The sequence below is a fragment of the Dromiciops gliroides genome, chromosome 4 (genome assembly GCF_019393635.1).
Source record: "Dromiciops gliroides isolate mDroGli1 chromosome 4, mDroGli1.pri, whole genome shotgun sequence".
Lineage (NCBI taxonomy): Eukaryota > Metazoa > Chordata > Mammalia > Microbiotheria > Microbiotheriidae > Dromiciops > Dromiciops gliroides.
Genome location: NC_057864.1, coordinates 215,331,045 through 215,433,112, shown reverse-complemented (window position 1 = coordinate 215,433,112; position 102,068 = coordinate 215,331,045). Strand labels below are relative to the sequence as shown.

At 40.0% G+C, this 102,068-nt stretch overlaps 1 protein-coding gene across 3 annotated transcripts; it reads right to left on the bottom strand.

The window, feature by feature from the left end:
• Positions 1 to 9,570: 9,570 nt before the first annotated feature.
• Positions 9,571 to 87,396, bottom strand: SLC38A10 (solute carrier family 38 member 10). Of its 3 annotated transcripts, XM_044001921.1 has the most exons (17): positions 86,729 to 87,396; positions 79,341 to 79,458; positions 72,700 to 72,745; positions 71,744 to 71,837; positions 69,130 to 69,273; positions 66,743 to 66,867; positions 55,632 to 55,734; positions 51,979 to 52,161; positions 48,577 to 48,688; positions 46,924 to 47,030; positions 35,367 to 35,523; positions 22,828 to 22,995; positions 21,990 to 22,460; positions 21,269 to 21,388; positions 17,455 to 17,478; positions 15,155 to 15,334; positions 9,571 to 14,832 (listed from the first exon to the last, which is right to left on the bottom strand). In XM_044001921.1, exons 1-17 carry the CDS (start codon positions 86,816 to 86,818, stop codon positions 13,802 to 13,804), a joined length of 3,273 nt encoding a protein of 1,090 aa, XP_043857856.1. In that variant the 5' UTR covers positions 86,819 to 87,396; the 3' UTR covers positions 9,571 to 13,801. The 3 variants fall into 3 exon arrangements, with proteins under 3 accessions (XP_043857856.1, XP_043857858.1, XP_043857859.1); XM_044001923.1 differs by lacking the exon at positions 17,455 to 17,478; XM_044001924.1 differs by lacking the exon at positions 79,341 to 79,458 and having other exon boundaries at positions 86,729 to 86,815.
• Positions 87,397 to 102,068: the final 14,672 nt, after the last annotated feature.

Here is a 102,068-nt window from a genome sequence, read left to right as displayed (position 1 = left end):
GTTTTTTAAAGCAGATTTAGCTTAACACAGTAAGAGATGAGCAGGGCAGTTTTCATCAACTCTTCCCTCTCCCAGCCCACAACAGAAGCTCTTGTAACAAACGAATATGGTCAAGGAATACACTAGCCACGCTGAAAATGTATATCTCATTCTATATATCGAGTCCATCATCTATTATCTGCCACATGGTAGGAAACGTGATTCATCATCAGTCTGCTGAAGTCATGATTGCTCATTGCATTAATCAGCTTTATAGTCTCTCGGAGCTGTTTTCCTTTACTTTCCTTTATGATCATTGTATAAATTGCTCCAGTTCTGCATACTTCCATCTGCATCAGTTCATTCAAGTGTTATCAGATGTCTGACATTTCTTCTAATACAGGACTATCTCTTTATACTTACGCATATTTTGTGTAGCCATTTACCATTGTACTTTTTTGCAGCTATCCAATTGACTTTAATAAGTCAACCCTAGGGAAAAAATTTTCCCCCTATAAATCATCCCCACTCCCACTTTTGCCTACTAAAGAAGTTTCATTTCTTTGCTTATCTCCGATCTAATGGATAGTTATCTGATTTTTACCTCCATTAAGCTTTGTATTTCCTTTTTTTTTTTTACAATGTACATAGTAAGCTTTGTATTTCTGTGGAACCCTGGCCTACCTCTCAGCCAGGTTACTGTGATTCAGTCAGGAAGGGCTAACAACTGGTAGATGTCTCAGAAAGTAGGAAAGACATGGAAGGATGAAGGACTTGACATCTTTATGTGGATGCCTGGGGAAGAAGAGATAGGCCTTTTATACTTCCAACTGTATTCTCCTAAAGAATACTTTCTTTTTTTTAAATCCTATTTTTCTTGCTGAGGTGGTTTCCCTTTAAGGTGGGAAGGAGGTAGCTAGGTGGTCCAGTGGCTAGAGTGGTGAACCTGGTGTCACAGAGAGGATACAGATCCTCTGACCCTGGGCTAGTCACTTCTTTTTTTTTTTAATAATTTTATTTTTTTTCCATTACATGTAAAGATAGTTCTCAACCTTTGTTTATACAAGCTTTACAATTTCAGATTTTTCTCCCTCCCTCCCCCGTCCCCTAAACAGCAGGTAATCTGATATAGGTTTTATATATATATATATACACACATAATAACATTAATTATATTTCTGCATTAGTCATGTATAAGAGAAAAAAAAATCAGCAATGATGGAAAACCTCAAAATAGAAAAAAAAACAAAAGAAATAGTATGGTTCATTTAGCATCTATACTCCGCAGTTCTTTTTTTTTTTTTCCTGGATTTGAAGATCCTCTTCCATCACGAGTTCCCTGGAACTCTTCTGTGCCATTGCATTGGTGAGAAGAATATAGTCCATCACAGTAGGTCAACACTCAGTGTTGATGTTACTGTGTACAATGTTCTGGTTCTGCTCATCTCACTCATCATCAGCTCATGTAAGACCCTCCAGGTTTCTCTGAACTCCTCCTGCTCATCGTTTCTTATAGCACAATAGTATTCCATTGTATTCATATACCACAACTTGTCCAGCCATTCCCCAATTGATGGGCACCCCCTCAACTTCCAATTCTTTGCCACCACGAAAAGAGCAGCTATAAATATTTTTGTACATGTGGGTCCCTTTCCCCCTTCCATGATTTCTTTGGGAAAAAGACCCAAAAGTGGTATCGCTGGGTCAAAGGGTATGCACAGCTTTCTCGCCCTTTGGTCATAATTCCAAATTGCTCTCCAGAATGGTTGGATCAGTTCACAGCTCCACCAACAATGGATTAGTGTTCCGATTTTTCCACAGCTTCTCCAACATTTATTATTTTCCTTTTTTGTCATTTTAGCCAATCTGATAGGTGTCAGGTGGTACCTCAGTTGTTTTAATTTGCATCTCTCTAATCATTAGAGATTTAGAGCATTTTTTCATATGGGAATAGATAGCTTTGGTTTCTTCATCAGAAAACTGCCTGTTCATATCCTTTGACCATTTCTCAATTGGGGAATGACTTGGGTTCTTACAAATTTGATTTAGTTCCCTATATATTTTAGAGATGAGGCCTTTATCAGAAGTACTGGCCTCAAAAATTGTTTCCCAGCTTTCTGCCTCCCTTCTAATTTTGGATGCATTGCTTCTGTTTGTACAAAAATTTTTTAATTTAATGTAATCAAAATCATCCACTTTGCATTTTATAATATAATCTATCTCGTTTGGTCAAAAACTGTTTTCCTTCCCAAAGATCTGATAGGTAGACTATTCCTTTCTCTCCTAATTTACCTATGGTATCACCTCTTATGTCTAAATCGTGTATCCATTTTGACCTTATTTTAGTATAAAGTGTAAGATGTTGGTCTATGCCTAATTTCTGCCATACTATCTTCCAGTTTTCCCAGCAGTTTTTGTCAAATACTGAGTTCCTATCCCAGAAGCTGGAGTCTTTGGGTTTATCAAACACTACATTACTAGTGTCATTTACTACTGCATTTCCTGAGCCTAGCCTATTCCATTGATCTACCACTCTATTTTTTAGCCAGTACTAGATAGTTTTGATGACTGCCGCTTTATAGTAGAGCTCCAGGTTTGGTACCGCTAACCCACCTTCCTGTGAATTTTTTTTCATTATTTCCCTGGATATTCTTGATTTTTTGTTTTTCCAGATGAATTTTGTTGTTATTCTTTCTAGCTCTATAAAATAATTTTTAGGTAGTCTGATTGGTATGGCACTGAATAAGTAAATTAAATTAGGCAGTATTGTCATTTTTACTATATTAGCTCTGCCTATCCATGAGCAATTGATATCTTTCCAATTATTTAGATCTGATTTGATTTGTGTGAAGAGTGTTTGGTAGTTGTGTTCATAGAGTTCCTGGGTTTGTCTTGGCAAGTAGACTCCCAAGTATTTTATATTATCTACTGTTACTTTAAATGGAATTTCTCTTTCTATCTCTTGCTGCTGGACTTTGGCTAGTCACTTCTTTCTGCCTTAGTTTCCTCAACTGTAAAATGGAGATAATAGTATCTACCTCCCAGGATTGTCAGGATCGAATGGGATCATATTGGTAAAGAACTTAACACATAGTAGGTACTTAATAAATGTGTGTTCCCTTCTCCTTTCTTTCCTTGCAAATGGTTAGTCTGAACGACTAGGGGTGTAAAAAGCCCAGCCTGTGTGGCATCTGCACTGAAGAGGTTTAATTGAATTCCCTGTTAGTATTCCTTTCTGGCTATTGCCATGTTAAATGCAGAAGGAGGATTAAGTAGATTTGAATGGGGAAAGGCATCTTTTTTTATGATCCACGAGTGTTGTATTGTGCTAATAGTAATAGCTAGCATTTATGTGGACCTTTACAAATACCACAGTTGATCCTCACTACAACTTAAGAAGTAGATACTGTTGTTATCCCCAGAATCACACAGCTGATGTGTCTGAAGCCAGATGTTCCCGACTCCAGGTCCAGTACTTTAAACACTGTGCCTACTAGCTGCTTCTAATCCCTGACCTGAATCATTGGACTGGCCCAAATTAGGCCTGGCCTAGACTAGTTGGCATTTGTCGGCAGGTTTAGATTGAAATTCATGGTACACATAGGGGGTGGACAGTGTGGGAAAAGGTATCTTGGCAACTGCATGGCCAAGTATGGGAACTGGGTACCCTATGGCTGCAGCTGTTTTAGGCATAGTTGGGGAAGGAACTGACCTTGTAGGGTTAGCCCAATGGATGTTTAGGGGCCTTGGGAGGAAGAATAAAAACAGGGAGGATCACTATGTCCTGCCTTTTGCTAAGGGATATAGAAAAGTTGGATTACCAACATAAGTAAAACAAAACTCATTGCATGGTCATCAAGATATTTAAGAAAGAAGGATCCTGCCTTAAAGGAGGGGATGGTGTGCATGTAGCTAATAAATTTAGTAATTTCTCAGGTTAAAAAAGGTGATGCTGGGCAGCTAGGTGGCACAGTGGATAAAGCACTGGCCCTGGATTCAGGAGGATCTCAGTTCAAATCCAGGCCCAGACACTTGACACTTACTAGCTGTGTGACCTTGGGCAAGTCACTTAACCCTCATTGCCCCGCTTAAAAAAAAAAAAAAGGCGATGCTGATGAGGGTGAAGAGGGAAAACAGGTGGGAAACACAAATGAGATTAAAGCTGAGGAGGGGGGTGCAGGAGCTAGGTGGCACAGTGAATAAAGCACTGGCCCTAGATTCAGGAGGACCTGAGTTCAAATCCAGCCTCAGACACTTGACACTTACTAGCTGTGTGACCCTGGGCAAGTCACTTAACCCTCCTTGCCCTGCAAAAAACTAAGAGGGAAGACAATAGGAGCTCTAAGGATGAGAACCCCACCCCATCCTCTAGTAAGAAAGCCTCATTACTAACTCCCAAGATGTTAATCTCCTATTTCCTCCTCTGGAGAATTGAAGGTGGCTTTTAGCACCGAGGAAATTGATTGAGAGGTTGCAAGAGAAGTAGAAACTGCAAGCCAATGGATCATTAGAGAAACGGTTAATGAACATGTGGTCTAATAACACTAATGTGGAATTTCAACTCCAGTTCCTTTAGTTTAGGGAGCCTACAGAGGATTTGTTGGTATCAAGTCAGCTAAATCGGAAACCTTGCCCTTTGCCTCCTTTTTAGATAAAAAGGAATTAGCTAAAAAGGAGAGTACTGCATACTTGGACCCACAAATATGAATCCCGTCTGCAGCCAGTTCCCCAGTAGGGAAAAGAGGGAGGGAAGGGCACTGGTAAAAGTCCTAAAATGAATGGGTTTAGTAGCTACTGCTTGAGGAGCAGCTGTTCATCTGAGTGGCAGACTTCAGCTATAAGTATACCCTGCTCTTCCTGCCCCCATAGCAGTTATGTGGCAAATAGGACTGTCCATAGAAATGGACACTGGGGATGATGGAAACACTGCATCCACTTTTCAGGTGGAGGGTGATAGTACTCTCCCATAAAGAACTTAGGGTGTGGTTCTCAAAATGAAATTTACAAGTTGATTCCTTTAGTCTATAGGAATGTTAGTAAAATTTTATCAAGACATCTAGGATCATGACAGAAAGATCCTTTTGTCCCATTCAAACTAGGAAAATCTCTGAAACCCTTGGCCCACTTGCTCAGAGCCATCCATGACATTGTACCTTATAAGGACAGTTGGGATGCCAGCCTTTTTTTCCAAGTTCTTAAACTGGGGTCCATGAACTTTTTTTATTTTTTATTATTTATTTATTTTCTTTTTTTAATGAACTTAATTTTTAAAATATATAACTATTAAAGTATAATTGGTTTCCTTTATATCTCATGTAATTTACACATTTGAAAACTTTATTCAGGTTTCACCAGGTTGCCAAAGGGGTCCATGACACAAAAAAAAGCTGTTTCCCTTGAGGCTGTGCTATTGTAGGCTCAGGAAGGGCCTAAAGGTCATATCACTGTCATTTGGAAAGATGGGAAGAAGAGAGTGTGGTCAAATCTACAAAGGGCTGTTAGATACTGGCAGTCAGGTACTATTATACCAAAGGACTCTCAAAGGATCTATAGGGATACCCTAACTACTACTGAGGAGAAGACCACAGGAAAGAGGTGGGTGAAAAACAAAAAACATCTGGATCTCAGTTGGGGAAGTATCATGGAGACGGATATTGGGAGGGGGGAGATGTAAAATACTTCATTCCTTGTAATGGAAATGGAGGCTAAAGTTATTCCAACTCCCCTTATATAGCCTGTGTGGCTGCTAAAGAAAGTGGATGTCACTTGGGGGTTATAACAGATTATCAGGAACTGAGTAAAACTACTGCACTGATTTGCTGTGGCTATATCTGACTGAACCAATGTGATGATTCAGATAGTCCAGGCCCCTGGTGAGTGATATGGGTTTATTGATCTTCCTGTGACAATTAAAAATAGGAGAAATAGTTTCTGAATAATGTAAATATTTTATTAATAAGCCAGCAAGTTACCTTAAGGCCTTTTTTAGCCATGAAATAGGAATCTGCACCATTTTTGTAATGTCCAGCAAGATATGAATCGTTTTTACATTTTATGTTTGTTTTTGTCTTTGGGATTTTTTTTTGCAGGGCAATGAGGGTTAAGCGACTTGCCCAGGGTCACACAGCTAGTAAGTGTCAAATGTCTGAGGCCAAATTTGAAGTCAGGTCCTCCTGAATCTAGGGCTGGTGCTTTATCCACTGCGCCACCTAGATGCCCCCAATTTTTACATTTTAAAATGAAGTTTTATCATATGACCCATGGCCCCAAGTTTGTGGACCTCTGTCCTGGAGAAACTTGTCAGTAGGGGATGAGTTGTGGTAGGAAGTTTTTATTTTACATAGTTTGAGGTAGCTTTTCCTTAAAGAGGCCACTCCTGGGACTTGGTTGGTATGGAATACTTGGGACATTAAGAAAAAGTCCAGCCTTGGGAGTCATAACTCAAGGGATTTATCAGAATTCCCACTTCTCTGTGGGGATATCTTTCTGACCCTGTGTTGTTACTGCTGTGATTGAATGCAGAAGCTGAGGGGAATAAAATTTTATTTGAATTAGCTATTAGGCAGAGTCTTACCATAAGTAAAGTTTTGATTGAATATTGTGGTCCAAGAGTATTTCATTGCATTGCAATTCTGAACCTGTCATGGCTTGAGTTAGGTCTGACCCAGACTATTGTCCCTCTTTTCCTCTGTACAACCCTACCCTCAAGACTACATTAGAAAAGTAACAATAAAAATACAACTCATGGGTAAATATCTACTTTCAATGCTTGGTTCAATAAAATCACAGAGTAGCAACAAAACACCTTACATAGTTCCTTACTAGAGCATTGTTTAGTTCTTTCAGTCATGTCCAACTCTTTGTAACACCATTTGGGGCTTTCCTGATAAAGATACTGGAGTAGCTTGTCATTTTCTTCTCCAGCTCATTTTAGAGATAAGGAACTGAGGCAAATAGGGTTAAGTAAGTTGCCAAGGGTCACAAAGATAGTAAGTGTCTGAGGCCGGATTTGAACTCAGGAAGATGAGTCATCTTCCTGACATCACAGCTGCTCTTACATGAAGTAGGAGCTGCTTATTTGCTAAAAAAGAAAAGAAAAGAAAAGAAAAGAAAAAAAGAGGAAAGAATGATATAATGGGAAAAGCACACCACACCAGAATTCCAATTCCACCTTCGACATTATTTGTGTCACCTTGTGCAATTCACTTAACAACCATGGGCCTCACTTTCTTCATCTCGAAAATGAAAGGATTGGACAAATGGCTTCTGAGGTCCCTTCTTTTTTGTGGGGTGATGAGGGTTAAGTGACTTGCCCAAGGTCACACAGGTAGTAAGCGTCAGACTCTTGGACCATTAACCTGCCATGGTTAGTCCTACTTCCCTGTGTGCATTGAGGCTCTTGCCCCTCCCTTTTCTCATCAGCCATAAGTGTCTGAGGCTGGATTTGAACTCAGGTCCTCCTGAATCCAGAGCTGGTGCTTTATTCACTGCACCAACTAGTTGCCCCCTGAGGTCCCTTCTCATTCTAGACCTATCAACTGAACACTGCAAAATAGTCTAAATAAGTCTAACTGATGAACATAAGGTCATAATACTAAATTAAGCACAGAGAAATTCAATTACTTACCTAGTGAATTTAAGGCATTTTTATGGAAGCTGGACACCTGTTTTAAGACAAAAGGGTGTGGGTGGGGTCAATGGCCTTCCATCTAAAGTGTTACTAGAGACCCAGCATTTGTACTGAAAGGGAGCTTTTAATCCTGGAGTTCTGCTCCCTTGCCCACTGTCCTCTTTTGACTTAGGAATTCTACTTCAGGAACAAAAGAAGTGTTGAAATACCCAAATTTATGATCCTGGTGACGGGAAACAGCTAAGAGAAGGGCCATTGCTCCAGTCTATTTCCGAGTAGGAGCCTATCACTTTTCAAAGGCTACTGTAACAGATTTCTATCGCGTTACCTAGTGTCCCATTTCACAGTAACCACCGAAATTCAGAGCTAAAAGATCCCCAAATGCATTTCTGGGATTGGGTACTTGGCAGCAGCCCATCCTTCTTACTACTGATGAGGGAGTGATGTTAGAGCAGTTTCTGTGTACTGCGCAATGACCATAAATATGGATTTTGGCTTGGGAAGGGAAAGGTAGAGGCACAGTGAAGCTACTAAGTTTAGCATCTTCCAGATCCTTATAATAGGCACTTTCTCTTCCACAAGCACTGTGATGTTGGCAATCCCCAGAGTTTTTTCCTGTTTTGGCTTTGGATTTTAACAGGACTAAACTGCAATTTTGTAAAAGGTCTTTTTTTTTTTTCTCCCTGCCCCCTTAACTGGATCTCAGTCACCTGCTGGTAGACCTGAAGCCAGGAAGACCTCAGTTTCTTTATCTGCAAAACAGGGATGATAACAACACCTACTTTCCAGGTTGCTGTGAGGAAAAATACCCGGGCTATTTGTAAAGCATCTTGTAAATTATATAGTGCTAGATAAATTCTAGCTGCTACTTTTCTACACTTATTGCCTGGAAAAATTCACCTGCAAGATACAACTGTCACCCCAATATCTCCCAATTCCTCAAACCAATCGTCTTAACATTAAATTCCTAGTTGTCTGGATCTTAATTCCAAAATTGAATTTCTCTCCTCCAGTGCTCCCAAACTGATCCTCCTGACCAACCTCTCATTTCCACCATTCTCATTCTTCCTGGTCAAGGAGGTTCAACATTCTGGAGCCAGCTGAGTTCTCAGACTCCTCCATCCCCACTGTCCACTGGGTTACTGTGCCTTATTATTCCTCTGAAACATCACCTATGTTCTCTCCCCTCCATCAATCAAGTATTTATTAAGCCCCTAGTATGTATTCAAGATTGTTCCAAGCACAAGAGATACATCAGTCTTTTGCAAGGAGCAATCTAGTCAGGGAGATAAAACCAGCAGAGAAAATAACAATATATAATCAAGTGCTAAAGTCTATGGTTATAGGAAGTTGGAAATGAAAGGGATTGGTTATGGCTGATGAGAAAAGGGAGGGGCAAGAGCCTTAATACACACAGGGAAGTAGGACTAAGCATGGCAGGTTAATGGTCCAAGAGTCTGGCTTCAGTGAAGGGAGTATGTTTGGAAATAGGAGGATCATGGGATTTAGAGGAAATGGGAAGGAAATTTATAAGCCAATCCAACACCTGCATTTTACAGATGAAAATGAAAATGAAGTCCAGGGAGATGAAGCTCTCTCTCTCCACATACACATACATATGCATACACAGATATATACACGTTATACATGTGTATATTATATATTTGTGTATATCTATCTAGACACACATTCATATAGTATAAAACATTTATATAGCACTTACTCTGCACCAGGCACTGTGCTAAGTGCTTTACAATTATCTCATTTGAGCCTCACAACAATCCAGGAAGGTGCTATTATCATCCCTGTCACAAGGGAAATGGGTAGTGGGGATGGGGGTGGGGTCCTTAAAGAATTACACCCTCTTGCACACAAATCCAATTAGAATAAAATAATCTTTTATTTAAGCACTAGAGAAAGGAGACCTCTAGAGGAGTCTCATGGGGGGATAGTTCCAGAGACATGGTTCTCTGAGATACCTATCTCCTCTAACAGGAGAAAGGCCATAGCTTTTATAGATGGTAGATGGGGTCCCCATCCTGACAATGGAAAGTTCCCTTTGGGGGTGGAGAAAGCTTGAGTGAAGGCTTGAATGAGAGGAGTTCTGGAGTTATCTCGGTCCTGGCAGCAATCATACCTAATGGGCTTATCTCTCTTCTCAAGGTGTGTTTGTCCTTTAGCTAGTGGGCCAGTTTCCCAACCCCCATAACAATCCCCACTTTACAGATGAAGAAACTGAGGCAAGCAGGTCCAGTGATTTGCCCAGGGTCACACAAGTCTGAAGTTGTATTTGAACTAGGGTCTTCCTGACCTCCGGCCTCTCTCTAAAGACATCTCTCAGGAGGTCCAAAATGAAACTATTTCCTTCTCCCTCCATTTCTGTTGAGAGCACCTCCATCCTTCCAGCCCCCATGGCTCACAAGTTTGGAGCCACCTTTTACTTTTTTCTCCTCTTCCTCACTAATTAGTTGCTGAGTATCATCAGTTCTAGCTCCACAATATATCTGCCTCCTACTTTCTTCTCACAGCTACTACCTTAGTTTCAGGTCTTTATCATTTGCTATTTGGATAATGGAAATAGCCTGGTTGGCCCTCTTGTCTTCAGTCCCTTCCTTTCCAATCCATCTCCCATACAACTGTCAAAGTGATAATACAGCACACATCTGACCATGTCACTACTTTTCCTTATGGTGCTTCCTATGTGAGGCTTTTGCTGATCACCCTATTGCCTAAAACTTCCTTGCCTTTACCTAGGTTGGCTTTTGCATATGCTTATATATGCATATTTGTCTTCTCCCACAGACAGGAAGCCCCTCAAAGGGAGGGACAATTTGGTCTTTGTACTCAGTGCCTTCCACGCTCAATAAATTCTGACAACTGAATAGTAGTTTTCTAGTCACCAAGTCCCTCATGAGCGAAAATGCCTTGGGAAAGGGTGGCTGTTGCCCAACTGGTTGGGACCCTGGTTCTACTCCAATGAGTTAACCTGGGAAATAATCAAGCACCACCAGGGTGTCTAATGCTGGAGAAATAAGAAAAGGGTTACATTATTCAAGAAAGCAGAATGAAAAATTTCATGGTAAAGGATGCAATGATCAAAGTTATCATTTTAAAAGAACATGTTAAGGGAATTGGACAACATAGGATTGCTTTGGTGTGTTTATTAAAATACATACATACATACAACCGAAAGATCTGTTGGAAACTATGTATGAAAACTGTAGTTCAATGACCATAGCTCAGCTCAAAATACTTTCACTTTAAAAAAAAACCCCAACATTCATTTCCTAATCCTCAGTTCTTTTAGAAGATCTGGTTTTTCCCCTAAAGCCTTTGAGTTTAAGCAGTTATACTAAAAATGAAAACTAATAAGGTGGGGGACATGGGTGCAAAACACTGAATAAGTCAGGCTTAGTTGATGTGGTTAGTTTTACTCAAATGTTTCCTGTCCCTTCTTTTTTATTGTTGGTTAAAAGGGGAGGGATAGGGATACGATAGAAAATTAAGGTGATGTAAGCACAAAATCTCAACAGCAATTTAAATTTTAAATTAAAAAAATCTTTTACAGAGCTGCTGCAAAAGCTGCAGGGGAGGGGGGGAGACAGGAGCTCCCTGATCTTGTCTTTCCTTTGTAAGGCCAAGGCTGTGTTTTCTAAGCACCCTTGGCTACATTACATTTTCTCTGGAATGTTTTAAGTGTCTTTGGTCCTTTTATCCTAAATATCACATCAACCAAAACAGAACAGACTCTTTATCACATGGTTTTTCAATGTTCCCCATAAAAATCTGACCATATGATGATGTGCCCCCAAAAGCTTGAAGAGATCTGTACCTAATCACCAATGGAGAACCATAAAGGGCTAGTAGCAGTATGAAACAACGCCTCTCCTCCCTTTGCTTTTAGAGTTGAGAGCAAAATGTCCTGCTCTGAGTGTCACATCCCAACAAGACACTTAGGTAAATCAAATGACTGAATTGCATTGTTCACGAGACACAAAGAACAGAGGGCTTTCCCAAACATCACAAGCTTTTCTGCCCTTAAAGAAAAAGATGATTTAAAAAAAAAACAACTAACTCCAAGATTAGCTGTGCTTCTTTGATAATAAAACCCATATCCCGACTCTCCTGGCTTAATTTCATAAGATTAAGGCTAAAATAGCTACCATGATATAAAAAAGGGAAAGGATGATTGGAGTTTGGGATGGAAATATACATTAGAGCAAGCAAGTGTTGAAGACAGTTGTTAGTGCTTTTTCTATAGTTCCTCTTTTCTAGATGGAGTAAGTACCATTGACATCCAAAAAAAATCATCTTCACTCTCTCCTGAAGCAAAGAAGTTGTCTGGGGCCATTCCTGTTTATGAAATCCTAGCATGAATTGGAAGAGTGACTTAGGTTCATAGCACTAGGTTTGCTAGAGTTTAACTGTGTTTTTGGATTGAGATTATGTATACTATGTACTTCAACTTAAAAAGTCTCAGTGTTCTTTTTTTGTTTTTTGTTTTTTTTGCGGGGCAATGAGGGTTAAGTGACTTGCCCAGGGTCAAACAGCTAGTAAGTGTCAAGTGTCTGAGGCCGGATTTGAACTCAGGTCCTCCTGACTCCAGGGCCAGTGCTTTATCCACTGCGCCACCTAGCTGCCCTACCATCACTGTTCTTAACCCACCTGGAATTGTGGAGCTTTTTTTTTTTTTTAAATGAAAAGTCCTTCACCTCAATACTAAATTGATTTATCTAAGTAGACATGAATTTTTAAAATAGAGATCAGACTGATTTTGAACAATATACATATGATATTGGATGAGGGGAAAGAAAGGAATTCAGATGTCTGATTCCATCAGTATGTGGACTTCCTAGTGTGGAAATGCCCTCTATAGATGTAAATTGGCAACTTTCCTTCAGCTGTTGGGGTCACTGAACGTCTAAGTGACTTGCCTAGAGTCACAAAGCCAGTATGCACCAGAGACAGCACCTGAACGCAGGTCTTCCTGACTCTTTGGCTGGCCTTCTATCCACTATACCATGTTGCCTTTCTTACAGACATTTGCCTTTATTCATTAATTTCAAATACAAACTCACTGAAGTCTCAAATATCAAATAGTTTTCATGATGCCATAGTGCTAGCCTCAAGTCAGGAAGACCTGGCTTCATGTCCCACTTCTGGCATATACTACTTGTGTGACCCTGGTCAAGTCACTTAACCTCCAAGTATACCAGGCAATTCTGACCGTAAGTTCTGAAAAAGGTGCAGATCTCTTGGTAGAGAAAATTCTCATTGAGCGCTCCCTACAGCTATGAAATCACAGGTCTGGTTAAAAAATAAATTCTTAAGTGCAGAAATTAAGTGTTTCTAGTCACAATGCTCACAATATAAACTCAGGAGGAAGAAAAAACTATGTGAAATGATGAAACCTCCTTATAATACAATTTTGGTCCACCTGATACATCTCAGTATATCAAATGCAATGGAATTAATCTCAGCAAACTAAAAGCATGTAACTAGATCAAGCAATTGATAATACTATGAGCAGACATTTATATAGTGCTTTAAAGGTCTATAAAGCACTTTATATACATTATGTTCAGGGTTTCCTTTCTCATATATGTAGGAATTGGTCTGATGTAGAAACAAGCAGAGAAAAAAAAATCAGCAGACATTGGGGTGGTTAGTTATTAATTTAACTTAAAGGCTTTAATAGCAGAAGGGTTTCCTCAGAAACCTAAAGACTGTGTAAGATCTCAAATGGCTAATGTAGAGGACAGTTTTCCCTCATTCAATAAAGTGCTGCAGATTTGGAAACAAAATTTACAGTATTTTTTTACTTGCCACAAAGCAGGTAGAATAAGGGAAAATTTTAGAAATAATTCTCTGTGATACAATGCTATGAGATCCTTAAGAAATGGCAGCTTAAGGCTTGGAGAGCATAGCAATCTTTGGGGTCAAAGTGAGTTTTTCTCTGAAAGCACTGATCAGTGATTGGAGTATGTAAAAAAAAAAATCAATGGAGGAAATCATTCCAATTATGGTACCCAGAATTCACAAATATTCTCCCCAAATGCCCCACCCATCAAGTTTAGCATAGCTAAGATAAAAGGTAGGGCAGGTACAGCAACTTGCTTCCTGAATGTTAAAATGCCCATGGTTTATCAGCTCAACCACAGTAAACAAGCTTTAGTCATTAGCATGGGCAGATCAGACCTCCTTCTGAGACACTGGCAACTGTTTAATCTGTCTGCTCTGAACAACCTGCAAAGCTTGATGAAGTTGAGTCTCCAATGCACTTCTCAAATTGTCCACATTCACAGCTGGCAAGGAGTTGAAGCTGATGAGAATACCATCCTTCTGAGCTGTCTCCTCCACAGGATAAGGAGACAAATCTCGCCGTCTCCTCCGAAGGTCAGAACCAACTTGAGATTTTAGTTCCCGGTTAGGTTTTCCATTATCAGACTTCTGATTGGGCAATTTCAGTCCGTGCTCGGGATCTAGCTGCTCAGGATCCTGGACATTCTCCTCCCCTGGTTCCTGCTGATTCTCCACACCAGGGCTGCCGTTAGCAGCGAGGGCATCTTTTCTTGCCTCCATATGACTTGCGTGATTTAGGTCATTGTGCCTGTCGCTATCTGACTCGCTCTGGCGTTTCTGCTGATGTAGCGATTTCTGGGGCTGAGAACCATCCTGCCTAATTATGTGGGTCTTCACTTCAGAGTCTCTCATCTCAGCTCCTCCCTCTTTGGGGAGGACTGCGGTAGGAAGTACTGCTGCCCCTTTTGCAGCTTTCCTTTTCTCTTGGGAGCCTCTCGCCTGTTCTTCCTGACTTTTTCCAGGCAATTCCTGAACTTCAAGTTTCTTCCCTTTTGGGTTTCCTCCAGGCCCCATGAGATGCTTCACATCAGCCTGTAACAAGTTCTTATGAAGGGCATCTCCCATGTACCCCTCAGGGTTACCTGCTTTGGATGTGTCATGCTGAACATCACCCTTCTTGCTGTCCTGGGGCCTGGCCTTGGGAACCTTGAGCTCAGTGCCAATGCTGACACCGAAAGAAGGAGCTTTATTCTTCCCAGCAGTCTGATCAGGCTCCTCACCAGGATGCTGCTGCTGCTCTCTGGGATGGACCGGAGCTTCCAAACCCTGTCTAAGAACGTTCTTGACTGATTCCCCAACTTTTGGGTCTTGATTTTCCTTCTCTGTATTCATAGGAATGCCACCTGCTTCAGGCTGTATTTCTAACGGCAGAAAAAGAAAACAAGTTAACACAGTGAGTGCAAATAAACACAGATCTAAAGAGAAAGGTGAAAAGAACCCCAAAGCAGGCAAATAAGAACATTCAGTAGAAAAGATGCCCCACAGCGTGTCAGACAGCCAAGGCTCGCCATCAGTGACACCAGTAAAATGAAGGTACTGAAAATATGGGCTAAAAGACAAGGGGGCGTGAGAGCAAAGCAGTCTATAAAGCCAAGTGCACATGCTCATCATCCCAATTATTTCTGGGCATGAACTGTGTGGTCTGGATCAGGCCTTCTGATCCTTGCCCACGGCTGGCCCTACCTTGCTTTGGCCTATCACCGCCATCTTCGTCCTGCCTCTGCTGGTGGATCTCCTTGTGCTGCTCTTCGATCACGGCCAGCAGCTTCTCCTGCTGGTCCAGCAGCCGCTTTTGCTGCACCTGCTGTTCTTTAATCACTTGCAACAGGACCACATGATCAAGCATCTCTGCCTTGCCAGCTTCTGACAGTCAAACAAAAACAAAAACAGACTGCTGGGGGCATGAGCACTGACTGTAGAAAGGTCATTTGTAGAACTCTCCTTTCTTGGAGTGATATCCCACAGCTAACAACTTTCTTATACGCCTCAGTTGTGCAAATAGTTGCTAACCCATTCACTCACAGTTAATAACTTGTACCAGGTGAGATCAAAAGAAGCTGCTTTTCATTTATTTGACATGCTGTATGTGGGCACTCAGGGGCTGGCAAGCTGATCATCAGATTAATTCACACTTCTGATAGGCCGGGGCCAAAGCCCAACTCCTAGCAGTGACCAAACTGTTTTTTTTTTTTGTCTCTTATTTGCACACCAACTCGTAGCTTAGAAACATCAAAATTAGGCCCAATTGTTCCTCAATCAAAATACTAAGAATGAAGAATTCTTCTACTAAACTTGGAATGTTTTTAATGACCTAAGAACATGCAATAAGCCTTCTGCTCCACCTTTTAAAAAAGAATATATGATAAAACTTTTTAATATCATTTTTTCTTTGACCTACTGGAGAAAGAGGAATAAGCTTTGAGAAACCAGCGTCCTCTTCTCCAGAGACTCTCTCTGGGCAATCTTCAGGACTAGAGAAAATGCTGCAATCTTTTCCAACAGCTAGCCTTTACCTATGCTAGGTTAGTTACACTAACACCTTTGAAGCACAGGGGTATATTATCTGTCCTTTTGGCTTGAGGGTCCTATGAATACTGGTAAAGACTGGCTTCTCAGGAATAGGCTAATTTTAGCCCACTATGCTCCTAAAATGTGGCTGCTGAAGTCAGGAGGCTTTGAATAAGGACATTATCTGGGAATTCTAAAGCCTAGAGATAAAAGAATATGAACTCCAAAATGAAGAAGGTAAAATAATGAGAGCAAGAGATCCTTCTTACACAAAATGACACTGTTGATAATGGTAACAGAACATCTTTGAGTTTTGTTTTGTTTTGTCTCTAACAGTGAGCATGGGTTTGCACTAATGCACACACAGTTTCTCTTCTACTATTGGCATAAATTTCGAAGAAAACTGGCCGGGGTTACAAATATAACCTGAGCCTGGTCAACAGAATAAAGTTAACTGCTCTATACAAGCGCAAGCCTACAACTTGAGCCTTATTAATACTGTCCTCTGACCAAATGAACCACTTTCATTTAAATAAAATCTGCCATATGCGAAAGATTACAGGGAATCCTGATGCCCTGGGGCTCTAGAGCAGAACAAAACCCTTTTCAAAGAATGCCTATGTAGCTGTAACTCTTTCTTTGTATATTTTAAAACAAATGTCTAATTGACATTTTCTTTGTTCTTAAGCAGTTGTCAACCATTATAACAGAAAGGCCTCCCATAGGGGAGTATACACACATAATTGTATGTATCCAACACTTCCCTTTATAAAGGCCACAACCTAGACTCTTCTTAAAAACCTCACTAAGAGTCAAAGGTATACTAAGAAGCCAGCAGATAAAGGGCTACAAGTCTGCTAGCAAAGGATGTATTCCATGGCTTGACTGGATTTAATACAAGGTGGAGATGACAAGCTTTCCCTAAAAACCAGGACTCTGAAACATGCAGCTCAAGATTTCAACCCAGCAGGACCACAGAACAAAGCTTTACTGATGGAAAGAAAGCCATTCCTGCATATTAACATATACACAGAATATATTAATCTACAGTTAGAGATCCCTGTTTACCTCCTCCAACTTTAATCTCTCTGAAACATGACTTAAGCAACTTTGCTTTTATAATGTGGCCTGTTTCTAACAGGTTCCATTTACAAGCTTATAACAGTCAGTTCTGTGCAAGGTGGTGGCAAGAGTGCACTCACCCATTAAGAAGTGGTGAACTTATCTACAGATACACAAACATCTGTTAAGGGTAAGGGTGCATCAGGTGTTGGGGAGAAGGACTGTGGTTGTGATATTCAAGATGACTAACTTAATGGTTGTCACTCTTCATGAGGTTCTGAGAGACATGCTCATGCAAAATACTTACAAGATCGTGCACATTATCATCTTTGTAATTTAAGATTGCTGTCCTTTGATTTTAAAATCCTGAGTGAATAGGCTTTTTATTTTAACACAGTCCTTTTGCTTCATACCTGCTACTAGCTTTTTAATCTCAGCTGTTTCAGTTCCATTGAAAGGCATAAGGAAGAGAAACAGATTAGGAAACCATGAAATGTCTCTCCCTCTTTCATAAAGTAAAAATAAAAGCATCAAACAGGCGTAAGAGGTTAGTTACAGGAACTGGAACCAATCTGTATAACCAGATACCAGATTGGAAACAGAAAACAAACGTATATATGAATGTATATAAATACAATGCATATATATGTACATATCTAGGTATATTTTTAAAGCCACACTACTCAATTTCAGAAAGAGCCACGCAATTTTTACACCTTTGAAACATGTTAATCATTTAAAAGGGTCAGTAGAATGCAGTTTCTCCAAAGAGCCTGCATTTGCGTCTTATATTATTGCAAAACACCTGAGTGGACCAGAATTATTATTATTAAATTTATTAAATTATTAAATTTTTTACTGAGCTCTATGGGAATCTGAAAGTTCTGGAACTATGTTAGGGAGCATATTCCAGAGGAAATAAAGGGAAATGTAAATGGTACAATGCTCAAGGGAGGGGAATGGGTTATTTATGATTCCCTAGGTGCTATAGCATTGAACACTTCTGGAATTATGCTTGCAATTCCTACAAAGGGCCAATGAAGTGTGGTTCTGGAAAGACTCTACAAGAAGAGCCACAGAACACTGCAGCCATTCACCAGTCATACATTCTACCTGGAACAAGGCAAACAGGCCAAGTGATAGACCAGAGGCATAAAATACTGCCCAGTACAAATGAGTGCAGATATTATTACCAATAAATAGAAGGTGGAAACCAAATTACTTTGAGAAAGAGGATATCTTTATGACTATTGTCACAGGAAGGAAGGAAGGAAGGAAGGAAGGAAGGAAGGAAGGAAGGAAGGAAGGAAGGAAGGAAGGAAGGAAGGAAGGAAGGAAGGAAGGAAGGAAGGAAGGAAGGAAGGAAAGGAAGGAAAGGAAGGAAAGGAAGGAAGGAAAGGAAGGAAAGGAAGGAAAGGAAGGAAAGGAAGGAAAGGAAGGAAAGGAAGGAAAGGAAGGAAAGGAAGGAAAGGAAGGAAGGAAGGAAGGAAGGAAGGAAGGAAGGAAGGAAGGAAGGAAGGAAGGAAGGAAGGAAGGAAAGGAAGGAAAGGAAGGAGGGAGGGAGGGAGGGGGGTAGAGAGAGGGGGAGAGAGAGAGAGAGAGAGAGAGAGAGAGAGAGAGAGAGAGAGAGAGAGAGAGAGAGAGAGAGAGAGAGAGCATGAGCACAATGCACCACCAAAAAACTCCTGACCCTCTACTGATAGATTTAGTTACTTACTCTCCAGGTGGCATAAGAAAGAGTCCCACAGGGGTATATTTTTCAGTGCTGGAACCAGTTCACCTGCAATTCTTTCCCCAATAAAAGTTTTTTTTAAAAGAGTTTTGTCTAGTCTGACAATGAAGAAGTGGGAAGGAAGGGAATCAGCCAAAAGAACAGCTGTTACTCTTAGTTTAGACAAGAATTAGATCCTACTGTGAGGGATTCTAAGAATTAATGCTAGAAAATAGTCTTGAATTACACAAAGTAGATTCAAACAAAAGTTGCTCACTTGAAGGAAAAGGTAACAGCAGCATCCTAGACTTGAATTTAGGGTCAAGTTGCTGCTCCTTCACCCTAAGTGAGCACAGATCTCTCAAAAAGTTGAACTATGAAGATGTCAGAAACAGTCAAGTGCTGGCATGCTCAGAAAATCAAGCAACTGATTAAAAGAAGGAAAAAAAGAAAGTTTCACAAGTTGGGTCACCTGGAGTTATCTTCCCTAAAATAAGTCTCCTGCATCTGGATGCATTAATTCTCCCACACCTGGTTTGCTTTAAATACCAGGAGTGTGAGGAATATTAGCATATCTGATTTAAGATAAAACAAAAATGGTAATTAAAAGCCATGTGACAGTGACAGATTTTTTTCTTTACAAAAATCTCAGGAAGGTGTTGGAGGGGGAAAAAACCTGTCAATGGGAACTTTCAATGGCAAAAAGAACTATTTAGCATGTTTCCTCAATTGAAAACACAGATAATGATAAGTTGTTCCTTTCTGGCTGTAAAACAGATATATACTTATTAGGCATCAGTGGGTTATGAGGGAACCAAAGGTCATGATATAAAAAATGTTTAAAATAATTATTTTTAGAAACAATCCTCTGAAAAAGTGTTCCAAATCACCAATGTTAAGAGAAATGTGAATTAAAACAAATTCAAAGTGCCACGTCACGTACAGCAGATTGGTAAGGATGACAACAGAGGAAAATGGCAGTTGCTGGAAGACAGGCACACAAATTCACTGTTGGTAGAGCTCTATTCTGGTCATAACCTTTCCCAAAAGCAGTTTGAAACTGTACTGGAGAAAGTCATGAAGCTATACAGCCTTTTTTGGGGGTACGGGGGCAGTGAGGGTTAAGTGACTTTCCCAGGGTCACACAGCTAGTAAGTGTCAAGTGTCTGAGGCCAGATTTGAACTCAGGTCCTCCTGAATCCAGCGTTGGTGCTTTATCCACTGTGCCATCTAGCTGCCCCTCTATACAGGCTTTTTTTTTTTTTTTTAGTGAGGCAATTGGGGTTAAGTGACTTGCCCAGGGTCACACAGCTAGTAAGTGTTAAGTGTCTGAGGCCGGATTTGAACTCAGGTACTCCTGACTCCAGGGCCGGTGCTCTATCCACTGCACCACCTAGCTGCCCCTTCTATACAGGCTTTTGACCCAGAAATATCACTTTTAAGTATATACTCCCAAAGATGTCACATAGATACAAGTGTACAAAAATATTCACAGAGGTACTTTTTGTTGTAATGAATAATTGGGTGGGTTATTTATATTCTAATAAACAAAGTGGATGCCTACCAATTGGGGAATGGCTGAACAAACTGTGGTATATAAGTGTAAGGTGGAACAGTAGATAGAGCCTTCTGGAGATCAGAAAAATCTGAACTCAAATCTGGCCTCAGACACTTACTAGCTGTGTGACCAGAAAATTACTTAACCTTTGCCTCAGTTTCCTCATCTGTATAAAAGGGATAATAATAGCAACTGCCTTGCCAGGTTGTTGTGAAGAGCAAATTCTCATTTGTAACTTGTAAAGGCTTAGGACAGCGACTGGAACATAGTAAGTGCTATATAAATGTTAGTTATTATTATAATTGTACTGTAAGGAATTGTAAGGAAACAATAAAAAGGACAGGTTCAAGGAAACCTAGGAAGAATTACATGAACTGATGCAGTGATGAGTATAAATTACACAATGACCTTAATGATAAAAACAACTTTGATAGATTTCAGAACTCTGATATATAAAATATACAGTGACCCATCATGACTTTAGAAGACTAATAATGAAGCATGCTCTCCACCATGCCTAGTATATGCAGCATATTTAATAACTGCCTTTTAACTGACTGACAGAAAAGTAATGAGACTAGAGGTGCCATTTGAGACATACAATTCAGACTCAGACAATGTGCTGGTTTGCTTTCTTCAACTCTACTTATTTGTTTTAGAGGAAGGTTTCATGGGTTGGGATAGTGATGCAAAACCAAAAAAAGAAAAGAAAAGAAATAAAAAATGAGTTATTGAAGTACTTAAAAATACACAGTGGAGAGCAAAGCAAATTCACAACAGGACACAGAATTGGACCAGTTCTGTTACCACAATGTTCAATTAACAGGCAGTTTTAAAAAAGAAACTATGTAACAGAAGTCGAGTTTCACATATAATCATTTCTGTTGTTCTTTGTACAGTAAAATGTTCATTAAGTTCTTAATAATAAGAAAGTTTATATTTTAAAAAAATGACTTACCTTCTAACTTGCTGCCTGGGTTGTCTTCCTGTTGCCCTTCAACATTTCTTATCTCTCTCAGCTCAGGATTTTGTCCTAAGATCAGATCTGGTTTCTCTGGGGGGAGAAGAGCCTTCCCACCTGCAGACATGGAGCAAGGGCTCATTTGTTTTGTTGTTTTTTTTTTTTAAAGAAAAGAAGGTGAAGGAGGAACAAAAGAAGGTGGCAGATGTTTTCTAAAATTACTCTCTATATCTCCCCTCCTCCCCTCTGCGTCAGCACAGTTTATATTCAACCTGATGATCACCAGGGAAGTAATAAAAAAATATTTAACAATCTTATAGACTTGTGGCAGCAAGCCAATGTTAACTACCTTAGCCAATTAAAATGCAAGAACAGTCCTAACTAGCTTTTAGATGGGCACTTAACAATGTGTTACCTGTCAAATGCTCCCAGCTCTTTGTCCCCAGTGTGCTCCCAGACACACAAGAACAGCATGGCACCTGACATTTAGTAGTCTAGCAAACAATTGTTTGACAGATATTATAGTAGCTGTCAAGCCACCAGATTCTTCGTTTTCCCCAACAGCTGCTGCAGGGGCTGCTACATTCACATGCTAATCTTGTGAAATGAAAAAGAAACACTGGGACATAGGGGACATTTCCCCAACCCAGTTTCTCCCAGTCCTGGAGAACAAGGGGAGGAGAATTTGCCAAGATGAGTCACAAAGGAGGATACCTACCAGCATCAATCTTTTCCATGGACTTCATAATCTCCCCCACTTTTCCTGGCAATTGAACGTCATTTGCATTCTTCCTTTCATCCACAGGATTGGCTTTCTTCTGGTCATTGGAAATTACCACTTGGGCCCCTGGCTGAAGCTCTTTATTGCCTGGCCCTAGGTCTTCACGTGCTGGCTGTTTGGCTGGCTGGCCATTTGCTTCTAGGATCCTTTGGAGATCTTCAGGCGGACGGTCCAGTGCTTTTGAGGCCTGATTCTCTTTCTCTTTGTTCTGTGGTTCATTTTTCTCTTTTTCAGAATTTTCATGGTCCAGGGCTGGTGCTCTATCTAACGCCCCGGGGGCATTTTCATCTTTGGATGGGAGTTTCTCCTTCTCTGGTTCTTCTCTGTCTTGACCCTCATCTACCACAACTTCATCATGTGGCACTGGAGGCTCATGGCGGTGGGCTTCTCCCACAGGTAAAGCAATACCTAGAATGATATTCGTTAAACATCTTTAGAACCTGGTTTATATCAGGGATCATCTAATGCATGGAACGTAGCCTAGAACCAAGCTTTAGAAGAGTACAAATCAATGTGTGCTATTGCTTCTTACAAATTCCACTTGTTGAGAAGTCAAGGATTGACGTTCTTTCTAGCAAACTACAGAAGAAGCAACTGCTTTGATTTATAAGGGAGTCAACCATATCCAAAAGGTAAAAAGGGTGGCAATGATCAGAATCTCTGACTAAGCTGAAGAGAAAGTATCATGCAACACGAAAAATCTTTCTTGGATGTATCTCAAATTCTTCCCTTTTTGTTCCCACACTTTCCACCTGGCCCTCTGCTAGCACACTACCTTGATCAGGACGATCAAGCTGCACCTCCTCCTGCTTCTCCTTGTGCTCATCCCTTTGGGGAACATTCACAGGACCTCTGATCTGAGGTGGCTCCACTTCATCTTTCTTGTTCGGCAGTTTCGGCTTATCACGGTTGTCCTTGGCCACTTCAACAACTGGGTTCTGGACTATAAGCATAGCACAGTTAATTGAACATGGTTTCCACATGGCTGCACTGTCAATCAATAGAAGGAATTGGGACAATTTTTCTGGGCTGTAATCACATTTCACCAGGAAATGGCAGAGGCCAGGCAGCTTCTCTCCGCCCTCCTTCAATCATTAGCAGCTATGAAGTAAAGAAAACTGTCATTTTTCATGTATATTCACAACAAAAATGTCAAAATGCAATTTATACCTAGCATGATGTAGAAGGGGCAAAATTCTATTCACTAACAAGCTCATGCCACCAGGTGGCAGCATAGACTCGTCTCTGATTCTTGAACTGGTTACCAATATTTTAATAGAATTAATATTGGAGCAAATTTCCATATTGGTCTATATGCTCTATATTCTTCCAGCTTTGGGGGCCATGATCATGACAAGATTCTGGAACCTTTCAACCAAAGGGGGAAAAAGGGGGCCCAAGGGGAGAACCACAGCAAAGGAAGTGATTGCTTAAAGGAATTAATGAAATAGTTTAAAAAATTTTGTTCTCAATGACTTGCAACAGTTGAATTACCAAAGAGAGGATACAAAAGGGGAGAACAGATACTTTTCCAAAACAGTAGCCCTTTCCTGTCTTTAATATTACAAAGTGTATATTTTTGTTACAAAAAAAAAATTCACATGGCCATTGTCACTGGTATGTCAACAAATTTTTTTTTTGGGGAGGGGGGAGGCAATTGGGGTTAAGTGACTTGCCCAGGGTCACACAGCTAGTAAGTGTCAAGTGGCTGAGGCCGGATTTGAACTCAGGTCTTACTGAATCCAGGGCTGGTGCTCTATCCACTGCACCACCTAGCTATCCCCTCAACCAATCATTCTTAAGAGAAATAAATAGCCTTCAGCAGAATGTCAACAATGCATTTCTTAGAAAAATACTTCATACTGGAGGCCTTGGGGGTGGGGGTGGAAGGGGTCCATTCCATATGATAAAGACCAAAAAAAGTAAAATGCAATAAAACAGTATAATTTCTTCTGTTCATTATTCCAAAGACATGGTTTTCCTAAAGAAGGGAGGAAGGAGAAATTCATTTCTACATTGGAAGCAAAGTACCTTGAGTAAACTATCACTAAATCAAATAGCATATGTTAAATACTTCCTATGTGGCAGGAACTGTGCTAAGGGACAGGAATTCAAAGCAAGGACCTCAGGAAGTATATATTCTAATGGAGGAGAAAACATATAAATAACTAGGTACATACAAGGTCTACACAGAGTAGATACAGATGATCTGAAAGAGGGGTCCACAGAACAGCTGGAAGGACCAGGGAAGGGGTTGCTAGAGAAGGTGGGATTGCAACTGAATACTGAATGAAAACTAGGGAAGCTAAGAGATCTCAGAGGTGGATGGGGAGAACATTACAGGGATGGAGGTCACCCATTGAAAAGGCACTAAGCTGGGAGACAGCAACTGCAAGAAGGCTAGAAAGGCAGGAAGTGACTGGGTTATGAGAAGCTTTAAATGCCAGAGGACTTGGGGGTAATAAGGAGCATTCAGTCAATAAGCATTTATTATGTGCCAGACATAATAAGTATTTCCAAGTGCTGGAGATACAAAAAGAGGCAAAAGACAGTTCCTGCCCTCAGGGAGCTCACAGTCTAATGGGGGAGAAAACAAGCAAACAAATACATACAAGTAGGTTATACATGGGATAAGCAGGAGATAATTAACAGAGAAAAGGTACTAGAATTGAGAGGGGTTGGTTTGGAAAATCTTCCTGTAGAAGATGAAATTTTAGTTGGTAAGTACTTCTTTCAAGTGAAAGAAGCCAGGGAAGGCAGTAGGCAGAGATGAGGAGGGAGAGCATCCCAAGAGATGAAAGGTATTTTTTGTGGAACAAGGCTAGTTATCACAGAGTGTGTGATGGGGAGTGAGGTGTAAAGGAGACTGGAAGGGGGTGGGGCATGTCATGACTGTGACCTGATCAGACTTGTGCTTTAGGGAAATCACTTTGAATGGAAGGTGGATTGGAGTGGGGAGAGACAAGACAGGCAGACCCACCAGCAGGCTACTGTAACAGTCCAGGTGGGAAATGATGAAGGCACACATAAGGGTAGCGGAGAGAAGGGAGCATATTCAAGAGAGGCTGCAAAGCTGAAATCAACCAGCCTTGACAATATATTAAATATGGGGGCATGCTGGCCTGGGGGAGTGAGAGATAGTGAGGAGTTTAGGATGAGAGCCTGGGGGACTGGGAGGATGGTGATGCCCTTGACAGTAACAGGCATATTGGAAGGGGGAGAATTTAGAGGGAAAGGTAATTAATTCAGTTTTGGACAAGTTGTGTTTAAGATGTTCATTGGACATCTAGTTCCAGATGTCTGAAAGGCAGTTAGAGATTCAAGACTGGAGGGCAGCAGAGAGAGAGGTGAGGGCAGGATAGGGAGATTTGAGAATCATCAGCATAGAGATGCTAATTAAATTCATGGAAGCTGATGAGATCACCAAGTGAAGTTATATAGGGGGAGAAAAGAAGATAGCTTAGCCTCAAACACCTGTGGTTAGAAGTCATGATCTGGATAAGGATCCAGCAAAGGAGACTGGAAAGGAGCAGTCTGATAGGTAGAACTAGAAGCAGGCCAGAGAAAAGAGAGTATCAAGGAGATGATTGTTGATCAGTGTCAAAGGCTGAAGAAAGGTTAAGAATGAGTACTGAGAAAAGAACACTGGATTTGGGAATCAAAAGAGGGTACCTTGAACTCACTGAGGAGAGGGCAGAGAGTGGGTGATAACGTCCAACCTAAGCTTCAGAAAAATCACCTTGGCAAGCTGAATGGAGAAGAGGAGAGAGGGGAAAAGTCTGAGGCCTGTTAGAAGGCTATTGCAAAAAAGAAAAAAGAAAAAAGAAGGCTACTGCAATAGTCTAGGCAAAAGGTGATGAAGGCCTCATAAAGGGGAGTGACAATGTGAGTAGAAAGAACAGGATATATATGAGATCTGGGGAAGGTAAAAACAACAAAACTTGGAACAGATTGGATATGTGGGATGAGTAAATGGAGTCAAAGTTGACAGTGCAGTTTTGAGTCTGAGTAACTGGGAGTAGTACTGTTCAGAGTAACAGGGAAGTTCGGAAGTGGGGAAGATTTGGGGAAAAGATAATGAGTTCTCTTTCGGACATGTTGAATTTAAGATATCAATGGGATATCCAGTTCAAGGCATCCAAAAGGCAGTTGGATATGTGAAACCCGGGGTCAGGAGAGAGTTTAGGGTCAGATCGATCAATCTGGGAATTACCTGAGTTTAAATATTGTATCAAGAAACAGAGATCTTAAGTGAAGGGTTTGGGGATTGAGGATTCAAGGACAATCAATCACATTTAGGAAAAAATGATGTACTCTTTTTCCTCCAACAAGAAAACAAAAAAAGTTTTAACAGAAAAATTGACTTTAAAAGCTTAGGAAAGCAAAATAGTGAACACATGTAGAAAGATGTGCTGTTGATAGTTTAAAATTTCCTATGTTAAACTATAAAGCAATGGGCAATTAACAAAAAAAGGTCTTTTTCCTCCCTCACCCACCCATCCCAGCTTTTCACAGCAGGATTGTAGTTTAGCCAAGTGACCTATTCAAATTAGTACACGGCCATCTAACATAGCAGGTGAAACTGTTCCAGTCGCCATGATATAATTAGCCCACTCATAGGAGCCCCTGTGCTCTAACAAGATTCAGCAATAAATCAAAAGATGTCTAGTGGATTACAAATTTAAGAAGGTGATGGGGGGGGGGGCAGAAAGAAGGGGAAAAACAACACACACACACACACACACACAAGAAAATCTCCATTCTGTAATAAGACAAAGTTGCCTCTGAGCAGTCATTTTCTCAGCAGGAAACAAAATTAAGTTCATCATCAGGGTGTGAATTAATGGTCTCTCATGCTGTTTAGAAATCTATAAGGAGCTATATATGGTTTGCAGAGAACAATTTTGCACAGGATGTGTAATAATCACTGTAACTGTATAGTCGCCCTTGAGGTCCCTTTGGATAATGTTACAGTAATGCCGTGCCTCTGAATGTTTTATGAGTGGCATTGGATTTAACAGGCAAAGGCTGAGAAGCGATAAAAGCTTCTTGGTTTACAACAACAATAACAAAAAATACAGAGTTAGGAGAATAGGGGCTCTACCTTGTGATCAGGACCAAGGAGTCTGGACTTTCTATGGCTGCCCACTCAATCCATTATCAACCTGTCCCTGCCAGTCCTATCAGCAGCTATCGAAAGGCACTGACACATGGTAGAGGTGTTTCCTAAAACCCAGGGCTTCCTAAAACATATCGAAACTTTTCATTTCTAGACAGTTTGCCAGCAATGTCTCTCAGCTATAGTAAAACTAACATAAAAACTTCTAAATCAGTAACCTAAAAACATCTCCCCCTACCCTTGCAGATTCTGATTAGATTATTACCACTGGTTATAGAAAGACCTTAAATCACAGCTTCTGTGGTTTTAACGGTGATGCTGACCATCAAGTTATTTACTACTAAAAACTTCTGTAAAAAGACAGGACTCCTTGGGATAAGAGAAAATTTAGTAATTGAATTTCTTCTCTCAGGAGGAGAACAAGTGAACCATAATAGTTTTATAAGGAAAAAGTACATGGAGCAAAGAGGATGATGGCTAAATTAGGAGATGTGAAGATAATTCTTTTTTTTTTTTATTCCGGAGAGAGACAAGTTATTTCAAAGTGAAGATCATCAATAATCCACTTCTTTAAACTACCAGTAGGGGGACCTACTTACTGTAAAGACATATGTGATATTATTTATGCTCATGATTTCTCTCCTCTTTCTCTTTATATTCTCAGGTTTAAATTGGGAAAGTAGAATTAAGAGTCCATGTAGGTCCTTAATCAATCTTTAAAAGAATCATCCCAAAACAACTCTCAGGTTCCACCTCATTCCCAACAGATGGGCAAAGATGACAAAAAAGGAAAATGACAATTATTGGAGAAGATGTGGGAGGACAGGCACACTAATGTACTATTAGTGGAGCTGTGAATTAGTTCTGACATTCTGGAAAGCAATATGGAACTATACCCAAAAGTCACTCAACTGAGCATAGCCTTTGACCCACCAATACTACTACTAGGCATACAGCCCAAAGAGATCAAAGAAGGAGGAAAGGACTCATAGGTACAAAAATAGTCATAGCTGAACTTTTTGTTGTAGCAAAGAACTAGAAACAAAGTGAGTGCCAATCAGTCAGAAGTGGCTGATCAAAATATGGTATATAAATGTGATGGAATGTTATTATTGCACCATAAGAAATAACAAAAAAGGATGGATTCAGAAAAAACTGAGATGTCTATGAACTTATATAGGATGAAGTGAGCTGAATCAGAGAAACAATTTCTAAAATGACTATGTCATTGTAAAGAAAATCAACTTTGAGAAATCTCAGAACTGTGATCAATGCAATGACCAACCATGACTCAGAGGACTGTTTCCTACCTCCTAACAGAGAGGTAATGGACCAGAACTGCAGAATGAGACATAGCTCTTCAGAGACAATGTGTGGATTGATTTTATTTGACTATGCCTATTGATTACAAATGAGAGTCTTTTTTTTTGGGAGGGGGAGAGAACTTGGGGAAGGGAGGATAGTAATGATTCCCAAAAAAGGAAAAGAAAGAAAAGAGCATCAATGATGCATTTAAAGGAATGCACATTTGAGAAAAGAATGAGATTCAGACCAGAGAAACAGACAGGAAGGGCAGTCAGTAAGACAACAAGCATTTATTATGCTCTTATCATGTGCCAAAAACTATGTTAAGGATCAGGGATACAAAGAAAAGTAAATACAAACTACCCTTAAGGAGATCACATTCTAAGCAACATGCAAACAACTATGTATATTCAAGAATACATACAGCATAGGGGCAGCTAGGTGGCACAGTGGATAAAACACCGGCCCTGGATTCAGGAAGACCCGAGTTCAAATCTGACCTCAGACACTTGACACTAACTGGCTGTGTGACCCTGGGCAAGTCACTCAACCCCCATTGTCCTGCAAAAAAAAAGCCCACAAAAATACAATACATACAGCATAGATGATACGGAATCACAGAGGGAAAGGGTGGGAGTGGGGAGGGAAGAATGGAAAAGATCTGCAGAAAGTGAGATTTGAGTTAAGTCTTAAAGAAAGCTAAGGAAACCAGGAGGTGGTGGTGATGAGGGAGAGCATTCTAGGACAGCTACCATAAAGGCCCAGTGTCTGGAGGTAAAGTGTCTTGTGTGAAGAACAGCAAGAAGGTCAATATAGCTGGATCATAGATTATGTGTGGAGAGGAGTAAAGTGTAAGAAGACTGTAGGGTTAGGAAGGAGCTAGGTTGTAAAAGGGCAGCTAGTGGATAGAGAGCATTGGGCCTAGAGTGAGGAAGACTCATCTTCCTGAATTCAAATCCAGCCACAGGCACTCACTAGCTATGTGACCCTGGACAAGTCACTTCACCCTGTTTGCCTTAGTTTCCTGATCTGTCAAATGAGCTAGAGAAGGAAATGGCAAACAACTCCAGTATCTTTGCCAAGAAAACCCCAAATAGGGTCACAAAGAGTAGGAAATGACCGAACAACAACAAAGGTTGGAAAAGACCTTAAATGTCAAACAGAAGATTTTATATTTGACTCCAGAACAGGAAACACCTAGAACACAAGGAGTAGGGTGAGAAGAGGTGACCTGGTCCAACCTGAGCTTCAGAAAAATCACCGTCAGCTGAGTGGAAGATGGACTAGAGTGGGGAGAAACTTGAGGCAGGGAGACCTATTGGAAGGCTACTTGTGGTAAAAAGTTTCCTATCAGTGGGTTAGTGAATACAGAAAGACGCCAGTTTTTGAAGGACCACCCTTTCGGAGAGGAGACCGATGGCCGTGCATGGGCTATGCACGCCAGCCCGGCTGCTAAGCACTCCACTTCTGGGGTGCGAGCTTAAAAGGCAAGGAGAGAACGGAAGTGAGAGATCTCTTTCCTGCTCTCCTGGTCCGAGGACTGGCGCGACATACAGACAGACGCTGACTGGAGTTGGATGCGGCCCGGCTCACCGTTAGCAGCCGTGCCTGACGTGGCTCTCCTCCCCAAAGGTGGCCTTGGGTTTTTGGTGAGTTTTATATGGAATATAGACTAAGCTTAGACTTAAGACTAATTGTTTTGTATTTCTACTTTCCTATCCCTCTAATCGACATCACCTTGTAACTACCAAACAATAAAAGCTCTAACTAGAGACCAGAGGCTTCTTCCATTTACTAGTCTGGGAGATAAATTAAGGGAAAGGTTAAAGAGGGGAGATTAATGCTCTAGTATCCAATTTTAAATCTCAGATACTGCAATGTCCCAGGAAAAAAGGTGATAAGGGTCTCACAAGGGTACTGGCTGTGTGAATGGAGAGCAAGGGTTGTATATGAGAGATATTGTGAAGGTGGAAACAAGAAGACTTGGCAACAGATTGAACAACGTTGAAAGTGACAAGCCGAATATTTTGTATACTTAAAAAAAGGAAAAAATCTCAATGGATTAGGGATTTACAATTTCACATCCAATTACTTTTCTGTTATTTGTATTTAGAAATATTTGTTTGTTGGTATTTGTCAAGATCAGAATAACAAAAAAATTTTAATTTTAAAAAAAGCATCATCCCTATTTAGTAAAGAACAGGTACTGACCCGAAGAAACAGCTAGGTGGAGCAGTGGATAGACTACCAGGCCTGGAGTCAGAAAGACATCTTCCAGGGTCAAAATTCAGCCTCAGACACTTGGTAGCTATGTGACCCTGGGCAAGTCACTTAATCTTGTTTGCCTCAGTTTCCTATATGTAAAATGATCTGGAGAAGGAAATGGTGAATCACTCCAGTATCTTTACCAAGAAAACCCCAAATGGGGTTAGGAAAAGTCAGATATGACCAAAAAATGACTGAACATTTGGCCAATAGTCAGTGGCAAAGGTAAGAAAAATCAACATCTCTCAACAGGTCTCCTTTCCTTCAAAAATTCCTCTTTGTTTACAGCTAAAGACTACAGTAATCCAGGTGTTCTTGAGAGAGGTAAAGAGAAGGAGATGATTTGCAAGTGAATGAAAGGCAGTGTTTACATTGGGATTTTCTTTCAAGTTCTATCTTTGGTCCAGAGGGAAGAATCAAATAGCTATTAAGGCCCCCAAATCACTGCTCTTATGTTCCCAGAGTTAGAGCTACACTGATGGTGGCAGACTAACTGTCCTACATTCCAAATTACCATTGCAGAGAAAGTAGGGAGATGTGAGGTGGGTAAGCTTAAGCATTCTATCTTCTGCTCATTAAATTTAACCCTCTGTGAGCTCTACCTAGAACAAATCCCATTCCATTTGCCCTTTTAAAACTAAAAAGAACAAGAGACAGTATGGGGTGGGGGAGGAGGTAAGGAAGTAGCATGTGTATAGTTGTTATTATAAAGAAACCATCTTTTTTATCCTCCTCAAACTGTTGGGTGGGGTGGGTGGAATAGTGGAATAGTAGCCTATCTGGGAGAAGATCAAATGGATCATTTTTACTATACTCTGATAAATTAGTGTCACACAAATTTACCTCCCTATTCCTCCTCAGATCAGTAAAATATAAAGAGCGCTTCATTCACTAACTGTGGATTTTTCCATAAATAGGGAACAGCTAGCTAAGGGGAGCAGCCCAGGCCACCTGTAAGTTAGCCCCCAGTGATGAGCATGATCAGCACTAGTCCCGGCCAAGAAGCCATGCTCACCAAATGCCAGCATCAGTCAGAGAGAAGAACTTTCTTTCCTTTCTGACCCAGAAAGTGGTTTCTGCCTCTCAATACATGTATTGGTTATGATGCTCAGCAAGGTTATCAGACTGCATTGGTGAAATTAGTTCACTGTTGTCTCCTGACACACAAGCAGTAAAAATGAACAAAAATCACATCAGGAGGAGAGTGCCTGTGACACAGAAAAGGAACTATTAAAAGACTTCTCACAAAGCGCAAGGGAGAGCTGTAGCAGGATCAAGCTGTTCTAACAGTTTAGGAGAGAAGGGATTAAGTGTGTGGAGTCAATGTCTCTTCCCACTCTCACACGTTTTGTCACTTTGTCAAAAGAGTTCTAAAACTTTACCACCTCTTCTTGCTAAGCAGCTGGTAGAAGGCAGCAGAAGGAATCAAGAAAGATCTCATTTTTTGGAGAAAGCAGAGTTAAGATAGGGCTGAGAAAGTACAAACCAACTGGAAGCCACGCTGATGTCAGGAACACCGTTGTCATGGCCACCACATTTGTGAGTACATGGAAGGCAAAGTCAAAAGGACTGAAGAGACTGTGGCTGTAAATACCACCACCTGTATCCTTGAACATCCAAAAAACAGCCCAGGCATGTCTTTCCATCATGTAATTTCAAAAAATCCAAGTCAACCAAGCCAGATGGGCAACTAAAAAGGTGACTCCTTGCTTATCTTTCCTGCCTACTAAGTAGAAGAGCAACTGTTTTCTAATCCTATTGGAAGAAAGGGGACTAGTTGCACAAGGATACAAATAAAGTTCATTACACAATATTGCACAATGAAGGGAGAGAGAAGATGAAGGTAGTAACATTCAAGAAAAGAGCTGAAAAATATTACAAAATCTTAATCCTACCCATGAGCTCCTCAAGGGTGCTATCAAATACCAAGATAAATTGCCTAATTAGCTTTTTTAAAAAATGGGTAATTGCTTTCATGAGCTTTCACAGGAGGCTTAGCAACCTTTTAACATACATTCTCACTGTATGTAATACCAGAACATTTCTAAAAGGGGTTTTATACCCTCCCGAAGAGCCACTGATAGTAAACCTCCAGCAATACAGTCAGGGTCCATAATGTGCACTTGGGTGTCATTAGAGAAAACACTATTCAGAGTTTGCTGGTCAATACGTATTCACATAAAAGGGCAATGTTCTAATATTCATAATCCCAGAGCCCACAGGGCAGGGTTTTAATGAAAGTCTGTACAGTTTTGGCCCCTGCAACATCAAAGAGACCAATAAAACTCCTCTCACATGCTGACAGGCAAAAGTCAGATGGTGAACACAAAACAGTTAAAGGCCCAGTACAGTTCCAAGATTTGCTTCAACAAGGCAACCCATCAATTAAAGGGGGAGAGGGGGAAGAAAAATTGAGAACACGCTAAAAACAAACTGCATGTGGCTCAGAGAAGAGCCATGTGTTTTTGTTAAAGCCTCCTGCAAGAAATCAAAACCAGATGTTGGCCAGTGGAGGACACCCAGGTGAGCGCAGGCCAGGCTCATGTCCTGCACATGCTTTGAATGACAGGATGCAGCTGCTGATGAGTGCAGAGAGAGCCACAAGCAGTAGCCTTTCACAAAATGAGGGGAGTGTGGGGAGACAGGGGTGTTGATTAATGTAGTGTAATTCATTACTGGGTAATCCTGTCACACGCTGAGATGGAGGGAATGGGGAAATGCCAAAGTTCTGCCCATACTGCATAGGAACAAACCCGGGTTACTTCATCAAACAGGCTAGAGGGGACCCAGCATACAGGGTTTCACATAATACAAAGTAGCCCTTTTGGAGTTGGCAGAGCTGTGAAGGCTGGGCTCGGGTTTCACCGTCATTACTTATATTTCTCTTTCCCTTAGTCCATACTGATCTTCCTGCTGACTCTTCTACAGTCAGAGCTGGCACCTGTTTGGGGTCCCCTGAGGCCCCAACAGATCTAGCACCTCTAAGTGGTTAAATAGGACCACTCTTAGCCCCTACTGGGTAGGAATAGTCGAAATGAGTCATTAGACTGGGAAGTCAAATGGGGCAAAATGAAGCATCTTTAGGTGTTTCTAATAGTTTCGCAGTGGTTCCCAAAGGAGGGAGCCTCCCCTGTAGGTGACTGTTTTCTCATAGGGAATTTTTATGAGGTGTTAATACTGGTGAGAGGACACTTTTCAAATACAGGGATGTTAATTAGGGGAAAGGAAGAGGACAACAGATCCAAGGATTTGCTGTACTCTTAACTATGTATATGTTTTATCCAAGCACTTTCCTCAGCAGCTCAGCAAAGTTAGAATAACCTTACACACTCCTGCCTAGTCTTCAGGACAGTATTTGCTAACCCTCTTGCCTACCATCTCTGACAAGACTTTGTATTTTGTCAATTACAGAAGGTGGGGAGACTCGAGTTCCTACCAGGAACAGATGTTATTTAGCCATTACCACTCAAAAGTGAACTAATATTCAAGAGCAATGGATTACATTCCTCCTCCCAGGCCAGCCACACAGAGAGCGTGATTAAGGGATTGAGAGCCGAGTGAATTTAAATCAGAGCTGTTGTGTCTCTTTGCAGGGGAGGTGTGAGCTGGACATGCATGGGTGCACCATTAATGTGAATTTATAAAACCCTATTATTGTCAGGGACAGAAGACCCCAGAAATGAATGTTATCGCAGACAGCACCGACCTACCAGCTATTGCTCCTGACAGCCACTCAAAGCAGTTCTGCAGGAATGTGTCCAGAGACTGAGAGAGTATAATCTCTTGCATAAAACCTTTCTTTTTATTCTCTCTCCACCAATCTATGGTAAATATTCCAAGGCCTCAAAGAACCCTCCAAATAAATAAACCTATAAACATACTCAGTTTAAACCACTACTACACATGGATAATCAGATTTTTTAAAAACCCCTCCTCCTCAAACCCAGGACACAGCCATGGATGGGGCCAGAAAAGGGGTCAAATAGCACCTGCTAGAGAGACGGCCTTGTGAGGCAGGCCTTCAGCCACGTAAGGGAGTTATAATTCTATCAAGAGTCCTAGTAAACAAACAATAAATAATGTGAAACAGTAAACAGAGCAGAGGCGTAATCACAAGCTTTGTCGAGAGTAAAAGGGGCTCAAAATTTATATCCTGAAAATTAAAACAAAAAAAAGGCTGCACCCGTAAATTTACATACCTTTTAGTGCATTGAATGGCTTGTTATTGAAATCTTGTCCAATATGCTGGCAGAAATGCTGAGAGCAGCCCGATTTTGGCTCTTTACACTCTTCATACAGGTGGCCAGAACAGTGCTATCTCTAGTTTCAGCTTTACAAAGCTTCCCTTATTAGCAAGAATTACACTCATCCCAAACTCTTCCACAGGGAGCAATCTCAAAGCCTTCCCTACTTTTCCCACAAAACCAATGGCAGCAGGCAAAGTGAGTGAAATCCTTGGGACAAACCCCAAGACATATCTCTGAAAGTGATACCTACACTTACTAAGATAGCAGGATTGCTCCTGAGACGTAGTCCCTGCAAATATCACAGCGTTTCCACCCCAAAACCAGGAAGGTACAGAAAGAATCTGGGGGTGGGGGGGAAACCAACTGAGTTGTACATACCTGATATTTTGGCAGAATCTGCATCCATCAGATTTTTGATTTCTCCAAGATGACCAGCAGCTTCTATCTTTTCCACTTTCACAGGGGCCTCCTCACTCACAGACAGGGTAGTATATGTACTAATCAAGAGAATCCCCAAGCCTATCCACAGAATGAACTATAGGATATAAAGCACACAGGAGAGCCAATGAACAAATGCACATGCTCCAAAAGGTCTAAAGGCAACATCTTTACTTTTGACTTGAGATTTCCTGAGCTCTAGGGATTCTTTTTGTGTGATGAAGGAAGGAGGTTAGGATTGGATTGTGCACATGTGTGTGTATTTTAAATAAGGGGAAAGGGTGTTTTAAAAAAAAGCTAACACATTACTAACACATACGAGGGGGAGAACAGGGATGTATGTGCAGGGACCTATTTGCCTCCCCTAAGCAGCAGAACTGCCAATGACTGGCTGCTGCTCCAAATGAAAAACTATCTGCAGAAAGAGACCACTGGATGTATTGTTGGCTAACAACACTGACAGTTAAGGAGATTTAATTAAACACTGATGTATTATTTTTTACCTAATCATTATAATTGTCACTAGAAGAGTCTCTTGTTAAACCTGGTCTGCATGTCAACAATGCTATTCAGTCAGGAATCACCAGCAGAACTTATCAAAGCCAGATTTAGAGATTGGAGGGAAACAGGGCAGGAAGAATGAGACTAGGAAGCTGGCCAGAACCTCTCCTCCTTGCTCCCTTCACAGGGAGAAGGAAGTAGAGGGCAGGTATTGGGAACAGGTACAAAGAAAAGACAAAACCAGGAGGGCAATGGTGTATGAAATGGAAAATGCCTCACTGACTCTAGAGATCAATACAAATCTGCCAAGTCGACTTTCAGAATTACCTGGTGAACCTTCCAACATCATTGGAGAAATCAAGTGCCTCTTAACTCCTTTAGCTAGAAGTAAGATCCTCAAGGCCATTCCCAGATTCACATAGCTCTTTTGCACCAACTGTCACCCCCAAAACAATATATATAGGCTTACATATATAAAACTTTGTGGAGGTAACTATTCTGGTACAAGTCATCAGAACGAGGGTATCAAAACTAGGATGCAACCTGTCTAGTAATAATGTGATGTGATTTAACTCAAGTCATCCAATTTTAAAATCCAACCTTGGTCTTTACACCATTCTAGAGCTGGCACAAGTAAGGACCCCTAAGAAGCGATGCACCCATCCTGGAGAAAAGCAAGCAGACTGACACAGAAGGCTGGCTAATAAAACAAATGAACAGAACATCCATTGGAAGAGAATAATGTTGGGTGTGGGTCCCTTTAAAAAAAGACAAATCTCTTCTAGCCCCAGACTCCTCTTTTCACCAGTATCCACGCTTAAGCTACTCTGTCAGGTTGTACCAATATCTGTTGTCAGTATAGCTGCGCTGATTTTTTAGGCACTCTCTTGCCCTCCCCACCAAGCATTTTGCCATGAAATTATAATTCATTGTTAACCTGCTCTGATTCACTATTTCTGAAGGCTTATGAAACTGGACATTAAGGCTGCCCCATTAACTTGGTAAAACACAGGCTCATATCATAGGAACAAATATCCCCTTTGCTACTCTATTCTATTTACTACTCCATACCTTCAGACTTCCTCATGGTTTACAATGCACACAGAACTCCTATCCTCCTCACATTGTTTATGCTATAGTAGCAATGGTACTATAGCACTTAAAGGGAGCCACATCTGTCTCCCTTTCATCAGAGGAGTTTGTAGCTCCTGGTTCCAAAATTTTGGAAATGAATGGTCAGTGCTTCTCTCCCCCCCCCCCAAATCAAGGAAGATCAGTATCTTTATCCTTGTTAAATCTTTACACTGGTCTTGGAGTGGCAGACTTCAAATCTATTTCTTAATGGTTGAGTTGATCCTTTACAACAATATCTCAGAAAGAACAAATGAATACCTCCAGGGCCCCCAAAATCCCGGAATTGGATTTTCATAGGGAAAAAAGCACTTGCCATGTCTCAAATTTTATGCTTATCAATTTTTAAAAGCTCCGGGAAAAGTCCATGTGGAATTTTTCCCCCCTCTCCCTACCCTTCCAGAAATGGTGAGCTTGTTTCAGTGCTCATGGAAGCAAAGAGCTGATAATGCTCCCCAGGGTCCAGGAGAATGCAGGGCAGGCTCTTTCCCCCAGCCACTCTGCCGATGCAGAGCAATGCTGACTTGCAGCCCACATAGCGAGCCCAGCTTGGCGCCTTAGGCAGTGACTGTCATTTGGCCCAGAAACCTTCAAGTGACAGAACCTATACGAAGCTGCCCACTTTGTAGGACTCAAGGTCTAAGCTAAATCTGCCACAAAGGCTGCAGCACTGAAAGGTTGAGGCTAGAATCTTTGTAGCTCCCAAAGTACTTTGCTTTTCTTAAAATTCATGGAGCACAACAGTGGTCATAAAAGACCACCTAAATCCCTAGTGAAACCATGACTAGGGTATGGTAGAGAAAAACCTACACAATAAAGGAACTACCAGAAGCATAATGCCAATGGCCAATGTCATCTAATCTGGTTGTCATAAAGATCCCCCTAGTTAATTCCAATTCTGTATCTATTGCCCACTTTCCCTTTAGAAAGAAGTCGCTCCAAACTCCCAGCTCCAAAGCATAAAATGGGACAGAAGAGGTTGTCAGTGGAAGAACTGGAAGCTAAACCTGGAAGACCCAAGAGAGCTAGCTGCCTGACAAGAGGTTTAGTTGAGTTGCCTTTAAACCTTGGAGATCCTGTCACTAAGGATACAGGAGGTCATTATTTTCTAGATTCAAAAAAGCAATGCCATCATCAAAGGGTTAATCTATTTTAACTCCTCCACATGTGCAGGTGACTAACTGTCAGTGTAATGGAATCAGCATGCATTTAGTATTCATCTAGTCCGCAACAGAAATGACTTCACTGGGAAGCAACAGAAAAAGGTATCTTTCTCATTGGACTTCCCGTAACACTGACAGGATAATGACAAGATCTTGGTATGAGCACTTAATGAGAATGAAGAGCTTCTCCTGCTCCCACATCACCAGCAGGTCATGGGAGGAAGACTATTCTAAAATGACAACAGAGAGATACTGTCAAGGCAGGGATGAGACTTTATGGGTCATTGGCACTAGTGTTCACTATCACCCATGTACAGTGTATAAGTCTCCCACCATTGTCAATGGGGCATTCTGAGTATAGTTACTCTCCAACTCTCCTCACCTCCAAATCATCTTACCGGAGAGTCCCTAAAATGCTTCTGACACAAAGATAAGGATACGTGGTTGGTGACTGTATGCTGGCCTATTTTAACATGGACATCATTTATTGATTGGAGACAGAGAAGGCAACATTTCACCCACATCTCTGAATGATGTATTTCAACCCTCAACTTTTGGGTTTTAAAAAATGAAAAAAAAATTGCACATCACAATAAAAGTTAACTATTTCAGTGTTCGGGGATGCAATATATTTCTACTCTTCCAATACAAGTGTTCTGCAGTGCCAGGGAACCAGTATAACCATAGAAAAAAATACATAAGAAATAATGATGACAAAGAATGAAGGCTGCAAGCCTGGGTTTCAGGGACAGGAGAGCTAAAACACCCCATCCACAGCCACTTACTTTCTAGAGAAGAAGTGCTTCATCCTCAAGTTGAACAAGACTCCCATTATATCAGTGAGAACAGATGGATTACTTACTTGTGGGATTTATAAAATTTTTCCTCACAATTAATTCAACCTCAGGATAGAAGTACAAAGCTAAACATCTTCACTTAAAAAGCTCTAAGTTGTTTTTTCCAAAACAAAACTACTCTAAAGTGATTTTCCATCCGAAAAAGGTTGATTTGGAAAGGTAGGACTTGCAGCAAAAGGCAAGACTAAGGCTGACAAAGCTGCTTTCAGAAATCAAGCTCCAACATAGAAATAAACCCTATAACCCCACCTCCCTAGAAGAGCAACGTCTTTTGTTTACTGAACCTAACATATTTTTATTCACTATGAACTCACAAAGTATGTTCCTTAGCTCAGGATTCCCCACAGGCAGCTTAATATATTGTTGGCAAAATGCTAGCCAACAAAAAATAAGCAGGAGATAAAGCCTGCTTTTACAACAGCAGCAAAAATGACACCAAATGCTGACCAACAATAATGATAACAACTTCTGGATCTATTCACAACTCTACCAATCTGGTCTGAAGCTCTTAAATATCCCTTCCTCGCTCAGTTACCTGATCATCTTTCTACATACCACGTATTAACTAAACCATCCCCTTTGCTTTCTTCAAACTATAATTCCTAGGTTTTGGCTTGGTGCCAGTCATTGATTGACCGGTTGTCTGTAGTAATTAACAGCTCACCTGCAGAATTATACACATTTTGCTGATCAACTAAAACACCTGGGGGTGTGCTACAGTCCTAATTCGCCCTTTTTCTTCCCTGTGGAAAAAAATGCAGGGGAACCTATAATACTTGAACTGGAAAACAAGACTAACAAAATTATATGATCATGTTATATGAGTTTTGGGCGGGGGGGTGAAATTTTTTTTTTTTACAAAATTTTAGGAGTCATCATTGACTGACAGCACACCTCAAACCATGCAATAATGAGTCATCTGATAAAAAGAATTCTGTTTTTAATCCAACTTTCTATTTCATATTTCACTGTGCCTGGGAAAGAATTCAGGAAGTAGGATAGGTATAGGTCCCCAACACCTTTATATAAAGTCAGGTGGTTTCTAGGTAGGAATTTATATTTCAGGAATGGGGGAAGGGTTGAAGATAACTGAATGGCCCTTGGGAAGGCTATAGAAGTAAACAATTTAAAATTACTAAACATCAACACAAGATTTTTAACACTCATCAGAAAACAATGACAAACAAGAAGAGTGAGCCAAACAGAATCTGACTGAACTGAAACCAGACTTGGCCACCACGATCTGGTTCTAATGCTAGGTTTTGCTAACAGATTTTGAGGTTTAACATTTAATCTGTCCTGAGGGGAAGGGAGCAAGAAGGGATGTTGTGAAGGTAAAAAGAAGATTTAGCAGAGAGGTCAGCTGTTAGCTATGAAGGAAAATCACAAGGCTTTAAGGATATTTTAGCACAAATTCTGCATTATAAAGGTAGTAACTAACTTTCACCTATAATCATCTGTAGCTATATCCCTTAGTCACCATGTTCTTAGTCATCATCTATGCTATTAACTAATCAAGGACCAAAACTGTCATTCTGGTGTTATGTACATCAATCAGTCCATAAGCATTTATGCACCTACTCTTTGCAAAGAGCTGTAATGGAGCTGGGGATACAAATACAAAGAAAGAAACAGCCCCTCCTCTTGAGTAGTTTAAATTTGAACTGCGTGTACAAGTTTATGTAGAATAAATATAAATATAATAAATACAGGGGGTGGCTAGGTGGCACAGTGGATAAAGCACCGGCCCTGGAGTCAGGAGGACCTGAGTTCAAATCCAACCTCAGACACTTGACACTAGCTGCGTGACCCTGCGCAAGTCACTTAACCCTCATTGCCTCAAAAAAACCCCACAAAACAAAGTAACAAATTAAATAAACAAATAAATCAATAGGTAGATAGATAGATAGGCAGACAGACAGATAAATTGATACAATAAATACAAATAAATTCTAGGAAGTTAGGGAGAGAGGACACCAGGGAAGTTGGGAGGGATCGAAAAAAGCTTCATGGAGAAGGTGGTGGCTGGGCTACATCTTGGAAGGAGGAGAGAAAATCTCTGAGACAGAGAAGGGAGGAAGAAATTCAAAGCAGGCATGGGGGAAGGCATGGAGAAGGGAGAGATAGGGTGCCATATACCAGGCCAGTTTGGCTGTGCTGCAAACTGGAGGAGGAGGAGGAATATACAATGAACCTAGAAAGACAGGCTGGGGCCCAGTTTTGAAAAAAAGTTTACTTTGCTCTTTTTTGTTTTTTTAGTTTATACTTTATTCTAAAGGAAAGAGGGAGCCACCAGAGTTTACTAGAAAGGGGAGTGGCATTAGATATGTCCGAGTTGTTGTTGTTTGTCCTTTGTTCCCGAAGAGGACCATGACATCAGGAGATGATATCGTGACTGGCAGTGAATTGGATTTAAGTGAGGGAGGGCTGTGCAAAGTCACCAGCCTCGTTCTCTCCTCCAGAGCCAAGATGGTGGAGTGATAGAACTGTGTTGGGCTCTCCTTCACAAACTCCTCCAAACAGATTTAGAAAATGTACCAGACCAAACCTTGATGGGAAAATGTAGAAAATGTCACAGTAAGTAATTTATTCAGATTGGCTGGGCACAGGGCAACAGATAGGAAGGGCTGTGGATACCAGTTACAGGATTGTGGCCAAACTACACCGCACAGAATGCTGAAACATCCAGGTGTTTTCAGCACCAGTGCAAGAGGAGGTTCCAAACCTGTACCAGGGCCCTGGTGAGAGAAACAGGTGAGAACTGGCAGCTTTGTCAGCACTACCCAGTTTTAGGTCACAGATGCAGGGAAGAATGAAATGGGAACTCTCTTACTGTAGTGGTATTTCTGAGAAGGGAGGACCTTGACGATGTAAGGAAAAGGGAACAATATCAGAAGCCAGGAGCAGTGTGGACTAGACCTGAGGCACAGAGCACGATCTCAGTTCCATCACCTAGTCCAGCCTGAACAAAGGGGAACCTATAATTCTGCTGCTCCGAGCCAACAGAGCTTTTCAGCTGGGGCAGAGTCCAACAGCAGTCTGCTCTTGCTCAAATTCAAACCCAGGTCAGGAACTTGCAGAGTTCAGACAAGGGGCTGCAATAAGACTTTGCCCTGGATCAGACCACTTTGGGAGCACTGAAAGCTTTCAGGTCTCCAACTTGTTCCCAAGACAACTCTTAATACCCCAAGAAAACAGCGAAAAAATCAGTTCAGACCTTTTCTCCAGAAAAGTGGCAAAACCAGGAAGTAGGATGGAAGAATGAGCAAACAGAAAAGAACCTGCCACAATAAGTGGTAGAGATGCTCAAGAAATAAATGGAAGAGAATGAATAAAAAAAAAAAAAGAATGACTAAAATATCTACAAGCAAAGTCTCAGAGAAAAACTTGGCATAGGTACAAATTCAACTAGAATTCCTGGAAGAAATGAAGCAAGAGTAAAAAAAAAAAAGTCTGAAATTTTTTTTATAAATAGAATGGGGGGAAAAGAAATGAGAGAGATGGAAGAAAGAATTGTAAAGGGGGGTAAGCTAGGTGGTGCAGTGGATAAAGCACCAGCCCTGGATTCAGGAGGACCTGAGTTCAAATCCAGCCTCAGACACTTGACACTTACTAGCTGTGTGACCCTGGCCAAGTCACTTAACCCTCATTGCCCCTTTCCCCTCCTCCTGAAAAAAAAAAAGAATTAGAAAGGTAATTAACAGCTCTGGACAAAAATTACAAAACTTTGTTCAAGCAACAATCTCCCTGAAAATTAGAATTGACCAAACAGAAGCCAATGACTTCAACAGGCAACAAGATATATTAACAAAGTAAAAAAGTAAAAAGGCAAAAAGAAAATTTAAATTATCTCATAGCAAAAACAACTGATCTAGAAAAGAAATCGTGGAGAAAAAAATTAAAAATCAATGGACATTACCAAAAATAGAACCTAGACATTTAAATCTTAAAAGAAAACTGCCCAGATCTCTTGGAACCAGAAGGAAAAGTAGAAATAGAACCTACCAGTCAACTCTTAAAACAAACCCCACATAAAAACTCTAAGGAACATTAGAGCCAAAATCTCAAGTTTTCAAGTGAAAGAAAAAATACTTCAGGGAAGCTAGGTGGCACAGTGGATAAAGCACTGGCCCTGGATTCAGGAGTACCTGAGTTCATATCCAGCCTCAGACACTTGACACTTACTAGCTGTGTGACCCTGGGCAAGTCACTTAACCCTCATTGCCCTACCAAAAACAAAAACCAGAAAGAAAAAATACTTCAAACAGCCAGAAAGGAAGAATTCAAGTATCAAGGAACCACTGTCAGGATCACACATAATTTAGCAGTCACCATTATAAAGGAGTAGAGAACATGGAATATGATATTCCAAAAGTCAAAGGATATGGTCTTACATTCAAGAATAACTTACAGACACTTAACACTTACTAGCTGTGTGACCCTGGGCAAGTCACTTAACCCCAATTGCCTCACTTAAAAAAAAAAAAAGAATAACTTATTCAGCAAAACTGAATGACACAGAGGAAAAAAAAATGGATCTTTAATGAAATAGAGGACTTTCAAGCATGAAAAGACCAGACCAGAGCTGTGGAGAAACTATGAAGGTCAACCACAGTAGTGAAGAGAAAGATAGAATGAACAATGATAAAAGACTAACAAAGATAGACTACTTATATGAGCCCCCTCTGAACTCTATCATCATCAGGGTTCATAGAGGAAGTACAATTAGAAAAGGCCCAGGAGTGGTTCTGTTATGTCTTGTTGATCTTCAGAGAAGAATGGAAAGAGAGGAACACATTGGCAGGAGGGGTGAGGGAGGAGAAAGGAAAGGATGATTAGGGAAAATTATCTCACATAATTAGGGTGCACAAGTAGACATCTATACAAACAAGGAGGAAGGAGGGTAAACAGCTGACACTTGAACCCCATTCTCATCTGAACTGGTAAAAAAAAATAAAGACTACACATACACAAATAGCTAGATGCAGAAATATATTTCAATCAAAATGGAAATAGGAGGAAAAGGGGTGACGGAGGGAAAAGAGGATTAGAGAGAGCGTAGATTAAGGAGGGATTAATCCTAAACAAAATAAACTCTAAGGATACACAAAAATACTTATAGTACTTTTTTTTTTTTTTTTTAGGCAATGGGGGTTAAGTGACTTGCCCACGGTCACACAGCTAGTAAGTGTCAAGTGTCTGGGGCCGGATTTGAACTCAGGTACTCCTGAATCCAGGGCCGGTGCTTTAACCACTGCGCCATCTAGCTGCCCCCCTTATAGTACTTTTTGAGGTAGTAAAGAATAGGAACCTGAGGGGGTCCCATAGTTTGGGGGAATGGATGAACAAGTTATGTTATATAAATGTAATGGAATACTATTCTGCTGAACTCTCATCAGTGAAATGACCAACCAGGATTCCAGAGGACTAATGATGAAACAAGATGACACCTCCCGATGGAGAGGTGAAGGACTTAGAATTCACAATGAGACAAATGTCTTTTTGGACACAGCCAATGTGGAAAAAAATTTTTGATCAACTATATGCGTTAGTAATGGGTTTTGTTTTTCTTATGTTTTCAATGGGGCAGGAGGAGGTTCTTGGTGGGGGGAAGGGAGAAGGAACAGGGGAGAGTGAGAACGTGGATCCTTTTTTTTTTTTTTTTTGGTGGGGCAATGAGGGTTAAGTGACTTGCCCAGGGTCACACAGCTAGTAAATGTCAAGTGTCTGAAGCTGGATTTGAACTCAGGGACTCCTGAATCCATGGCCAGTGCTTTATCCACTGTGCCACCTAGCTGCCCCCAAAGAAATAAATTTTTAAAAAATATGGTGCCATGATTTCTAGGTTCATTCAATTAATATTAATTGATTATATAATCAATATAACCATCCTTTTGTTGGAAACACTGTAAAACCATCAGGAAACCAAATTGCCTACTTTCTCTACATGAGTCATCGTCCTGTTAGAAATGTTTTTCTTAAACCCCACTTACCTCCTGCCAGAGAAGTGATAAACTTAAAATACTGAGAGGCATACATTTTCAAGCATAAACAACACAGGAATTTGTTTTGTTGGGCAATGCTTGCTTACAATAAGGATTTTCTTTTTTCTTTTTTAATTCAATGGGAAAGGGGATAGTGGGAGGGAAAGATTTTTAAATGCATGTACAAATACTTTTTTCTTTTTAAAATCACATGCATTGTTTACTTTCTTGGTCTTGTGATCAACTTTTCAGGTCACATGGAAATCTGTGACGACAGTTGACAACTACCTTCAAGCCCACATCCTGCTGGCTCATCTTGTTGGGAGCATAATTTAACTTTATCACAAAGAATGCTTCTGCTGAGCCTGAATAATTTTTGATGGGTGTTATGTGTTTCCACTGAAAATCTAGATTACTGCTGAAGACTGTGTCAAGAGCCTGGGTGAAAGCACTGAACTGTTGGAACACAGACCAATGGTGGGGGATCCAGACTGATTTGTGAAAATGACGACAAACATTTTTTTCTTATGTAATTTACCACATATACTACCAAAAATGCATAAAGAGTAGATACCCCTAGACCCACAGCTTCCTAAAGGAGGGTTTTCTTGAAGAATCAGAAGTTTAGTCATGAGGAAGGACAATTCAGCTTGTTATTTGTTCCCAGAAGGCAAAAACAGGAGGTATGATTGTGGGACTGAGGAGGCAATAGAAAAGAAAAACACTTTCCAAGGGTGAAATATGGAAAGGACAATGGCGGGCCTTGGGAGGGAGTGGGCTTCCTTGTTTTGGAGCCCTTTGGGGAGAGCCAGAATGAATACTTCTAAGGAGTGTGGGACAGGGGATTCTGTCCAGGCAGGTATTAGAACAAATACTCCCAAGGACCTGTTCAACTCTGAGACTTTATAAAATTCTTTGATCGCATTGAGGGACAAGTACAATGTAAACTGAGGTAAGAGGCTGAAGACTACTGTCTGCTTCAGTCAAAACCCAAGATAAAAGATCAAAGGTATGCAAGTACATAGGGTATATATTAAAATTACTAAGGTCTCTATCAAAAGATGATAAAAACAGACCTAACCGTTACCTCTTTCATCTTTCTAAAGAATAAAAGTCTTAACAGAATATTAAGATAGCACTCTCTTTCCCCCAGCCATGTGCATTTAAATATGTAGTTGGGAGTTGAAGCTGGAAGAATTAGAAGGCCATTTCAATAACAGAAGTAAGAAGTGATGAGGACCGGAACTAAAGTAAGGTTGAGAAAGAAGGGGTCAAATGAAGAAATGTTGTGGAGGCAGAAATGGAAAAATTATGACGACCACAACAACAACAATAATAATATTTATATAATCCTTCTTAGGTGCCAGGCACAGTCCTATGTGTTTTACAAGTATTATCTCTTTTGATAAGGGATTGCATACGTGGGGCATATACAATTTTGACTATTCTCATGGATCATGGCCCAAGAGCAATTTTGCCTGGCTAGAAAATACAGCTTTTCTGGCACAACTCAGACAGGTTGAAATGAACAGGCTGCTGGATTTATACCAACAGGTCTCTGCTTCCTAGTCTGTGGGAACAGAACCTGAGCTCACTGAAAAGGAATGGACTGTTGGGAAATACTCTCTGTAACGTCCACACTTCATTTTCTGTTAGGAAGATAAGAAGTAAGGCTTTCCAAAAGCATATCAAGGATCCTGGTCACAATCACTAAGCAGGGAGACCATCACTACTTCTTCAACTAAAACATTTCCTGTTGCAACATATACATGGGTTCTACATCTTCTGTCCCTGCTGAAGATAAATCTATTATTCTTCCAGTATTGAGGAGTAGAGAAGTTAGCCAATTAACAACACTGACCTGTGAGGAAAGGGCATTCTTATGGATTTTCTTATAAATAAGAGCAGGGCAGATGAAGCAGATGAGACTTCCCATTGTAGCACCAGTAAGGCCTAGGATCGTCTCCACTAGAAACAAGAAAGAAGAGCAATGAGTGGATGGGAAAGAGAATAAAAATATGAAGATAATCTTTGAGGAAATAAAAGAAATATTTTATTAAGTGCTTAGATCAGCAGGTCATCATTTATTTATCCAGTAGCAGCATGCTAAAGTGCTGAGCAGAAGGCCAACGTTTTAATCTCTCACTTTGATCCTTACCACCAGCAAGTCACATCACCTCTCAAAATTCCAGCCTCCAGATCTATAAGTAATAGTAATGCTCAGATGAAGAATGTGCAAAAGTGCTTTGTAACCATTAGAGGGCTTCATCAAGCCTCCAGAATGCTAGTAGTAGTAGCAGTAGCAGCAGCAGTAGCAGTAGTAGTAAAAGGAGTAAATGACATTTATGTAGCACTTTAAGGTTTGCAAAGCACTTTGCTCATGACAATTCACAGGGGTAAAGAGTGTTTAAGTGTTATTATTCCCATTTTACAAATAAGGAAAAGAGGCATGGAGAGGTTAAGTGAGCTGAAGTCATACTACTAATGAGAAATTGGGTTGGGATTAAAAATCATGTCTCTGACTGCAAGATCACTGTTCCTGGTCTAATATGGGGAGACTCCCCAATTTATTTATTTATTTATTTATTTATTTTTGGGTAGGACAATGAGGGTTAAGTGACTTGCCCAAGGTCACACAGCTAGTAAGTGTCAAGTGTCTGAGGGTGGATTTGAACTCAGGTCCTCCTGAATCCAGGGCTGGTGCTTTATCCACTGCACCACCTAGCTGCCCCTGACTCCCAAATTTATGAATCCTTGAAGTAACAGATTGTGGAATCTCTAACTATATGTGATTCCTGATATCTAAAAGATTAGAAATCTCCTCTGATTTGTTATTTGTTAAGTGATCAATAAAACCAGGAATACTATCTGCTTTCATACAGCAGCATGGAGTGAGGGCTTGTCCTCCGAACCCAGAGTTCATACCAGAGAGATCCTTTGTGTTGGTGCCCAGGGTCAGGGTTGGACATCCAACCTTAGTCTATTGCACACACTGGATGCTTTTCCCCCAATGTCTTATAAACAAAAAGATTTTTTTGTTGCTTACCAGGATCTAGGCAACAAGCAGCATACTTTGCTTAGAGCCAAATTTTTGCCCTAGGAACACACTTCTGAAATAAGTCAGTGGTAAGGAGTGATCTACTTTATAGCAATTCACTTTATAAACAACTTTCAAGGATAATTCTTTTGCACTGGGAGCCTCTGCCCCTGCCCCTGTAATTATAGTCCATATTTTGAGGCATGTTTATTGTTTTTATTGATATGCTAAATTTTTATCTTTCTTTGCTCACTAAAGTAAACTTAGGTGGCTTCCAAGCACTTCCAATAATATGAAATTAAAGAGAGAGGTGATGAAAAACTAGGTATCTTTGGTGGGAAACTAAAGCTTTTGTGCAGCCAGTCACACAAAGTAGATGTTAGTATCCAAACCCTCCCAGGCTAAGATATCTAAAGAATAGAGGAAAAGAGGAAAATCACTGCAAGGCTGTCATCTCAAGTGGCCTTTCTGTCTTACCATTTGGGATCATGATTCCACCAACCATGGTTCCAAACACGATTCCAAGCGTGAGAGCTTTAAACCGAAGAGGGGGCATATAACCTCCAGCCGCAAAGGTACCATCTTTTTGCTACATGAAAGAAAATCAAAACACACTAAGTTCTGAAATTTCTGCTTTCCCCCCACGACTCTCCTGTAAAGCAATTACTCAAAGGATCCTGTTCCATACACCAGACAGGCCTCAAAGTGGGGCTGAAATCGTGATTTCATCTGCCGATTCAATAGTCTATGTAGGTAAGCATTAACAGCTCAATTAGATTTGGTTGAGCAATCTTAATGTGAAACTGTAACTTGAACCTGCAAAATGGCAAAAAGCTGCCATTTCACATCCTGTATGGAACGTAAACCTTACAAATTCTTGAAATATTAAGGGCAAATCCTTCCATTTGCTTTTTTGCTTTCAGGGCCATGGCAAGGAGAAAAATAAGAGAGTAGATAGAGCAGGAAGGCTCTAGTGTTAGGCAGGGAGTAGCACTATCCAGAGGAGTACCGCTAACATCTCAGGCTGAGTTGCCAAGGTTAAAGTGAGCATGTGGAATGTCACATGCACCAACCTATCTATCAAGCCTTTTAACAGAAGCCTGATAGAAAACACTCAATGGCAAGCTCCAGGGGAAACCAAAGACAGGAACCAAAAACCTCTTATTCCTACCTCCAGGGAACACCTCTGATTTCTCTTTTTTCTAAGGGTTTAAATTAAGAAATGTTCATTCACTGAAAGAAAACTACTAAAAGGCATAAAGCTGGGAACCTTAAACTTCTCATGTGTGAAATTTCTTGAGCAAAAAGTACTTGTTCTACTGACTACCTCCAACAAAAGCTGGAGAAAATTCTTAGAATTTTGAATTATTCAATATTTAGGAAAATAAACCTTTGGCACGTGCCAAAAACGGATCAGGCACAAACTCCAGAATTTATGCAGTACCCCAAAATAGTAACTTTCACATCACTTTATATTTCATATCATTTTAATTTCAAACAGTGACTTTTTTTGGGGGGTAAATAGAACTAAGGTAAAAATTCATGTGGAATAATGAAAAAGCTACAAACCCAAAGGAATGAAGATATCTAGGCAGGCTTTTGACTGTGGGAAAATATGTACCACAGTATGACACCAGCCCTGCCTTTCTCCTAGCTAATAAGTATTTCTCCTCCCCCCCCCCAGTGACCTTAATCATGGATTACTATAAAATTAGGTGCTTAAATGGCTATTGGAAGAGAAACAACTCACCTACTAAGCACCAGGTTCAGCATATAGGGAGAAAGTAAAAAGAATTTAAAGCATTGCTCTGAATCCCAACAGAGCAGCTTCTGGAATTCTTTTCTGTTCCATAAGGATGCTAAGCAATTAAATATGTTATAGATTTACCATCTAAACAGACCACCTATGCTTTTACACATTCAAAATTATTCAAAAGCTATTTTGTTATTCTGGAGTATTCAACGAGTGCTACAAAGTAGTAGACCACAATCACATCCCTGTGGACTTGTTACTTAAACTAAGATATAGGGAAAATTCAATTTAATAACAGCTAAAATACAAATGAACTGGGCCTATGATTTCACTGATAATAGCAAACTTCCAGTTAAGGAAATGCTCATGACCACTGCAGGTCAGCACCTTCTCTGCAACTTAAGAGTTTAAGAGAGTTGGTAACAGCACTGCAAGGTTAAGTGACTTGCCCAGGATGACAGGATGTGTCAGGTTTGGGAACAGTAATAAGGGAGAATACCTTTAGAAGAGAAAAGGGACACATCAAGGAGTCATGGAGTCACTCCATAACTTCCTTCCCACAGAAGTTAAAAAACAACCATTCCTTTGGTTACAGTTCTCAGTGCTCTTCTCCATCAGTCAAACCACCTTTGCAAACTAAGGGCTCAGGTCTTTAGTAAAAATATCCCAGGTTGGGGCAGCTAGGTGGCGCAGTAGAGAGACCACCTGTCCTGGAGTCAGGAGGACCTGAGTTCAAATCCAGCCTTAGACACTTGACACTTACTAGCTGTGTGACCCGGGGCAAGTTACTTAACCTCAATTGCCTCACCAAAAAAAAAAAAAAAAAAAGCCCAGGCTTGGGGGGGGGGGAGAAGAGGGGGGAGGGAAATCAGCCTCTGGGCCAAAAAAAAAAAAAAAAAAAGGAAGAGATAATCCTAAATCTGATCTATACTATTATTAAGCTACTAAAGCATATGGATGGGCTGCTTAATTTTTATATGGCCCTACAAAGCTATACTGAATCACTTTCCAATAGGCACGTCAATAAGGATTGATGGTAGCGAGCAATGCTCTCTACAGACTGAGGCAATAATACTACATACAACAACATACAGTAAAAGCTCAATTAATCAAAGTGCTTGCAGGATGGGGGTTTCCAATTAAATAAAATTTCCATATAACTCAGGGTCACAACCAGAGGACCTTTTGAATTTCAACCCATTACTGAAAATCTTAAAATGTTCCCACCCCCTTTCCTGCCTTAGTAAACACTGAACATAATTTTAAACTTCCTTTGCTGGTTCAGGATATTATATTGTCTCAGGCTTCTCATTCTGATTCATCAGTTAAATAGTACTAAAGATGCAAAAGATATTGGGCAATAGGCTGACTCTCTTCTGACCCTAAAATCCTGTAAGTTGCTTTTCCCTAACATATTCCTAATATCAGCTTGTTCTTTATGTCATTTGTCTCCTTCTAAAAGTTAAATGTAGGACAAAAGGTAGAATCTAAGAATTGGAAGAGACCTCACAGGTCATTTAATTCACCCCCTCTTCAAATCATGACTCCCCTCCTTCAACCTACCGACAGGTAATCAATCTAGCCCCAGCCAGATAAAGCTGAACCCACTGTCTCCCGAGGAAGGCCATTCTGTGTCGAGACAGTTGGGGCAAGTCTAAGTGCTAGGAAGTCTGTCCTTATCCTGGACTAAAGTTTGTTTTACTGTAACTCCAACCCACTAGATCTCGTTGTACCCCTAGGGCCAAGCAAAACAAACCTAATGTCTCTTCGATTATATTTCTACAAGATTATAAGGTCCACAAGGGCTAGGGTCATCTAAATTTTGAATCTCCACACTAGCATGGTGCTCTGCGCATAGTAGGCACCTAATAGTTGTTGAAATTAATTCTACATGGTTACCCTTCAAACATTTGAATATTGCTACTACATCTTTTTTCTCCAGGTTAAATGGACCAAACTCCTGTTAAAGGTGCTAAATATCAACTTAATTAAGGGTGTACTATATTAACAAAAGTTCTACATAATAGAACAAAGGAGACCTTTAAAAGGCTGAAAGAGATCAAGATTAATATCATTAAAAAACCCCAACTTTTTTTTTTCTAGAACCAGTTACAAAGGAATCTTACCTGCTGCTCAAAGAGAAGAGTGTTCAATGCTTGTCTGCATGGCAGAATCATCATGGGAAACCCAACAGCCACAGACATCATGAATCCCACTCGAATCATTTCAGTCACCAGATTAGAAGGGAAATTCATTAACACATTGCCAGCAATAGCTTCTGTGAAGCTGACATAGCCAAAAAATCCTACCTGTCCAAATGGAAGAGAGTTCTAATCAACATGTAATCTAATGCAGAAGGGTAAATAAGAGTAGCAAGACTGGTACCATGCTCCTACATAATGGTTCACCTTTCAAAAAGACCCAACTCCTTAAGGAAAGTAGTATTCTATTGAGTCATTACTCAGTCTTATACTTTGGTGAATTTTCTCTAAAGAGAGAAAATCAGCCAACACAAGACCAAAGACAGCAAAGCAATATGCACAATGACTATAATAATATATATGAAAATACTGAAAGAAAGTTGAAATGAGATTAAATTTTATGGGTCATAGTTTTCTTCCAAATGCAACAGTGGCAAAAAATGTCTAAAGCTAAATGTTTAAAGTTTAGGAGGACTTCTATGGAATGATGCAGTGAACTATCAAGAGAACCATTTATACAATGACTACAACAATGGAGGAAAACACCAGTGTAAGAATTATGAACATACCTTCTTTAGCAGAGATGATGGATTAGAGGTACAGAATGGTTTTTGTGACTCTATTTGTCACAAAGGAGAGCTTATTTGGTTTGTGTAGGGTTTTTTTTCTGTTTTCTTTTGTTTTGTTTTGTAGGGCAATCAGGGTTAAGTGACTTGCCCAGGGTCACACAGCTAGTGTCAAGTGTCTGAGGCCGCATTTGAACTCAGGTCCTCATGAATCTAGGGTCGGTGCTTTATCCAATGATATATATATATATATATATATATATATATATATATATTTTTTTTTTTTTTTTTGGTGGAGCAATGAGGATTAAGTGACTTGCCCAGGGTCACAGGAGAGCTATTTGGATGGAGGGAGAGAAGGGAGAATTAGAAGGAAATGGTGGGGACAGTGGCAGTGAGACTTTAAAAATAGAGCATTGGGGCACCTAGGTGACGCAGTGGATAGAGCATCAGCCCTGGATTCAGGAGGACCTGAATTCAAATCCGGTCTCAGACACTTAACACTTACTAGCTGTGTGACCCTGGGCAAGTCACTTAACCCCAATTGCCTCACAAAAAAAATTTTTTTTAAAAATAGAGCATCAATGAATCATTTAAAAATATACAGAGGGAAAGATTTTTAAAAGATGTACAGAGGGGAGCAGAAGGAAGTTCAGAAGAGGACATGCAAGGAGGATAATGCAGAATTCCCATATGAAATATGAAATATGCAAAAAACACACTAAGCTACACATAATGGACAGTCACAGTCATCTTTATCTGTTCCTCATATACGGAAATAATATTTATTAATGTTTGTCAATTTTGTGAAAGTAAAAAAGAAAAATAATTCTATGGAACCAGTAAAGCACTCTGTCCAATTATACTTCACTTTTCCTATAGGACTGGGCTACCTCTCCTTTTCTGATCACATATTTCCTATATGGTGAATTTCATGGCACTTACTGTACACTACATGCAATATGCCATAACCTAGTAACACCCATCACATATTGCTCTTTGGGTCATCCATAATTTTATTTCTTTGGAAATAGTGGTGGTTCCATGATTTATAACCAATTAGCAACACTAGAAGAATACTGCTGTAAAAAAAATGAGCTTTTTTGTCATGGAGACGCATATGAGATTCTTGAAACCTTTCACAATTTCTTAGCTATTTTCAGCTTTCTATCTTCCTCCTCTTCAATTCTACAATTTTGCTGGGTACTGATCTAAAAGCCTTACCATGTACCATGTGGAAGTTTCCTGCATGATTTTCTTTTAGCTAAAAGATAGGTACAATTGGGAGAGGATTGTTGCAAAAAACCAAAAAAGTCAAAACATTTTAAAAATTAAAAAAATTTTAAGGGCAGCTAGGTGATGCAGTGGATAATGCACCAGCCCTGGATTCAGGAGTACCTGAGTTCCAATCTGGCCTCAGACACTTGACACTTACTAGCTGTGTGACCCTGGGCAAGTCACTTAACCTCCATTGCCCCACAAAATAAATAAATGAATGAATGAATGAATAAAAATTTTTAAAAATTTAAACAAAAAGCTCCCAATTCACTGGAGAGTAGCAGTTCCAGTAACAGGGACTGGAAAAGAGATATCTACCCACTGTGTTAAAAAATACTAAACAGTAACCCTCCTTACAGCAAAGACCTTTAAAGCAGGGGTTCTCAAAACATGGTATCTATAAACTTGTTTTGTTGCTTTTATTATTCTGATAACTGTATTTCAATATAATTGGTTTCCTCTGTAATCTATATTTTTTATTTCATGTATTTGAAAACATTATTTTAAGAAAGGCTCCATGGGCTTCACCAGTCTGCCATGGTGGGTTGGGAGTAAGGGGTCCATGACTCAAAAAAGATAGAACTCCTGCTGTTTTAAAGGCAGTCTTATAGTGTTTTTAGGACACAGACACTTTCCTCTGGAATAATTAAAAATCATTGCTGTCCATACTTTCTAGCCCAAAGATTCTACTGTTGGGCATATATCCCCAAAAGGTCAATAACAAAAAGAAAAGCCCTATATACACCAAAATACATGTAACAGCACTTTTTGTAATAGTAAAAAACTGGAAACAAAGTAGATCAGTGGTGTCAAACTCAAATAGAATCAGATCTATGAGCCCATATTAACTCAGAAAAACACAAATTAACATTATTTATGCTATATTTTTATTCATTTTTTTAAACATTTCCCAATTACATTTTAATCTGGATCAGGTAGCACTGGGGATGGGCAGCTAGGTAGCACAGTGGATAAAGTGCTGGGCCTAAAGTCAGGAAGACTCATATTCTTGAGTTTAAATCAGGCCTCACACTTACTAGCTGTGTGACCCTAGACAACCCACTTAACCTTCTTTGCCTTATTTTCCTTATGTGTAATATGAGCTGGAGAAGGACATGGCAAATTACTCCAAATGTCTCTGCCAATAAAACTTCAAATGGGGTCACAAAAAGTCAGAAACAACTGAAATGACTGAACAACAAAAAACACTAGAGTTTTGTAGTTAGGAGTTTGACACTTTTGGAGTAGATGACCATTGATTAGATAATAGCTAAACAAACTGTGGTTCATGAATATAATGGAATATCACTGTGTTTTAAGAAATTATGAATATGACAAATACAGAGAAGCATAGGAAGAGTTATATGAGCAGAAACAATGGGAAGTAAGCAGAACAAGGAAAACAATATGTCCAGTGACAACATAAATAGAATGATAATATAATCAAAATTGTTTGCTACAAAATTATGAACCAGCATGACTCATAAAGATGAGATATAATAAAATATCTTTCCCCTTATCTTTGCAAGGTAGGGGATTACAAGGTATGACTCTCTGGGAGGGGGCAGGTGAAGAGACATAGTGGGAGATATAAGTGATATAGAAACAAAAGAACAATTTAAAATTATTTTTTAAAAAAATGATTATGTCTGTACTTCTTCAATATGCTTTATAGAGAAAAGTTTTGGGGGAAGAGATACAAAAAGGAGAAACAGAAGCATAAAGGGTCCTTACCGTAATGTAAAAGGTGGTGACCACATTAAGCGATGAAGCAAATATGGAGCTCATTATTTTAACTGATGGTTCGTCTAGGCTGTCATAGGTAGGCAAAACCTGGCTACATAAAAATATGCAAAGGACAATGTATTTCAGAAAGTAAAGTTCCAAATAAAAACGTACCACCAACCTAGATGAGAAATTTCTAACACTCTCCCCTCATGAAAAAAAAAATACTGTTCCAGTATTTGTAGGATAAATGTCAAAAGATGTCATAATGCTATCAATTTTAAGTGAAGTAAAAATATCTCTTTAAAACCCTTTCTCCCCCTAAATAACATATGTGATATAAACATTTCAAAAGTGCTGAAAAATGATAGGCCATTTGTTTCACTGAAGTACTAGTGGAACTACTCCAGTGTGCATAGGGGAGATGACTTTTCTTGGAGCCCTCCATGCTGATAATTAAAGTAATGCTTTGTTGACAGAGTGAAAGCAGGATTGTTGGGGAAAAAAAGCAACGTTTAACAAAACTCAAAACGTAATAAGTATTTTGTCATATTTTAGCGCAATTCATAATATCCTAAGGGACTCTGACAAATATTTTTGAGGCTTGTAACATTCTTTAAATATAACAGGGGAAAGGAAAGTAGACATCTTAGCAACTTATCTTTTTCCTTTCCTATTACCAGATTCACTTCAACTCCAGTTCAATTATAAGAGACTGCTGGGTTAGGTGGGAGATACTAGTTAGGAAATATGACCTAGATACAGTACCTAAGGAAGCAAGTTTCCTTGACATATAGTTTTGTGGCCCATAAATCTTTGGTCCCCTTTTTAGGAGAAATGGATAGATAAAGTCTGAAGGAGTATGGTATATGTGTTTGTAGGGCATGTAAAAGTGTCTAGTGGTATATTGGTAGAGACATAAAAGTTTCTGATAGTGGGCTATGAGAGGTAAAAGTTTAAAAGGAGAAATGGAGTTGGGTAAGAGTAGACATGTTTCTGCAAATACAAGGTGGAAGATAGGTAAAGGTGGAAACTAATAAAGTTGAGTTTAGGCAAAGAATCCTAACTTTGGTATAGAGGAATGGGGAAGAGTGGTGAATGATAATGATTTGAATTAATGACAGAAGAGTAAACTTGATTTATTTTTAGGGAGAGTTGACAGAGAAAATGCAATGTAAAGTTCAGTAATCACTTCTTAATCTGTTTCAAACCAGAAGTTCTTTATCTTTTTTGTGTCATAGACCCCTTTGGCAGTTTGGTGCCACCTATGGAAGAACCTCTTCTGAGAAATATCATTAAATGCATAAAATAAAATACACAGGATTACAAAGGAAACCAATTACACTTAAATATAGTTATCAAAATGTTTTTTAAAAAGTTTATGGACCTAGGTTAAAAGCTCCAGTTCTAGACCGATCTTTTCAAGTACAGACCCCTTTTTACCAAAACATTTCATGGACTCTCACATAATAGTAATATTTCTGGCACCTGTGGTAAAAAAATATGAAAGTTTTTTAACAGTCGGTTAGGATAACTGAAAGACGCCAGTTTTTCTTTAAGCACCACCCTTTCGGGGAGGAGACCAATGACATGAGCTACACACGCCAGTGCGCCTGCTGCGCATGTCAGACTGCCTGCTATGCACTCGACTTCCGGGGTGCGAGCTGAAAAGGCAAGGAGAGAACGGAAGTGGAGCTTTTTTCTGCTCTGCTGGTCTCCTGGCTGCGCTGCACAGACAGATGCGGACTGGAGTTTGACTTGGCCTGGCTCTCGGTTAACAGCACGCGCTTGACTCGGTCTCTCTCCCCAAAAGTGGCCTTCGGTTTTGGTGAGTTTTATACAGAATATAGACTAAGCCTAGATTTAAGACGATTTGTATTGTATTTCTACTTTCCTATCCTTCTAATCAACATCACCTTGTGACTATCATACAATAAAGGCTCTATCTAGAAAACCAGAAGCTTCTTCCATTTACTAGTCTGGGAGATAAATTAAGGGAAAGGTTAAGTAGGGGAGATTTATGATCTAATATCCAATTTTAATCTCACACACCCAATGATTGAGAAGAAATACAGCAATGTGAACTTACTAATACCTTTAAATGAATTTGTAATTTATTAATTATGACAGCATTTGGGGGGCATCTAGACCTGTGAGACTAGTGTCAGAAACTTTTGGTGAGGAAACTTTTATAAATGCCAGAGTAATTATTCTTTCAGAGTTTCCAGGAGATGCCAAGAACCTAAATAACTTGCCAAGAGCCAAAAGTCAACGTATGACAGAGTTTTCAAAAATTTATGTGCACATTTTACATTTTTGTTATTCTAAACATGACAAATATGAGGAAATATAAACATTTCCATATACAAATAATAGATAAGGATTATATATAAAACTGCAAATCTCCATTACAGTATTTTAGTTTCCTTAACTATATAATACATTCAGCACATTAGGTCCAAAGATGTCCCCCTTTGTTTCCTTCTGAACTATCATTTTGTTCTCTTCTGTGTATTTTTAAAAACGTTTCATTGACACTCCTCATTTTATTTTTGTTATCATAATTATTATTCCCTTCCCCCAACCTCTCTTCCACCCCCAAAATATTAATCCTTGTAATCATTAGCTATAGTCTATAGTTTTCTTACTTTCAATTTTATTAATCTCTCCTTTGATTTTCATTATTTCTAACTTATTATTTAATTGAGGATTTAAAATTTGTTCTTTTTCTAGCTTTTTTAGTTGCATGCCTAATTCATTGATTTCCTCTTTCTCTATTTTATTCATGTAAGCATTTAAAATTTCCCCTAAGCACTGCTTTGGCTGCATCCCATACGTTTTAGTATGTTGTCTCATTATTGTCATTCTCTTGGATGAAGTTATTGTTTTTATGATTTGTTGTTTGACCCACTTATTCTTTAGGATGAGATTATTTAGTTTACAACTAAATTTCAGTTTATCTTTCCATGGCTCTTTATTACATGTCATTTTTATTGCATCATGTTCTGAGAAGGATGCATTGACTGTGAGGTTTTTGTTCCCTAATACATGGTCAATTTTTGTGTATGTGCCACGTAACACTGAGAAAAAGGTATATTCCTTTCTATCCCCCATTCAGTTTTCTCCAGAGGTCTATCATATCTAACTTTTCTAAAATTCTATTCACCTCTTTAATTTTTTGTTATTTATTTTGTGGTTAGATTTATCTAGTTCTGAGAGGGGAAGATTAAGATCCCCCACTGGTATAGTTTTACTGTCTATTTCCTCTTGTAACTGATTTAACTTCTCTAAGAATTTGAATGCTATACCACTTGGTGCATATATGTTTAGTATTGATATGACTTCATTGTCTATGGTACCTTTTAGCAAGATGTAGTTCCCTTCTCTCTCTCTCTCTCTCTCTCTCTCTCTCTCTCTCTCTCTCTCTCTCTCTCTCTCTCTCTCACTTTTGCTTTGTCTGAGATAAGGGCTGCTACCCCTGCTTTTTTTACTTCAGCTGAAGCATAATATATTCTGCTCCAACCTTTTACTTTTACTCTGTGTGTGTCTCTCAGTGTGTGTTTCTTGTAAACAATATATTGTAGGATTCTGGTTTTTTAATCCACTCTGCTATTTGCTTCTGTTTTATGGGAGAGTTTATCCCATTCTCATTCACAGTTATGATCACTATTTCCCGCCATCCTATTTTCCCCTTTGTACTTTTTCCCCCTTCTTTTGCCCTATTCCTCCTCGCCAGCATTTTGCTTCTGACCATTGCCTCCCCCAATCTGCCTTCCCTTTTATCAGCCCCCCTCCTTTTTCTTTCCCCTTTCCTCCCCTGCTTCTTCCCTTCCTATCAGTGTTCCCCCCTTTCTCCTTACCCTTTTAGTTCCCTAAAGTGTAAGATAAATTTCTTTATCCAAATGAGTATACGTTATACATATACGTTATTCCCTCTTTGAACCAAATCTAATGAGAGTAGGGTTGAAACAATGCTCACCCCCCTTCTTTCCCTCTATTGTAATAGGTTTTCTGCACCTCTTCATATGATGTAATTAACCCCATTCCACCTCCTCTTTCATATTTTCTTCTATTTTTTCATTCTTTTGATTCTGTTTGACTGATTCTTAGTGTCTCATGGAGTCATTAGCTTCCATCTGCCCAATTCTAATTTTTTAGGCATTATTTTCTTCAGTAAGCTTTTGTACCTCCTTTTCCATTTGGCCTATTTTATTTTTTAAGGAATTGTTTTCTTCAGTCAATTTTTGTGTTTCCTCTTCTAAGCTGTTGACTTTTTCATAATTTTCTTGTGTAACTCTCATTTCTCTCATTTCTTTTCCCATTTTTTCTTCTACCTCTCTCATTTGATTTTTAAAATCCATTTTGAGCACTTCCAAGAAGGCTTTTTGGTCTTGAGACCAATTTATCTTCCCCCTTGAGGCTTCACATGTAGGCATTTTGACAGTATGGTTCTCAACTGAGTTTATGTTTTGGTCTTCCTTGTCACCATAGAAGTTCTCAATGGTAAAGGCCCCTTTCTGGTTTTGCTCATATTGTAGCTTATTTTGTGACTTTTAAAGTTGAGGTCTGCTCCTGGGGCACAGGGGCCACTGTTGCAAGCTTTTTGTGCTGGGGGATAGGGGCCTGGTAACTGGCTTTCTGCTCTGAGGCCTCTGTGGCTTGCAGATTCCTCACTGCCCTAGACCTGTGCTAGGATGGCTTGGTCTAGTTGTGCTTGTCCTGTGGGTTGTTCTCTAGCTGGCAGTTTGCCCTCTCAGCCGGGGCTGGTGAGTCCCATAACTGGCCTACTGCACCACCAGCCTGCTGAGCCAGGACCAAGTGGCTTCAGATGCTGATCTATGCTGTGGCCAAGAGCCTCCTGCTGACTTGCCCAGATCCCCTCCCTTCTTTGCTGAGCTCCCCTTTTGCCCAAGTGAGACCAACCTTTCCTGAAGTCTTCTAAATTATCTCAAGTTGGAAGATTGTGTCTGTCTTTTTGTAGGTTCTGTAGTTTCAGAATCCATTTAGAGGCTTGATTTAATGTTGTTTTGAGGGGAACTCAGGAGAGCTCAGGCAACCTCCTGGCTTCTCTCAACCATCTTGGCTCCTCCTCATCCATAACTATAGTCAAGTAAAATAGATCTACACATGGGCCATATCTAAACATGTATGTCTTGTTCTTAACTTCTAGTCCACTGCCTGTGTCAAGAGGTAGAAAGTATATTTTATCACTAGGCTTCTGGAATCTTGGTAGTTCACTGCATGGATCAGAATTCTTAAATCTTTCCAAGCTGGTTTTTTTTTTTTTTTTTAGTGAGGCAATTGGGGTTAAGTGACTTGCCCAGGGTCACACAGCTAGTAAGTGTCAAGTGTCTGAGGCCGGATTTGAACTCAGGTACTCCTGACTCCAGGGCCGGTGCTCTATCCACTGCACCACCTAGCTGCCCCCCAAGTTGTTTTTACTTCATGTTGTAGATATTCTATAAATTATTCTCCTGGTTCTGGTCACTTCACTCTGCATCAGTTTATACAAGTTTTCTGTATATTTTTCCTGCTGCTTTTTCTGAGATGATTGCTATGCCTGCTTTTTAAGATTCAATTGAGGTATAATACATCTACTTCCATCACTCATTTTAATTCTTTGTGAATCTTTGTTTCAAGTGGGTTTCATGTGAATAATATATAGTTGGATTCTGCTTTCCAATGCATTCTGTTATTCTCTTCCATTTTATAGGTGAGTTTGTCCCATTCATGTTCATGGTTATGACTGCTAATTTTATATTTCCCTTCATCATATCCTCTCATGTTGAGTGAAACAAAAGGTTGTGAACAACTGAATCAAAATGCTTCCACTCTAAGAGCATTCCCCTCTTCCCCTCACCCAGACCCCATCACTAGTTTTAATACTCTCTCTTTACAATACACCCTCTGAAACTGAAGTCTTCATTCTCTCTCCAGTTCTGTCTTTCTTCTTAAACCCTTGTATGTGTTCAATCTCCTCTGTTCAGTTCAGATGAGAGTGCCTGCCCAACCCTCTTTCTCCATTTTTTAATACCTTTCTTCTTGTGAATAAAAATTCCAAGTGCCCCTTTCTTCCTTATTTCTTCTCTCGTGTTTTCTTTTATCCTTTTCTTTTGTTTCCTCTCTTAAAACCATCAAAAGAGAACAAAACCATCCTCAATTCCAGTTTATTTTAATTCCCTATGTGACTTGTGAAGTTATTAGGACTCTGAAGGGATACTTCTTTCTCTTCCCCTATTACAATAAAATCACTTCATCTTTTAGCCCCTTGAAATTACTCAGATGTATTTACTTTTCTGGTTTCTCTTGACTTCTGTGTTTGCACTCCAGAATTACTATTCAGATCTGGTCTTTTCATCAAGAATTCCAATAAAAATCCACTACTCTCCCTGAAAAACTATACTCAGTCTTGTATGGTAAGTGTATATATATGTGTGTGTGTGTGTGTGTGTGTGTATTTTGCCTTATGGAATACTCCTTTATAGTAGTAGCTACAGGTTTTGTATGATCCAGACTGTTGTTCCTTGATCCTTCTGGCTGCCTATAGTGCTTTTTCTTCACCTGGATGCTCTGGATTTTGGTTATGACATTTTTGGGAATTTTCAATTGGGGGTTTTTTCACTGGAGTCTATTTTCACTTTCACCTCTGGTGCTAATAAATCTGGGTAATTTTCATTTATGATTTCTTGAAAGATGTTATACAGACTTTTTTTTGGTCATGGTTTTCAAGGAATCCAATGATTTTTAAAATGGTTCCCACTTAACCTATTTTCCAGATGAATTGTTTTTTATAGTAGATATCTTATATTTTCATCTATTTTTCTAATCTTTTGATTTTGAATATTTCTCAGTGTTTCATGAAATCATTGGGTTATTATTTTAATTTGTCATGGTATCTGTTAACATAGGTAAGTCTTTTCAACCTGTGTTCTAAGCTACTGATTCCCCAACTCTTTCCTCTAGAACTCTTATTTTACTTAAAATTCCATTTTAAAAAATCTTTTGTTTCATTTCTTCCAGAGACTCTTCTAAGCCTTCTGCTGAGGTAACTTTTCTCTCTCAGTGGCTCTATTTGTAGTTTTTATGGAGTTACTCTTCCTCTGAGTTTTCCTCTTGGGCAACTTATGATCCATAATATTCTATCATAGTGTTCATTATCTTCTTCTGTTTACTACTATCTCCAGCCTCAGTTTCTTTTTTCTTCTTTTTTTCTTTTTTGTAGGGCAATGAGGGTTAAGTGACTTGCCCAGGGTCACACAGCTAGTTAAGTGTCAAGTGTCTGAGGCTGGATTTGAACTCAGGTCCTCCTGAATCCAAGGCCAGTGCTTTATCCACTGCACCACCTAGCTTCCCCTCCAGCCTCAGTTTCTAGTTTAAGACTCTGTGCCAGGGCCAGACTCCCCTCCCTCCTGTACTCTTAGATATAGTGATCAAACTCTGTTTGGTTCTCACCTAGCTTTCCTGAGTTCCTGCTGATTGCTTTCACTTCCCTTGGTATTTCTGTATTTAGAGATTCAGAGTACTAGTAGGCATCAGTGGCCCCATTAGAGCTCTATCTGTATTTGGCTATCCCTGATGAGATCCTGCTACAGTCTTCCATCCCACCTGTGGCTTCCCCAACCAGGGTACTGAGTGGCCTTCTGTCTCCTCTGAAGCTTCCCCAACCAGAGCATTGCCATGGGCTTCTGGTCTATTTACCTAGGCTCACACTAGTTTCTCTGGCAGGATTCCTCTTTCAATGTTAACAGTTTCTGGTTAATTTTTTGTGTAGTTATGGGATGGATAACAGAGTTAACTGATATTACTCTTTGGATTTCTTGATAATTATTCAATCTGGTGCTTTTTCTAGCTCACTGCTGGAATAAAAGTGGGAGACATTTGAAAAATACAAATGTGCAAGGCATACGATTTATTCAGTCTTTAAGACATAATTTTGCTTATTTATTATAAAGTCATTTAATGAGATGGCCAACAGTTTTTTGCAGCTGTAAGAATAGGAGTCAGAGGCCCCTTCCAATAATTCTACTCTAGACTCAAAATTCTTCAGGTCTCATTTTGTCAATACTATGTGGGACTGGGATGATGCTAAGGGCAGGTGCAAAGGCTTCATTTCCTTTCTCTTCAATCAGAAGTGGGCATGCTAATTCTGTTTCCCTATCCTTATCCCCAACACAATTTCTTTGCTGTTAAGAAAGAATGTCAGTATGTTGATCCCAATATGCAAATTGACCATCAGACAAAATTAAGACAATACTAATAAATGTACCTATCAGCAAGATAGTCCAAAAGAGGAAATCTCAGCTCTCATAAGCAAAAAAAAAAAAAGTCTTAAGTTTGAAGAACCTGAATAGTTAAGTTTTTTTTAACACCTGGCCTGGCACAATGCACCGTGCTGCTACCCACAGCTGCTGTGATTCATGAGGGTTGAGTGGCATGAACCTCAATGCTCAGAGACTTGACCACTAATAAGAGGCTCACCTTTATCCACCTGTGCTATAAAAAGACACAGGCAGGAAAGCTCATAGGATCATAGACTAAGAGATGGAAGGGACTTTAGAAGGTTATTAGAAGGCTAAAAAAGAATAAGGAACTTAATTTAAGACTACATGACCTCAAGAGCCAGAGCTGGAATTTGAACTCAGGTCCTCTGATTCCAAACCCAGTATACACTCCAAAGCTCCACGTTAAAGAAGCCAGAGGAGGAATGATGCAAGACATCACTTCCCCATAGGCCGTAATTTGAAAAGACGAATTTGTAGCACAAAAGTCAAACTATTTCCAAGGGTCTAGTCTTTCTGTGGTGAGAGCACTAAACCTACATATTTATTTTACATTCTGAAACTTGGCTACACACACTATCAAAGTCTGACTACATGCTCCCTTCCAGACAAGAACAATCCTCCACGAAGCAAAAGTATAAGATATACCATCAAAAATTCATGACCCACATAATGAAAGGGGTTTTATATATACACATGTTTTATGTACATGCATACATACATATACACATATATGCTAAAGTGGTCTTACCAAAGACTAAAGTCTAGGTTAAATGACTCCTTCCTACTTCTGACAATTTCTGAGAATAAACTGTATTATATTTGGACACATCCAGGATTTCTGGTTGGATTCTAAGACCTAAAAGTCCAGAATCTCTAAACTTATCTCATGAGTAAGATCATATATGTAGAGCTGGATAGGACCTTAGAGGTATTTGGTCTAATCTTCATTTTACTATTGAGGATCCAAAGAAAGTGAAATGAATTCTCCAAGATCACACAGCAAGTGACAGATCAGAATTCAAATTCAAGTCTTCTAGTTTGTTCAAGGACTAATGGTAATATATTATTTTAATTTTCAATATTAACTTTAATGTTAACCTTGATCCAATAATTATTTTTTCAAATAATTGAGTATTTAATATCTTACAAAACAAGACCAAGAGGAGCAGGCAACAATAGAGAATAGGAAGACATGGTATTTTAGGTCAAATAATGAAGAAATAAGTCACAAAGGGCTATGAAGACATAAATGACACCAAGTTCTGTCACCTGATCATTCCCAACAAGTATAAACAGCATAATCTTGCACTTCACTGATATTTACACACACACACACACACACACACACACACACACACACACACACACACATACACACACATCACTGGCGAGTAGAACTATTATGTTTCTACATCTGTCAAATATATTTTTAAGAAGGGGTTGGGACAGCTAAGTGGCACAGTGGATAGAGCACCGGCCCTGGATTCAGGAGGACCTGAGTTCAAATCCGACCTCAAACACTTAACATTTACTAGCTGTGTGACCCTGGGCAAGTCACTTAACCCCAACTGCCTCACAAAAAAAAAAAAAAAAAGAAGAAGAAGAAGAAGAAGGGGTTAAAGAGGTCAGTGAAACTGAATGCACCAAGTCTGAGAATAACAAACTTGTGACATTACAAGTGCCCAGAGAATATGTTATTCTTACACTCAGAGAAAACATAGGTTTTTATCTTTAGGTTTAGATTGCTACTTAACTGGTATAACAGAATCTATATTTAGAGAGACATGTGCACATACTATTCCAGACCATATAATTTTACCCAAGTTTCCAAGTCCAACAAATGTGTGCTAGTAACTACGTGGCCACCACAAGAGAGCAATTGGGCATTTAAAAAAACACAGGACAACTGGTAACTAGGTAAGCTGTAAAAGAATATAACTTCTGTCACCAATTATAATGGAGACATTAAACAGCAAGACTGGAGCATGTTCTGGTAGAAACTGAGCTGCCAAGAGAGAGACGATAAGTGGGAAATGATGATTTGGATCTCGCATGTGGGTGTAAACACAGCAGCATGAACAAATTTTATCTGTCACATTAGTTTACGATTGGCACAATACATGTTCACTAAAACTACAGGAGGGGGGAAGCCCAGTTCTGCCAGCCTCCCTAACGTTGATGGTCTTTTCCCTGTCCACATTTGGATTTACGCCTCTATTTTGAGCCGGTTACTATTCCAACCAAGCATGAATCACTTGCTCCTGTCATTTTGGTAGAGAAGGTAATGCTGCTGGAATTATGGAAATAACCTGATCTGCATTTACATAGCGCTATGTGCCAAAAAGAAAACACACACACACACACACACACACACACACACACACACACACACACACACACACACAAAATGTGGGCCTCTATAAGCATATCAGCAACAATCTGAAGTCAATGTTTGTGCAATTTCCTTTTAAATATTCCCAAACAGCTAAATTCTGGCAAAAGATTAGGAAAGCTGCCTATTCAGATGGTTTTTGGTTGTTGCTAAAATCCATACTGCCAACTCTTTTTTGTTGAGAGTCTGGCAAACTAGGCAACCTAACTAGTTATTCTAAAAACATGTTTCAATTTAACTCGTGACTGAAATACAACTCCCTCAACTTAGAGTGGTGGGAAAAGGGTCATAACCAAATAAGACATCATTCTTCAATAGCTTATAAGACACAATTAAAGTGGGGGGAGAGCATGATTCCCATTGAACCCAGTAAATTATGATCCCTTTTCATTACAAAATACATTTCATATCACCACCATGAAAATTAGAAAATAGAAAGTACTTACGACTGACAGGCAAAAGACATGCCGAAGATAGGAATGCAACGAAAAATGCCCTCCCAACGGATGTAACTAACCCGCTCCAGCCACTGCCCACCGAAAAGGCCATGTTTGAGAGAAGACAATACTATCTGCAGCCAAGGAAAAGAAGAATTAAGATTGAAACATAAATAAAATCTCAAAATCAAATCCCCCAGTGAATTAATGATAATTGGTAATTGGTAATGCTGTGATAGAGGCAGGAGAATACAGCAGCTCTCGGATGGGTGCAAACATTTAGAGTAGTCTGGATTTCTCAGTGAATTTCACATTTCAGATTTCTTTGTCTTTCTTTGCTTGGCCCAGTCTAATAATGTTTCTATAGGTTTTATTTATTATTAACCAAACAGGCAGTAGTGGCCTTCTGAAAGGTAGGATGCATTTTTACTTGTTCAGTACTGCCACAAACTATTAATATACATCTATACCACAGCATTAGAATGTTTTCTAAGAATTGTTCTCAATTGCTCAATTTCCCTTGATACGTTCAAGCAGCTGTCCACATAAGGGGTCATTTAAAGTAGACAGAAGCAGGGTCCCTGACCAGTTCTTGGTATCACTTTACTTATGGGGGTGGCAAAGAAAGGTGTTCCCAAATATTGGCAGGTTCTTAAATAATCCTGCACCACACTAAAAATGTGCCTCAGACAACCAAATGCCATTTAAAAGATGAAAATTCACCAAAGACAACACTATCTGAAGGAGGTAACTGGAAAAGTGACATATAGGGTTACCGGCACTAGGCTGTCAACTAGTTGAGTTAAGGGACACTGGCCATTTCTTCCATTGTTAAAAAAACCAAACCTTATGTCAGTTAATACACAAAAAGGTTACATGTAGTGAGTGAAAACCTGATGTAAAAAGCCTTAAGCAATTCTACTTAATGTGTCATTTCCTGATTTTTTAGACAAATTTCAATATTTAATATAGTAGGTATTACTTGGTGATCTAGAGGCTACACCTGGTTCCCCCCAGGTCACCCCTGAGGGTTGAGTGAGGCAGGCCAAGTAAGAGGTTTGGCCCATGCCTCGGGCTTTGCCCAACACGTAAGGGTGAATGCCTCATAGTAAAGGGAAGAACAGGGGACAGCTAGCTGGTGTAGTGAATAGAGCACCAGCCCTGGATTCAGTAGGACCCGAGTTCAAATCTGGCCTCAGACACTTGACACTTACTAGCTGTGTGACTGTGGGCAAGTCACTTAACCCTTATTGGCCTGAGGGGGGGGGGGGAAGGGAAGAACAAAGTAGTGTATTGAAAGATGGCTTCTGCTTTAAAACATTTAATGCTGGTTCACCCTGATGCTGCCAGAACATCTAGAATATCTAGAACATAGAGAGAGTTCTCTGAAGCTCTAAAGCAGGGTTTCTTAACCTTTTTGGTGTCATGGGTCCTTTGCCAGTCTGTTAAAACTTATCAGTCCTTTCTCAGAATAATATTTTTAAATGCATAAAATAAAATTCATAGGATTATAAAACAAGCCAACTCTATTGAAATAAAGATGTAATTTTTTCCATCTAAATTCATGGGCTCCCCCAAATCTGAAGAGATCCATGTACCCCTAGGGATTCTGTGGACCCCAGGTTAAGAACTTCTGCTCTAAAACAACCTAAGTAAGACCTTCTAAGTATTAACTACTTACCATCTGAATGGTAGCTGACTGGCAATCATAAATACAAAATAAGACCTCAAGACCAAAATAAAAATTAAATTGTACATTTTTTTCTTTTATCTTTTTTTGGGGGGGGGCAGGGAAATGAAGATTAAGTGACTTGCCCAGGGTCACACAGCTAGTAAGTGTCAAGTGTCTGAGTCTGGATTTGAACTCAGGTCCTCTTGATTTCAGGGCCAGTGCTTTATCCATTGCACCACCTAGCTGCCCCCATTTTATTCTTTAAAGATAAAATGTAATCAAATCAAAGTAGTCAGATATACCCCCCCAAAAATCATTGATGACTTCTTCCTCTAGTGCCCCATTTCAAACTTATCATACCTGTTTTTACCAGTAAGCACACAACTGAATGCTTCTCAGAGAAGCCCTTGATGTTTTCATTTCATTTTATCATGAGAAGATAGGAGAGGCACAACATGGCAAGGTCCTACACAGTAGGTAACTGATGGCAAGAACATGCCTTGAAAATGATCTATTCCTGCTCCCTGACAATGACACACTGAGTTATGCTATAGCTAGTCACTATGGCATTCTTAAAGAGTCAATTAATTTGAAGCCAATGGTTTATTTGGAAAATTCCCTTAGCCAAGTAACTATGTATTACAGCTGGTAATTAGCATTACAACTCCTTTCCTCACCACCTATGGCACATTAATAAAACCACCCAAGGGTTACAAATACTCACCACAAACATAAACACTGTGTAGAACATGAGAGCCATGGCACTGAAGGACTGTATGGAAGCCATCATGTTCCTCTGGAGGCTCAGTGGAAGCACAATGAACAGGGAGACAACAAAGAGTAGGGATATCCGGAAGTTGCCAGGCACCTGGGAATACATGGACAACGGAAATGTTGATTTCATCAACTTGGACTTCGAAGACTCTTGATAAACCAAAGAAATCTAGTAGAGGAGGGGACACAGGAAAGCAGGTTAAAGGAAATGACCCAAAGCAAAAAGACAATTTTCCCATCACCACTTAATAGCACAGAGAGAAGGTTATTTCTGTGATGAACCTATCTAGTCACTGGGTGCCACTGTTGCTCTATGGAGTGACTGCCAAGGACACTTACCAAAAGCAAAAACTTGATAATGGGAAGAGAGGAAAAGCTAATACAAAGTGCGAATATTTGAATTTTTAGCATATTAAAAAAGCTATCATGGTTTGGAAAAGATGGAAGTCTTGAAATTTTGCTTCAGAAAATTAATCAAAAACCTCAAGATTGCTATTTATTTTTCTTTTATCATTTTCTTTTAAAATTTTAAGAGCCTAGAAATTCTTAATGTCTAATTTGTCTGCAACCAGAACACATTTTTCTAACTTCCCAATTCCTTAATCAATCAATAAGCATTTACTAAGCACCTACTACATGCCAGGCAATTAGAGCTTAATAGCATCAAGGCCGCATAGATATGAACCACATCAAAATCCTCTAAAATGTCTTTTCCCAATCCCAAACATCTGGACTCAAATAGCATAGTGGCAGGAGAAAGAATCACATCCCTTATGTAAAAAATCTGAACATTCCAACGTAGAATTCAAATATCTATAAGACAAAAGTTAGGGAAATGGGATCACTCATTGTTTCATAAATATTTTCTTTTGTGTAATAAGGATATGTAGTGGAAATTAAGAGAAAATTGTGGTTGCCTAGAATTTCCTCTTCTGTAATTCTCAAGGAACTAGGAACACTTTAGCAAATAATCAATCAATGAACAAGCATTAATTAAAGCCTTCTATAAGCCAGATACTATGCTGCGTACTGGAGATACAAAAACAAAAATGAAAGTGTTCCTGCCCTCAGGGAGGTCACATTCTATTGGAGGAAGCAATCTATATATAAATAAGTATATACAAATTATATAGAAAATAAGTAGAAAATAAATTTGGAGAAAGGGCACTAGCAGATGCGGGGATCAGGAAAAACTTCATGTAAAAAAGTGTCGTGAACAGAATTTTGAAGTAAAAGTAAAGGTGAGTGGGAGCACATTCCAGGCATGGAGGCCAGTCAGTGCATGAGGAACAGTGAGAAGGAAAAGTTTGCGTACAGAGTGTAGAAAGAAGTATAATATCTAATGAAGTTGGAAGGCAGGTTAGGACAGGTTGTGAATGGTTTTAAAAGCTAAACAGAGGAGTTTATATTTGCTCCTAGAGGCAATAGGGAGCCACTGGAGTTTTATTGAGTAGGGAAGTGGCATAGTCAGATGTTCACTTTAGGAAAATCACATTGTCGGCTGTGCGGAAAAACATATTGCAGAGTGAAGAGACTTAAGGCAGAGAGACCAAGTAAGAGGCTCTTACCATAGTTCAGGAGAGAAGTGATAAGGGCCTGAACTAAGGCTGTAGTCACATGAGTAAAAAGAAGGGGATGGATTGGAAAGATATTGTAGAGGTAGAAACAACATTTAGCAACTAACTGGAGATGTGAAATGAGGGAGAATGAGGGGTCAAGGATTAAACAGATTAAAGATAGGTAGGGAATGCTTTGGAGGTAAAATTAATCTGCTATAGATTTTTACAGTGAAATAAAAATGTTTTCATTTTGAAACTGTTTCCAAACTGTGGGAAGTCATACTAAAAATTTAAGAATAGGGACCATCCTTTCCAACAGAGACATACCAGAAGTTTCTCTTAAAATACATAAATTCAGCATTTTCTGTTAGTTACAATAATTACTCCCCTCCATGTAAGATAGTGGTATCAAAGAAACAGGGGACACTAATCCATACATAATGATACCTACAGGCCATATATTAAATAAGTTTTGAAATATAATGTTACCTACATTTTATTATATTTTTGGTTATTTTCTTAAACATTTCCTAATTACAATTTAATATGGTTCCATATGACTGACATCTCTGATATAAGGAATGACCTCTATTTGTGTCATTTTTATTGGTTTCTTGTTACATAGTCAAAGTAACTTGGAAGTCACATTTCAAGAGAGAAAAACAATCAGATGCAAACTGCTGGCTAATACTTAAAGAATTACACCACAGCCAGAGCAGTTTTAAAAATCATTTCAACCACAGAGTTAATCGGATCCTCAAATCAAGCTAAGAGCAGAACAGGGATGAAGCACCGATTTTACAGGTAAGCAAACTGGGTGATGCATAAGTGAATTAATTCATCCAAGGTCACATCAGTGGTAGGGCATAATAAAGACCCTACAGCTAGTTTCAAGCACTGTCACCCTAGTTCTATTAGACATAAATTTTACAAAATGAATTAAATAAGCTGCAATATGAATGAGTTTGAATTCAAACAAATTGAAATGTCTGAAAATAAATTTACCTCAAGTCCAAGCAACCGAGCAAAGAAGTTTGATCCCAAATCACCAATGACAACGTAGAAGGCAATGCAGGTTCCCAACATCAGCCCAATCATACTATAAAGACAGAAATTGGGGGTTTTAAATTATGTTTTTAAAAGATTCCATTGTCTCATCACAATCAAAGCCATGTCGCCCTAGCAGAGAATCAGATTGAGCTCAGATTTCTATGAAAGAATAGCATACCGTGAACCTTATACACATAGTACTACAGACATGTGACTTTACTCAAAGCTTAGATTTCATGAAAGATGCAATTTAGAAAGCCCAGCAGTTTACAGGATGTGGATATGTTTTCTATAGTTCGCCATTCTGCTAAGACTGAATATTGAATAACCCTAAACTTCTCTTTAGGCAGTATGATATTTTTCTCTCCACAGGAGGCTCTAAGAGTTCTTCCGGGTACTACAAAAATGCACCGCAATGTTAGACAAGTCAAGAGAACAACCAACTACTTTTCCAAAAAGGCTGCTCTCTACAATCTGCAATTTCCTCATTAAGAATCCTGAGTGCGTTTTTTCCCAGAAATTTTACCACCTGACAAAATTGTGTTCCGAAGGAACAAAAGAAAAGCACAGCCTCCTTTAAGCGGTCACACATTTGGTGATTTACCTTTTAGAGAACAGCCCTCAATGGTTAACTCTAGCTGAGGAAGTTCCATTTGGTGGCATTAAAAACCTTTTCCTTTTTATCAGTAAAACAAATGCTTTCAAACCTGATTCTAAGCATTTTAAGAATATAGGCTCAGCTTTCACCTATTTCCTAAGTAGCAACTTTTTGGAGATATGTTTATAAAAACTTGGTGCAAATTCCACAAATCAAAAATTGAATTCATTCTGTAATAGTTTTTCAGTCTATTTTTCTTTTAAAGATGGGGGGGAAGACATGAGAGAATCAATAAGTAAAGTATACAGCTTACCTGGTCTCCACCAGCATTTTTCCTGCTTTTCCATAGGCATGAAAAGCTTGGGTTAAAAAAAAAAAAACCATTGTAAGTGAAACATGATTTAGATCATTCCACATGTATCAGTAAGAAGTTATTGATAATACATAGGGTAATTTTCAATTTTATAGAAATCCACTATTTTGGGATTTCTAGATGTCTGAGGAGTTTTGTTTCTTTTTCTCTTTTTTGGATATATCATCCCCAAATCAAAACCACATTAAAAAAAAAAAGGAACAAAGCAAGGGATGGACACAAGGCAGGTTCTTTTTTCACTCTTTAAAAAAAAAAAGTCATTGCAAAGTAGCAGTTTCCCACACATGGCAACCATTAAAAGAAAGTCTGCTTGGAATAGAAAATATGCATGTATAGATGCTGTGTGGCCAAAAAAAAAAAAAAAAAAAGGCACTGCAGTGCAAAATTTCAATCAGATTTCTTTTTTTCCCTTTGTAGGCTGTTATAACTGAACCGCCTGATGTTGTTCAGCAAAACTGAGATGGTGCCCAGAATGTTTGGTCCCATCACCAGAATCCCCAGCTTTCACAGCCCACACCAAAAGGAATTTTTATTCCAATGCTTTTATTTTTAATCCTTTGGTCAGAGTTTGTAGCAGAAAATGAAGAGTATCCTTTCCATTGCTTCATTTGAAGAAGGGAAAAGACCTAGAAAGCCCATGTTTGTATTTTTAAAGATAAATTCCTTGAGAAGTAGGCAGCGCATTCCATTTCTGTGTGTTTTATTAACATATATCATTCCAGCATCAATTCTCTGTCATTTACCTTAGTACAAATCACATGGTTTAAAAAGAGCTTGGCTTTCCTTCCTGATGATGGTATGTATTCAAGTAGCTGAGAAATTTCAAATTGTTCACTTCAGCAAGTTTCTCCTGTGACCTTAACCTATTATAATCCCAATGTTCCCTGATGATCAGTCTAAAAGAGGGAAAAGTCAAGATCTCTGAGGAAGAGACCAAAAGATGAATGTTTGTGAATGGAAAGGAAAGGAAGCAGCAGCTCCTGCCACAGTTAGCTGCCCAGATTTCCTGATCCTCTTTTTCCTCCCTTACCACAAAGGGCAGGCCCCTTGAAAAGAAAGCAGGAAATGAACAAGCTTATTTCCTGTGAAGGGGCCTGGAAAACAGTCCCTTTTCTTCTGAGTAACTGTTTAGAAAACAAGACATTTGGTATCTGGTTTGTAAGGTGTTGACTAAAAGGGAGAAAAGACCAGAAGTGAGCAAAGGTTTTTGCTTAGGCCTTGGAAAAAAAGGAAAAAAAATTTTTTTTCAGAAATATATTAAAGAAATTGTTTTCCAAAAGACTCCCACCACCTTAACTAGCTGGTAAAACTTTTGTACATCAAGTAGAAATCTAAATACAATGAAATAATGAATTATTATACTAATGTTAACCAAGGGACCTTAACTTTTTGTTTTTAATCCAAGATCTACTGTCAGCCATATTAGTCAACACCCAATGGTCAGTTTACTACCAAAGAGAAAACTAGTCTTAAGTTGGAGAATTCACAATCATAATGAATAAATCAGCAACTTTTCTAAATACAAGCTTCAATATCCCAAACCAAGTAGTTCTTAAGACTCTAGACATTTTTTTTCTTTTCCAGAGGCCAGGATACCAGTTCCCTAGACGAGTTTCTGCAGTATAATCCAGTCAGTAAAGCTGGCCCTGTCTAAGAAAAGTCAGGAATAGTCTTTGCATAGGAGAAAAATGACTAAATTCAAAAAGTGTTTTTTTCCAGGAAGTCTTCCAGGAGTCAGTAGGTGTCACTTTCTTCTCATTAAATGACTAGACTGGCACCCTAGCATGGTCAAATAGCTGAGGGGAAATGGGGCCAACCCTGGGCAAAATTCTGAAGAGAGAGAAGTTTGTCTCAGGTTTCCTCAACCTCCCTTTTCTGTGCCCTTTTATCCATCTCAGTGACTGTGATTCCCTGCTCCTATCCTTCACTCCATCAGTCACCTAATACTCTCCCTGCTCTTTAACCTTTCTTCTACCTATAAAAATAATCAATCATTTAAAATACTGATTAAGTTTCAATGTGTTTTATCTCCAAAGCAAGCAGATAGGGATATATTTTGGGGAACAGAGGAACTATACCTTAAATCACACCAACTTTCAATGTTGATCCTAAAAGTAAAAAGTCTTTGGTGGGGGAGGGGGAGAAAAGGATGTCTGGATGGTTGCTAGTTTCTTGCTGCTTCAGTGCCTGTAGTTCTTACAAGCCTAGCCCCCAAACTCACTCTCTACATCACTCTGAAGAACTTTGGAATTGATTGTGAGACATGGGAGACACTGGCAAAGGACCACCCAGCATGGCGTGCCCTCGTAAAAGCAGGCGCTGTGTTCTGAGTGAAGCAGAATTGCAGTAACTCCAAAGAAACATGAGATGCACAAATTTAAAGCCATCTCCACTTCAAATGGTCAGATGGACTATTTGTGCCCCATCTGTGGTAGAGCCTTCCGAGCTCTTACTGGTCCAATCAGCCGCAGTCGGACACACTGTACACAGTGATGTCAGTTTGGTCTTCTGGCACGAAGGACAATAACCAGTCCCCAAACACCAGATGTGAGCCTATTCTTTCCATGTCTTCTCTTATCTTTCCCTTTTCCCTCTCCCAGTCGTGGCAAGGTCATTAGATGGTCCCTTTCTCCCCAACAGATCATCTACTCTACACAGGCCCCATGAGCCAAAGTTTTTACTGACTCTCACCAGTACTTTTATAACACTCAGGACACGTAGTAGGTAGATGATGGGGAACTCCAAGGACTAGTGATCTCCCAAGGAGATGACTGCCCTAAGAGAGTAGAGGAAGCCTCAAACCTAAACTGCTATGGGGAAGAGGAAAAAGAGGTTGTAGTAACCCTACCTGTTGGAAAGTTGGATCCTGACCCTTTATCTTTTGATCTATGTGAACATCAATAGGTGTGGGAGAGATTAAGCTGTAACTGAAAACTATCAACAGAAGGAGTATGCTTGATTTTCCCTCAGGAAGATTCAGATTCAAATCTTGCTTCTGATATCTACCAGCTAAGTGAGTCTGGCTGAGCAAACCATATAATCTCTCAGCCTCAGTTTCCTCATCTGTAAAATGAGGATAACAGCACCTACTTCATAGGGTTGCAGTGAGTATCAAAGCTGATAAGACATAAAACACTTTTCAAAACTTAAAGTGCTATGTAAATGGAGATTTTACTAGAGAATAAGAGTTCACATCTATATAGCACTTTATAAATGACAAAGGATTAAGGTAATTAAACTGTCTCAATCTCCCTAGCAGGCCAACCCTGTGAGACCTAACAAAAGTTTCTAGCATCTTGGAATAACTGAGACACCTCACTAGGTATCAAAGACATTACCTAAGACAGGTATTTAGCTTCTAGTTAGCACATCCAGGCAAGGTCCCTTTTTGCAATGAAAAATACCATTATCCCTAAATTTATAGATGAGGAAATTGAGGTTCAGAGTGACATGACTTGATCAGGGTTAGAGCTGAGGCTCTCCTGACTATAGTAAGTCCAGGGTTTTACCTGATTTCACTGGGTGAAAGTTAGTCTTTTCCACTGACTACTTTTGCCTGATTACTATGAAATATGAAAGGCAGCACAGCTCTGTGGGTAGAGAATCCACCCGGAAGGTCCTGAGACTCAGATTCCTGTAAGATCCCATGTAAGTAACTTAACTTCTCTCTAAGAGAAGGTGATTACAGAGTGGGACTGAGCTACAGAGGCAGAGGAAGTCTTCTGACTTGGGAGTTCCTTGTATTAATGAAATTGCAGGTCCAGTTTCTATCCCTATTATGCAATACAATAATGACAACACGTATTAAATTCTGTGTACAAGTTTTGCATCGTTGTATTATTAAGCTACAGTTATAGATGACCAACCTTCCTAGTTTGTCACCCATGTGGTAGCCATTTAGAGGGGATGCTGGTGCTAAGGGGGGCTGCCAAAAGTGTGTCATTTGAGACAACAGCCCACCTCACACCAGCTCTGGGTCATGGTCAATGAATGTTGTGGGATTCTGGAACTCCTAACAATTTCATTTGGGTCACCGAACACCTAAACTACATTGGGTATGATCATTTTCTGAGGGAAAAATGGAAAGTCTACATAAAATTAGGATGGACAGGTACACATTTTAATAAAAATGTAAAGTATGATGACCCATAACCTAAAAAAAACTGAAAAAGCACTAAAATGCTTTAGGTTGGCAAAATTCACCGCCAATCAAATGTTGCATCACTGTGACAGTGGTAACTGCAGGAGAATGATATGCTAAAGTCTATAGGCTAGTACAGCTTTGGAACCCAGATACAAGGCTATATTAAAACTACTCAAATTTAACATCTCAGAATAATTTATCAAGTTGCCTCGTATCTTTCCAAACTGCCAGATACACCCACAGAATCATCTACAAGATTGCCAGAATCTCCTGCAGATGTACTAGTGGTATACAAGTAACTAATGACAAAGACTGGCTGTTCGACAGTACTGAACCTGGATATTTTAGAAAACGGTATAAGAAGGCTACCAAGAACATCTTTCCTTTCAATCATGGCCATCTTCTTGCTGCAGTGTAAACTTGTAGCGGCTCTCTCCCAGGAAGATAAAGAACAGAGAAAATTTCTTTCAGTTTTTCTCTGCATATATGAAAAAAGAGATGACCCAGTATTTCCCAAAGTATCAGGAAATTTGGAAGTCTTGATAATCCCTGTATACTGGAGGTCTTTGGTTTCAGAAACCACAGAGATTCATAGCTCCTTTCACAGAAGCTGAAGTTCTTCATTTCTGTGAGGTGGGCACAGCAACTGAAAACGGGCAGGACAAAGGAAAGCTAATACTACATCAGACTAGGCCTAATGAAACTTTCTGGGAGCTCAAATGAATCGAGTAATTTTGTTTGATATGAAGCATCACCTAAAACAGTGAGGGTCTTTTTCTTCTTTTTCTTTTTGCTTCTGGTAGGTACATTTAGGCAGAAGTCACACTGTGCAGCTAAATGTTAAGCCCTAGGCAGCCAATGCAATGGGGGTATCCATCTGTCAACAGCATGGTCACTGAACAGAATAAACATTTTCTTTATGTCTTCTGCATATGACAGAAACCAAATCACTTTGTACTAACATCCTCAAAATAGACAGCCATAGAAAACGATGAAATCCACAAGATAATATTGAGAGAGGGGATTAGTATGGTACCTGAAGCCAAGAAAACATTTCTGCCAAAGGAATAATGGGAGGGAAATTCCTAAGTGTAGTATACTGAACACAAATACTGAGCACAAATACTGAAGAAATGTCTCCTATTTTGTTTCTGGTGAGAAGCTATGTTTCAACATGAATTTTGGCTTTGTGTCTCTGTACAAAGGGTCAAGCTCATCTGGTCAGGGGTAGATGTTATTTCTATGACTTTATCTAACACACCCGTCCTCAAAAAAAAAAAAGGGGGGGGAATCCAAAACTATCCTTTGAGAATTTTAGAAGGGGTCATAAATAAATGTTAACATACTGATGCCAATGCCAAATTGACAAAACAGAAAAAAACAATGATCAAATTTGCCAAAAATTCACACATGAATCTTAAAGAGGTTTTTATTTTGTCAGCTACTTGGAACTTTGTACACTATTTCCTCTCACCTTCTCCTCCTCATTTTGTCATGTGTACTTGTATAACAGCAATCCAGAAAGTTGACACTCCCTGCCAGGCACTCTGCTGGCAGAACCGAATGTCCTCAGGAATACATAGGATGGAGAAACTAATGGCTTTCATTTGGAGACCAATAACTTTCATCAGATACCCATAATGCCAACCCCTGAGAATTTGTATTTTGATATTTCAACACCCACTCTGAACTGAAATGCAATCAAAACAATTCCGAGCCTATGCTTTTGAAAAGAGAGAAGTTTTCACATGTTAGAATAAAGGAGAAAGCAAGACAAGATTAACAGTACAGTTAAGTCATACAAGTGATAAAATATTCCAAACTGAAATGTCTTTCAGAAAGCATAGAAGAAAAATTAAATGTTTTGTTTCTTTTGATTAAAAGAGAATTGCAAGACAAAAGAACTGAAAAGATGAAAAGTAAAACTAAGGATATCCAAGAAAGTTAGAGCTACTGGGGTTACGAGGTTACTTTATCAAGTATATGAAATTCACCACCTTCTCAAAGAAACAAAGAAAAGCAAGTAAATTACAAACTACTTAAAAACTTCTCACCAGTAAGGATAGTTAAATATTATGGCTTATCAATCATAGACTTTGAGATAGAATGGTCAGCCCTCTGAGATAACTAAATCTAATTCCCCCTATTCTACAGAAAAGCAAACTGAGGAACAGCAAGGGTAAGTGACTTGCTCAAATAAATATCTAAAGAGGAGTCTGAAGCAGGTCTTCCCAATTCCAAGTCCAGTGACATATACACTCTACCGAGAAAAATGTAAGCATTGATATCCATGGAGAAAGGGCTTTAAGAATAAGTCCAAGGGATAATTTAGATCTTTAGATCCTAGTACTTTACAATTATGTTTCACAGTGCTTTGGCACATTGTACTCACTCAATTAATATCTCCTGATTGATTTTTAAGGGCTGAAATTCTCACCTAAGCCTGCATAGGTCCTGCGTTTGCTAAGGCTGGCTGACTTCACTAAGAACATGCAGGACTGGTGTGTCATCCAGGAACAGAAAATCAACAGTAGGGCTCCCAGGATAATGCCACACTAGAGGGTTCAAAAAGAAAAGAAAAAGAGATAACATCACAAAATGATAAATAAAACATTTTCTCAGATTTATCACACACATACATATTTTATATCTTCTATTTATTTAACTCTGAGCTATTGGAATTGGAAAAATACAAGATTAGTTCAATTTCACTCACCTGCTTACACAAGCATTTATTAAATCCCTACTATGTGCCAGGCACTGATGAAAAAAAGACAAAAACAAAACAGTCCTTTCCAAAAGAATTGTTCCCCAAATTAATTTGTTGTGACTTTTGGAAAGAAGCCTCAAATCAAGGTCATCTATCAAAAAGGAAAACCCATTCAGGCCTCCACCTCCTTAATCTCACCCCACCCTGAAAAAATTAATCATACTAGTGGACTGTCTCTGATTATGCACCAATCTAGCAGTTATCAGGTTCTTTACATATTTATTAATAATCCAGTTACTTTTTATGGTGTTAGTTATATTACCTACTAACATTAATACTACCGTTAAGGGATTATTCTTGAAGAAAGAGGTTCAAATGAAACAAAAATCTACATATTGAAGTCCAGCATTACTAAAATGAGACAGATCACTTTAACACACTATTTAATATCTGCATAAGTCATGGAAAAATACCTGTATTTGAGAAGAATAGTTAAAACATAACCTTGAAATACACTGAAATAAAAGCATAGGAGTTATATGCAACTAGTGGTGCTCAAAAATAGGCAGGAATGATGAGAAAATTACATTCATAGCAATAAAGTATAATATAATGGAAAGTATGGTGGACTGGTAGTGAATAGAACAGACTTCGCCATTGTGTGACCTTGGAAAACCTGAGGGAAACGGACTGCAAGAGACAATGTCTAACAGTTCTTCCAGCGTTATGATCTTTCAGAGGTACGTTGAGATGACCATTCCCAGAATGAAATGTTTTCTAAGAGAGGAGGGGGAGAATAAAGCTGCAGTGCATAATGGGACATGTAGTAGTCAATGAATCCTTCCAAACAGAAAAACTGCTATCTGAAAGAATGTGTAATCATGTGGCCACAGAGCTCTAGCAAGCTGCCAGCCTGGCCCTTCAGCCACCTTTGCCCAAGGCAAAGTGAAGAATCACCTAAACAATCTAGAAGTCCAATGTCCTAGTAACTCTGGAAGCTCTCTCACCACAAAAAGACGGTCATTTCCAAGATTGAAAACCTTTCTTTTTTTTTTAAACCTTTTGGCTTTTTTTTTTTCAAAAGAAGAAAATTTCAAAGTTCTCCGAACTTTAAGTAAAATTTAGCCATTGACAGTCTTTCATTAAACAAACAGTGATGATAATCTAGTGAGCAAGGCAAAGTGGAAGGTCTTGAGAGTGATGTCTAATTTAGATAAGTTTCCAGCACACATGGAGCTAATAGTCTAGTTCAGGGTTTCTTAACCTTTTTCCAATTTTGTGCAAGAATTTTTTTTTGGGGGGGGGGAGTGAGGCAATTGGGGTTAAGTAACTTGCCCAGGGTCACACAGCTACTGTCAAGTGTCTGAGGTCAGATTTGAACTCAGGTCCTCCGGAATACAGGGCAGGTGCTTTGTCCACTGTGCCACCTAGCTGCCCCTTGTGCAAGAAATTTTTATGTAACCCCAGGTATATGAGTAGATAAAATAGGTATACAAAACAAACATTTACTGCCAAATTTTTCATGACCCCCACATTCAATTATTTGACCCCACATGAGGTTAAGACTCACAATTTTAAAAGCTTTTTTAAGAAGCAGGAGAATAAATCAGATATAAATGTAAAATTAAAAATACAATAAAGAAGTATAAAATGAAATGAGATCTGGGGAAGAAAGAGGAAAACTAACATTCCCACAGTACTTTGAAGTTTCCAAAGCATTCTTCAATTATATAATATCTCATTTGACTCTTACAAGAACTCTTGAGGTAAAAACCATAGATATTTCACCTCTACAGAAGAAGCAGGGGCCCCCAAAAGATTATGGTCATGGGTACATGGTAACACAAATAGAAAGTGTCAGAGGGAGGGTTTTAACACTCTTCTTGACTCTACGTGAAACACTCTATCCACTGTCATTCCGAATGAAAAATGAAATGAGGTCTGGATTTTTTGCAGGCATACTAGCAAGGTTTAACTGCTTGAAGGTTGTGTAAGTTTTGTTTGTTTGTTTGTTTGTTTGATGAGGAATCTGATAAGGATTCATATTATCACAGATTTAGAATTAGATGGGACTTCAGAGACCATCTAGTTCAACATAGGTAAGTTTCACAGATAAGGAACCTGAGGCCTAGAAAGGCAATATAATTTGCACAAGATCACACAGGTAATAAGTGACAGATCTAGCATTCGGCAGACAAAGAGTGGGAAGGTCATCCCAGGTATAGGGAACAATGTTAAGTACAAAAAAGTAATCCAGTGGGGCTTCGACTTAAGTGTGAGAAAACTGCAATGAAATCAGGTTGGAAAGATGAGGTGGCACCATCTGTGGAATGATTTGAATGCCTGGTAAAATGGTAATGGTGAGCAATAGGGTGCATAGATTTTTTTAAAACAGATATGACATGATCCTCGCATAAGAAAGATTATTCTGGCAGTAGAATGAAGAAAAGATTGGAGAGAGAAGGAAACTGAGATGGGAAGACCTTTTAGGAGGCTCTTGTAATAGCTTAAAATGGTGGCAAAGGCTTACAAATCAGCTTATCAACCTCTGGAAAAATAAAATACTTATAGATTCTACCACGTAGGGTTGCTTGTGATGCTTAAATGAAGTCCTTCTCTTCCTCCAAGTACACCTTCAGCTCTACCACCACCTTCTCCAGGAGAAGTGCTAGTCCTATCCTTCCCAAACTATCTTGCATTTAAATATTTTCTATGTACTCTATTTACACTTATTCTCAATATCCTTACCTTTGTACTCATCTCCCTATTAGAATGTAAAATCCTGGGGGCGGCTAGGTGGCACAGTGGATAAAGCACCGGCCATGGATTCAGGAGTACCTGAGTTCAAATCCGGCCTCAGACACTTGACACTTACTAGCTGTGTGACCTTGGGCAAGTCACTTAACCCCCATTGTCCCACAAAAAAAAAAAAGAATGTAAAATCCTTGAGAGTAAGGATGATTTCATTTTTTATATCTCCAGAGCCAAGCACATCTGGCACAGAGGATGTGCTTAATAAATGCCTGTTGACTGACTGACTGATCTGAAAAAAACTAAGAGTGCTACTTAAGTTCCAGCTGCCATTATTATTGCACCAGAAATATAAACACCTTTTGGAACAAGAAAATTACTTTAATTTTAATATACTTCTACCTCACTCTGGGGAGGAAAGGGAGCAGGAAAGGGGGAGGTTTTTGACCACTTTCTATTTTCAAAAACCTCATTATTCAAAAGAAAATATTAGTTTTTTCATATTTTTCATATGAAAATATGAAACTCAAAAAAATGCTCAATTTCAACTCAAAATTTTGTACTACATATTCTATTCCCAACCCTGGTCTCTAAGCTATAGGTTTTGTTTGTTTGTTTTGGTTTTTTGGTGAGGCAGTTGGAGTTAAGTGACTTGCCCAGGGTCACACAGCTAGTAAGTGTCAAGTGTCTGAGGCCAAATTTGAACTCAGGTCCTCCTGAATCCAGGGCACCACCTAGCTGCCCCTGTATATAGGTTTTTACAGAAGCTATTTACCTTTCCAATTACATATTTTGCTCATAGTAGGTACTCAATAATTCTTGATAGACTGTAAGCTTGTAAAAAACAGCTTTCTTCTCTTAAATTACTGCCTGATTTTTACTCAATAAGTTTTCCATGCATCTACTACATATATAGGTATTGAGAGCTAAAGTTGATAAGTTTGGAAGTACCTAGAAAAATAAGACAAATCCCCCTCTCTCCCAGAATGAAATGTAACACGAAACACAATTAAGTTATAATGCAAGCCAATACTATCTAGCCATCTACACACACATTTGTTATATATATGGCATATATAACATATATTTGTGTAATTAGGTATCAAAATCAGGTATAGAATATGTACCCCAAGAATTGCAGAGATGAGACATAATATGAAACACAATTAAGTTACAAGACAATATTTTTTCTTTCTCTCTCAGAGGTGGGAGGTATGTATTACATATACATGTATACATAGAAATATATATATATATATACTTTTTATATATGTGTGTATGATTAAGTGTCAAAATAAGGTACAGAATATGTGCCTCAGGAGTTCAAGAAAAGGAGATAAATGTGGGCTATAGTCTGTGAAGGAGAAAGGATTTGAGATGGGCTGTGAATAGGTAGGATTTGTATAATTAATCAACATATATTAGTTAAATGCCTTCTATGTGCCAGTCACTATGATAGGTGCTGGGGACACAAATGCAATAAATGAAACAATCCCTACTCACAAAGAGCTTACATTTTAATAGGAGACATGGGAGACAACAAGGACAAGTATATTATATGTACATGTAAATAGAATATATAGAATACAGAATTTATTCTCTTTAGAGAATAAATACAAAATATGCAAAGTAGTTAAAAATAAGGTAGTTTGAGGAGGACACTAGCAGTTGAAGAGATCAGGAAAGGATTCATGTAGAGATGGTGCTTGACTGAGTCTTAAAAGAGAGGGATTCTATGAAGAAGAACCAAGGAGGAAATGCATTCCAGGTATGGTTGATATTCAGTGCAAAGGAATAGAGATGGGAAATGGAATTTCTAGTTGATTCTGGAGACAAAAGGAAATCACTGTAGTTTACTGAGTACAGAATAACATGCTCTTTTCTGTGCTTAAAGAAAATCTTTGGCAGCAGGGGGAGACCAATTTGGAGGCTGTTTCAGTAATCAAGGCAAAAGATGAAGGAGGGTGGTTGTGAATGTAGAGGAGTCAGAAATAAGAGATGTTGTGGAAGCAGAAATGGCAAGATTTGGTAATTGTTCTGATATGTAGGATGAGCAAGGGTAAGGAGGATTAGTGGAGACTAATGCCAAGGTTACAAACATGCAAGAGGGGGAAGTTAAAGGAAGGGGAATAAGCATATGTGTGTGTGTATGTGTATGTGTGTACATGTGTGTATATGTGTGTGTGTGTGTGTGTGTGTGTGTGTGTGTGTGTGTGTGTGTATCCCCTACTATGTGCCAGGCACTGATAGAAATGCTTTTACAAATATCTCATTTGATCTTCACAATAGGTAGATGATATTATTACCCTCATTTAACAGTTGAGGAAACTGAGGCAAACAGAAATTAAGTGACTTGCCCAGGATCACACAGCTAGTATAGTGTCTGAGGCTAGATTTGAACTCAGGTCTTCCTGAGCCAGGCCCAGCAATGTATCCACTCTGTCACAAGCTGTCTCTAAGTCTGACAGACTGTTGGTGTCTTCATCACAACTAGGAAATTCTGGAGATTTGTGAGAAAAATAATAAGTTCTGTTTTAGTCATGCTGAGTTTGACATATCTCTGGGATATCCAATTTAAAATGTCCAGTAGTCAAGAGGTAATGTGGGATTGAAGTTCAGAGAAGAGAGTAGGGATGGATATGTAGATCTAGGAGTCATCAGCATATAGAGTATAGTAATTAAATACTTGGAATATGAGGTTACCAAGAGAGTATATAGAGAGAAGAGGTTTAGGGAAGACCCACAGTTAAGAGGGCATGATCTATATGATGAACCAGCAAAGGAGACTAAAAAGGAGTGGTTGGATAGACAAATTAGTGTCACAAAAGCCCAGAGGAAAGAGTATTGAAGAAGAAAGGGTGGTCAGAAGTGTGGCATGGAATAGAATGGTTGAAAAGGATGAGTGTTTAAAAAGATTATCAGAGGTTTGGCGACTAAGATCATTGGTAACTTTGGAAAGAGTACTTTCTCTCATAAGCAGAGAAAAGAAACCCTTGTATTCTTTTTCTTTTAACTGTATCACCCTCGTGGTGAAACTTTTTCTCAAGCTGGACCTCTTGGTCAATTTAAAGAATGAATGATAACCTAAATGTGAGCATGATGACCTGAAAGTTCGATCTGAAGAAGGATATTTCTTAAAGTGGTGAGAACATTTATCCTTTATGTTGATTCTGATAAAACTATAGGTATTGATTTACAGAAAAATCTGTTAAATAATGAAATGCTCCAGTTAAGCTCAAAGTGGGAATGTCTTTCATCGAAAATCTTTCAGTCTCCCTTTTCTGAAGTTTACATTTTCAAAAGTGAAAGGCAAAGAAATGCCTCAGATACAACCACTTTATCACTGAATAGCATTGTTTGGGTATTTTTCATCACTGGCCTGACAGGCAAGAATGGTACGTGTATAGACTGTAAGAGGAATACAATCAGAAGTTTGACACCAAAATAAAATTGCTTTTTATGGACACTTTCCATTTTAGAAGATATTAATGTTTTAATAATCTTTGGCCTTAATTGCAAAGTTTTACAAATAACCTTGACAGGTCTCTTATGGGGCTGGAGAACAAAAACAGGTGCTACCGAACCATATCTTTTTGATGAAATGACAGCTGGAATAATTTGACAAATGCTTGACTTCATAGGTCTCACCCACGGTGTAAATCAAATAAAAATAAACAGGTGGGGGCAGCTAGATGGCGCAGTAGATAGAGCACCAGCCCTGGATTCAGGAGTACCTGAGTTCAAATCTTGCCTCGGACACTTAACACTTACTAGCTGTGTGACCCTAGGCAAGTCACTTAACCCCAACTGCCTCACTAAAAATAAATAAATAAATAAATAAATAAATAAACAGGTGTACCTATACAATGGCACCCACTGTATTAGGAGTCTAATTACACTAGAACTCCAAATTAGTTGTCCAGATATCCTTCTATATAGTTGTCAAAAATGCATTCTTCACTAAATTTGTTGATGGTACGATTTGGCTTAGAAAACCAGTGAAATTTCCTTTAACTCTAAATTTTCTACAAGTCTAGTTCATGTTACAGTCCTTTGGGCATAAAAGGCTCTTTTGTTCACAAACAACAACAGTACCAAAAAAAAAAAAAAAATCCGTGTCACTAATATCACCCCAAGGGAAAACACATAAAGGAAAGAAGTTTGCTCTAGCCTAAGGGCAAAAGCATAAGCCTGCAGGTTAAATAGCAGTCCCAGGTTTTGGGGCAAGCCCCCAGTCAACCTTCTTCCCCAGCCAGTAACTATGACAAAAATGAATGGGACCCCTAAAAAGCAGATGGTCCCGCTTTACTACAGAACTAGAGTAGCCCCGTGGACAGGAGCCAGGTGCAAGGTGGCAGACTCACCTGTTTAAAGCAGAAGGGCATGGTGAGCACACTGACCCCCACAATGCTGTTCACAATGTTCATGATCAGACCCCAGTTAGACGCGGCCATTGCTGAAAGGGTAAGGGTCAATGACCCCTCTCTTCTAGCCCCAGCCTGGGGTAAACGGGGACTCGGGATGCCAAGGGAGGGGGCGGGAGGGAGTGTAGCACCTTCACTAGAGCAAGGGGTCAGGGGTCACACGATTCTCCCCCACCGGCCCCAAGGAATAACTTGCCCAGGATGAGTTGGTCCCAGACAAGGTGGGGTAGCAGTGCTGTCAAAGTTCAAGCATGGACAGGTGGAGGGGAGGGGTAGGTAGAAAAGGGAAAGAAGATGGAGGAGTGAGGACTTGCGATGCAGGGGGCCAGGCTCGGGGGGGGGGGGGGAGGGATGAGGGGAGGGATAGGGATAGGAGCAGAGGGGGGAGGATGCAGCTTCAGCCTCCCGAGTCCTCCAGGCTCCGCGACCGCTTCATGGCCTTCCCCCCCCTTCCTCCTGCCCTGGCAGCTGTGTTTTCCCCCTTCCCCGCTCCCGAGGAAACGTCAGCCCCGCCCGCAGTCCCAGCGAAGGGTCCCGGAAGACACCACAACAGGTTCGCCAGGGACACCTCAGCCCGTACTCTCTCTCTCTGCCTCACCCACACAAACTTCCGGCTTTCCTGGGCTACCTTCCAGGAAGTGACGATGAGGCAGGGCCTGACGGGGAGGGAGGGGGAAGGAGGAGGGAAAGCTGTGAGGACCAATGAAATGGCGGAAAGAGAGGGGCAGGGCGGGGCGGAGAGGGAGGGAAGCTGTATGGACCAATGAGATGGCGGGTCCACAACGGACCGGTCTGGGGCAGGAGTGGGAGGGCTAGCCCGGGGGGATTGGAGACCGGCTTTCCACACGTGGCGTTTTAGCCCGCTGAAGCCGGCGGCTTCGGAGTTAACTGTAATAACTGGAGCCGGCTAGTACTTGTTCTTGAGAGCCTGTTGTTAAATGTTCAGTGTGAGCATTTGCTCTTCGGAAATTGCGTCCAAACCAGGGCTTGATGTGTCGTTTTGTTCTCGTTGTCTTTCATGTTGGCAAAGACACTGGAGTGGTTTGTCATTTCTTTTCAAGCTCGTTTTACAGATGCGGAAACTGAGGCAAGCAGGGTTAAGTGACTTGCCCAGGGTCACACAGCAAGTAAGTGTCTGAGGCCAGATTTGAACTTAGAAAGATGATTCTTCCTGACTCCAGTCTTGGAACTTTGCCACGTAGCTGCCAGGTTGATTGTCTAGACTGGGGCATCTTAAACTTTTCCCACTCGACTCCTTTTCGCTCGAGAAATTTTTACGGCACCCGGGGTATGTAGGTATACAAAATAGGCATACATCACCTTTTACTTTTGCCAAATTTTTCACTACCCCCACATTCATATGGGGTCGGGACCTACAGTTTAAGAAGCTAGGGTCTAGACCTAATAAAATTTCGGAGGAAATGTTAATGATGCAGATTGAACTTAAAAGTGTGTCCTGTGCACATTCTCAAACACACCCTCCCCCGGCTAGTTAAATATTTACCAGCATGCCCGTGTCCTTTCTATCTTCTTGCCCAGGCAACCAACCTCTAGTGATATTTTGCATCCACATAGCTCTGGCTTGGTAGATAGACCCAGACACTTAATAAGCGCCAACTACATATATACAAGGCATTTACTAGTGCCTTGCTAGGCAGGGTGCTCTCCTGAAGGATGGAAAGCAAGCTTCTCCATGGTAACAAGTATACGGCGGTAGCAACAGCTGGGCAAAGGAAAGGACAAGGAAGAATCCTCATTTTTCCAACTCGAGGCTGGGAAGTCCTTTATTGTCAGTTTGCTGCCTAGAAGCAAACTGGGATTTGCTTGACCCCGGAAAAGTCAGGTCCCTGAATCAATCAATAAACAAGCATTTATTAACCCTTCCAATGTGTCAGGGCAATGTGGTTTGTCCCTACAAAGACAAAAATGAAGACAGCCTTTGCTCCAAAGGAGCTTACATTCCATCTGGGGAGACAGCATGGGAATATATCAATATACACAAAATATATTCAAAATAAATACAAAGTAATTTTAAGGAAGTCAGAGGACTGAGGCTCTAGTCCCCTATTTTGCCATTAACTATGACTTTGAGCAACATGTGTGACCTTGGACAAGCATTTCCAAAAATATTTAAGTATTCACTAGTTATTAACTTGGGATCTTTTTTTGTTTTATTTTTTGTTTTTGTTGGGGTTTTTTTTTGGGGGGGTGAGGCAATTGGGGTTAAGTGACTTGCCCAGGGTCACACAGCTAGTACGTGTCAAATGTCTGAGGCTGGATTTGAACTCAAGTACTCCTGCCTCCAGGGCCAGTGCTCTATCCACTGTGCCACCTAGCTGCCCCTTTTGTTGTTTTTTTTTGGGGGGGGAGGGCAGGGCAATGAGGGTTAAGCGACTTGCCCAGGGTCACACAGCTAATAAGTGTCAAGTGTCTGAGGTCAGATTTGAACTCAGGTCCTCCTGAATCCAGGGCCGGTGCTCTATCCACTGTGCCACCTAGCTGCCCCCAACTTGGGATATTTTACAAAATACTTTTATAACTTTGGATATAATTTGGCTTCCTTTATGTACTTTATATATTTAAAAAAGTTTTCTGAGAAAGGTTCCATAGACTTCACAGGATTGCCAAAGGGCTCCACAATACAAAAAAAGGTTAAGAAGCCCTGTTAGAGTAAGTCCAAGGCCTTGAAGTTACAGGACTTTCTGAAGCTCAGTTTCTTGTCTATAAATGGGTTTAAACTGGAAGATCTCTAAGTCCCTTCTAGCTCTATGGCTCCAGAAAATTCTTCATTGGGTTTAATGAAAAGGAAACTGTTTTCCTTGGTACTAGAAGATTCCAGAATTAGGGCAGAGGTCTTCTCCATACTTGTATCACTGATATACCACTGGAAGGCAACGGTTTCTGAGGTAGGTGACCTAGCTGCAAAGTCTTTTTTTTTAATGGTTTTTAAATTTAAATTTTTTATTTTTTGCAAAGTCTTTATAATAAAAAAAAATTCCTCTCAGGTGAGAAGAAAGGATAAGTTAATAAAATGTACATAGATTTAGAACTGGAAGGGACCTTAGAGGTCATCTGAGTCCAATCCCCTCATTTTATAGATGAAGAAAGTATATACATGCTTACAGAATCCTGTGATCTTTCCCTTACTCTAAAATGTCTAAGAGGTTAAAAGGTAATGAGAGGGGCAGCTAGGTGGCACAGTGGATAGAGCACCGGCCCTGGATTCAGGAGGACCTGAGTTCAAATCCAGCCTCAGACACTTGACACTTACTAGCTGTGTGACCCTGGGCAAGTCACTTAACCCCAACTGCCTCACTAAAAAAAAAAAAAAAAAAAAAAGGTAATGAGAGGGGCAGCTAGGTGGCACAGTGGATAAAGCATGGGACCTGGATTCAGGAGGACCTGAGTTCAAATTCACCTTCAGACACTTGACACTTACTAGCTGTGTGAAAAGTCACTTAACCCCCATTGCCCCACACCAAAAAAAGAAAAAAGAAGAAAAAAAAAAGGTAATGAGACAACTACAGTTTCCCTTCCTTGACACTGGACTAAGGTACTAGGGTGGAGGGAGGGAACATACTCAGTGTGCATCTTTCCAAGGCTGGGGCTTCTATTTTATATCATCTCCTAAGGGACTCCTTTCCCTCCCTAGAATGAGGTCAGTTTTGGCTCAAGGAGAGTTGCACCACCTCCTATATATGTCACCTAGACATCTGGATGGCTTTTCAGAAATCTCCTTTCCATAATCTGGGCTAATTTAGTTATGCTGACAAACAGCTAGCAGTAGGGGTCTAGGCCTCAAATCCATTTCTTTTCTTTGACCCCAAGGGATTAGAGACTCTGTCTTCAGAAACATCAATGTTAAAGTGAAACTGGGCGTTCTTATGATTAAGTTGTTTGGGAAAAAAAACAAAAAACATACAAATAATGATTAAATTGTTGGAAGTGCTAGTTTCTGGCACCATCTGAGCCTCAGGCAATTCCTATGCCTGGTTCAAAGTGCTTGAAGCAGAGCTATAACTAGGTCAAGGTGACTGAGGCCTTATCCCAGAGCACTGAAATTTAGAGGGTGTTGATAGTACTGTTCTCTGGCGTTCTTTCTCCCCTTCCGTGTATCTGTGCACCACCTTCTCAACAGTAGCCAGTTCTTCAAAAGGATTGTTATTCCTTATTGTCCAGTGCCATGCTTTTTCTTCTGTTCACTCCTCACTCCCCGAAGTCTCATACCAGATGAGCTCTTATTCCCCTACCAAAATCCATTGGTTTACTGAAAGGGACCCTAGAGATTCTCTAGTCCAAGGGTGCATAACCCCTAGACTTTAGGTCCATGGATAGATTTCAGGGGGTCTGAAAGTTCTGGTGAAAAAAAATATGACATGTTATTTTTTACCAACTTCTAAATGAAATTTAGCATTTCCTTCAATTATTTTTAAAAGTCACTGGGTTCCACAGGCTTTAGCAGATTGCCAAAGGAAACTCCCTGACTTAGTCCAATCTCTTCATTTTACAAAGGAGAAAATTGAGTATAGAAGAGTGAAGTGACCTGTCCAAAACACTTACAGGAATCCACAGCTTTTGTTCCTACTTACATGCTGCTGAATGAAGCAGGAGAAAATAGTAAAACTGTGCTAACTGGGTCTACTACAAATTTACGTTACATAATCTCAACTGGGCCCTCACTGCAGCAAGGCAATACTTTAATATGTCCCTAATTAACTCACTATCTCACTCACCACAGTGGCTCTTCCAGACCTTTTCATCCTTCCTCAAATCTCCCACAGTTCCCCTCCTGACAGCCCTCTTCACCTGATAACCTTGCTTCACATTTCACTGAACTGAGACCATTCAGAGAACTCTATCTTCTCCCCTATGCCTCATTTCATATCACCCTGATGGCTTCTGTCATCATCAATCTCACATGAAAAGGTGGTCCTTTTCCTTGCTTAAGCTAACTCCTCTGCATGTAGAAGTGGTCCTATTTCATCCGGTCTTCTCCAACAGATCCCACTCTATTATCCCTATTATTTCATTAATCTTAATATTCTCCTTGCCTACTGGTTGCTTCCCTATTTGGACAGACTTACTTATATCTCTCCCATCCTCAAAAAACCCCCTGAAAACCCTCACTTGATCCCTCCATCTCCTCTATCACCCCATCTCTTCTATTTTTTTTGGCTAAGCTCTTAGAGGAGGTCATCTATAATCAGTCCCTCCACTTTCTCTCTTCTTACCCTCTTCTTAACTCTCCAAGGTCCAGCTTCCAACCTAATTGTTCAACTGAAATTGCTTTCTCAATCCTCACCCTTCTTGACCTCTCTGCAGCCTTTGTACCATCAATAATCCTTTTCTCCTTGATACTCTCTTCTCTCTAGGTTTTCCATGACACTCTCCCTACCCGCCTGACTGCTTCTACTTATTTTCTGTTGCCGGATCTTCAGCCATGTCAAGCCCAGTAATCATGGTTGGCTCCAATATTCTGTCCTTGGCCCTCTTCTCTTCTCCCTCTAGATTATTTTGCTGAGATCTGGGAAAGACCTTAGCTTAAAAAGGCCAAGGTCTCCTACTGCATCCAGGGCCATCTCCAGTCCTCCTGATCTGTATCTTGCCACTTGACCCAGATGGCTCCAGAAGAGAGAGTGAGGCCGGTGACTTTGCACAGCCCTGCTTCACTTAAATCCAATTCATTTGCAAGTTAAGACATCACCTTACTGATGGCATGGTCCTTTTTTTTTTTTTTTTTGGCGGGGCAATGGGGGTTAAGTGACTTGCCCAGGGTCACACAGCTACTAAGTGTCAAGTGTCTAAGGCCGGATTTGAACTCAGGTCCTCCTGAATCCAGGGCTGGTGCTTTATCTACTGCGCCACCTAGCCGCCCCCAGCATGGTGCTTTTCAAGAATGAAGGACAAACAACAACAATTTTGCCAAGTGATTTCATTTGCTTCTATCGATTCAATTATCATCTCTATGCTGATAATTCTCAGATCTACTTATCCAGCCCTAACCTCTCTCCTGACCTCCACTCTCAAGGATCTCCAACTGCCTATTGGACATCTCAAACTTCATACCCTATAGACGTCTCAAATTAAATATGTCCAAAACTGAACTTATTATCTTTCTCCTCAAATTGTCCTCTCTTCTTAATTTTCCTATTATTGTCAAGGGTACCCACATCTTCCCCAAAATTCAAGCTCACAACCTAATTGTCATCCTCAGCTTCTTACTTTCTCTCATCCCCATATCCAATCTGTTGCCAAGTCCTATCAATTCTACCTTCATAACATCTCTTGAATATGCCTCCTTTTTCTCCTTCGACACTGCCACCACTCTTGTGCAGGCCCCTATCACCTCACACTTGGATTATTACAATAGCCTTCTTGTTAGTCTCACTTCTTTAAGTCCTTCCCCATTCCAATCCATCCTCCACTCACAAACTGATCTTCCTAAAATGTAGGTCTAACCATGTCACCTATGCTACATTTAATAAACTCTGGTGGCTCCTGTCACAAGGATCAAAAACAAAATACTCCACTTAGCATTCAAAAACTCACATGACCTGGCCACCTCCTATCTATCTATCTTACTCCTTTCCTCTTACCCTCATCCAATGACACTGGTCTCTTTAATATTCCTCAAACACTCCATTTCTCCACTCTGGGCATTTTTTTTTTTTTTGGTGAGGCAATTGGGATTAAGTCACACAGCTAGTAAGTGTTAAGTATTTGAGTCCGGATTTGAACTCAGGTCCTCCTGACTTCAGGGCCAGTGTTCTATCCACTGTGCCACTTAGCTGCCCCACTCTGGGCATTTTTACTAGCTATCCCTTTGTCAGGAATTCTCTCCCTCATCATTTCTGCCTTCTGCACTTTTTGATTTCCTTTAAGTCCCAGCTAAAATCTCACCCTCTACACAGAGACTTTCCCAATCTCCCTTAATGCTAAAGCCTTCCTTGCTAAATCTCCAATTTGTATATATGTATATGTATGCGTATGTGCATGTATTTGTATATATGTGTATATGTATATACATGCGCATCTATGAGTACACATATGTATATAAATTTTATATTTATTACATATTTGTATATCTTGTTTGCACATTGTTTGCCATGTTGTGCCCCCCATTAGGCTCCTTGAAAACAGAGAATGTCTTCTATGTTTCTTTGTATCCCCAAAACTTAGCATAATGCTTAGCACATAGTACATGTTAAATAAATGCTTATTGATTAAGTAGTACAGTAGGATCTGAAACCATGTCTTCAGATTCCAAATCCAGTGATCATTCTACTAGATTGCATTGCCTCTGTTATTTTTTTATCATGACACAGAATTGAATTCTGTCATCCCCCAACTACTTAAACTAGTAATTCCAGAATCCTCCAGGTAAGCAATACATATGAAAGGGGGTAAAGGGATGACCCTAAAAGATGATGCTGTTAAGGAGCTGCACTCAATAGGCCAGCAAATTTGGAAAATTCAACAGTGACCACTGGATTGGAGAAGATTGGTTTATATTCCAATCTTAAAGAAGGACAATGTCAAAGAATATTGAAATTACTGAACAATTGCACTCATTTCACATGCTGACAAGGTTATGCTTAAGATTCTGCAAGCTAGGTTTCAGCAATATAGAAACTGAGAATTACCAGAAGAACAGACTAGGTTTTTTTTGTTTGTTTGTTTTGTGAGGCAATTGGGGTTAAGTGACTTGCCCAGGGTCACACAGCTAGTAAGTGTTAAGTGTCTGAGACTGGATTTGAACTCAGGTCCTCCTGACTCCAGGGCCAGTGCTCTATCCACTGTGCCACCTAGCTGCCTCTACAGACTAGTTTTTGAAGAGGCAGAAGAACTAGATACCAAATTGCCAACATTGGCTGGATTATGGAGAAAGCAAGGGAGTTCCAGAAAACATCTACTTCTGCTCCATTAATGACACTAAAGTCTGACTATGTGGATCACAACAAAATGTGGCAAGTCCTCAAAGAGATGGGAGAACAAAACATCTTACTTGTCTCCTGAGGAACCTGTATGTGGGCCAAGAATCAACAGTTAGAACCAAACATGGAACAACAGATTGGTTTAAGATTGAAAAAGGAGTACAACAAGTCTGTATATTGTCACCTCATTCATTTAACTTATATGCAGAGTACATCATGCAAAATGCCAGGCTTGAGGAATCAAAAGCTGGAATTAAGGTTGCTGGGGAAAATATCAACAATTTGAGACATGATACCACTCTGATGGCAGAAAGTGAAGAAGAATTAAGAAACCTCTCAATAAGGGTGAAAGAGTAGAGTATAAAAGCTGGCTTGAAGCTTAACATAAAAAACCCTAAGATCTTGATAACTGGTCCCATCACTTCCTAGCGAGGGAGAAAAAAAATGGAAGCAGTGTCAAATTTTTTATTCTTGGGCTCAAAGATCACTATAGATGATGACGGTAGCCATGAAATTAAAAGACACCTGCTCCTTGGAAAGAAAGTTATGGCAAATCTGGACAGCATACTAAAAGGCAGAGATGTCACGGTCCTCATAGTTGAAGATATAGTTTTTCCAATAGCAATGTATGGCTGGGAGTGTTGGACTATAAGAAAAGTTGAGTAAAAAAAAAAGAAAAAAAAAGAAAAGTTGAAAAAATCAATGTTTTAGAATTGTAGTTCTGGAGAAGACCTTTGAGAGTCCCTTGGACAGCAAGGAGATCAAATCAGTCAATACTAAAAGAAATTAATTCAGACTATTTGCTAGAAGATCAAATACTGAAGCTGAAGCTTAAATATTTTGGTCACATAATGAGAAGACAGGACTCATTGGAAAAGAGCCTGATAGTGGGAAAATTGAAGGCAAAAGGAAAAGGGGATGGCAGAGGATGAAATGGATAGATAGTATCATGGAAGCAACAAACATTAATTTGGACAGATTTTGAGAAATAATGGAGGATAGGAGGGCCCAGTGTGCTATGGTCCATGGGATCACAAAGAGTCAGACATGATTGAATGACTGAACAACAAGGAGTGATGGATGACCAGCTGATGCAAGGGGCCCAGTGCTGCTTGGAGCATGTACAATGTTCTTTGCCTCTGTATATCCACATGGAAGCTTGGAAAGTCTGTTTTGGGGAGCAATTGATGACATGTATCAGAACATCCTTGTCCCAATTCAGAGCATGTACAGGGATTGTGTGACTTTCCTGCCCAGTAAAGAAAAGCATTTTAATTGGCTGTTGAGCCAGAAGTGAATATAGATACAAAAAGCAAGTATAGAGGAAAACTGAATCTCTGTCTCTCTCACTCTCCCTGATTTTTTAACAAAGAGAAAGAAATGCCATAGACCAGTGGTATTAAACTCAACTACAAACAGGGACCACTAAATCCTACATAAGGATCCCTATGGGATGCATATTGACTTAGAAAACTACATATTAAATTATCTATACTTTATTTCATATGTATCTATTTTGCCAAATATTACCCAATTACAGTTTTTGGGGGGTGGTGAGGCAATTGGGGTTAAGTGACTTGCCCAGGGTCACACAGCTAGTAACTGTCAAGTGTCTGAGGCTGAATTTGAACTCAGGTCCTCCTGACTCTAGGGCCGGTGCTTTATCCACTGTGCCACCTAGCTGCCCCGACCCAATTACATTTTAATCTGGTTTGGGCAATACTTGGGAGTGTTGTAAGCTGCAGGGGCTCTGAACTGCATGTTTGACACCTCTTCTGTGGACCTCTGGGTGAGGAGAGAATTAGTATAAGCAGTGCTAGTTGCTAGTGTGGCTGTCCTATTTCCCTATATGCCACACGGTCAAAAATACACGGCCATGTCTGTGTTTCCCATCCCTGCTGTTTCTATTTTTTCCTGATTTTCGGTGAATAAGTATCAGAGGTAGACAGACCAAGTTAAGACTGTAAACTTTGAAAGGTCAGAAGAACCACTGGAGGTCTGGAAAGGGTAATTCATAGCCCAGGCTGCTATGGCCACAGCTGCTAGGCCAGGTGGGGAGCAGCCTGTTTGACCCAGTCCAGCAGTGAATTGACCCAGCAGCTGAAATACTACATCCTGCAAGGGAGTGACTGATCCATTAGGAATGCCATGCCTAGAAATGAACTTGATCGGGGGAGGAGGGGATTGGAAATTTGAGTTGGCTCTCCCCAGGCACCCAGGTGGCAGAAGAGATGTACGTAGTCTCTTCTGCATGGCTGAGGATAGGGAGGTGGGTAAGGTGGAGTTTGCTCTTCAAGTCTTGCTATACCTTCTCAATAAATATGCCTTGTTAAAAGCTAATTGGTGTTAGTTAATTGACATTGTGGAAAAATCAACAGTAAATTGATATGGGACAGTAATTACTGGTTAAATATTGAGGAGATGGTAACTAGGTGATTGAGACTGGGGAAAATACACTGGTCTGTGGTTTGTGAGTAACAATATTAGAAAGACACACCAGATCCTTACTGTTTCCCTAGAACTTTGGGGGAAACAGTAGTCTGGCTCTATGGATAAGCCTTGCTGGTCAGAGTGGGGATTGGAAGAATAAATCCAGAGCCTACATGGACTAGACATGCACTGCCTACACCAAAACTTCTTAAACTGTGGGTTGTAACTCCATATGGAGTCACATAACTGAATGTAGGAGTGGCAAAAAATTTGGCAACAGTAAAAGGTTATGTATACCTATTTTATATACTTATAGACCCGGGGTCATGTAAAAATTCCTTGGGCGAAAAGGGGTCGTGAATGGAAAAGGTTTAAGATGCCCTGGCCTACACAACTCAAAGAAAACTGCCTACAAAATTCAGAGAGAATGGACTGGGATAGGGCAATGCTGAGTTCAAGTGTCTGCTGGTCCTAATCTCTCTGAGATGCTTTTCTTAAGTATGCATTAGCTTGGGGGCAGCTAGGTGGCACAGTGGATAAAGCACCAACCCTGGATTCAGGAGGACCTGAGTTCAAATCCAGCCTCAGACACTTGATACTTACTAGCTGTGTGACCCTGGGCAAGTCACTTAACCCTCATTGGCCTGTCTGCCCCCCTCCCCAAAAGTATGCATTAGCTCTTCCATTTGTGGAATGGAGCTTGTTTCCTTGGACCTCCTGGGCTGGGGAGGAATCAAAATAAGTTCAAAAAACTTCGTTTACAATTGAGTAATTAGCAAGCAGAGAACATAAAGTTGTTGTCATTACCACATTGCCAAAATCTGAGTTGAGAATCAGAATGCCTGGGTTTGGGTTCCAGGCCTGCTAAATTGAACCTATATGACCCTTGGATATTGTGCTTTGGGATCCCTCAAGTGAGCCTGACTAGGCTTTTAATTGTGTCAGGCAAGGGGTTAAAAGTTCACATCCCTTTCTCTTTATCTCAGTAATTCTATTGCCTAGGAGCCCAAGTTTCCCTCATTCCCTCTCAAATCTTATTTGCCTTTTCCTATGCAAAGACAAGGAGACTACTCATGCCAGAGTCTAGTACCAGCCTGCTTCTCAAAACCCAGTAGGAACTTAAAAGGAAAAAAAAGAGTAAGAGACACCAAAAGGCATGTTTAGCAACTTCAAACTCCCAGACTTCCTTTCTCTACTTAGCTTCTCCTTCACTCTCCTGTTTATATAACCCCAAAGCTATAAAAATGACAACACATCCAGCAGAAAGGAGTGGATCTAATTTACCATCAACAGCCCCAGTTAAAACCACAGATGGGCTGGAAGGCTGCATGCAGAATCTCTACTATTAGATTATAGGCGACTGGAATTCCATGAATATTGTCCCACACATTGAGGAATGGGGCTGAGCCAAACCCAAATGACTTAGGGCCACATCTGAGGAGCTGCACTGAAACCCCCTTGTCCCATAGGGGCTTCTTGAGAAGATAGCCAAGGGGGAATCAAATTGTCACAAGGCCTCATGGTTTCAGTTCCTCCAGAGAATTTGACATTGCCTTCTGGACTTCCTGGGCTAGGAGGGAGAGGGTGTGAAAGGGAAGAAACCATAACTGAAACACAGTGGTAGCAAAGTAAAAAAAGGATTAGCATACCTAGTAGTATGCTGGTAAATGTTTAACAATTAGTTCTCTCTACGCCTGATACACTTTTAATTTGCATTATTAACATTTCCTCCCTCACTTTCTTAAGTCTAGTCAATCAGTAAAACAATAAATCAAGCTCCAATGCTTGCCATTTTCTGAGGTGTAAATGCTCACACTGAAAAATTTAACACTCAGCTCTCCAGAACAGGTTTGAGCTGACTTCAGCACACCCTTGCTTGGGTGTACCTTACATTCAAACATCATTAAAAAAACAACCTACATTCTCTCATCTATGATCTTATCTTATCCAGTCCCAAACTCCATTGCACCTTACCTTTGGGGGACATAGAGCTTTCCACAGAAGAAAAAACAACACCTAATAATACCAAAAGCGCTAGGCCTTTTTTAATGGATGCATTTTACTTCACACAAGGGAAGATGCTTAACTTTCATCACCTGAGTAAGGGCGTGAAGAGGACAATCATTTCAGATCCAGAGCTCTGTGTTCCACAGAGATAGGCCTTGGATGCCATGATCTTCAGGTCTGTCAAGAAGAGAAAGCAGATTAGTGACCCAAGCCAGAAGCACTCTCCTCCCCTGTGCCCAAATCATACCAAACTCTTGGTCCAGTTCTTCAGTGCAGGACACCTGCATGGTCTAGAAGAAAGCCATGTGTTTTTGTTTTTGTTTTTTCATTTGTTTGTTTTGGCAGGGCAATGAGGGTTAAGTGACTTGCCCAGGGTTAGACAGCTACTAAGTGTCAAGTGTCTGAATCTGGATTTGAACTCAGGTTCTCCTGAATCCAGGGCCAGTGCTTTATCCACTGTGCTACCTAGCTGCCCCCCCCCCAGAAGCCATGTATTTTTTATAAGGATGAGAATTCAGACATATCTCACTAGTTTCCCATCTCTGATATCACAGGCAGGGAAGGTCTAATTAGCTAGGTAGTTAGACATTTCTAGGCATTAGAGATTCCAGATATGGGGGAATTTCAGAGAAAGGGCATCAAAATAAGTTATTCCACAAGAGAAGGGCCACTAGGCATACTTCCTCTCCTTGGCTGGTTTGCCTAACAGGGAGAGGAGGGGAAAGGAAAGAGATTCTATGCCTTTAGCAAGTCAGTCTAAGATATAAAACAGGTGGGGATAGAGTATGCTGCACAGATGCCCAACATCAGCAGCATCTGGGCCTCTAGGCCAAGTTCAGCCCTCAGCACATGGGCAGAAGGGTTTCTATGCCACCTAAGAAAAATCAGAGAGTGAAGGTGTGGTCCCTAGACCACATTTTTTTCTTAGGAGGGTTTTTCAGGGGCTTCAGTTCTCCAAATATGTGGTGTATTTCTTTGAACCCTGCTCTTTCAGAAGACACTTCAAGGTGTAGCAATTCTCAGGAGAGAACAATAAATACTCCCCTAGACACAGGGGTTCTCCATGGCATGGGGTACTTCAGAGGTCTCTTAGTGTTACCCAGCAACCCCAGAGGAGTCAGAAGTGGCAGATTGAGAAGTGATTCTATCTTCTCTTGCACCTCCTCCCTAAATGAATTTTCCTCAGGGTTGGAATATCAGCCAAGACAAGGGGATATCTGTAGAACAGAGACAGCTTGTCTGAAAAAGAGAAGTCCTGAGGGAAAAAAAACCCACACAAGTTCAGAGAGGTTTTCCCTGCATAATATGGTGATGTGAATAGACAATGTTGTACATGCAGAGGGCCCTGATCCTAGAGTCAGAGATGGGTCCCACTCATGCCTCTGATGCTTGTCACCCGTGTGACCTTGGACAAGTCCCACAAACCCTTTCAACCTCTGTAAAAGGAGGAGGGGATGGTCCAAATGTTCTCTGAGTTCCCAGATCCATAATCATATGAAGGAAAGATATCTTTATCTCTACAGATAGGAAAAAGAGAGACAGACAGACACAGAGAGAGAGAGACAGACATACAGAGAGAGACAGAGAGACAGCGACTAAATAGCTTACCTAAGATCCAGCAGCAATCCAAGAGTAGAGATGAGATAGATTATCACCTAGGTCTCTTGCATTATTATTTTTCACAGTTATCTGTTGCTACTTGGTCCTTGAAGGGTATGGAAATGAACCAGCCAGGAGAGTTCCAGATGTCACAGAGTAAAACCTGGATAAGAATACTGTGTTGAAGGTGAGATCAATGTGTTAGGGCCATAGGTTAAATGTGAACTAGGATTAGACCTGCAGCTAAGTCTTTTTTCTCATATGCTGGACATTTTAAAATCCCTGAGAATGGAGTACAAAGTAATTGGGAGAAGTGTAGGAAGAAGGGTAATGCCACTCTGGATGACTGCTGACTTCAGGACAATCAGTGAGGCAAGACAGATAGAAGCTGAAGATAAGGTTTAAAAAAGAATGTAAAGGGGCAGCTAGATGGCGCAGTGGATAAGCACTGGCCCTGGATTCAGGAGTACCTGAGTTCAAATCCGGCCTCAGATACTTACTAGCTGTGTGACCCTGGGCAAGTCACTTAACCCCAATTGCCTCACCACCAAAAAAAAAAAATTGTAAAGAAAGCAAAGCTAGAAATGAATGTTCTGTCGATGAAATTGTCTGAACTGAGAAGTTGAACAGAAGACTCAGATTTTCAGAGAGGTATGTTTAGATTTGAGGCTGACAGATGACCTTAACAAGCCATCCTGTAATTTTAAACAGGATTCCTTCTATCCACACATACAAGCCATCTTGTCATCTGCCCTGCAGTGCTCCCTCATCTTCCACCTGGAATAGTAGCCTTCTCACTGGACCTCTGGAATCTTGTTCCCAGTCCCTAGAGCAGTCATCTCATTCAGGATTGAACCTCTTGCCCTGGGACTGAGCTGTCAGATTGGTGAATAATTGAATGCAAACTCACCTGACCCACTGTTTGGCAGACACGTCCAAACCACCCATCCAAACCATCTGCTCTTCTCTTAGGAGCATACCTCTCTCATCAGCTTTGCACCTCTTGTTCAAAGCCTAACTATCAAATCAATACCAACGTTGCTTCTGGAAAGGGCCTGTCAATAAGTAACTGTTCTCTGGATCAGCTTACCATCCTTGTGACTCCCCAAACAAACCAAAACTCCATTCCCTGGCCACCATGTTTTGTCAGCCTCTATTAGAATGTAAGGTTCTTGAGAAGCAAAGACTGTCCACCTTTCTTCTGACTCCTAGGCAGAGCACTTTGTTTATACTGGACCACCCACCCCTCAGCACTTAGCAAAGGGCATGGCACATAATAAGTGCTTAATAAATGATTTTTAAAAGTATAT

Excerpts from the sequence above, each read along its gene's own strand:
- SLC38A10 (XM_044001921.1), bottom strand. The coding sequence starts at position 86,818 with ATGGCCGCGTCTAACTGGGGTCTGATCATGAACATTGTGAACAGCATT. Across the intron at positions 71,838-72,699 it reads AAAATGCTGGTGGAGACCAG|TATGATTGGGCTGATGTTGG; the intron begins GTAAGCTGTATA and ends CTGTCTTTATAG. Across the intron at positions 55,735-66,742 it reads ATGTCTTTTGCCTGTCAGTC|CCAGGTTTTGCCTACCTATG; the intron begins GTAAGTACTTTC and ends ATTTTTATGTAG.